This window comes from Enhydra lutris, unplaced genomic scaffold (assembly GCF_002288905.1).
Source record: "Enhydra lutris kenyoni isolate GAN:26980312 unplaced genomic scaffold, ASM228890v2 scaffoldscaffold5, whole genome shotgun sequence".
In the NCBI taxonomy this organism is placed as follows: domain Eukaryota; kingdom Metazoa; phylum Chordata; class Mammalia; order Carnivora; family Mustelidae; genus Enhydra; species Enhydra lutris.
This window is the reverse complement of record NW_019154089.1, coordinates 14,145,200-14,286,751: the sequence shown is the minus strand read 5'-3', so window position 1 is coordinate 14,286,751 and position 141,552 is coordinate 14,145,200. Positions and strand designations below refer to the sequence as shown.

At 44.7% G+C, this 141,552-nt stretch overlaps 6 protein-coding genes across 11 annotated transcripts; 3 read left to right on the top strand and 3 right to left on the bottom strand.

Annotated features, from left to right (window-relative positions):
• The first annotated feature begins 24,986 nt into the window (after positions 1 to 24,986).
• Positions 24,987 to 74,029, top strand: LOC111140956 (SUMO interacting motifs containing 1). The gene is made up of 9 exons (XM_022493231.1): positions 24,987 to 26,435; positions 29,450 to 29,682; positions 30,425 to 30,494; positions 40,698 to 40,852; positions 47,660 to 47,812; positions 49,662 to 49,790; positions 66,157 to 66,313; positions 66,419 to 66,503; positions 73,123 to 74,029. Exons 1-9 carry the CDS (start codon positions 25,914 to 25,916, stop codon positions 73,419 to 73,421), a joined length of 1,803 nt encoding a protein of 600 aa, XP_022348939.1. The 5' UTR covers positions 24,987 to 25,913; the 3' UTR covers positions 73,422 to 74,029.
• A 22-nt stretch (positions 74,030 to 74,051) lies between these two features.
• Positions 74,052 to 87,807, bottom strand: LOC111141076 (KIAA1191 ortholog). 2 transcript variants are annotated; one of them, XM_022493407.1, is made up of 9 exons: positions 87,596 to 87,807; positions 86,419 to 86,534; positions 86,074 to 86,160; positions 83,509 to 83,687; positions 80,131 to 80,257; positions 77,915 to 78,039; positions 75,936 to 76,042; positions 75,605 to 75,747; positions 74,052 to 75,498 (listed from the first exon to the last, which is right to left on the bottom strand). In XM_022493407.1, the coding sequence occupies exons 3-9, from the start codon at positions 86,099 to 86,101 to the stop codon at positions 75,290 to 75,292; spliced, it is 918 nt and encodes a 305-aa protein (XP_022349115.1). In that variant the 5' UTR covers positions 86,102 to 86,160; positions 86,419 to 86,534; positions 87,596 to 87,807; the 3' UTR covers positions 74,052 to 75,289. The 2 variants fall into 2 exon arrangements, with proteins under 2 accessions (XP_022349115.1, XP_022349117.1); XM_022493409.1 differs by lacking the exon at positions 86,074 to 86,160 and having other exon boundaries at positions 87,596 to 87,794.
• Positions 87,808 to 96,838: 9,031 nt separating this feature from the next.
• On the top strand, positions 96,839 to 106,093 carry LOC111141213 (ADP ribosylation factor like GTPase 10). Its single transcript, XM_022493624.1, has 4 exons — positions 96,839 to 97,052; positions 97,709 to 97,910; positions 101,042 to 101,217; positions 102,577 to 106,093. The coding sequence occupies exons 1-4, from the start codon at positions 96,870 to 96,872 to the stop codon at positions 102,748 to 102,750; spliced, it is 735 nt and encodes a 244-aa protein (XP_022349332.1). The 5' UTR covers positions 96,839 to 96,869; the 3' UTR covers positions 102,751 to 106,093.
• Positions 106,094 to 107,834: 1,741 nt separating this feature from the next.
• On the bottom strand, positions 107,835 to 112,540 carry LOC111140860 (NOP16 nucleolar protein). Of its 2 annotated transcripts, none has more exons than XM_022493085.1 (5): positions 112,268 to 112,540; positions 112,069 to 112,177; positions 110,660 to 110,729; positions 109,026 to 109,132; positions 107,835 to 108,257 (listed from the first exon to the last, which is right to left on the bottom strand). In XM_022493085.1, the coding sequence occupies exons 1-5, from the start codon at positions 112,372 to 112,374 to the stop codon at positions 108,114 to 108,116; spliced, it is 537 nt and encodes a 178-aa protein (XP_022348793.1). In that variant the 5' UTR covers positions 112,375 to 112,540; the 3' UTR covers positions 107,835 to 108,113. The 2 variants fall into 2 exon arrangements, with proteins under 2 accessions (XP_022348793.1, XP_022348794.1); XM_022493086.1 differs by having other exon boundaries at positions 107,835 to 108,169; positions 112,268 to 112,439.
• Positions 112,541 to 112,612: 72 nt separating this feature from the next.
• On the top strand, positions 112,613 to 113,613 carry LOC111140859 (HIG1 hypoxia inducible domain family member 2A). 2 transcript variants are annotated; one of them, XM_022493084.1, is made up of 2 exons: positions 112,613 to 112,823; positions 113,199 to 113,613. In XM_022493084.1, exons 1-2 carry the CDS (start codon positions 112,670 to 112,672, stop codon positions 113,363 to 113,365), a joined length of 321 nt encoding a protein of 106 aa, XP_022348792.1. In that variant the 5' UTR covers positions 112,613 to 112,669; the 3' UTR covers positions 113,366 to 113,613. The 2 variants fall into 2 exon arrangements, with proteins under 2 accessions (XP_022348792.1, XP_022348791.1); XM_022493083.1 differs by having other exon boundaries at positions 112,623 to 112,823; positions 113,105 to 113,613.
• Positions 113,614 to 115,726: 2,113 nt separating this feature from the next.
• Positions 115,727 to 136,020, bottom strand: LOC111140858 (clathrin light chain B). Of its 3 annotated transcripts, XM_022493080.1 has the most exons (6): positions 135,632 to 136,020; positions 129,442 to 129,488; positions 121,293 to 121,410; positions 120,934 to 121,045; positions 119,129 to 119,182; positions 115,727 to 116,223 (listed from the first exon to the last, which is right to left on the bottom strand). In XM_022493080.1, exons 1-6 carry the CDS (start codon positions 135,816 to 135,818, stop codon positions 116,052 to 116,054), a joined length of 690 nt encoding a protein of 229 aa, XP_022348788.1. In that variant the 5' UTR covers positions 135,819 to 136,020; the 3' UTR covers positions 115,727 to 116,051. The 3 variants fall into 3 exon arrangements, with proteins under 3 accessions (XP_022348788.1, XP_022348789.1, XP_022348790.1); XM_022493081.1 differs by lacking the exon at positions 119,129 to 119,182; XM_022493082.1 differs by lacking the exons at positions 119,129 to 119,182; positions 121,293 to 121,410; positions 129,442 to 129,488 and adding an exon at positions 124,824 to 124,840 and having other exon boundaries at positions 135,628 to 136,007.
• Positions 136,021 to 141,552: the final 5,532 nt, after the last annotated feature.

The following is a 141,552-nucleotide window of genomic DNA, read 5'->3' as shown; positions in this document are numbered from 1 at the left end:
ACGCCCTAGGTGGTCATTACAAAATGAAGGCCATACAAAAGCAATTAAGTTAGAGTGCTGTGTAGCCATGGCTCAAGTATGAAGGATTTCTCAGTAAATCTCAGGTAAGAATTTAGATGAGATGGACAGACAAGATTTTCAAAGTCGAAGTGAGCCAACTTGTTAAGTTAATGGCGGTGTGTAGGACATAATAGAGCCACAGTAAATGTTTGTTGGATGAGAGAACGGTTGAAGGAAGAGAGGAGAGAGAACACGTTTGATTAAGTGAGAGCAAGTACAAGGGTAGGAGCAGGCTTGAGGTAAAAGCGATGCTGCATTCATTTTGGACCTCAGAGGAGGAGACTCTGGAAATCTCGAGGAAGATCAGGACTGGAGAGATTTGGTAATCATCCAGATAGAAAAGAGTACTGAGGGCCGAATTGTGACTGAGATCAGCAAGGAAGAGACTAAAGGGAGAAAAAATGGTGGGAGGAAAAAATACTGCAGAGTAACTTATAACTGCCTTTCCTCCTAGTTCTTCCTCTTTCCTATTGCTCCTTCTCTCAATCCCTCTTTACACTTTGTCAGTCTACCAACTCCTTTTCCTCCCAGGTACTGTCCAGCTTCCCTCATCGTGGCCCAGCTCCCTTTAAGTGCATAGATGTCATCCTTATCCCATTCTGTGGTGTCTCTTGTGGCCCTTCATACACACATACGTGGGTACACTCTCAAACTGCTCCCCTCCCCGTAACTACCCAACCAAGCGTTTTGACCTTGAGCCTTTTGAATAGTACCCACTGTAAATCTTGCTTCTCCATATATTTACTCCAATTTTCTTAAAAACACCAGGCTCGTTCTTCTTTTATTGTTTTTTTTTTTTTTTAAGATTTTATTTATTTATTTGTCAGAGAGAGAGGAAGAGAGAGCAAGCACAGGCAGACAGAATGGCAGGCAGAGGCAGAGGGAGAAGCAGGCTCCCCGCTGAGCAAGGAGCCCGACGTGGGACTCGATCCCAAGACACTGGGATCATGACCTGAGCCGAAGGCAGCTGCTTAACCAACTGAGCCACCCAGGCGTCCCTCCTTTTATTGTTCTTGAAAATTAAATAGGGCAGTGGGATAGCCATGTAAACGATCAGAGGCATTAAGAGACTTGCAAGGTTAAAGCCTAAAGCTCCTTTGTCTAACTTTTCCCTGAAGGCCTAGAGGTCAGATAGACCTCCTCTTCTTTTTAAAGATTTTATTTATTTATTTATTTGACAGAGAGACAGCGAGAAAGGGAATAAATACAAGCAGGGGGAGTGGGGGAGAGAGGAGCAGGCTTCCCTGGGATCATGACCTGAGCTGAAGGCAGACCCTTAACGACTGAGCCACCCAGGTGCCCCCAGAGAGACCTCTTCAAATCAAGGTCTTCCACATAGCAGCTGGGAGAACTTTGACAAGTTCTGTCACCTCTCTCAGCTTTTGCACTTGAGAATGTTGATACCTGGCAGGACCATTAGAAGGTTTTCAATGAGGTAATGCAAGGAAAATGCCTAGTTATCAATGGTAGCTTTTGCTACACTTTGTGTTATTTCTCAATCAAGCCTGATCTTCTCAAGCTTGGCAGGCAATGAAATAAACAAGTTTTATTTTATTTCTTTTTTATAAATATTGATGGAGAAAACAACTTGCTTGAACTCAGGAAATCAGAAAATCATCTCCAATACTGTAGTTAACATTTCTGAACCCATGGTTTTATTTTTTAATTTTTTTTATTATTTTTTTAATTTTTATTCATTTGACAGAGAGCGAGAGAGAGAGAGATCACAAGTAGGCAGAGAGAGAGGGAAGCAGGCTCACCACTGAGCAGAGAGCCCGATGCGGGGCTCGATCCCAGGACCCTGAGATCATGACCTGAGGCAGAGGCTTAACCCATTGAGCCACCCAGGTGCCCCTGAACCCATGGTTTTACACCTGGGCTCTAGTCTTCATTAAGTTTATGAAGTGTGTCTGTGTTTACCACAATACTTAATTGCTTTTTGTTTCCCACCTAAAAAGCAGAACATAGGTAATTTTTATTGACCTAATTATGAAAAGTTTAGAGTAGAATAAAATTAAAATTGCCATTATTCTCACCATCCAAAAGATCACCAGTGTTGACATTTTGAAGTTTGTCTGTCCAAACTTACCTGTAAGTGCCTGTGTACATTTCATACATAATGCCATGTATCTTCCCCATACATTGTTTTTGCAAAAATGAAATTTTGCTCTACATGTGGGGTTTTCTTTTAAGATTTTGTTTGCATAGTTTTACAGAGAAAGAGCAGGGGAAGGAGAAGAGGGAGAGGGAGAGCATTGCAAGCAGACTCCACTTGGAACGAGGAGCCCAACACAGGGCTCCATCTCAGGACACTGAGACCATGACCTGAGCCACAACCAAGAGACGGATGCTTATCCAACTGAGCCACCCCGGTGCCGCTACCTGTGGGGTTGTTTAGCTTGCCTTTTAATATACTTTTTATCTCTTGCTGCACCAATACATAACATGCCTCCCCAATATTTTTTTTAACAAGGAGGAACCTTTTTATGAAGATTTATTTATTTGAGAGAGAAAGAGAACATGAGTGGGGGTGGGGGAGGAGCAGAAGGGCAAGTAGTCTCTCTGCTGAGCAGGGAGCCCAACAGGGGCTTGATCCCAGGACCCTGAGATCATGACCTGAGCCATCCAGGTGCCCCTCCTCTGAAATATTTTTAATGTATTTCATTGTACAGATTTATAATTATATTTATAACCTCCTATTAAAGGATATCATGCTGACATTTCTAAATTTTCTGTGTCATAAACAACACAATATAAAGTCCCTCATAAGTAATCTTTGTACCCTTGTTCATTTGCTTGTTGAGGATAAGTTCCTCTTAGAAGTGAAAGTGTGAAGTCAAGAGGTATGCCCCCTTTGAGAGCTTTTGATACACATTGCCAAATTTCCTACAGAAATTATGCACCAATTATATTCTCACCATACCCTTTTCTCTACTATCTAGTCACCCCAGATATTGTCAATTTTGGGGGTAAGTATTTACTGAACACTTATTATATGCCAGGCACTTGTAGGTGCTAAGAATACAGATGTGAATAAAACCAAGTCCCTGGCCTTGTGGAGGTTCTGTTTTAGTCAGGGGAAGACAAACAATAAATAATCACATAAATGTAATTTCAGACAATATGCAAAGCATTAGAAAGGAAAATAGGCATTTTTGTTCTTTTAATCTTTGCTGATATGATAGCCAAATTCTTTGAGCTGTTACGGTTTTAATTTTTTTCTTTGGTTGTAAGTCATTCTTTCAGTAAATACTTACTGAGCACATGCTCTGACCCTGGGGACCAGAGGTAAACAAGGTAACAAGGGACCTACATTCTAGTGGGGAAATATAAGTAATAACTATTAAATAAGTGAACAATGTAATAGTAACTTGGGTGGGGTTGGGAACATTTTGATGTGTTTTCAAAGAAGACCTCTCTCTGAAGAGTTAATATTTGATCTGAGAACAAAATGACAGAACAGATTTGTTATGAGAAGTTCTAAGGGAATAAGGTAGCAGAAAAGGGGGCGCCTGGGTGGCTCAGTGGGTTAAAGCCTCTGCCTTCGGCTCAGATCATTGTCCCAGGGTCCTGGGATCGAGCCCCACATTGGGCTCTCTGCTCGATGGGGAGCCTGCTTCCTCCTCTCTCTCTGTCTCCTCTGCCTACTTGTAATCTCTGTCTGTCAAATAAATAAATAAAAATATTAAAAAAAAAAGTAGCAGGAAAGGGTGCAGCTAAAGCAAAGACTTGGAAGTAGAAATGACATGACCAGTTGGAATCAGAAGACCAGTGGGGCTTGAATGTAATGGTTGCACAACAGAGTCCGAAGAGATGAGAAATAGTTGGACTAGGTCATTTGGGGTCATGTAGACCACAATAAGGAGTTCAAATTTTATCCTTATATAATAAGTCGTCTTTGAAGGGTTTCAAGGCACTAGAATGACATGATCTGATTTATATTTTTAAAAGGTGACTTTAGCTACTGTGAGAAGATAGGACTGTAAGGTAAGGTGATCATATCATGTAGTATTCAAATGGGAATCATTTTGAAAATGAAGCGGGTGCTGACTGGAGGGAAGGTCAAGCAACAGGTAAAAACTGGAACTTCCCCAAACAAACCAGAAGTATAATCATGTTACTGTAAGAGGACCAAAGTGGAATCAGCGAAATCATTTTTTGAGGTTGCTGTAATAGTCCAGACCAAAAATAATTGTAGCTTGGAATAGAGTGGGCTGGGTTACTGGAAGTATTTAGTAGATATTTAGGAAGTAAAATCAAGTCCTGAGAACTTGGATGGGGATAGTGAGGGAAAGGGAGGAATCAAGAATGATGCCCTGGTTTTGGCCTGAGCCACTGGATGCATGTTGTTGTCATTAACGGAAATGAAGAAGACTTGAGGAGGAACAGGATTGGAAGATAGATTTAAGAGTTCTGTTTTGAAGGTGTTATAAGTTAAGATGCTTACGGAATAGCCAGCTGGAGATGCAAGGTATATTGTTTGTACTGAGTTTGGAGACCAGGGGAGAAGTTCTGACTTGGGACACAATTTGGTGTCATTGGCACGTAGACTGTAATAAAATCATTGATCTGGGTGAGATCATCTAGGCTAAGAATCTATAAGAGGAAGAGCATCCTGGACCCAGTGGTAGGACACACCACAGTGTCTGCCTCAGGTGAAGGCAAGGAAAGGAGGAGCAGCTAGTGAGGTCGGAGATCAGAGAGTGTGCTCAGCACGTAGTAGAGCCGCATAGCTCTATTGCCAATAGACATGTTGGATATATACACACACACACACGCATACATGGCAGTGGAGGTGGTGTGTGCATGTGAAAATTACCTGCTCTCTTACTGGGGTGTTATTTATACATTTTCCTTACATATTAAAGACTTTTTATGGGTTAACTTGGGTCCTCCAAAAAGATAATGTTGAAGTTCTAACCACCACTACAGAAATGTGACCTTATTTGGAAATGGGGTAGTTGCAGATGTTATAATTCAAGATGAGATCATACAGTGTAGGGTGGACCCTTAATCCAATATGACTGCTGCCCTTATGAGAAGACATGAAGATAGAGGAAGAACACCACGTGACAGCAGAAACAAAGATGGGAGTTGCAACTGCAAATTAAGGGATGCCAAGGATTGCTGGTGGCATCAGAAGCTAAGAGAAAGCTTTGGAACAGGTTCTTCCCTAGCAACTTCGAGGGAGCGTGGCATTGCATACAGCTTGATTTTTACTTTTAAGCCTCCAGAACTGTGAGAGGAAAAATTTCTGTTTTAAGCTAGTTTGCAGAAATTTGTGCTAGGAAAATAATACAGCTCCCTGTGTCATACACATTTGCTACCCCCCCCCGCAACTTTTGACTTCTTTTTGGTTCTTTTCAGAAGTTTTTTTTTTTTTTTTTTTAAAGGCTTTATTTATTTGTTGGGGAGAGAGAGCACAAGCAGGGAGAGTGGCAGGTAGAGGGAGAAGCAGGCTCCCCGCTGAGCAAGGAGCCCAATACACAACTAGATCCGAGGACCCTGGGATCATGACCTGAGCCAAAGGCAGATGCTTAACCAACAGAGCCACACCTAGGCATCCCTTTATAGAAGTTTTAAGTTCTTATGTAGTCAGTTTTATCACTTTTTTCCTCGGAAGGGCTTTTTTCTTAAGATTATAAAGGTATTTTTACATTTAATTTATTAATCCACCTGGAATTAGTTCCAAAAAAGAGAACAGTAATCTAATAGTTTTCTTTCCAGATGGTTAGCTATTTGTCCCAACATAGTTTATTGGATTTTTTACTCTGTCTACTCAGTGGTTTGAAATAATACCTCTATCAAATGGTAAATTTTTATATATCTTATATCTATTTTTGGACCTTCTCTTCTGGCCTTGGTACATGCTACTTTATTTTTTTAATATATTATTTATTTATTTATTTGGCAGAGGGAAAGGGAATATAAGCGGGGGGAGTGTTAGAGGGAGAAGCAGGCTTCCTGCTGAGCAGAGAGCTCAATGTGGGGCTCGATGTGAGGCTCCATCCCAGGATCCTGGGATCATGACCTGAGCTGAAGACAGACACTTAACAACTGAGCCACCCAGGTGCCCCAGTGCTGCTTTAATAATAAGCAGAAGAGGGACTTAGAAAACCTGGCTAGCTCAGTGAACAGAGCACATGACTCCTGATCTCAGGGTTAATAGTAATAATAATAATAATAATAATAGAAAAAACTCTTCATTGTTCTTTTTAGAATTATTATTATTATTATTATTTTTTATTATTTGACAGATAGAGATCACAAGTAGGCAGAGAGGCAGGCAGAGAGAGAGAGAGGAGGAAGCAGGCTCCCTGCCGAGCAGAGAGCCCAATGCGGGGCTCGATCCCAGGACCCTGGGATCATGACCTGAGCCGAAGGCAGAGGCTTTAATCCACTGAGCTACCCAGGTGCCCCTCTTTTTAGAATTTTTTTGACTAGTTTTTATATATTTACTCTGTCAGATAACTTTAAAGTCCTTTTGTCAACTTCCAAATAATTTCTACTTCTAAAATTGGGATTACACTAAATTGAGAAATCCATAGTTTGTGGTGTTTTACTTAATGAAGTTTTACACTTTTATGTATGTATTTGTGCATCTTTTATCTTTTTTGTTTATTTGTTTTATGTTTAGAGAGATCTTTGTTGTCCCGAGATTACTTTCCTTTTATTTCCTTATTATTGTTCCTTTACCATCTCATTCTTAACATTTAGGTCTTTAATTCATCTGAAATGTTTTAGATGGTGTGAAGTATACTCACCATTTTCCACATACTGTATTACCATATTTCTAAGATAGCACCAAATCTAAGATTTGCTGTCAACTTAAGATAAACAGCTTTTCAGGACAAAAGAAACTAACACCTGAAATGTGAGAGCAACTCTTAGATGTACCCTGATTCTAGATGTAGGGGGGAAACATTCTAGATGTTAGAGTTTATAATATATGATGTTAATCAATTGTCTGAGAATAATTTCTCAAATAATTATCTTTTCTCCACTTATTTGAAACACATATTTTTAAAAGATTTATTTAGGGGCGACTGGGTGGCTCAGTCGTTAAATGCCTGCCTTCGGCTTCAGTCATGATAACAACATCCTGGGGTCGAGCCCCTAGTCAGGCTCCCTGCTCAACAGGAAGCCTGCTTCTCCCTCTCCCATCCCTGTTCTTGTGTTCCCTCTCTTGCTGTCTCTCTCTGTCAAGTAAATAAATAAAATCTTTTTTTTTTTTAATGATTTATTTATTTATTTATTTTAGGGAGAGTGAGTATGTGAGTGAGCAGGGGGTGGAGTAAGTGGGGTGGGGTAGAAGGATAGAGAGAATCCTGAAGCCGACTCCATGCTGAGCCTGGAGCCCAACTCAGGGCTCATCCCAGGACCCTGAGATCATGACCTTAAATCAAAACCAAAAGTCAGCCGCTCAACCAACTGTACTACCCAGGCAAACCCTGAAACACATTTTTAACACCAAATTATTTTACACACTTGTGTCTGTTTCTTGGGGTTTTTTTGTGTATGTTTCATTGATTTGTCTATTCTCAGTGACAGAATTTTAATGTTTTATTTTTGTAGTTTGATAATAATTTTTGTTATCTAATAGAGCAATTACCTCTCCCTATTTTTTTACCCAAAATTTCTTGGTGATTGTGCCCATTTAGTCCTCCAAAAGAATTTTTGAATCAGTTTGTCAAGGATTACATCAGATCAGGGTTTCTTTGGGTCAGATAATTCTTTTCTGTGGGAGGCTGTCCTGTGCACTGTGGAATGTTTAGTAGGATCTTGGGTCTCTGCCCACTAGATGCCAGCCAGCAGCGGCCCTTCTCTCCCCTCACTTGTGACAACCAAAAATGTCTCCGGACACTGCCGAATGTCTCCTGGAGGGCAAAATTGCCACTGGTTCAGAACCACTACATTAGATTCAGAAGTTAATTAAGAAAGAACTAATATTCTTATAATACTGTTTTCCTAATTAGAAACATGGTTTAACTTTTATTTTATGGGGTTTACTTTTTGGCAATCAGTAAAACTTTCTTTGAATCCTGAGCCTTTCTTTTCCTGGAGCTAATGTTTTGATTCTGAATGACTGGTTGCCTCTTAGGGTTGAACATGTTAATCACGGTGAGCCTCACATAGTAAGAATAGCATTTATGCCAGGCAGCATGTTAATTAAGTACTTTGCATGGATTAACTCATGTAATCTTCACTGCAGCCCCAGAAGGTTGATACTGTTGTTACCCCTATTTGATAGATGAAGAATCTGAGGCAGGGTCGACCAGGTGCTAACTGGTAGAGATGGTTTACCACCACTACTCTTAATCTTGAAAATCCCGGGGTGAGCTTGCAAACCTCTTACCAGGTTTCCAAGGGCATATTCTCTGGAGATGCTAGAAATAAATGGATAGTTGAAAAAAGCGAATTACAAAATATAATTCTATTCTTTAAATGTGTCATTTTGTAAGAATAGACCCAATGGGGTTTGTTTGTTTTTTAAAGATTTTATTTATTTATTTGACACACAGAGAAAGATCACAAGTAGGCAGAGAGGCAGGCAGAGAGAGAGGGAAGCAGGCTCCATGCTGAGCAGAGAGCCCGACATGGGACTGGATCCCAGGACCCTGAGATCATGACCTAAGCCAAAGGCAGAGGTTTAACCCACTGAGCCACCCAGTTGCCCACCACTGGGGTTTTTTAATCCAAAATTGTTTTTTAAAACTCTATCATCTACTTGAAAGTATTTTTTAAAATCGTCATCTTTTTCTCAGTCTCTTCCCCCTAAGTAATAAGTTCACTGTTGGACACATCCATATCCCCAGCAAGTAGCTTAATGCCTTGAACAGAATAGGTGCTCAGTAACTGTTCAAGGAGAAACAGAATTCTTATTACTGGTTTTCTGAGGAATCTTTTTCTCTTGGTAAGTTTTGTTAAAATTATATCAAAATAACCTTCTGTAATGGGAAAGCCAAAGGATAAATATGGAACCTATCCCAGGCTAATTTTTCCCCCAGACTAAGAAAGATTTTTGGAACAAAAAATATGTATATGTCTAGAATAAAAGGCAAAGTTCACCTACATTTTGAATTTAAAAAACATCAAAAGCCAAACTAATTCAAATCTTAAATCAGGGTCAGCTCCCACACAAGCCTGAAGATCACTTCCCCCATTCTCCATTAAGAGCTTTATTAAGATACAATTCCATACCTTACATAAAAATCACGCATAAAATTCCCTGAGTTGTTTAAGCCTTACCACTGTCTAATTTTAGAACATTTTCCTTACGCCAGAAAGAAACCCTATGTTCTCCAATGGGTTCTCTTTTTTTTGTTTGTTTGAAGGTACTCAATCATATCATTTGAAAAATAAAATTTCCCCATTTTAAATTATAAAAGGAATTTTTAAAATTTTAAATAGAGGTAAAAAAAATTCAGGGTATCAGAAAAAAAACTCCCCCATCCACTGTTACTCCAGAGATAACTTAACAGTTTTTGTGTATTGTTCCAGAAGATTTCTCTCTGTGTACACAAAAATACATAAATGTCTTTTTTTCCTAATAAAGTTACACTAATTTTTTTTTTTTACCTCTAAATATATTTTAGGCATTAAAAAATACATAGGTTTTAGCACCTGGGTGGCTCAGTCAGTTAAGCATCTAACTTCAGCTTAGGTCATGATCTCGGGGTCCTACGATAGAGCCCCCTGTTGGGCTCCCTGCTGAGCAAGGAGTCTACTTGTCCCTCTCCCTCTGCCCTTCCCGCTGTTCGTGCTCTCTCCCTCTCAAATAAATAAAATCTTTACAAAGCGGGGGGTGCTCCTGGGCTTCTCAGTTGGTTAAGTGGCTGCCTTAGGCACACGTCATGATCTCAGGTTCCTGGGATCCAGCCCCATAACAGGATCCCTGCTCAGCAGGAAGTCTGTTTATCCTTCTCTCTCTCTCTGCCCCCCGCCCTGCTTGCCCTTACTTCTGTCTCTCTCAAATAAACAATTAAAATCTTTAAAAATATGAAGTAAAAGGGACACCTGGGTGACTCAGTTGTTAAACTTCTGCCTTTGGCTCAGGTCATGATCCCAGGGTCCTGGGATTGAGTCCTGCTTCGGGCTCCCTGTTCAGCAGGAACTTGCTTGTCCCTCTGCCTGCTGCTCCCCCTGCTTGTGCTCTCTCTCTTTCTCTGACAAATAAATAAAATCTTAAATAAATTGTAAAAATATTAGTACCTCACTCAGACTACTGCCCATTTTGCTTACAGTGGTATTCCTAGTGTATAATATGATTCTTGACACATAGTATTCATTTAATAAATATTTTATGAGCTTCCTGTTATCTAATAGTCTAAAAAATACCATAATTTATGGGACCAGCCTCTTACTGATTTTCATTTTTTTGCTATTATAGACTATGATGTGATGAGCTCTCTACATGTTTGTAGGACAAGTTCCTTACAGCAGAATTTTGGAGTTAGAGTAGTATGTATTTATAATTTTAATGTATACCATTTTTGTGGATATCGTGTCATTCTTTGTGGGATTCTAATATCAGAACCCCACAACTATGTTTGCAGAACTCCCACCTTTAGAGATACAGTCTGTTTCTTTCTAAAGAAGCTGAAATGCCAGATACATTCTTAGGCATCAGTCTCAGACACCAGTCAGACATACTTACTCCAAATTTTAAATTAGAGATTGGTGATGAGAAGAAACAGAGTCAGTGCACTCCATTTTGGTGAGATGGCATCAGCAATGACATGTAGCAGTTATAAAGGTTCTGGTGGCAGGGTACAACACTGTGCTGCTGGCCATACAAGCTGGGGTGTTTATGCCCAGTGACCGTGATAATGGGGTATTCAGTTGTGCAGCATGGTTCAGAATACCAGATTTTGGCCATGTAGATTCCAAGCTTAATTTTTAGGCTCTTGTCTGGATTCTAAGTTCTACCCATTATCCTCTAATAAGTTCCTTTTGTGGTTAAATTAGAGGGGTTTTGGGGGGCTATTTGTTTTGTTTTATGCTTGCAGCTAAAATTACTGATTGATAAATAGCCATCAAATTACACTTCCAAAAGGTTATAATGCATATTCTTATACAAACTGTATATGAAAATACCTGTTTTCTTATACTGTGGCCAATCTGGATATTCTCAAACTAATTAGATTTGTGCCAAATCTAATAGTCTAACATTTTAATCATCTAGAATGATGCGGAAAGAAAAAACTCTTCTCAATCAAGAGATTGTTCTCTTAATCCTCATATTGATTTCCTAGTTGTTCAAGATATGTTGAAGCCAATCTAGCTGTGTTCAAGGAAGGAGGCAAGCCCAGCATCCCTTCCACTAATCTGCCATCTTAACTCCTCCCACTCTTAATTGATTTTTTAAAAAATATTTTATTTATTTATTTGACAGATCACAAGTAGGCAGAGAGGCAGGCAGAGAGAGAGAGAGGGAAGCAGGCTCCCTGCTGAGCAGAGAGCCCAATATGGGGCTCGATCCCAGGATCCTGGGATCATGACCTGAGCCGAAGGCAGAGGCTTTAACCCACTGAGCCACCCAGGCGCCCCTTAATTGATTTTTAGATACTGAACTAGTCTTATGTACTTAGGAAAGACACATGACATCTAGGGAAACAATAGTAAGATATTCTAATAACTTCTCACTAGCAAGCCAGGAGAAAATGGAACATCTTTAAAATAAATAAAGAGAGATGCCTGGGTGGCTCAGTCAGTTAAGCATCTGCCTTTAACTCTGGTCACGATCCTGGGGTCCTGGGATCGATTACCACATCAGGCTCCCTGCTCAGAGGGGAGCCTGCTTCTCCCTCTCTCTCTGCTGCTCCCTCTGCTTATTCTCTGTCTGTCAAATAAATAAAAATCTTTAAAAATAAAAAGACAAATTTTAAAAAATACATGAAACAGAAGAAAATGAAAACACAACAGTGCAAAACCTTTGGGATGCAGCAAAGGCAGTCATAAGAGGGAAGTATATAGCCCTATAGGCTTTCCTCAAGAAGCAAGAAAAGTCACAAGCAGATAGCCTAACCTTACACCTAAAGGACCTGGGAGAGAAACAGCAAATAAAGCCTAAAACCAGAAGAAGGGAAGTAATAAAGATTAGAGCAGAAATAAATGATATAGAAACCAAAAACAAACAAAAACCACAGTAGAACAGATCAACAAAACTAGGAGTTGGTTTTTTGAAAGAATTAATAAAATTGATAAACCCCTAGCCAGACATGTCAAAAAGAAAACAGAAAGGACCCAAATAAATCATGAATGAAAGAGAAGAGATCACAACCAACACCACAGAAATACAAACAATTATAAGGTGATATTATGAGCAATTTTATGCCAATAAATTGGACAATCTGGAAGAAATGGACAAATTCCTAGAAACATATAAACCACTAAACTGAAACAGGAAAAAAATAGAAAATTTGAACAGACCCATAACCAGCAAAGAAATTGTGTCAGTAACCAAAAATCACCCAACAAACAAGAGTCCACGGCCAGACAGCTTCCCAGGGGTATTCTACCAAACATTTAAAGAATTAATACCTGTTCTTCTAAAACTATTCCTAAAAATGAAGTGAAAGGAAAACTTCCAAATTCATTCCATGAAGAATGGTTCCAAAACCAGACAAAGGAGAATTAGAGACCAATACCCCTGACAAACTTCAATGCAGAAATTCTCAATAAGATACTAGCTAATGAAATCCAAATGTACATTAGAAGAATTATTCACAATCCAGTGTGATTTATTCCTGGACTACAGGGGAGGCTCAGTATCTGCAAATCAATCAAAGTGATATACCACATTAATAAAAGGATGAGAACAATATGATCCTCTCAGATACAGAAAAAGCATTTGCCAAAATATAACATCCTTTCTTTGTAAAAAACCCTCAAGAGAGTAGGGATAGAAGGAACATAACTTAAACCTTAACATCATAAGGCCACATATGAAAGACTCACAGCAATACCATCCTCAGTGGGGAAGAACTGAGCTTTTCCCCTAAGGTTAGGAACATGACAGAGATGTCTAGTCTCACCACTGTTGTTCAGCATCCTACTGGAAGTCTTAGCTTCAACAGTCAGACAACGAAAATAAAAGGCATCCAGATTGGCAAGGAAGAAGTCAAACTTTTACTCTTTACTGACAACATGATATTCTATGTAGAATATATATATGATATTCTATGTAGAAAACCTGGAATACTCCACCCAAAGATTAATAGAACTGATACATGAATTCAGTAAAATATAAAATAAATACATAGAAATCTGTTGCATTTGTATACATCAATAATGAAGCAACAGAAAGAGAAATTAAGGAATCCATCCCATTTACAATTGCACCAAAACGAGAATACCTAGTAATAAACCTAACAAAAGAAGTAAAAGTCCTGTACTCTGAAAACCATAGAACACTATGAAAGAAATTGAAGAAGAACCAAAGAAATAGGAAAACATTCCATAGTCATGTATCAGAAGAAGAAATATTGTTAAAATGTCTATACTACCCAAAGCAATCTATAAATTCAGTGCAATTCTTATCAAAATAGTGCCAGCATTTTTCATGGAGCTAGAATAAACATGTCTAAAATTGGTATGGAACCACAAAAGACCCCCAAATAGCTAAAGTAATGTTAAAACCAAAGCTGGAGGCATCACAATTCTGAACTTCAAGCTATATTACAAATCTCTAGTCATCAAGACAGAATGGTACCAACGCAAAAACAGATACCTAGGTTAATGGAACAGAATAGAGAACCCAGAAATGGACCCATAACTATATGGTCAACTATTCTTTGACAAAGCAAGAAAGAATATCCAAGGGAAAAAAAAGACAGTCTCTTCAATAAATGGTGTTGGGAAAGATGGACAGGAACATGCAGAAGAGTGAAACTGGACTACTTTCTTATGCCATACACAAAAATAAATTCAAAATGGATGAAGACTTAAATGTGAGACAGGAATCCATCAAACTTCTAGAAGAGAACACAGGCAGCAACCTCTTTGATCTCAGCCATAGCAGCTTCTTACAAGACACGTCTCTGGAGGCAAGGGAAACAAAAGCAAAAATAAACTATTGGGACTTCATCAAGATAAAAAGCTTCTGCACAGAGAAGGAAACAATTAGCAAAACTAAAAGGCAACCTGTGGAATGGGAGAAGATATTTGCAATTGGCATATCAGATAAAGGGCTAAAATCCAAAATCTATAAAGATTTTATCACACTCAACACCCAAAAAATAGATAATTGAGTTTAAGAAATGTGCAAAAGACATAAAAATAAATGTCACTTTGTATTATAAGATGTATTTCTATCCATCTCTTATAAGACTATAAGATGTGGTATATGCACAATGGAATATTACTCATCCTTCGAGAAGAATGAATTCTTGCCATTTATAAGGGCATGGATGGAACCAGAGTGTATTACGTTAACTGAGAAAAGTCAGTCGGAGAAAGACATACACCATATAATTTCATCATATGTGGAATTTATGAAGCAAAATAAATGAACATAGGGGAAGGGAATGAAAAATAAGATAAAAACAGAGAGGGAGGCAAACCATAAGAGATTTTTAACTGTAGAGAACGAACCGAGGGTTGCTGGAAGGGAGGTGAGGGGATGATCTAAATGGGTATGGTCATTGAGGAGGGCACTTGTGATGACCACTGGGTATTATATGTAAGTGATGAATCACTAAATTCTACTCCTGAAACTAATACTACACTATATGTTAACTAACTTGAACTTAAATAAAATCTTGAAAGAAAGAAATGGGGTGGGGAAGATGGCAGCAGAGTAGGAGGACCCTAGACTCAACTTCATCCCATGAATAAAACTAGATAACTATGAAATGATCCTAAAACCTCAAAAATTGACCTGAAGACTGGCAGAACAATCTCCACAACTAAAATTAGAGAAGGGGCCACAATTGAAGAAGGTAGGAAGTGCAGATACTTGGTTTGGGATAGAAACAGTAGCTGCTGTAGTGGGGAGGGAGCCATGGTCACAGAGAAGGGTGAGCAACTGCCTAGGACACAGGAAAGCACACAGGGAAAACGAATCCCATAGTTAGCAATTGACTTAGAAAGTGAGAGGTCCAAATTTCATGAGTTCTTGCAACCAATGGGGTTTAAAGCCTGGGGTTTTAAGGTCAGCAGGTTTGTCTGGGATAGAACCCAGAGGCCATTGCTCTGCTGTTGGAGATAAAGCAGGCGAAAAACCCACAGACCTACAGCATGGAAACAGCCATCAGAAGAGCACCTGGGGCACGCAGTGGCATGTTATTCGCTCATCTTAGAGTGCATCCCAGAGAGACTGTCAGTGGAGAGACCCCTCCAGAAACAAAGGAATTGGCTGGTACCATTTCCCTCCCCTGCCCCTCAACATAAACACAGAGCCACATGGAAGAACCAGAGCAGTGCCAACACTCACTACACAACTTGCTTACAACAAGCCCCCCCACACACACACACTCCAGTGGAACCACCACTTCCAGTCACACTTTGCTCACTCCCAGCACAGTGGGCTCCCTCCCCAAGAAGACTGGGCCAAACCCCTCTTTACACTGTGTCTCCCAACTCAGAAGTTTTGCAGAGCCTCAGTTTTGGTGCCAGTGGTGACAGGTCTTATCTCACAAACAGACCACAGAGCACACCTAGCTAAAATGAGCCATATTGAGGCCACGGACAAAACATTGCCCACGACAGGCAAAGAGAGCCTCTGCAGATGACTGGCCTGAAGGATAAAGTGGCCAGGATAAAACAGCAGAGCATATACAGCACATGGTAAAGACAATCCCAGAAACCCCAGGCCCTGGGGAACAGGGCACGCTACATGGCAGGACACTATAGCACCTCTTCTTCATAAGGCCATTATCTTCAGGAGACATAGGTCCTCACGGGAGCTATAACTGCCTTACCTAACACACAGACACAGGCACAGAGTCTTAGACAAAATGAGAAGACATTCATCCCAAATGAAAGAACAGAACAAGGACAAGGCCATTGCCAAAGTTCTAAGTGAAACAGATAAAATCAACATGCCTGATAGAGAATTTAAAGTAATGATCATAACAGTACTCACTCTACTTGATGAGATTGGAAGACATGACTGAGACCCTTAACACAGAGATAAGGAATAACGTAGCAGAGATAAAAGGCTCAATAAATGAAATGAGAAACACCCTTGATGGAATGAGCAGCAGGCTGGAAGAAGCAGAGGAAAGAATTAATGACCTAGAAGATGGAGTGATGGAAAGTAATCAAGCTGAACAAAAGAGAGGAAAAAAAGAATTATGCAAAACGAGAACAGACTTAGGGAACTCAGTGACTTCATCAAACATAATAACATATTATAGCAGTCCCTGAAGAAGAGAGATGGAAAAGGGACAGAAAATTTTTTGAAGAAATAATAGCTGAAAGCTATCCTAATCTGAGAAGGGAAACAGATATCCAGATCCAGGAGGCATAGAGAACAGCCAACAGGATCAACAAAAGCAGATCCAAAGCAAGACATACTGTAATTAAATTGGCGAAATATAGTGATAAAAAATTTTAAAAGCAGCGAGACAAAAGAAGACAGTAACTTACAAGGGAAAAATCCGTAAGGCTAGTAGGGGATTTTTTAGTAGAAACTTTCCAAGCCAGAAAGGTGTGGCATGATAATATTTAAAGTGCTGAATGGGAAAAACGTGTGGTCAAGAATACTCTATCCAGAAAGGCTATCAATCAGAATAGAAGGAGAGATCAATCATTTCCCAGACAAATAAAAATTAAAGGAATTCATGACCACTAAGCCAGGCCTGCAAGAAATATTAAAGGAGACTCTGAGTAGAAAGTAAGTCCCAAAAATGACAGTGTAAAGGTAGGAAACACGAAAGCAGTAAAAATGAACATTTCTGTAAAAAAAATCACGTAACTCACCCAACATAGGAGCACCCAGATACATAAAACAGTAAGTAACAGATGTAAAGGAACTAATAATAATATAATAATAGTAGGGGATTTTAATACCCCACTTAGATCATTAGGCAGATCATCTAGATAGAAAATCAACAAGGAAATAATGGCTTTGAATGACATACTGGAACAGATGGATTTAACAGGTATATTCAGAACATTCCATCCTAAAACAGCAGAATACACATTCTTTTCAAGTGCACACAAAACATTCTCCAGAATAGATCACATATTAGCCCACAAAACAAACCTCAGCAAATTCAAAAAGATTGAAGTTATACCATGCATCTTTTCTCACCACAACACTATGAAACTAGGAGTCACCCACAAGAAAAAAGTCTGGAAAGACCACAAATACATGGAGGTTAAACAACATGCTACTAAACAATGAATGGGTTAACCAGGAAGTCAAAGGAGAAATAAAAAATTACATGGAAACAAGTGAAAGTGAAAACACAGTGGTCCAAAACTTCTGGGATGTTGCAAAAGTGGCTCTAAGAGGGAATTAGCAATACATGACTACATCAAGAAGCAAAGAAAAAAATGAAATAAATAACCCAACTTTATACTACGGGAGCTAGAAAAAGAACAAACAAAATCCAAAACCAGCAGAAGGAAGAAAACAAAGGTTAGAGCAGAAATAAGTGATGCAGAAACTAAAAACAAAACACAACACAACCAGTAGAACAGATCAGTGAAACCAGGAGCTGGTTCTTTGAAAAAAATCAATAAAATTGATAGAACTCTAGTGCCAGGTTATCAAGAAGAGAAGAGAAATCACTCAAACAAAATCGTAAATTAGAAGTAACACTGCAGAAATAAAATTACAAGAGAATATTATGAAAAACTATATGCCAACAAATTAGACAACTTAGAAGAAATGGATAAATTCCTAGAAACCTATAACGTATATGCAAAACCCAAAACTTAAAGCAGAAAGAAATAGAAAACTTGAGCAGACTTGATAACCAGCAAAGAAGTTGAATCAATAAACAAAAAACTCCTAAAAAACAAAAACAAAAGTTCAGGACCAGGTGGCTTCACTTCAGATGCCAGTTGTGAGTAGTTGGGCCCTCTTCCCACCATTCTGTCCAACTTGGCTATAAATTGGGGGTTCCCATGACTCCTTTCCTTAGTTTTGATAATAGCAGCTCACAGAACTCAGGGAAACACTTTACTCACTATTACCACTTTATTACAAAGGATGCAAATGAACAGCCAGATGAAGAGGGACATAGGGCAAGGTCCAGAAGGGTGCTGAGTGCAGGAGCTTCTGTCCCCCTGGAGTTTGGGGTACACTTCCCTACTGGTAAATAGATGCATCCACCAATCTGGAAACTCTCAAAACTGTTGTTTCGGATTTTTATGAATACTCCATGACATGCATCAGATTGATTAAAATCCTTAGCTGTTGGTGATTACCTCAGTCTCCACCACCTCTCTCCTCCTCAGAGATTGAAGGAGTGGTCCTGAAAATTCTTTTTTTTTTTTTTTTTTTTTAAGATTTTATTTATTTGTCAGAGAGGGAGAGAGAGCGAGCGAGCACAGGCAGACAGAATGGCAGGCAGAGGCAGAGGGAGAAGCAGGCTCCCCGCTGAGCAAGGAGCCCGATGTGGGACTCGATCCCAGGACGCTGGGATCATGACCTGAGCCGAAGGCAGCTGCTTAACCAACTGAGCCACCCAGGCGTCCCAGTCCTGAAAATTCTAATCCTCTAAACACATGGTTAGTTCCTGTAACAACCAGCCCCAATCCTGAAGCTATAGAGGGGCTTTCAGTCATCAGTCATTAGCAAACTGAGGTATGGTTGAAAGGGGCTTATCAATAACAAAAGACCCTCCTCTTTTACTCAGCAAATTATGTTTACTGGAGTTTTGCTTGGAGCCAAGGATGAAGACCAAGACAGTAGTCCCCTCTTAATCTGTGGTTTCAATTTCCAGGGTTTCAGTGACCCAGTCAACTGCCATTTCTTTTTTTTTCTTTTTTTTTTTTTTTTTTAAAGATTTTTTTTATTTATTTGACAGAGAGATCACAAGCAGGCAGAGAGGCAGGCAGAGAGAGAGGAGGAAGCAGGCTCCCCTAGAGAGCAGAGAGCCCGATGCGGGGCTCGATCCCAGGACTCTGAGATCATGACCTGAGCCGAAGGCAGCGGCTTAACCCACTGAGCCACCCAGGCGCCCCTCAACTGCCATTTCTAAGCAGATGACCCCCTTCTGACATATCATTAGAAGGATGATAGTAGCCTAACACTCCCATCACAATGCCTATGTCTGTCACTCACCTCACTTCATCTTCATACAGGCATTTTATCCTGTCACACCATCACAAGAAGGATGAGGATAGTACAAGAAGATATTTTGAGAGAGAAACCACATTCACATAACTTTTATTACAGCATATTGTTATAATTTTTTTCATTTTATTGTTACGATTGTTGATCTCTTACTTTACCTAATTTATAAATTAAATTTTATCTTAGGTATGTATGTATAGAAAAAACAGTATGTATAGGCTTCAGTACCATCTGTGGTCTTAAACATTCACTGGGGGTCTTGGAATGTATCCCCTGCAGTCCAGTATCACAGAATCCTATTGTACGTTATTCTCTTTTGTTTTTCTTTTGGCCTCAATATTAAGCTTATAAAGTTAATCAGTGTTATTGCATGTGACTTTAATTATTTTCTTCTCTACATAGTATTCCCAAATCAGGCTACCAAGAACCTTCTAGTTTGTGGCTTGTTTACAACTTCATGGTGCTTTTGATAAACAGAAATTCCTAATTTTAATGTAGCTACTTATTCTTTTATGGTACTACTTTGTATTTTAAGAAATTCTTCCTTACACAAAGATTATAAAGATATTCTCTCAGATTTTTTTCTAAAAATTTTTTAGTTGGGTCTTTTTTATTTTAAGTCTTTAAATCTGAAACTGATTTATGATTTTGGCATGAAGTCAAGATCTTATTTCATTTTTTCCCCAAATGCATAACCAGTACCATTAATGGAAAGTTCCATCTTTTCCTCCTAATCTTTAATACCACCTCTGACATAAATCAAATTTTCTTATATGTATGGCTCTATTTGTGAATTGCTCTTCTGTGCCATTTATCTGTTTGACTATCTAGTGCCAGTACCACACTGTCGTCTTCAGAAATGTCTTAGCTATATTTGGTCTTTTGTTTTTCCATTCAAATTTTGAGTTAATTTCTCAAGTTCCTCAATAAAACCTGTTTGGACTTTGAAATTGTATTGAATTCATACATCAATTTGGAGAGAATTGGAATATTTATGACACTGAGTCTTCTAATTCATGAACAATGGTATATACTTTTATTTAGGCCTACTTTAGTGTTCTTCAGTACATTTCTGTAATACTTTTTCACACAGGTCCTACACATCTCTTCTTAAGTTTATTCCCAAGTACTGTGTGTGTCAGGATAAGCTAGGTTATACTGTGGCTTAAAACAAGGTTTATTTTCATTTACATTACCACATGTCCTTTACACGTTGGTTAGAGGAAGAAGTATGTCTGCATATCATAGTCATGTGGGGACACAGGCTGACAGAGCTGCCACTATCTTAAACATGGGCATGAGACCTATCAGAGGGAAAAGAAGGCTTTGTTATGTCTGCATCCAGAAATTAAAAGGCCGAGCCCAGAAATAGTACATGTTACTTGAACTCATAATTTATTGGGCAGAATTAATCACATAATCCCACCTAATCATAGGATTCAGGAAGTACAGTCTAACATGTACCATTAAGGAAATAACTGAAAATGTTTGGCAACCCACAAAAATAACTGCCACATGTTGTGTGTGTGTGTGTGTGTACGTATCCATGTACATGCATGCGTGTGTATACATAGATGTATATACATACACACTCAAAAATATATATAGTGTACATATTGGGGCACCTGGGTGGCTCAGTGGGTTAAGCAACTGACTCTTGATTTTGCCTCAGGTGGTCTCAGGGTTGTGAGATCAAGTTCCGGGTAGGCTCCATGCTTAGCATGGAGTCTGCTTAAAACTCTCTGTCCCTCTGCCCCTCCCTCCCTCTCTCTCTCTCTCTCTCTCTCTAAAACAAATAAATCTTTAAGAAGCAAACATATGGAATGCCTGGATGGGTCAGTCAGTTAAAGTGTCTGTCTTCGACTCAGATCTTGATCTCAGAGTTGTGGGATCAAGTCTCACGGTGGGCTCCCTGCTCGGAGGGGAGCCTGATTTTCCCTCTGCCTGCTGCTGCTCCTGTTGGACTCATTAACTCTCTAGCAAATGAATAAATAAGAATCTTTTTAAAACACATGTATGCATGTATATAAAGATTTTTGTATTGTTGCTGTGTGGATTGCCTAGAATTTTGCCCTAGAGGATGCAATTCATATAGAATATAGGAATGATTTCCCCTGAAGTTGTGTGATGTGGGAATTATGCAACATGGTGGTACTGTTGTTGAAGTGTAAAAAAATGTAATTTTTATATCCAACAGTCATGATAAATGTTCTTACTCTGATATTTCTCTATAGATTATTTTGAGTTTCCCATATAAATAATCATTTTATTCATGAAGGACATTTTTAGTCTTTCTACTCTTTCTACTTTTTATATCTTTTCTTATTTTCCTGTATTGTATGTATAGCATTGGTACAGTACTAAATAGAATTAGTGACAGTAGGCACCTTTGTTGTGCTCCTAAAGGGAATATTTTCAGTGTTTCAGTATAATGTTTACTGTGTATGATTTGTAAGTAAATTTTAATAGTTAAGGATGTTTTTTTCCGTTTCTATTTCGATATATATTTTTTTTTTTTAAGAGAGGGAAGGAGAGAGAGAATTTTAAGCAGGCTCCACACCTAGTGCAGAGCCTAGTGCACAGCTCTAACTCAGGACCAAGATCACAACCTGAGCCAAAATCAAGAGTTGGATTCTTAACTGACTGAGACACCCAGGTGCCCCAAGAATTTATTTTTTCCTTTTAAGAGTGGAGTTTGAATTTGTTATCAAATGCTTTTTGGCCTCTTCACATGATCATACGATTTTCTCCTTTATGTGGCAAGTTATATTAATTTTTTTAATGCTAAACTAGGTATGGTTCCTAAGTAGACTCACGTTGGTTGTGCTGGACCAAGTTGATAGTATTTTGTTTAAGATTTTTATGTCTGTGTACAGAAGTGATATTGGCTTATATTTCCTCCTTGTACTTTCAGATTTTGGATCAGGTTTATGCTAAGTCATAATATGAGTTGGAGGTATCCCTTCGTTTTTTAAATTCTTTTAAATAGCTATGTAAAGTAGAATCATTTTTTTTCTCTGAGTTTTTAGCAGAACTCTCCTTTTAAAATCACCTTGGTCTGGAATTTTTTGAAGGAAAAAATTTCAACTACTGATTTCAGTTCTTTATTGGTTAAAGGGCTATTTTGATTTTTTCTTTCTTCTTAAGTCAACTTGAAAAATAACCTTCCGGGACGCCTGGGTGGCTCAGTTGGTTGGACAACTGCCTTCGGCTCAGGTCATGATCCCGGAGTCCTGAGATCGAGTCCCGCATCGGGCTCCCAGCTCCATGGGGAGTCTGCTTCTCCCTCTGACCTTCTCCTCGCTCATGCTCTCTCTCACTGTCTCTCTCTCAAATAAATAAATAAAATCTTAAAAAAAAAAAAAAAAAAAAAAGAAAAATAACTTTCCCCTATGAAAAATTTCAAACATGAAAAATAAAGCAACCTATATAATGATCACCCACATACCCATCATCCAGTTTCTTGAGTCAGTTTTGGTAAGCTTTATTTTTTCAGGGATTTATCTATTTCATCCAAGATCCGAAGCTTTTTTGACAGAATTGTTCATAACATCTTCTCATCTTTTTTTATTTTAAAAAGTATGTAATTTTGTCCCTTTTTCATTCTTAATATTGGTTATTTGTGCCTTTGTTGTCTTAATTTTCTTATCATGTTTGCTAATTTTGCTAATTTTAATAATTTTTAAAAGAACAAACCTGTGACATTGTTGCACTTTTCTTCTGTGTTCTCTGTTTCATTCATTTCTGCACTATTACTATTTCCTCTGTTCTGCTTTCTTTGGGCTTATTCTGTCCTTTTTCTGCTCTCTAAAGGTGTGTGGTTAGAACATTAACTTTCTTCCATTTTCCTTCTCTAATTAAATGTCTAAGTGTAAATTTTTTCTATACAGTTATTTTGCTGCATGTAACGTTTTAATACCTAGTATTTTTGTTATTGTTCAGTTCTAAAATTTTTCTAATTTCTATGATTTCTTTTTTCTTAATTTGCAATATGGAGTTTGTCCTAGTTACTTTTTTGTATTACTTCCTAACTTAATAGTATTTTGATCTGAGTGATAATCTTTTGATATTGATTAAGATGTACTTTGACTCCTGGTATCTGGTAAATTTTATAAATGTTTGATGTAATTATGAATAACTATCTGAGTCCTGTAGATGAAGCTTGTTAAATGTGTTCAAATCTTCTGTATCCATAATAATTTTTTTATTTGCATGATCTAGCAATCAAGAAAGACATGTAAAAATTTCTCACAATGACTATGGATATTCCTTTTTCTCCTTGTATCTGTATCTATTTTTGTTTTATGAAGATTGTTATTAGGCATACAGTTTTAAAGATTGATTGATTGATTGATTTGCCAGAGAGAGAGAGAGTGAGCATGAGCAGGAGGAGTAACAGGCAGAGGGAGAGGGAGAAGCAGGTTTCCTGCTGAACAGAGAGCCCTACACAGGACCCTGGGTTTATGACCTGAGCAGAAGGCAGACACTTAACCAAATGAGTCACCCAGGCACCCCTAGGCTTACAGTTTTGAAATTAATATATCTTGATAAACTAAGTCTTATTGTACAGTGGCCTCTTTATCTCTAGTAATGCTGTTTTCATTGAAATCTAATTTGTCTGATACTAATATAGCTATATTGGCTTTCTTTTGGTTGTTTTTTTCTTGTTATATCTCCTCCCATGTTTTTACATTTATATATCAATTCTAGCTTTTATTCGGTTGGTAATCAGAGTATCTAGCTAGCCCTTCTGATCAGAAATGGAGCTCTTTTTTTTTAAATACTGGAATCAATTTGCTAATACTTTATGAAGGATATTTACATTCGTATTTGTCGATGAGACTGATCAGTAATTAGGGTGATATTATTTGTCATCCACACTGAGACAATTTTGAGAATGAAAGGGAGTATAATATTTTTCCAGGCTTGTGGCATAGAGATTGGTTATAGTACTGTTGGCTGGCATCATCAGGATTTATGAACTGCCTAATCATTTTGGCAAGGAATGGAGGTAAAGATAGGAGGTTTTCCAGTAATTAACCTAGTTAGGATTCAGACTTACCCTGTTGGTTTTGCAACAGTTATTGTACTATTCTATATATCTGACTGGTTATATGTTGAATGAAATTACACAGAGAAAGAAGGATACAGACCTGGATTTGAATGTCTGTCTTTGTGACTTAATTATATAATCCTTAGGTAATGACCTAACCCCTCTGATCTCTTTTCCCCATCTGTGTAATGGAGATTATAATGCCTACCTGGTAGGAATATTATGAAAATTAAAGATGAAAACACGCAGTATGTTCTTAGTACATAGTAGATTTCTCTTATGTTAGCTTACCTCCTTCTTTAGTCCCTGTTGCAAATTATCCTGTGTATTTGGTTTTCAAAACAAAGGTTGCTTTTTCCCTTGTGACTTAAGGTTGAAATCTTCCCAACTTCTCCCCTGTTTAGTTTGGATCAGAGAAAATTTCCCACTATGCCCTCAATTATATGCATGTGGCACTTGGATAATTTAGGAAGGTATAGAAATTGACAGTAGCAAAATTTTGACCAAAGGAAATAAATTAATGCTTACGTTATATAAAATGTATAAATTATCAATGAATTGAAAAGGTAAAATATGATTATCCTTAAAAGCTCAGATGTAAATCTTCTTAGATAAAGCAAAGCATACTTGACTTCTTATATTCTCACAATCCTTTAACAGGACTTCATTGACTTAACTAGAGAAACCAGACCAAGGGCAAAGGATCGCAATGGACTCTGTGTGATTGACCTGACAAGAACTGAGGAAGAAAACAGACCTATCGCCACTCTTGACTTGACTCTAGAGCCTGTTGCTCCTTCCCAGAAAGAGCCAGCCAGTCTTCAGACATGTGCCAGCCTCTCCAGCAAAGAGGTGACAGAAGGGCGGGTAGACAGAAGCTCTTGGCCTACAGCACGGAGAATCATTAATAGCGATCCTGTGGATTTGGACCTTTTGGAAGAAACCACATTTGAAGGTCCACAACTCCCTACATCCATCAGTGGGGACTCTGTTTATCCAGCAGAGCCAAATTGTAGCTCAACATCATTCAAAGGTGACCTTGGCTTCTTGGCAAGCCTACAGCTATCTTCAGATATTTGCTCCCTCTCCCCAACAAGCAATCAGAAAGCACCCTTGCCATGCCCACAGCAAGATGTGCCTTGCCCATCTCAAGCTTTGCCATGCCCACTGCGAATCTTGCCGTGCCCACTGCGAGCCTCACCATGTCCACCACGAGCCTCCTCATGCCCACCACGAGCTTTGTCATGCCCATCACAAACCGTGCAGTGCCAAGTACAAGCTTTGACTCACCTGCCTCAAGAAGTTCCATGCCCTTCTCGAGATACGCCATGCCAGCAGAATGTGCCAAGCCCACCTCCAGACTCATCGTGGCAACCTCAGCACTCACCTGACCCACCTCAAGCCTCACTGTGCCCACCTCAAGACTCTCGGGGCCTACCTCAAGATGTACCAGGCCCACCGCAAAGCATACCTTATCCACAAAATGTGGCACATTTACAAAATGTGCCACAGTCATCATTTGATGTGCCACAGTCACCAAGACACATGCCACAGTCACCAGCAGATGTGCCACAGTCACTAGCAGACGTGCCACAGTCACCAGAAAGTGTGCCGCATTCCCCTGGAGAAGTCCCAGACTTCCCAGGAGATATGGTCCATTCACCTGGAGACATGCCATGCTTGCCAGGAGACATGCCACACTCACTTGGAGACTTGCCTCACTTACCACAAGACAGGTCTTACTCTCTCCAAAATGATATACAGAACCATGACACTCCTATGGAAGTCTCAGCTCCATCCTCACCAAGGTTCTCTCCCAGCCCACAATCTCAACAGACTGAAACTTCCTTACAGAAAGTTCCTTGGCTCCCCATCATGGAAACTCCAGGCAGAAAAGAGAGATCACTGTCAGAGCCTGATAACCCCGGGTCTGCCCAGGTACAAGCACGAACACCACAAGGTGGGTTATACAACAGACCATGCCTGCATAGACTGAAGTACTTCTTACGACCTCCAGTGCATCACCTCTTCTTCCAGACACTAATACCAGATAAAGACACAAGAGAGGTGAGCTAACATATCTTCCCCAAGAAATTAGGTGTCCTCTGTATAGGCCTTGCATGAAGTCATTATGCTGTAAGGAGTCCATGCATGAGAGAACAGGCCCAGGATAAATTTGAAATTTTTATCTTTCCTCTTGTGGAATCATCTAGTGTAGAGTCAGACCTGGGTTCAGATTTCAGGTAGCAATTGGCACTGTAGAAGTCACTATACCTTTCTGAGCCCTAGCTTTCTTAGATGTAAAATGGAGATAAGAACACTCATCACAGGATGATTAAATGACATAACATATATAAAGTGCCTATTAGAGTGTCTGGCTCCTTCTAGGCCTTCATCAATTACTTCTCTTCAATTCCTCTGCCTTCCCCTTCCTGATGCCCTTATTACTGCTCCCATATTACAGAGATAGTGATACTCTGGATACTTCGGTGCCTCCAAAATCATTACTTTCTGATTTGGAGGAGGAAATTAAATTTTAAGATTTTAACGGGAATGCTACTTCCCATTGGTCTTTATTTAGTTATGAGAACTAAACCAGATGCTTGTCTTAGCAGATGTAAGGAAAAAAAATTGTGTTGGGGCGCCTGGGTGGCTCAGTGGGTTAAAGCCTCTGCCTTCGGCTCAGGTCATGATCCCAGTGTCCTGGGATCGAGCCCCGCATCAAGCTCTCTACTCAGCCGGGAGCCTGCTTCCTCCTCTCTCTCTGCCTGCTTCTCTGCCTACTCGTGATCTCTGTCTGCCAAATAAATAAATAAAATCTTAAAAAAAAAAAAAAAATTGTGGCTGAGTCCTACAATATGAAGCTATTTTTTTCATTATTCATAACCTTATTGTCAACATTAAGAAGACTGGCTTGAGGTAGGACAAGAATTCAAAAGGTGCATTCTTGGAGCAATCAGCAATCCGGCATAGTATGTATCAGGCATTCATGTCGATTTGGCCTTGAAGAGTGAATTTTTTTCTCTCATTTTTATTGTTGTTACATCTTCTGATATGTTTTAGGTCTTCTTCTGAATGACTCTCCCCAGCCACTAGCTCATTCTCTTTTTTCCTGTGGGTATGCCTGGTGATACATCAGGCCATTATAAAGAGCATTTGGGGGATTTTAGAGAGGTAGTGTTTCCCTAGTCAAGGCTGTAGTGCTTTGTAGGTGCTGCACAACTAGAGAAGCCACCAGTAATGTAAATGGGGATGCCACATTCCCTTTCTATGTAAACATAGCTTAGGTAAAAAGATGGCAGTTAGGCCAAACAAAAGGGATTTTTTTGTCTCAGTTTCTTACTTTAAAGAACCCTGGCCATCTAGCATTCACCTGTAAATCTTTTCTGTCTCTCCCATGATTTCTTTTGGGCTTTTAATAAGTACTTCTTCACTAGGTCATTTTCACCCAGAACTTCTTAGCCAGTCCCCATGCTGTCGCATACCATTAATTGCCCTTAAATCTTCTGAGTCTTGGTTTAGCTCTAAAATAAGTCATAATGAGCATATCATAAAGTTGTTTGACTTAAAAGTAAACACATAAAGCACAGGGTCGCCTGGGTGGCTCAGTCATTAAGTGTTTGCCTTTGGCTCAGGTCATAATCTGGGGGTCCTGGGATCAATCCCTGAATTGGGGTCCCTGCTCCTCCGGAAGCCTGCTTCTCCCTCTCCACTCACCCTGCTTGTATTCTCTCTTTCGCTGTCTCTCTCTGTCAAGTAAATAAAGTCTTTAAAAAAAAACAGAAACAAAACCAAAAACACATAAAACACAAAGTCGCCTTTCAAGGCCTAAAGAAATGTTTTATAAGTATTCGTGCCCCTTAAGTATATGGGCATCAAAAGATTTTGTAAACTTTTATCTATTTGTAGATGTCCCCATTTGTAGGCAAGAAATGAAAAAGTTCAAATATAGGTAAAGTGCCTCACAAGTAAAATAGTCACCAAAGTAAGATTTTTTTGTTTTTCTCTTCTCTGTCTCTTAATTTTCATTACCTGCCAGATACAGTATTGGTCTTTGGTCAGTTTATTTAATATAAAACATTTTAAAACAAATAATTACTTATTGTGCTATCAGTCAGCATTTATTATTGTTAATAATTTTGGTGTATTTCCTGCTAAGTTGCCTTGTTATACATAAGCATTTTAAATTTTTTAATAATGGGGATTTTTAACAAAAATATAGTTATTTTATTTTATTGTTTAAAAAGAAGTGTGAATTTAGAGGGTAGATCTGGGGTTATATCACCCCATATGTGAAATCAGGTTCTGCCATTTGCTACATGCCAAATGGTTACTCTTTAAATCTCTTTCCTTATTTATAAAATAGGAATAATAATATGTACTTATTAGGTTGTTAGAATTTAAGTGAGGATAAGTCAAATGTTCAAAAATTATTCTTAATTGTTACTATATTCCAATATCAAAAAACTTTTTAACTTTTTTCCTCTGATTGTGAAACTAATATGTATCTATTATGGAAAAATGCAAAAAAAGCATATAAAGGAAAGTCATTATTCCACCCACCACCCAGAAAATAGAAAACCACTTTTCACATATTCTTTACCAATCTTTTTAGATACTTACTTTTAGGGGGTGTAGGGGAAGTAACTTAACATTTACTGTTGACAGTAAATCAACTAAATGAGATTCTTTTTTAACAATAAAACATATTTAAAACACCTTTCTTCACTCTCTATTTCAGTATCTGATATAGTATCATAACTACCCCTAACTATCTTCTCACCCTCACTCCGAAATCAACTTAGGCTAGCTCTTGACTCTTTTGTACTTTCTTTTCTATGCTATATTTTAGCACAGATGCAATCATATTATATGTACAACTTCAAATTCTTATTTTTTAACTTAATATTATTTTCCCATGTCCTTAAAAGTTTTTTAGATAAGGTTTTTCAGTCTTTTTCTTTTTTAATTATGAATATTTCAAATGCATGGAAAATTTTGCTGTCTTCAACCTGTTTCAGAACCTTTTGTTTTTATGTCTGTAGAAACCTATCCTAATTTCTTTCTTTTTATCTCTACAGAGTAAGGGTCAAAAATTAGAACCCATTCCTCATCGAAGACTAAGAATGGTAACAAACACTATTGAAGAAAATTTTCCCCTGGGGACTGTGCAGTTTTTGATGGACTTTGTGTCACCCCAGCATTACCCACCCAGAGAAATTGTGGCTCACATCATCCAGAAAATCCTGCTCAGTGGCTCCGAGACCGTGGATGTCCTAAAGGAGGCCTATATGCTTCTCATGAAAATTCAACAGTATGAACCTTAGATGTTGGTGACTCTCCTAGGGAACCTGGACTCAGGGCACAGCTTTCTCTTGCCTAAGCTTGACTCAGCTAACCATTCAAGAGTGTGACTTAGTATGTCAGTGTTATTTGGGTTGCAAGTGACAGGAAACCCAATCCAAACTAGCTTTAACAGCAGATAACAGAGAATTTGATTATTCATGTTACTAGAAACCTAGGAATAAGATTTAATTCAGTTCAAAATTGTTACCAGGATCCATTTTTCAGCCCTGCTTTGCTCTCCTTTTCAGGATCTACTTAGTAGTCTTTTCAGCTTCCAGCTTTTATGAGACAGAGAGTCCACTTCCTTTATAATCACACAAGATTTCTGAAGTTGAGTCTTGTAGGCTTTATTTGCCATAACATAGGACATGAGCTCTTTTTTTAAACCAATCACTGTGAACTGAAGGATAGAATATCATGATTGGCTAAATATGCTTCATAGGCTTCATCATAGGATCCTAGTAGATAAAGCTAATGGGCTAGAGTAATAAAGTATTGATTTCTTCAAGGCAAAATTGGGTTACTAGTGCCTTCCAAAAGAGAAGTGGTTAGTGAAAGTTCCACTACCCTCAGGTGACATGGTATCATGTCAAAGGATAGGCAAGAGTAGTGAGAATAAAAGGAGGTTTCTTGTTTCTGTCATCTTCCACATCCTATCCCCTCTTCCACTGAACTCTCCAGAATTCTAATTGGTGTCATTTGACTTTCAGGCTACATCCAGCTAATGCCAAGACAGTGGAGTGGGACTGGAAGCTGCTCACTTATGTCATGGAGGAAGAGGTAACGTAATAATTATGAAGGTGTGTCTTCTGCACAAGTCTTAATTAGAAACAAAAGTGATGGCAAATCTAGTAGTAAAGTCTTTGACCTTATTCCCCCTTGTACTCCCATCCCCACCAAAAAATCCCTATTAAAATGGTATATGCTGTCTTTTTTTTTTTTTAATATTTTATTTATTTATTTGACAGAGAGAGATCACAAGTAGACAGAGAGGCAGGCAGAGAGAGAGAGAGAGGGAAGCAGGCTCCCTGCTGAGCAGAGAGCCCGACACGGGACTCGATCCCAGGACCCCGAGATCATGACCTGAGCCGAAGGCAGCAGCTTAACCCACTGAGCCACCCAGGCGCCCCTATATGCTGTCTTCTAATTCAAAATTAAGTACATTCACTTATCCCTCCAGTTCTTAAGATTCCATTAAAAAGAATAGTAAAGGAATAGATAAAGATATAAATCCATGGCAATGAAGATAAGGGGAAGGGCAACAGATCTGAATGAAAACTAAAAGAACTAAAGGAAATGTAAGATTGTCACTGGTGAAGCTAGGCAGAGAAAGCCACAGGCTATAATACATGCAGCCAAGGAGTGAGGAAATCTACCCTTTAGAGCAGAGAGTTTTCAACTCAGAAACACAATATATATAAGAGGGTTGAATTCAGAGATAGGCCATAACTTTGTTAAACTTTGTTAAACTTTGTTAAAAGTTTGTAGATAGAACTGGCAACCTCTCCATTCTTGAGTACAGAAATTTCAGTCATCAGGCTACTTAATTTCAGGGGGAAAGTCAGAGGATCAAAAACATTGAATGAACCATTTGTCATAAACGAAGGCACCTAGTATAGAGTTGGTATTCCAGAAAAACTCTTCTGCATTCTGATTTCTAGGGATCCTTAAACTTAATTGCCAGCTTTCTGTCTGCTCACCCAAAGCACTTGGATGGAACAAATTACTTTCAACTTAGAATTCTAAACTCAACCAAACTATTATTCAAGTGTGAGTGTAATATAAAGACATGTAGGAACTTGAAAAAATACCCCCACGCCCCATTTCTTTGGTTACCTAAATAAAGGTATGCATCAAAAGAATGAGAATGGAGGAGTAATAAAGAGGGAGGCACAGGATCCAGAGAACACGAGATCTCTCCTAAAATTATGTTGATAGTAGACCTAGAGAGCATTCAGTCCAGATTAGAATAAAATAACGTAGGACTTTAAGAATTATCTGGGAAACATCACCAAGATCATAGACAAAGTTGCTCCAGGCTATTATTCTCCAATGGAAATGCCAAATTAAGACAAATATATGGACCAGTATACTTCTGTGAAAACTCTGGAGATAATTGAGAATCTCTAGTACCCAAGAAAATGCATAATCAAGAAAGGACTCAATGAAAAGAGTAGGAAATCAGGGTTATTTTGTGTGTCCATGCCCCTTCTCTACACACTGTAGCATGGTGCAACTGGTAGAAAACCTCACACACCCCAGCTCCTCCCTCAGGGTGGAAACAAAAGAGTGGACTTTGAGTCCAGTGCCCTGGCTTGTTAGGAAGCTGCCCAACGGATAGTTTTTGTCTCTCATGACTCAAATCACTGATGGGAATAGTGGTATAATTTGAAAGCTGCTGAAAAGAGAGGTGAGCACTGCCACATGTTAGAGCTTCAGGAATTTTGTTGTTCCACAGGCAAGTACCAGGGGAGCAAGAGGCGGCATTCCTGAGAAGAAACAAAGGCAAGCCATTTAGGAAATTAAGACAGATAAAAGCACAGATACAAGCCCAATGAAAACATATCTCCAGGAAAGTTCTGAGAAAATCCAGAACCTTTATTCAGGCTAATTGGTGAAGATCTCACCCTGCATGAACTCAGTGAATAGACTGAGAAGGGTGTTTGTTTTTTCCAAATGCTTAAGCCTCAACTAAAGATTACAAGGCATATGAAGAAACTGGAAATTATGTCCCAGTCAGAGGAACAGAATAAAACTCCAGAAACCAACCATAAAGTAACACAGATCTCTCAACTCCCTAACAAAGAATGTTTTTAAACTATCTCAAAAATGTACAAGGAGGGGCGCCAGGGTAGCTCAGTCAGTTAAGCGTTCAACTCTTGATTTTGGCTCAAGTTGTCATGGGATCAAGCCCTGCAACAGGCTCTGTGCTCAGCACGGAGTTGGCTTGGGATTCTTTCTCTCCCTCTGCTCTTGCACTTCCCTCCTTCTCATGCATGCACACGTGTGCACACACTCTCACTCTCTAAAATAAATAAATAAATCTTCTTAAAAAATGCACAAGGAGCTAAAAGAGAACAGGGATAGACAACTAACTGAAGCATGAAAATGATGCATGAACAAAATGAGAATATTAAAAAACTATTAGAAAGAATCAAACATACTCTGGAGTTGGAAAGTATAATAACTGAACTAAAAAATTCACTAGAGGAATTCAACAGCAGACTTGACAGGCAGAAGAAAACAGTCAGTGAACTTGAAGTAAGGTCATTTGAAATCATTGAGACAGAGGAACAAAAAGAAAAGAAAATGAAGAAAATTGAAGAGAGCCTAAGGGACTATGGGACATTGTTATATCTTACAGCTGTATTAAATCTTTTAATTAATATATAATGTACTTCTTTGTCCATTGCAACATTTTCTGATTTAAAGTTTATTTTGTCTCATATTAGTACAACCACCTGTGTGTTTTGGTTACTGTTTCATGGAGTATCTTTTCCCATTCTTTCACTTTCAACCTACTTATGTCTTTTGATGTAAAGTGAGTTTCTTGTAGAGAGCATGTAGTTGGATCATGTGTTTTTATCTATTCTGCTAATCTATGTCTTTTGACTGGAGAGTTTAATTCATTTACATTTACAGCAATTACTGATAAGGAAGGATGCACTTCTGTCATTGTGTTGTTTTCTAAATGCCTTTAGAAATATTTACAATCGTAAATATTTATGTACCTAATGATCCCAGCGTCCTGGGATCGAGTCCCACATCGGGCTCCTTGCTCAGCAGGGAGCCTGCTTCTCCCTCTGCCTCTGCCTGCCATTCTGTCTGCCTGTGCTTGCTCTCTCTCCCTCTCTCTCTCTCTCTGACAAATAAATAAATTAAAAAAATCTTTAAAAAAAAAAAAAAACCACATGATCATCTCAGTTGAGGCAAAAGATGCATTTGACAGAATTCTACACATTTCATCATAAAAACTCTCAACAAACTAGGAATAGAGGGAAACTATCTCATAAAAGTACTATATGGCCCACAGGAAACATCATATTCAGTGTTGAAATATTGAAGCTCTTCCTCTAAGATTAGGAATAAGGTAAGGATACCTACTTTTGTCTCTTCTATCCAACATAGTATTGGAAGTTCTAACCAAAGCAGTTAGGCGAGGAAGGGAAATAAAAGACATCCCAATTGAAAAACAAGAAGCAGAATTATCTCTATTCATAGACAACATGATCTTATATGAAGAAAGCCCTAAAGATTCGACACAGAAAAATTGTTAGAGCCAATAAATAAATTCAGCAAAGTTGCAGGATACAAAATCAAGACACACAAATCAATTGCATTTCTGTATACTAGCAATCTGAAAAGGAAGTTAAGAAAACAGTTCTATTAACTAAAGTATCAAGAACAGACTTAGGGGTGAACCTAACCAAAGAGATGAACAATTTGTACACTGAAAACTATAAAACTTTACTGAAAGAAAATAAAGACATAAATAAATGATAAGATATCTCATGCTCAGAGACTGAAAGAATTAATATTGTTAAGATGTCAGTAGTACCCAAAGTAGTCCACAGAATCAGCACAGTCCCTGTCAAAATCCCAACAGGACTTTTTGCAGAAATAGAAAAATCTATCCTAAATTCATATGGAATTTCAGAGGACCCTGAGTAGCCAAAACAACCTTGAAAAAGGAGAACAAAATGGGACTATTCATACTTGTTGATTTTATTTTATTTTATTATTTTAAAGATTTTATTTATTTATTTATTTGACAGATGGAGATCACAAGTAGGGAGAGAGGCAGACAGAGAGAGAGAGGAGGAAGCAGGCTCCCTGCTGAGCAGAGAGCCCAATGGGGGGCTCGATCCCAGGATCCTGGGATCATGACCCGAGCTGAAGGCAGAGGCTTTAACCCACTGAGCCACCCAGGCGCCCCAATACTTGTTGATTTTAAATATAAAGCTACAGTCATCAAAATAGTGTGGTACTCTCGTAAAGACAGACATACAGACATACGGAATAAAATGGAGAAACCTCCCCCCCTAAAAATTTTTGTGAGTATGGCCAAGTGATATTTATCAAAGGTGCCAGGACCATTCAATGGAGAACAGATAGTCTCAACAAATGGTTTTGGGGAAACTGGATAGCCATATGCAAAAGGATGAAGTTGGACCCTTCTCTAATACCATATACAAAAATTAACTCTAAAGGGAATGAAGATCTCTGACATTAGACCAAAAATGATAAAACTGTTAGGAGAAAATATAGCGGAAAGCTTCATGACATTGGATTTGGCTTTGTTTTCTCTGGTATGACACCAAAGACATGAGCAAATAAAAAAATAGACAAATGGAGCTATTTAAAAGTTTAAAACTTCTGTGCATCAGAGAACACAGGAGTGAAAAGACAGTCTATGGAATGGGAGAAAATATTTTAAAGTCACTTATCTGGGGGTGCCTGGGTGGCTCAGTTAGTTAAGCATCTGCCTTCAGCTCAGGTCATGATCTCAGGGTTCTGGGATCGAGCCCACAAAGTTTAAAACTTCTGTGTATCAGAGAACACAGGAGTGAAAAGGCAGTCTATGGAATGGGAGAAAATATTTTAAAGTCCCATATCTGGGGGTGCCTGGGTGGCTCAGTTGGTTAAGCATCTGCCTTCAGCTCAGGTCATGATCTCAGGGTTCTGGGGTTGAGCCCACATCAGTCTCCTTGCTCAGCAGGGAACCCATTTCTCCCTCTCCCTCTGCCTGCTACTGCCCCTGCTTGTGCTCGCGCGCTCTCTCTCTCTCTCTCTCAAATAAATAAAATATTTTTAAAAAATCACATCTGAGGGGTGCCTGGGTGGCTCAGAGGGTTAAAGCCTCTGCCTTCGGCTCAGGTCATGATCCCAGGGTCCTAGGATCGAGCCCTACATCGGGCTCTCTGCTCAGTGGGGAGCCTGCTTCCTCCTCTCTCTCTGCCTGCCTCTCTGCCTATTTGTGATCTCTGTCTGTCAAATAAATAAAAAATCACATCTGATATTAATATCCAGAATATACAGAGAACTCCTATAACTCAACAACATTTAAACATTTCACTACAAAACTGACAGAATTAAAGGAAAAATTCAACAGCAAACTAACCTGATTTTTAAATGGGCAAAGGACTAGAATAGACATTTTTCCAAAGATGATATACAAATAGCCAATAAGCATGTGAAAGGATGCTCAACATCACTAATCACAGAAATGCAAATCAAAATTACGATGAGATATCATTTCACACCCATCAGAAAGCGTACCATTAAAACAAAAATTTTTAATGAAAATAAATAGTGGCAAGGATGTAGAGAAATTAGATCACTTGCCCACTGTGGGTAGGATCATAAAATAGTATAGCCCCTGTGGAAGATTATATAGTATTTCTTCAAAAAATTAAAATAGAATTACCATATAATCCATTAATCCCACTTCATATATTCCCACGGGTATATATGTAAAAGGATTGAAAGAAGGGTCTTGAAGAGATATTTGCACACCCATGTTTATAGCAGCATTATTCACAATAGAAGTGGAAGTAACTGAAGTGTCCATCAACAGATGACTAGGTAAATAAAATGTGGTTTATACAGATAAGATGAAACAATAATTTTGCTTTAAACAGGAAAGAAATCCTCCCATATGCTACAACATGGATGGTAGCATAATGAAGACAAAATACTAAGTGAAATAAGCCAGTTACAAAAAGTGTATAATTTGAGGTACCTGAACTGTCTATAGTACTTATATTAATATAAAAAAGAAATGGGAGCACCTAGGTGGCTCACTTGGTTGGGTGTCCCAACTGCTGCTTTCACCTCAGGTCTTGAACTCTGGGTTGTGGATTCAAGCCCTGTATTGGGCCCCATGTTGGGCTCTGTGCTGGTCGTGGAGCCTACTTAAATTTAAAAAAATTTTTTTTAAGCAAATAGAATGTTGGTTACCAGGGTCTAGGGGAAGGGAGAAAGTGGGTGTTATTTTTCAATGCATGTAGAGTTTCATCTTGCAAGATGGAAAAGTTCTGGAAATCTGTTGCACAATTATGTGAATTTGCTTAACAATACTAAACTGTACACTTAAAAATGGTTATAACAGTAAACTTTGTTACATGTTTTTTACCACAATTTTTAAAAAATTTACAAAGAAAACAGGAAATAAATGTTTCCAAGACAGTAGAGATACAGGAAGTCTCATGTAAATTGCTGGTGGGAATGTAAATGGTACAGCCACTTCAGAAAACAGTTTGGCAGTTTCTTTAAAAAATTAAAAATAAGCTTTTCATATGACCTAGCTCTTCCACTTCCAGATACTGACCCCCCCAAATGAAAATATATGTCTAATAAAGGCTAACATGTGAATGTTCATAGCAGCATTATTCATGATAACCAAAAAGTGGAAACTGGCCAAATGTCCATCAGCGGTTGAATGGGTAAGCAAAATGTGCTGTATTTGTACATGGGAATACTATTCAGTAATTTTAAAAAATGAGCTCTTGATACATGCTATGACATGGACAAACCTCAAAATAAATATTAAACTAAGTAAAAGGAAGCCACGTACACAAGGTCACATAACTGTATAATTCTGCGTATATGAAATGTCCAGGAGGGCAAATCAGTAGAGCCGAAAGTAGAGGAGTGTTTTTACTTGGGGCTAGAAGTGGGAATGGGAATTAACTGTAAACAGGCATGAGGGATCTTATTTCAGTTACGAAGATGTTCTTTTTTAACATTTATTTATTTTTTTTTTAATTTTTATTTATTTATTTTTTTAAAAGATTTTATTTATTTATTTGTTAGAGAGAGAGAGAGTGAGCACAGGCAGACAGAGTGGCAGGCAGAGGCAGAGGGAGAAGCAGGCTCTCCACAGAACAAGGAGCCCGATGTGGGACTCGATCCCAGGACGCTGGGAACATGACCTGAGCTGAAGGCAGCTGCTTAACCAACTGAGCCACCCAGGCGTCCCAACATTTATTTATTTTAGAATGAATGAGCACTCATGAGTATGGGGAGAGGCAGAGGGAGAGAATTTTCAAGCAGACTGCACACTGAGTATGGAGCCCATCATGGGGCTCAATCTCATGACCTATGAGATCATGACCTAAGCTGAAACCAAGAATTGGACACTTAACCAACTGAGTCACCCAGGTACCCCTATGAGGATGTTCTAAAAATTGATGCTCGTAGCTGCCAAACTCAATAAACTTACAACAAATCATTGAATTGTACTTTTAAAATGGGTAAATTTTTGAGGTTTTATAAAGTTTTTTAAAAATGAAAAAAATTGGAAAAGACAGGTATTCTCAAGATTCAACACCATTCTTGAGGAGAAAAGTGTTCACTGTAGGCAGTGTACAAAGAACAAAGAAAGAAACTTTGGGAAAAACAAAAAGCTTCAGAAGAAAGGAATGATTTTCTTAGTATACCATTATATGGATTTCCATCATCAGTCCATGGAAGACTGCTAGTCCCCACATAAAGAGCCTTGTAACCCAGATGTTTCTCTCAAAAGCATAGCCAGCAGTCTCTCTCCTGTGCCGTAGTAAATAATTTTAACATAGTATTCATACTGTAAACACTATTTATTTATAATATTTAGAATCAAATTATATACAAGGCATAAAGGAATTTTATTAGCCTTGACAGTGGAAAACAGAAAAGCGTAGAAGATAAAGATTAGGGGATGTAAAGGGATAGGATCTCTGAGAATAGTAGGGTTGCTACAACATCTTTATCTCTATCCCAAGTGGGGAGTCAAGAGATACTATCTATAGATGTTGGAACATAAGTTGAGACAGTTATTTTAGGAAGAGAAGCAGGAAAGTGGCATAGTGAGTTAAATCCTTATCTAGCACAGCAGAAGCCAATAGGTATTGTCTAAAGTTAATAAATCAAGAAATAGTGATAAGAGCATCTTTTTTTTCTTTTTCTATTTGACATTGTCCCTTTTTAAATTAACATATAATGTATTATTTGTTTCAGGGGAACAGCTCAGTATGAGTCATGGCTTAACACAATTCACAGCACTCAACATAGCACATACCCTCCCCGATGTCCATCACCCCACTACCCCATCCCTTCCACCCCTCTCCACTCCAGCAACCCTCAATTTGTTTCCTGAGACCAAGAGTCTCTTATGGTTTATCTACCTCTCTGGTTCCATCTTGTTTCATTTTTCCCTCCCTTCCCTGTCTTGTTTCTCAAATTCCTCAAATCAGTGAGATAATATGATAATTGTCGCCCTCTGATTGAGTTATTTCACTTAGCATAATACCCTCTAGTTCCATCCACATTGTTGCAAATAGGAAGGTTTCAGGGGGTTTTGTGGCTGCATAGTATTCCATTGTGTGTATGTGTATATATATGTATATGAAAATACATACATACCACCTCTTCTTTATCCATTCTTCTGTTGGTGGACATCTAGGTTCTTTCCACAGTTTGGCTACTGTGGTCATTGCTGCTATAAACATTCGGGTGCACGTGCCCCTTCGGATCACTACATTTGTATCTTTAGGGTAAATACCCAGTAGTGCGATTGCTGGTCATAGGATAGCTCTATTTTCAACTTTTTGAAGAACATCCATGCTGTTTTCCAGAGTGGCTGCACCAGCTTGCATTCCCACCAACAGTGTAGGAGGGTCTTTTTAGAGATGATTAGGTTAACTTCAGAAGAAAGAGTTTAAAATTTTCCTCTAAGGTACTGCAGTGGGGCAAGCAGTAGTGGAGAGTGAGTGGTGTTAGTGGAAGACTTCCATCATACAAGTCCTTGATTTTTAAAAAATCATTTGCACCAATTAATAAAGATAAGAGAAAAAATACACACATTTGGAAGACAAGGTTATCCATCCCCACCTCCTCTTTAAAAAGAAAAAAATTATTTGTGCTTACCATGCCTGCTGACTAAACCATACCCTAGTCCCTGAGTATATATTCTCAGAGTATACACCTACCCTGTAGTGTTTGAAAAGCTTAAGAGTCCAGCAATGGTTTAGGGCCTTGTTCTTTGAATTTTCAAAGCCTGAGCTCATGGACCTGGGTCCCAGCACTTGTCTCCCAGTAAAGGGAAACCAACAAATGGTGTATGTCTGCCTGGTGTGTCACAGGTCCTTACAGTGATTTTGGTATGGTTATGGTTATCACCACGTAAATCACAGAGACACTGAGACTAAGAAGGACAAGTTGAATAAGGTATGGATCTGAGTTAAAAACGTCAGGCAAAAATAAATACGTAAGGTCTGTGTGCCATCAAAGCCCACATTCTTACCTACATCAATTGGGCTTTCTCAGTTAGGATCATTTCACTGTAACAGAAAACCCAACTTAGACTTGCTAGAACAATGAAGATATGCATCAGCTCACATTACTTGAAGTTTAGCAGTGGTATGGACATCTTGACTGCTTGATCAGCAGCCCAGTAGGGTCATTTAGGAACTAGTTTTTGTCTCTCTGTTCTGATAGCCACAGTTTGGGGTTTATCCTGAGACTGATAGTCAAGTTCAGTGAGAGACTGACTTTTTTTTTTTTTTTTAAAGATTTTATATATTTATTTGACAGACCGAGATCACAAGTAGGCAGAGAGGCAGGCAGAGAGAGGAGGAAGCAGGCTGCCTGCTGAGCAGAGAGCCCAATGCGGGGCTTGATCCCAGGACCCTGGGATCATGACCTGATCCCTGCTGAAGGCAGAGGCTTTAACCCACTGAGCCACCCAGGCACCCCGAGAGACTGACTTCTCATGGCTATCCGTCTCTTAAAATTAGGAAGCCTATAGTCCTAAGGCTCCAGGCTCCAAGACTGCCCTATTTTCCCTTTTTTCTAATGATGTAGACTGCCTGCTCTCAGGAACTTCTTTTAGGTACAAACTTGTTGCCGCATGGCCTTCCCTTGGACTTCATATTTATGAGAGCCCAATACTCACTGTCATCAGGAAATGGAGAGGAAATACTTCTCTTTTTTTTCCCCCTGCAGGGACAGAATCTTCCTGGGCGAGTCCTTTTTTTGCGTTATGTGGTACAGACCCTGGAAGATGACTTCCAGCAGATCCTGAGGAGGCAGCGACAGCACCTGCAGCAGTCCATTGCAAGCACCGTGCTGTCCTGCGACAAGCAGCCCCACAATGTCAGGTAACCAGCGTCTGAGCCCCGGGGCTGACAAGAGGTTGGGAGCATAGGTGGGCAGCGACTCAAGCTTCGAGAACATTGGGGGTATGAGACTAGAGTCACTTGATAGTATAATAGGGATAGCTATTAAAACTATAGATGATCTGGGGCACCTGGGTGGCTCAGTCATTAAGCGTCTGCCTTTAGCTCAGGTCATGATCCCAGCATCCTGGGATCGAGCCCCGCTTCGAGCTCCCTGCTCAGTGGGAAATCTGCTTTCCTTCCCCTAGCCCCCCTGCTTGTGTTCCCTCTCTCTCTCTGTGTCTCTGTCAAATAAATAAATAAAATCTTAAAAAAAAAAAAAACAAAACTATAGATGATCCTATCGGGTGCCTGGGCGGCTCAGTCATTAAGCAGCTGCCTTTGGCTCAAGTCATGATCCTGGGGTCCTGGGATCGAGTCCCGCGTTGGGCTTTCTGCTTGGCAGGAAGCCTGCTTCTCCCTCTCCCTCTCCCCCTACTTCTGTTCCCTCTCTCATTGTATGTGTCTCTCTCTGTGAAATAAATAAGTAAGTATCTTTTCAAAACAAAACAAAACCTATAGGTGATCCTAAAAGAAAAATCTCTCTGTACCAGCTCTATGTTAGGCACCTCAGCCTTCGTGGTTTTTCTCAAGACCATCAGATGTTCTTTGGTGTATTTCAGAATTGTCCAGACAGCCTCAGGAGACCCAAGGGGAGATCTTAACTATGCAAAACTTCTCACAGCTTTCATAAACCTCGATTTATTTCCATATTCCTGAGTAACTCAAAATAACTTATTTGTCACTACTAGTTTCTGAAAAGTAATATATGATAATAGGTCATGTGGCTAACAATCCAGGACGAAATGGCAGCTGGGAAGCATGTATTCTTTTTTGTAGAATCAGGGCAAGAGAGAGCTTCTGGAAGTTTCAGAGCTGGGAGACACCATATCCTTTTATTAGTGGGAGAAAATGTGATTTCTGGGGTGGTGATCTCAGGCTGGAATTTTCCTCTGCGAACTACAACTCTTGCTTTTTTTGGAAATGGTTTTCACCAGACTAAAGTACCAACGTCCTTTCTTTTACCAGCATCATTGAAACTCTTCCATTCATGTTTATGTTCCCGTATGTTCTTGCATGTTTGTTAAAAATAGTATTCTATGGGCCAATGTAGGATATTAATTATTATAACTACTTTAATAGAAAAGGAGGAACCTTCATATTGTTTTGAGCATCATCCAGCTTCCCTGCTTAGTTTGCATGGCTGTATTCATTTTCCGAGACGTGGCATTTTATGTAGCTTAAATGTTAATGATTGTAGGATAGAAAACCAGTAAGTAGAGAATCTACAAAAAGCACAGAATAGCATAGTTGTGTTTTGAATGGAAAAATGACAGTTTATTTATTTATTTATTTATTTATTTAAAGATTTTATTTATTTAAAGTAGGCAGAGAGGCAGGCAGAGAGAGAGAGAGAGGGAAGCAGGCTCCCTGCTGAGCAGAGAGCCCGATGTGGGACTCGATCCCAGGACCCTGAGATCATGACCTGAGCCGAAGGCAGCGGCTTAACCCACTGAGCCACCCAGGCGCCCGAAAAATGACAGTTTAATTAATGAGAGCAACTCTAGCAACCATTCTGCTCTGTGAGCATGGGCACTGGACTGAGTGGAAGACGAGGGACAGACCTACTTGACCCAGTCATGTCAGTTGCTTTCGTTTCTACTTGCACTCTGCAGAGTGTGATCTTAGGTTTAAGGTTTAAAGATAGGCATTTGTGGCTTCATAGTCAAGCCAGATCCTCTATTTTGCTTTTTATCAACGAGCATAATCATCTGTTCAGATGGAAGAAAAACTTGTTTTTGATTCACTAAGAGATGGATATTAGATTGAGGTTGTGGTTACACAGATGTATACATATATTTATCAAAACTTACCAAGTAAAAACCTGTGTGCAATTTATAGTACATAAACCTCAAAGATGAGTTTTTGTTAATCGGAATATAGCTGATACATGTTGTATTAGATTCAGGTGTATAACGTACTGATTGGACACGTCTGTATGTTGTGCTTTGGTCATCACACTACATTGCTGTAATATCACTGATTACATTCCCTATGCTGTACCTTTCAGCCATGTGACTCATTCATTCCCTAACTGGTAGCCCGTACGCCCTCACCCCCTCCACCCGCTTTCCTCATCCTCCCACCCCTTGTGCTCTGGCAACCACCAATTTGTTTTCTGTATTTATGAGTCTGTTTCTGGTTTTTTCTTTTGTTTTCTAGATTCCGCAAATAAGTGAAATCAAATGATATCTGTATTTCTATGACTTACTTCATTTAGCGTAATACCCTCTTGGTCCATCCATGTTCTCACAAATGGCAAGATCTCATTCTTTATCCATTCATCTGTTGATGGACACTTGAGTTGCTTCCATGTCTTAGCTACTATAAATAATGCTACATAGAACATAGGGGTGCTTTTCTGAACAAAAGATTCACAGCAGCCATGTTTCCTTCTCAAAAAGGAAAGAAAGATTATTATTATTATTATTTTTATTATTATAGAAGCCTAGTAGAAACAGAAAAGGAGATGGACCTATGCATAGATGAAGGTAATAATAGACAAAACATGAGAATAAGGCAGAGTCACATCAAATCAGGTACTTAACAACATCCAGCCTCATCAGCTGGGGAAGCCCCATGGAAACAGCCAGGCTGAAGTCCCAACTGAGAATCCTGGGCAGAGCATCCTCCCCTCGGGTTAGACTTCTAACTGACCATTCCCATAAGGGCCATATTTATAGGGTAAATAACAGGGTTTGAAGTTAAATATTTGTTTGCCTACATGCGGTTTGGAGCAAGCTACATTTCCAAGTTACCGTATTTCTATATTTTCAAGGAACCTGGGCTTTGTGTGTCTGCCTCCCCTCCAGGATTCCATTCCAGGAAGCCAGCCCAGCATAGAGTGGAGGGCATGTGAGACAAGAATTGTAGCCCTTGGTGTCCAGAACAGAAGAGCCAGTTCTGACCCAGAGGCCAGAAAATGTATGTCAAACAACCAGGCTCCCAAGGCTATTCACACAGCATAAGCCTCACAAACAACATTCCTTAGCCTGCCTGTGTACATGCATGTCCAGATGGTCGGTTATGTGGGAGAAATCACAAAAATATCTATCCATACAGAACAGGTGTATGTATCTTTTTGAATTCATGTTTTCATTTTCTTTAAATGCCCAGTAGTGGGATTACTAGATCATAATGGTATGTCTATTTTTAAATTTTGAGGAACCTCCATTCTGTTTCCCCAGTGGTTGTACCAATTTACATTCCCAGCAGTGCATGAGGATTCTTTTTTCTCCACAACCTCGCGAGCATTTGTTATTTCTTGTCTCAAAGATAGTAGTTTTTAAAAAGAGGGAGAGATAGCAAGTCAGTCCCTGTAGTACCCTTTCATATGGGGCTTTCTTTTCTTTTTTAACTGTGCATACAAAGAGTAAACTAGTTCTATAAGATTTAAGAAATACACTAGTTCCCAAGTCCCTTCACCTGCATTTTCCTTTCCCACAAGGGTAATCACTTTACTCGTTTAAGTGATTTTTTGGATATTTACCTCTGTATGACTAAATAACGTGCTTGTGTTGCTAATTCTTGATTTTTCATTATTAGCTATTATTTGTTGACTTTCTACGTGAAGGATAAGAAGTTAGCTCATTTTCCTCCCTACCTCCTCCCTGACATACACATTTCCCAGCCCCCATACTATTAATTGATTTATATCATAATTTTCTTCAGATCGATACTCAATGTTTCTATTACTGGACTATGTGTGCTAGTCAGAGTTGAGCCAAGTACTAAACTATGATTACTTTTCCTTTCATTTATACCTTTGTGTTTCCTTAGAGTTAATAATTGCCTTACTTTTAGTTCCCCTGTATTCTTTGTGCATATTGGAAGTCAATCCCAAATTCTCTGGTCTAAATCTCCCCTAAAGATGTACATTTGCACTGGGTAGTCATCTTCTTCTTAAAGACCTCCTTCAGTCTGGATTTGTTGTCCTCTTTGCCAGTTTTTATCATAAATGTGAGAAATTTCCTTTAATTTACTTGTTTCTGAAGTTGCATCTTTTGTGTGTGTTTGTCCTATATCTTCTCTTTCTTGGTTTACTCCCTCATTTTGATGGATCAGTCTCCAGTAGCTTCTTTTTTTTTTTTTTTAAGATTTTATTTATTTATTTGACAGAGTTCACAAGTAGGCAGAGAGGCAGGCAGAGAGAGAAAGGGGGAAGCATGCTCCCTGCTGAGCAGAGAGCCCAATGCGGGGCTCAATCCCAGAACCCTGAAATCATAACCTGAGCTGAAGACAGAGGCTTAACCCCCTGAGCCACCCAGGCGCCCCAGTCTCCAGTAGTTTCTTAGAAATGGATGTGGGAAGTAAAATTTTTGAGATCTTATATGGCTGAAAATATTTATCTTCTCATATGTTGATTGATGACAGTATAGATATTTAGGATGGAAATAGTTTTTCTACAGAACAGTGAAGGAAATCTTTGATTTTCTTCTAGCTTCCATAATTGCTGTTAAGAAGTCATAAGTTGGGACGCCTGGGTGGCTTCAATTAAGAATCATCCTTAGGGACACTTGGGTGGCTCTGTCGGTTAAACATCTGCCTTTAGCTCAGGTCATGATCCCAGGATCCTGGGATCAAGCCCCACATGAAGCCCCACGTCAGGCTCCCTGCTAAGCAGGGAGTCTGCTTCTCCCTCTCCCTCTTCCCCTGCTTATATTCCCTCTCTTGCTGTCTCTCACTGGGTGTTGTGTAAGACTGATGAGTCACAGACCTGTACCCCTGAAACAAATAATACATTATATGTTAACTTAAAAAATAAAAATGATCCTTAAAGGGGAAGCTGGGTAGCAAGGTCGGTTAAGCATCTGATTCTTGATTTTCAGCTAGGTCATGATTTCAGGGTTGTGAGATTGAGCCCCACATCGGGCTCTGTGCTGGGCGTGGAGCCCACTTAAGATTCTTTCTCTCCCTCTCCTTCTGTCCCCATCCCATTTCTCTCCCTCTCTTAAAAAAACAAAAACAAAAACAAAAACAAAAACAAAACAAAAAAAAAACATGGGGCACCGGTAGCTCAGTGGGTTAAAGCCTCTGCCTTCGGGTCAGGTCATGATTCCAGGATCCTGGGATCGAGCCCCACATCGGGCTCTCTGCTGATTGGGGAGCCTGCTTCCTCCTCTCTCTCTCTGCCTGCCTCTCTGCCTACTTGTGATCTCTGTCTGTCAAATAAATAAAAAAAAGATCATCCTTAAAACATGACATACTGGGACGCCTGGGTGGCTCAGTTGGTTAAGCAGCTGCCTTCGGCTCGGGTCATGATCCCAGCGTCCTGGGATCGAGTCCCACATCGGGCTCCTTGCTTGGCGGGGAGCCTGCTTCTCCCTCTGTCTCTGCCTGCCATTCTGTCTGCCTGTGCTCGCTCTCTCTCCCTCTCTCTCTGACCAAAAAAAAAAAAAAAAACATGACATACTTGCCTTATCTAGTTAATTGCTCACTCCTGGTTTTGTAATCAGCATCTCTTAAGCCACCCCCCAAATTAGAGGCTGGGACCTTGACAATTACCTGCATCTAATCACACATCCATCCCCCATCACCTACTTTTGCACCTTCCTGAATCCAAAGTGATCAGCATTCTGTATGTTCATCATTTCCTTTCCATTGTTATGTAGTTTTATTATATCTAAGTGCCTATAAAGTATATGTTTATATTTTAGTTACTTCCTACTGTATATTATAGGATATCATGCTATATGTAATCTGTTGGGACTTTTATTTTTCACTTTAGATTATAGAGTACTAAGGTTTGTCCATACTGTTACTTAACACTGTAGCATACTCATTTTCAGTACTATGTAATATTCTATTGTGATTATACTTCATTTCCCTTCCATCTTCTAAAATTTCACTGTTACTGTCTCTCTTCCTTTTCTCTTCTTCCTTGTGGATTTTTAAAAGAATTATTGACTCTAGCATCAGTGGGATTTTAGGAAGGAACAAAATTAGAGTGTGTATTAAATCCACCATTTTTACCTGGGTTACCTAAATGATCTTCAAAAGTAATTTTGACTATATGAGATGTTTTTACCTTACTAACTCTTAGAGCCTTCACTCTGCATAAAGTATGACTCCATTGCACATACTGTAAACTTCAGTTATTAGCATTAGTAGATGACACCTAATCATAGAAAGCCAGCAAGGATCTCTGTGGTCATCCAGTCTAACTTTCTGTCTACTGAATGCATATTCCTAATCAGGAAGCCACGGATAGTACTCTTTGACCCCAGAGGTACCTTTCAGTAATAACTCAGATAAATGTTGAAATTTCTTTAGCTTTTGTAACCTTACTACAACTAAATGTGGGGTTTCCATTAGACTGTTTAAATATTGAAAATCACCTCAGAACCCTTTTTGTTGCCTCTGGGGAAATCTAAGGGCCTCAGAGCCCAGGTTAAGGCTGTGGTTTTGAGCACCATACAATAAGACAGAAGTTTAAGGGGCGCCTGGGTGGCTCAGTCGTTAAGTGTTTGCCCTTGGCTCAGGTCATGATCCCAGACTTCTGGGATCAAGCCCCACATCAGGCTCCCTGCTTGGCGGGGACCCTGCTTCTCCCTCTGTCCCCTCTTGTGTTGCCTCTCTCTCTCTGTCTCTCTTTGTCAAATAAATAAATAAATTTTATTTTATTTTATTTTATTTTTTTAAAAAAGGACAGAAGTTTAAACTTTTTTTTGTATCTTTTTTCTGTTGCAGGGATGTCATCAAGTGGCTGGTCAAAGTAGTAACTGAAGATGGATTAACTCAGCCCCCAAATGGGAATCAGACCTCTTCAGGAACAGGAGTCTTAAAGGCCAGCAGTAGCCATCCTTCTCCCCAGCCCAACTTGACAAAGAACACCAATCAGCTGTAAGGGGCAGGCACAAGTTTTCCTTCCCAGGGCTGTTGGGATTTATTGCTTTAGAGAACAGCAGCATTCCTTAAAGAAGTTTCCACAAAATTAACAAGCTCTTGTGACATAGGCTGGTTCTTACTAAAAACTCTCTTAGTTTGGCGACAGGCTCAATTCTAATGCCAAAGTTAAACAAGCAGATGCTTTCCCTCTCAGATGAATAGGACTTAACTAAATGAACGTAAGTTTACAAAGTTAAAGTGAAACAAAAAAAAGGGGGGGGATTCCATGAGACAGTACCAGCTCACAGCTGCTCATCACTTCAGCTGACCACTGATGGAAAAGAAGGAGTCACGGACAGTGGGTGTGCTAGCAGCCTCTAGTCCTCAAGGACCTTCGGGTCTCTCCTCCAGTCCTAGGAGAAGAATAGCAGTTTAACCTGCAGATTCTAACAGATTATAACAGCAATGGCTCAGATCAGGGAAGGTCCCATCACTTTAGACCACACTGAAAAGAGATTCCTAGCATTTCTTTTGGGGGTTGAGAGTGGTTTTGGCATTTTTTGAGAGATGCCAGGATTGTAGGATCCAGACCTGTGTCCTTGCACAAGTAACCTACTATGCCATGTCAGTCATATTGTTAAAAGCCAGTCACACTTGGCATTTCAAATACAGCATTTGGGCCTAAATGCACAGCACTGTTTTATAATCTAGTTGCACCAAACTGATTTTCATATAAGGTCTATGGGTTTTAACTAATTTAAGAGACAATCTCGTATGTAAAAGGAGAATGTTTAGAACAATAAAGCATCTGCTTGACAGAGTGGGGGAGGCCCTAAAGTTGGGTTATCCTAGAACCTCAGTATATAGACCCAAGAGAGAGACAGACACTTTTCCTTCAATGGGAGAAAAATCTTTATTATAATCTAAATTAATATTTTTATTTATTGTAAGTAAATATTACTGGAAATAAAAATAAGGCCCTCTAAAAGTCAGTTTATCATGATGTTAACAACAATAGACGCTACCATTTACTATTAATGGGTGCGTATCTGCCAATATCTCACATAGCGCTCACAACTTTATGGACTAGGTGGTATTATTCTCCCTTTTTTAGAGAGGAGAAGACTTGGGCTCAGAGCAGTTTAGTAATTTGTCAAAAGTTGACCAGCTTGTCATTGCAGAGCCACAATCTGATGCCAAAGCCCCTGGGCCACCTATTGTATTACTGACTGCAGATTTTCTGAAAACAAAGCCCTTTCTTCTGTCACAGATAATAATGCATGTTTAAAAAGGCTGGCTTCAGGCCAGGCCCACCTTTCTGAGGGGTAGCCTAGATTCTTTCTGCCACATCAGCCTGGCTTTCTCCCATATTTAGGTCTGATGAGAGAGAGGGTCACAGTCTACCAGTTGAAGCTCTGAGACTGAACTTAGTAAGAGATAATTGTAAAGGAACCAGGGACAGGAAAACCATATGGTAAATATGTATTTTCTTATGTAGCAAAGAAATGTGAATAACAGTCATTCTGGACCTGTTTTTTCATCTGGAAAATAGAAAAGTTATAGACTAGATGATCCTTAAAGTTCTCTCGGTCCTTAAGATCAGATGTTTCTGTTTTTGAATTTAAAAGTAGCTTGCTTTTCCAGCTCAACCACAGGTTCTGAGAGGTTCAGATAGTATGATCTGGCAAGAGGGATTCAGGTAGGTGAAACTGCTAAATAAAAGCACGCTGATGGCTTGAGTAGTTCTTTGTGACCTAGTGTGTGCTTCACAAGATCATTTAGTACATGGGTGGGAACCTCCCAGCTGGCCGGGTGGCTCCTGCCAGATTCTCCCACTCACTTGTGTTCTGTGTTCTGGACACAGGATTGTGTGTCAGCTGCAGAGGATGCTGTCCATAGCTGTAGAGGTGGACAGGACCCCCACGTGCAGCTCCAATAAAATTGCTGAGATGATGTTTGGGTTTGTGCTGGACATTCCTGAAAGGAGTCAGAGGTGAGTCTTAGTTTTGTTTCTGTTTTACATTCTGGGAACAGAAATTCTTTCTTTCTTTCCTTTTTTTAAGATTTACTTACTTATTTTAGAGAGAGAGTGAGCAGGGTGGTGGGTAGGGGCAGAGGGAGAGGGAGTTTCAGACTCTAAGCGCAGAGCCCAACTGGAGGCTTGATCCCATGATCCCGAGATCACAACCTAAGCTGAAACCAAGAGTCAGATGCCCAACCGACTGCACTACTCAGGTACCCCTGGGAACAGAATTTCAAAAGAAAATTCCAAACAGTAGTTAAATTGGGGAAAAAAAAAAAAAGAGGTGGAGAGATAAGAGGTAGTTAAATTGGGGAAAAAACAGTAGTTAAATTGGGGGGAAAAAAAAGGTGGAGAGAGCTTTTGAAAAAAAAAAGGTTCTCAACAAATTATTTGCAACCAAGGCATAATTTCTTGAAACAGGCTGGATACCATAACTGAAGCCTACAGTTTCTTTATTCATTTGGCTAAAAACTTTATCATCCCACAAGTTTGATCTATTCCCTGATCCACAACTTTAGAGCCTGATATAAATGTTAGTTAAAGTCTTGATGGCTGAATGAAATAGACATGTCCCATATTAGGGGAAGAAGTGGTGAGCCAAGAGTGAAAGCAGATGGAGCTTAAGAAGGAACCTGTTAGGGTCCGTGATCAAAGGAATGAGACTGATACAAAGCGAAGGTCAAGCAAAGCTTTATTTCATGCCAAGCATCAAGAATCAAACTGACTGGTCAGGGCTGTCTCTTATGAAAAGGTGATGACGACAACCCTGGCAAGGCCGCTCCCAACGTGGCCGCTCTGGACGAGGCTGCTCCCTGGACAGGGGCTGCTCCGGCGAGGCCGCTCCCTGAGGCCATGGCTCGGGGTGGCCTCTGACGGCTCTTACAGCTCTTACAAGAGCTCTGACAGCTCTGACAGCTCTTACAAGAGCTCTGACGGCTCTTAACAGCTCTTATAAGAGCTCTGACGGCTCTTACAAGAGCTCTGACGGCTCTTCTACTCCTCTGACTCTTCTACTCCTCCCCAGCCTCAGCCTTGCAGACTAACCTTTATAGGGGTGGTTGAGCCCCACCCACACACAGGTGGCCAATGGGATCTCACCTCAGTAAAGTGTAAATATATGCATGCCCCTCTGATTGGATGTCTTCACCTGGCCTGACTCGCCCTTGTATCTAGGCTTTGCAGGTAAGTTCCTCTGGGAGGGGCAGGGTCAATCTAAGTTCACTGCAACAAAATGGCTCCCTCTGGCCAACCAGGCCCTTACATTCCCTCCTTTTCTTTGGAGATTAGTCAAATCCTTGACTTTTCAGCCAGTTCTATGTTATATTGAGCATGTAAGATTAACATTTTATCGCTCTAATTTTCTTTGGTACAACTGACATTAGGGCGTTTATAATACAGGGGCCAAAAAGTAACAGTAGTACACAGTCGACTGATAAGTTAGCCATTCAACGCTTTGTATAACCTTTTCCTTTTTCCTAATTCCGTTCATCTAATTTTCCACCTATACTTTACATAAACAGGTAACAATAGGAGCAACAGTAAACTCACAGGTTTTTTAGTCTTAGCTTTAGTCCATGGTCAGCGGGGTCTGTTGGCTGCAGCTTCCATCTCTGGGGGGCGTCCTTACTCTCGGCTCGTTTGACGTGACCCGCATGAACCCAGGCCCTAATGCCTTCTACTTTTACTGCCGTGGGGGTGGTTAGGATAACAGTAAACGGTCCCTTCCAGCGAGGCTCCAAATTCCCCACTTGATAGCGACGTATCCAAATGAAGTCCCTGGGTTGTAAGGATGTGGTTCCACCACCGTCTCCGTCCCAGTGTGGGCAGTTCGGATCCCTGCGTGGGCTTTTTTTAAGACAGACTGTTATGCCTGCAGTGACTGGAGTAAAAACTGATTAGTCATTTCTGCTAGGGCAACCTCCTGTAGCCGAGGACAGAGCGGGGGCAGGGGGGGTCTCTCAAACATTATTTCAAATGGGGTCACCTTGTTTAAATAGGGTGTACATCGTGCCCTGAGGAGGGCGAAAGGAAGGAGATCCACCCATCCACTGCCAGTCTCCAGAATTAGTTTTGTCAAGGTCTCTTTAAGAGTCCAGTTCATTCTCTCTACTTGCCCAGAACTCTGGGCTGATAGGCACAATGTAGTTTCCAATTAGTGCCCACGACCTTGGCCAATGCCTACGAGACTGAACTCACAAATGCAGGGCCATTGTCTGACCCAATCACGAGAGGCAGCCCAAACCTAGGAATTATTTCTTCTAGTAGCTTTTTGGCCACCACTCCTGCCATATCATGTTTGGTGGAAAAGGCCTCTACCCAGCTTGAAAAGGTATCTACAAAAACTAACATATACTTGTGCCCATATTTTCCGGGTTTCATTTCTGTAAAACCTATTTCCCAATAAATTCCTGGTTCCTTACCTCTTTCTCTTTTCCCTCTTCCCATTTTAGTTCTTCTCACATTAACTGCCTGGCATTGAGCACTTCTATCAACTACATCCTGAACCATACGCCCTAATTTAGAAACCTGGAATTGCTTGCCTATAAGGTCCTTGAGTTTGCGTATCCCCAAAAGAGTACCCTGATGTATCTGGTCTACTAACTTCTTACCTAGTTTTCGAGGAAGAATTATTTTTCCTGCTTTAGTCTTAGCCCAGTCCCCTTCATAGTCCAATTTAACCCATTTCTGTAAATACTTTAAATCTTCTTCTGAATAGTTCGGTTTTTCTGGTAGGGCTGGAGCCGGGAGTATAACCAGTTCTTGCACTGTTTCTCGGGCTGCTTGCTTTGTGGCTTGATCTGCTAAGTGGTTTCCTTTTGAAATCAGATCAGTCCCCTTTTGGTGTCCCGGGCAATGCATAACAGCTACCTATTTTGGGTCCCAAATAGCCTGGAGGAGAGCCAATATTTCTCCTCTGTTTTTAATTCCTTTTCCTTCTGCTGTTAATAGGCCCCTTTCTTTATAAATAGCCCCATGTATATGGAGAGTAGCAAAGGCATACCTGCTGTCCCTATAGATGTTGGCAGTTTTACCTTTGGCCATCTGCAGTGCCTTAGTGAATGCAATCAGTTCCGCTTTTTGTGCCGAAGTTCCATGTGGCAGGGCTGCTAATTGGAAGGGCTTGGTAACATCTGGGATGGCCAATGCTGGGGCACTCAGTAAGGCTGTTTGTAATTCCTGAAATGCTCCTTCTGCCTCAGCTGTCCACTCTATCATAGTGAGCCCTCCTTTTGCCAGTTTGTAGAGCGGTCGGGCAATCTCCGCAAACTGCGGTATCCACAGCCTACAGTAGCCCCCCGTCCCAAGAAACTCCCTTACTTGTGGGACGTGGTGGGGTGGGGGTATCAGGTGATCATCTGTTTCCTGGACTCAGACAGTGAACACACTCCCTCGTGGAGATCAAAGCCTAGATAAGTAGCATGGCACTGACAGAGCTGTGCTTTCTTCGCTGACACCCAATACCCTTTTTCCTGCAGAGTCTGTAAGAGAGCTCTCGTCCCCTGCAAACATGACTCATAGTCCTCAGCAGCTACTAGCAAGTCATCAACGTACTGTAACAGAGTGACTCCTGGGTTGGAGGTTCTGTACTCACACAAATCCTCGTGTAGGGCCTGTTCAAAGATAGTGGGAGAATTCTTGAGCCCTTGGGGAAGTCTTATCCAGGTGAGCTGGCCTTGAAACCCTTTCTGTGGGTCAGACCACTCAAAAGCAAAAAGGGGCTGAGATTCCCTTGCTAAAGATATACAGAAAAATGCATCCTTGAGATCTAAGACGGTATACACAGTTCTTTTGGGGCCCAGGAGGGAGAGTAGGGTATAGGGGTTAGGCACCATCAGGTGGATATCTTCAACCCGTTTATTACCTTCCCGCAAGTCCTGGACGGGTTGGTACTCCCCAGTCTCGGCCTTTTTGACGGGCAGCAAAGGTGTGTTCCATGGAGATTTGCAAGGAACTAGGATCCCGTCTCCTTGGAGGCGGTTAATGTGTTTTCTGATCCCTTCCTTTGCTTCCCAGGAAGGGGATACTGCTGAATGCGAATAGCCGTAGCTGTCGCCTTTAATTGTACCACCACTGGAGGTTGTTCCTTGGCCAAGCCAGGGGGCTTCCCTTCTGCCCAGACCTGGGGAAACTCGTCCTGTAGGATTTGGAGAAGGCTCCCCTCCTTTGTCTCCTCTGGTTTTGAGACTGCCTCGTAAAGGAGGTATTCATCTACTGCTGCCATAAGCACTTGTACAGTGGGTTGTCTCAAGGTTACAGTCATGTCTCCTTCCGAGAACTGAATGCCAGCTCTTAACTTGTGGAGGAGATCTCTTCCCATCAAGTTATATGGGGCATTAGGGAGGACCAAAAATCGATGTTTAACTACTCCCGAGGCCAAATTTAAAGTCCTTTCTTTATGTCCTTTTCCATTTATGTCTCTCTCTGCCATTTGTTCCTTGTACCCAAACTTCTCTCCAGATAGTTTTCCCATAGATTTAAGTAATGATGAAAATTGGGCTCCCATGTCCACCAAAAAATCAACTGATTTCCCCTCCACTTCAATTTTTACCCGAGGTTCGGGGAGGGGCTCTGAACCATGGCCCCTTCAGTCTCTGGTGGCAAGCATTGCTGTCTTCCTTTTAGAGCACTTCCTGGCCCAATGTCCTTTTTCCTTATAGTAAGTGCACTGATCTGAATCTAAGTCTTCCTGCCTGCCTTCTCTGTGCTTAGGCTTTTCCTTCCATTTACTATCCCCTACCCATCTCCTCCCTGCCTCATGTAATGCCAAAACCTTAACCAGTTTTTTTGTCTGTTTTTCATCCTCTTGTGCATCCCTGTTGTTAAACATCTTTTCTGCTATTCCCACTAACTCAGTCAGATTCTTCCCTTCAAATCCCTCAATTTTCTGAAGTTTCCTCCTTATATTGGGTGCCTCAGGATCGATCGGGCTATACATTTTATAGGCTTCAATTAGTCTTTCTAGGAAAGCTCCTGGAGACTCATTCTTACCTTGGGTCACCATACTAATTTTAGATAAATTTATGGGTCTCCTTGCAGCTGCACGGAGGCTTCCCAGTAGAGCCTGGTGGTGGAAATGTAAGCTCTCCTTACCTTCGTCAGAGTTTGGATCCCAGTCGGGGGGTTCCCTCGGGCAGTAGTCCTCCATTCGGCAGGGATCAAGGTCCCTGCCAAGTCTCTCGCTTATCACTTTAGGGGTTTCTCGCATAATGCAATCCCGCTCTTCCCTATTAAAGAGAGCCATAAGGAGCTGTTGAACATCCACCCAGGTAGGTTGATGAGTAAGAAAGACAGTCTCCAAGAGGCTAATTAAATCCTGAGGGTGGTCAGAAAATGATTTGTGTTGGGTCTTCCAGTTATAGATGTCAGAAGAGGAGAAAGGGATATAGCTTAGGTAGGGCCGCCCTCTCCCATCTGGTAGAGCAAACTCACGAAGAGGCAGCATTGGCACGGACAATACCGGTGAGGTAAAGGGAGGCTGAGGGGGATAGAGGAAAGAGGAAGGATCAGGGCGGTCTCTCTGCTTGGTGGTCCCATAGGTGGACCCTGACCGTGTACGCGGTGGACTGGTAAAGGCATTATGGGACCGAGAGTCAGATTTAGAGGACAAATGCGGGGGGGGGGACTTCCACGTCCTCCATATCCGATGGAGGTGGAACGGTCTTCTTCCCTGGTTCCCCCTCATCTGTCTGTTCTGGTTTTGGTACTCTGACCTGCCTTAGAAGGAGAGAAATGGTTTTGTTAGCAGGGGGAAGGTGGGACGTGAGCCATGACGGCGGCTCTTTTATCAGATATCGCCAGGCCACAATGTACGGTATTCGGTCTCGATGTAGATCAAAGACCTCACTCAGGGTAGAATAGATCTGAGTCAAGGCATATGTTCTTCTGGCAGCCACCCTGTGGAGAAAGTGGGCCACTCTAATTGGCAGAGTGTTTTTAGTTTTCCCAGGTAAACCTTGTCACCTGACTGAGTGGCTTTACCTTGAAAATCCTTGAAATGTTCAAGAACAAGACCTAGAGGTGTCACCAGCCCCTTACTCCCCGTTTGTCCCATTTCTCCAAATACAACAAACAGCACAACAGACAACAAAAAAACAAGGCAAAGACAACCGCAGAACCAATTTTTACCCAGAACCTGCCACTGGTGGGGGCTTTCTTTATCCCCAACCGCCTAGGGGGACTCGAACCCCCCGACCATTTAAGAGGACTCGAACCCCCCGACCACTTAGGGGGACTCGAACCCCCCCGATCGCCCAGGGGGACTCGAACCCCCTGTCGATCTACCAGCAGAGGGATGGGGCGTCCCCGCATCCACTCCAGCCCTGGGGAGCGTGGCTGCGTCCAGCTTCTCCCCAGTGGGCTATACCCTGGAGCTCCAACCAGACAGACAGATAGGATCCCAATATCCAAGATCCCAATACCTCTGGAGGCTTTTCCCAAAAATTCCGATGCTGGTTCAGTTCTTGCTGGTTGATCCCGGATGAGCCCCCAATTGTTGGAGTGGGTGATCAAAGAACGAGACTGATACAAAGCGAAGGTCAAGCAAAGCTTTATTTCACGCCAAGCATCAAGAATCAAACTGACTGGTCAGGGCTGTCTCTTATGAAAAGGTGACGACGACGACCCTGGCAGGGCCGCTCCCAACGTGGCCGCTCTGGACGAGGCTGCTCCCCAGACAGGGCCACTCCCCGGACAGGGGCTGCTCTGGTGAGGCTGCTCCCTGAGGCCGCGGCTCGGGGTGGCGGGGGCCGCTGGCGGCTCTGACGGCTCTGACAGCTCTGACAAGAGCTCTGTCGGCTCTGACAGCTCTGACAAGAGCTCTGTCAGCTCTGACAGCTCTTAGAAGAGCTCTGACGGCTCTGACGGCTCTGATGGCTCTTACAAGAGCTCTGACAGCTCTGACGGCTCTCTCGGCTCTGACGACTCTTCTACTCCTCCGACGACTCTTCTACTCCTCCCCAGCCTCAGCCTCACAGACTAACCTTTATAGGGGTGGTTGAGCCCCGCCCACACTTAGGTGGCCAATGGGATCTCACTTCAGTAAATATATGCGCACCCCTCTGATTGGATGTCTGCACCTGGCCTGACTCACCCTTGTATCTAGGCTTTGCAAGTAAGTTCCTCTGGGAGGGGCAGGGTCAATCTAAGTTCACTGCAACAAAATGGCTCCCTCTGGCCAACCAGGCCCTTACAGAACCCAGTTTCTCTACCAGTGAATTAATATAAAGTATTCCCTTAGGAGATTAAGAAACAGAGTTCTTAGGAGATAAAGAAACAGAGTTCTAACCAATGATTCCTCCTTTTAACCAGTAATTTTAGAATCTAGAGAGGAAAATAAATGAATATGAATTCATGAATAGTTGCTAGCACAGGAAATAACTATGAGAAAGCCACTGTACGATAGTGACCCTCAAGGAAGTTATCACCGTCAGCTCTATGTTAGACTTCTCACACCCATCCCCTAAACTCCCAGTTGGCAGCCAAGACTATTATATAGTTCAGGTTCCTCTAGTAGAAGAAAATGTCAAATTATATAGTACTGTAATAGAGATTTAATGAAAATACCCCCACTAAGATTAAGAAAAACATGTATTGGGTCTCTGCTGTGTGGCTGTCATTGTCACATTAAACTCTCATATTTTCATGAAACTATGATGTTATTCCTATTGAACAAATTAGAAAAATACTCAAAATTGTGATACAATTAATCCAAGCTTGCATAGCTAATTAGATTCGTAATCCAAATTTAAAGCCAGGACTTTTTAATCCCAAATTCAGTATTCAAAGGAAGAAATATGCTATAGTAGTCAGACCAAAAGAAGTGTACATAAATGTCATGCTTGTTCTGTCACTTTGTCATGAATATTTCATTTGGGTCCAATCCCATACTGTTCATTCAAGCCCAGATTCTTATGGAAGACGGGAAATCTAAGGAATGGGTAACTATAAACACATTGAGACTTAACATTGACAAAAATAATTTAAATAAAGCCTGGCCCTATTTTAAAACTCAGAGAGGGCAAGGCACCTGGGTGGCTCAGTGGGTTAAGCCTCTGCCTTCGGCTCAGGTCATGGTCTCGGGGTCCTAGGATCGAGCCCCGCGTCAGGCTCTCTGCTCAGCAGGGAGCGTGCTTCCCTTCCTCTCTCTCTCTCTGCCTGCCTCTCTGCCTACTTGTGATCTCTGTCAAATAAATAAATAAAATCTTTTTTAAAAAAATAAATAAAAAACTCAGGGCAAATTGGCAAGCACCCAAATTATACTAGAATATACTTTATGTACCCTTTGCGTTGGTTTATTTAAAATTTTATTAAGTTTTGGGGCACCTGGGTGGCTCAGTGGGTTAAAGCCTCTGCCTTCGGCTCAGGTCATAGTCCCAGGGTCCTGGGATCAAGCCCCGCATCGGGCTCTCTGCTCCGTAGGGAGCCTGCTTCCTCCCCTCTCTCTCTGCCTGCCTCTCTGCCTACTTGCGATCTCTCTGTCAAATAAATAAATAAATAATCTTTTTAAAAGTTTTTTAAAAAATAAAATTTTATTAAGTTTAGGTAAATGTACATATGACTAAATCATATGACTAATTTACATAAGTATTCCATGGATTTTGACAAATGCATAACCCATGTGACCTATTATTTTCCAGTGGCTTATTGATAGTACATGGAAACCCTGAAGCCTTGCCAAATTCACTTATTATATCTACTAGGAACTTTTTGTGGTTTTCTTGGGATTTTCTACATACACAATCATATTATCTGCAAATAAAAACTGTTTAACATCTTCTTTTCCAATCTATATGCCTTTTGTTTTTTTTCCTGCCTTATTATATGGACAAGTAATCCAATAGAATGTTGAAGTGATAAGAGCAGATATCCTTGCCTTATTCCTGCTCTTGGGGAAACATTCAGTCTTTGACCAGTAAGTATAATGTTAGCTGTTGACATTTCATAGGGGTCCTCTGTCAGATTGAGGAAGCTTCCTTCTGTTTCTAGTTTACTGAGTGGAGTGTTTTTATGAAGAATAGGTATTGAAATTTGTGTAATACAATATTTTCTGCACCTGTTGAGATAATCATAATTTTTCTCCTTTATTCCATTGATGTGGTTAATTACACTGATTAATTTCCTAAATCTTCCATTTCTGGAATAAAGAAATTATACTTCATTGTGATATGTTACCCTTTTTGTGTATTGACAGATTCCATTTACTAATATTTTGTTAAGAACTTTTATATCTGTGTTTATAGAGATATTGATCTATTATGTCCTTTTCTTATAATGCTCAACTTCATCCATCTTTAAAGAAATATAAATTAAAACTGTGAGATGCCATTTCTCACCTATCCAAATAGTAAGAATTTTGAAGAACAATAAATACATTCCATCAGAGAGGTTTTAAGAAAGCAGATACACATTGCTGATACGAATGCAAAGTGGTACAAACCTATCAGGAAAATTAAATGTACATTTACCTCTTGACCCAGCAATCTCATTTCTAGGAATTTGCCCTGAAGACACCCTTCTAACAGTATGAGAATACAATATGTAGGATATTCACTACAGCATTATTTGTAATTGAAAATATTAGAAACTACCCAAATGCCCACCCATAGGGCAGTGGTTGAATATCTATAGTATATCTGCACAGTGGAGTATTACACAGCTGTAAAAAAAAAATTTTTTTAATAGGAGTAAAATTTCTGAGCTGATTACAAAACATATTCTTAAGTCAAAAAAGTAAAATACAAAAGAATATGTATAGTCAATATGAGTATCTTTTTATATGAAAGAATTTAAACATGTACATAATTATGATCAGCTGTGAAAAAAGAAACAAAGTTTAGATAAATGGCAGACTAATCAAATTGCCTACATACAAGGGGTACATGAGAATGGCCTGGAAAGGAGAAAAGGTACTGGGCCAAAGTGGTGATGGTGCTAATGATGGCATAATACTTCCAAGTGTACTTCTTTGTATAATTACAACTTTTAGAATTTGGGAACCATGTAAGTGTTTATAGTCTCAAAAAAAGGAAAATAAATCAACAAGGGAGTTGAAAGATCTATCAAGGGAGGGCCTAACATTTACTACAGATGCAAATTAACCTGTGCTTTAATAAATAACATAACTGGGGTAAGGGAAGGGGTATGAGGGAGAACAAGCCCAAGTAACTTTTTTTTTTCAGTTTTTATTTTTAAATAATTATGGATTCACAGGAAGCTGCAAAAACTAATACAGGGAAATCTATGTACCTTCACCCTGTTTTCTCCCAGTGATTCCGTCATACATTACTGTGGTACAGTATCACCAACAGGAAATTAACATTGGTAGAATCCATAGAACATATACCGATTTCACCCATTTTATATGCACTCATCTGTGTGCAGTGTGATCGCACGTGTAGATTCATATAACTAACAGCACAATCCAGATATACAAAACTGTTCATCACCACAGGGAACCCTTTCCTTTTATGGCCACACCATCCATCTTCCCCAATCCCTGGCAACCACTAACCTGTCCAAGTAACTTAAAACACAGTATTTGGACTGAGTATTCTCAGGCTAAAGAGAAAATGAACTGTAAATAAATATTGAACTCTAGTTAGTGGATTTCTCTTTCACAGAGGTACGAGTTAACAATTCAAAAACTACCTTATGTGTATTCTAGGATTAAACAAATAAATGTATTGTGGATCATGAGAACCAGGTTTCTCACTGTCAGAGAAGAGAATTACGCATATGAAAAGGGGGAAGGGTAGAAGGAACCCTGTGGTGCTGGATTGGGATTGGAGATAATATGAACTTGGGGTTTCTAATAAATATAGGTAAATAAAGGAATTTATTTATTCATATATCTTGTTCCTACTACAACCCATTGAGAGAGTACAGAAATCATTACACCTTATAAGCTCACCTTGTACCCAGAATTTGTTTCTAAATAAGTTTACACTAAAAGGAACCAGAGTTCCTTGAAGAAAAGGATATTTGCACAGGTGAGGTAGGGAAAAGTACAAGATGAACCCAGAACATCTCGTGCTAAGAAAGTAAGAAAATGTTCAAAGAATGTTCAGAACATGTCAAGTTAAAGGGCTTCTGCTGACCAAATCTGGGATAATTTGAGCATCAAAATAAATATGGACAATAAAAGACAATAAACTATTAAATAAGAAACTACGGTTCTAATACAAGAAGGAAGGAAGAGAAGGGACGCTCTTCTTTCAGTTGAAAGCCCACTAATAAATGTAAGAAGAAATCACAAGTTCAGAAAAAATGCCATTTGATAACTATTATGATAGTTCATTCAGGTATGAGTGGATATTAAAATGGTGCAAGTTCGTGGAGTACCAAGGTATTTTCATAATCTCATAGTATATTGCCACAAGATATTCATTAATTATAATAGGAACAGTAATAAGTTTATGGTGAAGGTACTACCTTCGTCACTAAGTGTTCAAAGTTAACACCAACAATGTGACAAGTTGGCATCATCTCCCTTTTAATATGATGCACTGAGAAAAACAATATAGTTCTTACAGTACAAAATGGTTATACAAAAATGTATAACCTCAGTCTAATCGTGGAGCAATATCAGACAAATCCCAAGTGAGAAATATTCTGTGAAAACACCGAACTGCACTTTTTAAAAATGTCAATGTCATAAAAGACAAAGTAAAATTGAAGAACTGTCCCAGATCAAAGGACTTAGAAAAGCGGACAACTGAGTGCAATGTGTAATCTGCGATTTTCTTTTGCTATAAATAGCATCATGCGGACAATGAAAACAATCTGCTTTAAATCTGTGGATAATAAAATAGTAGTGAATTGTAGTAAAGTTAATTTCCTGATTTTGATCATTGTATCTGGTTATCTAAGAGAATGTCCTTGTTTTTCAGAATTATACACTGAAGTTTTTAGGGGTGAATGGGCATCATGTCTACAACTTACTCTCAGGTAGTTCAGAGAAAACAGTTGAAAGACAAAGAGAAGGATAGAGAAGATGTGATCAGCATTTGGTGAAAAGTATGAAGGGGCAGAGGGAGAAGCAGGCTTCCCACTGAGCAAGGAGGCTGATGCGGGACTCGATCCCAAGATCCTGGAATCGTGACCTGAGCCGAAGGCAGACGCTTACCCGGCTGAGCCATCCAGGCATCCCTCTTTATTTTAAAGATGTTCCATCTTCTCCTGGCTTGCTAATGAGAAGTTGTTAAAATATCTTGCTGTTGTTTCCCCATATGTCACGTGTCTTTTTTCTCTGGCTGCTCTATTTTTGATTTTCAACAATTTGATTATGATACCTACATGTATTTTTCTTTACATTTATTCTGCTTGGGGTTTATTAAGTTTCTTAAATCTGTGACTTGATATTTTTCACCAAATTGTGAAACATTTTGGCCATGGTTTTTTTGCCCCAAACTCCTACCTTATTCCAGGGATTCGAGTACATGTATGTTGGGTTGCTTGTCACTGTTCCACAGATCACTAAGGTTCTGATGTTTTCTATTGTTGTTTTGTTTTGTTTTGTCTTGATTTTTTTTTCTCTATTTCAGTTTGAATAGACTTCAGGATTCCTGACCTTTTATTTCACAGTGCCCAATTTGCTGTTAAGCCTATCCAGTGGTCATTTTTTCCCCCCCATTTCAGATATTGTATTTTTCAGATCTGGAGTTTCCAGTTGGTTCATTTTTATAGTTTGTTTCTTTCTGCTGATAGTCCCTACCTAGTCACTCATTATATACGTCTTGGTCTGTTGGTTGGTTGGTTACTCTTGAACATGTTTATAATAGCTGTTCTAAAGGACTTGTCTACTAATTCCAACATCTCTGGATAGTGTTTGTTTGTTTCTCTGGACATTTTCCTCCTGGTTATGGGTCATATTTTCCTGCTTTTTCCCTTGGCTAATATTTTTTTGTTCTATGCCAGACATTATAAATGCTGTGTTGTTGAGGGTCTGAAATTTGCTGCCTGTTTTTTTAAAAGAGTGTTGAGTTTTATTCTGGTGGGCGATCAATTTGTTGGCAGATTAGTTTTCTCCTGTTGCGGCTTGTTTCTAGGATTTGTAAGGGTGCTTCTAAAGCAGCCCTTATTAAAGGGCTTGAGTCTTGAGGCCTAGTCCTTTTGGGGCCTCAACTGGAGGCGCGAGGTGTTCAGTGAGGTTTCTCCACTCTGGCTCACCGAAACCCCAGTGTCTCTTCGCACTGGAAGATCTCCAGAATCTCCTCTCGGCTCCCACCCTTCCAGTTGCTGTTCTCTCTCAGGTTTTTGAGCTTCCTCCTGCACATGTGCCAAGGGCCCCTTTACACACACTTCTCGAGCTCCTCCTCCACTAATTCCAGCCTCAGCTGTCTTGACCATCAGTCTCTTTTTGCTCTGCCCAGCAAGCCCACTGCTTTGTGTTTGGGACCCACACTTTCCTCTGCCTTAGAAAGTACCCCGAATAAGAAATCTGGGATAAATGTGGGGTTTGCCCCTTTTGTTTCCCTTTTAAGAACAACAGTACTTTGGGACGCCTGGGTGGCTCAGTTGGTTAAGCAGCTGCCTTCAGCTCAGGTCATGATCCCAGCGTCCTAGGATCGAGTCCCACATCAGGCTCCTTGCTCGGCAGGGAGCCTGCTTCTCCCTCTGCCTCTGCCTGCCACTCTGTCTGCCTGTGCTCACTCTCGCTCCTCTCTCTCTGACAAATAAATAAATAAAATCTTAAAAAAAAAAAAAGAACAACAGTACTTTAAAGCAGCTGGTCCAATGCCTGAAAATGATTATTGCATATATTTCTCCAGTTTTATAATTGTTTATGACAGGAGGGTAAATCCAATGCCAAGTATTCTGTTCATCTGGATGTTGGCCTTCCTCTATGTCTTGTTTTTGAAACTCAAATTTGAATTGCTATGGATTTTGTAACTCCATTTCCTACTATGGCCAATGCACTAAAATTACTTTTTTGTCCTTTGTATATCTCTGAGTTTGCCACCTGTGGATTATAAAACTAAGAAAAACGGGGTGCCAGGGTGGCTCAGTGGGTTAAAGCCTCTGCCTTTGCTTGGGTCATGATCCCCGGGATCTGGGATCGAGCCCCGCATTGGGCTGTCTGCTCAGCAGGGAACCTGCTTCCTCCTCTCTCTGCCTGCCTCTCTGCCTACTTGTGATCTCTATCTCTCAAATAAATAAATAAAATCTTAAAAAAAAAAAAAAAAAAAAACTAAGACAAACACAGGCACTGGAAATAAAATTAGAAGAGAAAATACAGTTTGAAATAAAAGGTTATTGAATAGAAAAACTGTCCTGTGAGAGAAATAGGCCAAATACAGAATAGAAATTTGACTTTTTTAAAAAAGATTTTATTTATTTGACAGAGATCACAAGTAGGCAGAGAGGCAGGCAGAGAGAGAGGGGGAAGCAGGCTCCCCGCTGAGCAGAAAGCCCAATTGGGGCTTTATCCCAGAACCCTGGGATCATGACTTGAGCCAAAGGCACAGACTTTAACCCAATGAGCCACCCAGGTGCCCCGAAATTTGACTTTTTTTTTTTTTTTAAGATTTCATTTATTTATTAGAGCAAGAGCACACAAGTAGGGGGAGAGGTAAAGGGAGAGAATCTCAAGCAGACTTATCGCTGGACATGGAGCCCAGTGTGGGCCTCGATCCCACAACCCACAAGATCATGACCTGAACCAAAACCAAGAGCTGGATGCTTAACCAACTGAGCCACACATGTGCCCCTAGAAATTGAAATTTAAAAAGAATTTGGGGAATATCTTGCAAATCTCAGTCTAGGTTTTGATCTTGCGGTTGTGAGTTCATGCCCTGTGTTGGGCTCCACACTGCGTGTGGAGCCTACTAATAAAAGAAGAAGAAAATTTGTCAGAGAAAGTATACAGTGGTTTTTGCATCATTAAAGAAATAAAATGGATTTTCACAAAATTGTAGACTTTTCAAAACTTTTGAATAGTAAGAGGGAAAGGTTAAAAATACTCATTTTGCTTTATAAACTTTGCTTTTCTACAAATAATATATGTGCTTGGTGCAAAAGCAAAGGGAAAGGGAGAAAAGAGAAATGAATAGATACTTTACGATTTATCATTTTTGTAAATGGCAGTGGCACAAAGAACCCCTTATTTTTCCAGATGTTGCAAAGCTACAAAGGGGCAAGATGTTATAGGAAAAAAACCTCTTGGATCAGGGCTAGCTCTGTTCCTCATCACTGCACCTCCTTATGTGCTCACAAGCTATCTGCTCCTGGAACTGCTATGACCAGTAGACCTGACAAGGACTGACAAACAGACCTTTAAGCTTACACCTTCGGGCAGTCCAGAGATGCACGATTTCTAACATTCCTTTGGAAGCTAACATTGCTTTTAGAACAAGGAGCTTGAGGGCCACCTGGGTGGCTCAGTCAGTTAGGCAACTGACTCTGGATCTCAGCTCAGGTGTTGATCTTGGGGTCAGGGGTTCAAGCTCCGAGCCAGGCATAGAGTCTACTTTAAGAAAAAAAATAATTAAAAGACCCTAGAACAATGAGCTTGATTAACCTTCCTGAAGCACAGCTGTAGTTTTGTAGCTTTTCCTCTCTGAGGTTCGGAATATACTGAATATACTTCAGCCCACCACTTGCTGGTCAAGTCCTGCACTGGGTAAAGTGACAAAGTCAAGGGCAAGAGTCCCTCTGGGACTCTCAAGTCCTAGACTTGAAATTTAAGAAGGTGCAATGCCCACAGCTGTGTATTTTTTTTTTACTTATTTCTTTTTGTCCAGGCTTTTCCCCCTCTGGTGAAATGCCTCCTGCCTTGAGCCTTTTCTCCTCCTAGACCACCATCCCGTGCCTCTTCCTCCGTTAGAAGGCCCCTTCTGCTCCCCCGACCAAATGTACTCTCTCCGGTGCGTATCTCTGGAGCACCACAGGCAGCCCACGTGCCCGGGCCTGCACTTTATTTCAGTTCCCACTGCATACCTTTTGCTTCTGGTCAGTAAGCTTTTTGAGAGAAATGCCTTCTTTTACTTATCTTCATATTCTTTGCTGTGCCAAACAGTGTCTGGCACATTGTGGACATTTAGAAATATTTATTCCCAGTATTATTAATTCTCTGCTAATATGAAGTTAATCTTTTTAATGTGTCCTAAACTTTTCTTTTCCAAATATCAAGGACCCTTCCTTCCTTCTGGCAGTTGTTAATTCATGAACAAACCCACCTCTGTCCTGTTCACAAGGTTTGCAAATTTGTAGGTCTCTATCATATTCCTTCTTGGCCTTCTGGTTTAGGGCAAAGGTTAGAGCTTTCAGAGGGAACTGTGGTGTGTATTCCTTGAAGTGACAGAGGTGGTAGTTAACCCTCTTTCTCTTCCCCACTCAGGGAGATGTTCTTTACTACCATGGAAAGCCATCTTCTGCGCTGCAAAGTGTTAGAAATCATATTCCTCCATAGCTGCGAGACGCCCACCCGCCTGCCCTTGTCTCTGGCCCAGGCCCTCTACTTTCTGAACAATTCCACATCGCTGCTCAAGTGTCAGGTACGAGCTTCCCTGTCTCAGGCAGGCCTAGAACACCTTCCCCCTCACCCTTGAGCATGTAACTGAAGAAGGCACCCCCTACCAACTGCTTTCGCTTCTCCGCAGTCGGATAAAACCCAGTGGCAGACGTGGGACGAGCTGGTTGAGCACCTGCAGTTCCTGTTGTCCAGCTATCAGCATGTGTTAAGAGGTAAGCAGCCGAGATTGTAGGGGAGTCTCACAGTGGCCACTGTCATGAATTGAAGTTACACGGGGGATTCTAATTTGTTAGCCTAAGGAAAGCATCGTTCCTTGGTTATAACTGTAGGAGCAAGGAATGACTTCTTTGGAATCATTGTTCTAAAACAGAAGAAATCACGTACATTTTTTCATGGCAGATAATATGGTGGTCCTTGCAATTATTAGGTTGTACCGGCAAGCAGCAGCCATCATACCTCTCAGGTCAAAGTACTTTGTAATGACCTGATTAGACCTAGCATTTTACCCTGGCCCGTCACTGCGACATCATTGTTGGTTTGTTTGCTCAGTGACTGTAGACATTATAAACATCGGTCAGTAGGATACAAACCCAGAGCCAATCAGTGGGAAGGGAAAAGCTTACACCTCGCGGAAGTTGTAAGATGCTCTACGGACTGTGAAAGTGGCTTTGCTCCAGTCCCAGGCGGAGCCAGTGATCAAGGGGGATCCAGGAGGGTTAGACTAATTAACACTCAGGAAGCGAATATTGACCAGGGTAATAATGGAATAGCTGCTTCAAATGAGAATGATTTTATTAGCCAAAGATTAATAAGACCCCTGTTCCCAATTACTGATGTAATTATTAATTCCAAAAGGAAAAATAGTAACTTTTTTTTTTTAACAGATACTTTTATTTACTTGAGAGCACACATGAGCAGGGGGAAGGAGAGAGAGAATCTCCGGCAGACTCCCCGCTAAGCACGGAGCCCAAAGTGGGGCTCGTTCCCATGAGTCAGGGCTGAAACCAAGTCAGGTGCTTAACCAACTGAGCTACCCACATGCCCCAAAAGATAGTAACTTTTTAGGGGAGAAAACACATTCCTCTCAATGTGATGTCCTGAGAAGGACGCGTCATCACTTAAGCAGTGTTCTTGCCAAAAATCCATGACCTGAATCTAATCACAAAGAAGCATCAGACAAATTCCCACGGGAGACACCTTATAAAATAATTGGTTTGTGCTCTTCAAAAGTGCCAGTGTCTTAAAAACAAAGACAGACCAAGAAACTGTTCCAAATTAGAAAGAAACTAAAGCTCATTAATACTAAATGCAAAACATGATCCTTGATGGGCTCCTGAACCAGGGAAAAGAAGCTATGAAGTATGTTATTGGGACAACTGATGAAATTTAAATAGATTAAATAATATTATACTAATATTAAATTTCCTATTCTTGATAACAAACCTGGCTATGAAAATAATCGTCCTCAGTCTTAGGAAATCCAGAGTGAAGTATTGAGAGGTAGAAGGGCACAATGTTCAACTTCTTCTCAAACAGTGAGGAGGGACAGTACATATTTATATGTAACTATATGTAAATTTATGCACTTCTATATAATCCACTTTTATATATATATATTTTTTTAATTTATTTATTTGACAGACAGAGATTACAAGTAGGCAGAGAGAGAGAGGAGGAAGCAAGCTCGCCACCAAGCAGAGAGCCCAACTCGGGGCTCGATCCCAGAACCCTGGGATCATGACCCGAGCCGAAGGCAGAGGCTTTAACCCACTGAGCCACCCAGGTGCCCCCACATTTTATATTTACTTGCCATCATCATGTTGAGGTTGATTTTAGTTCAGTAATGGCACTGGGGAAGGTACAATGGCCCTTATACCCTTTTGGGCCTAGAACTGAGGAAGCTGTTGTAGAGAAATAAAAAAATACATCACTGAATTTAAGACAGAAGGTCTGGGTTTGAATCCCAACTCTACCACTCTGCTAACTTTATGTCTCTAAACCTCATTTTCTTCTGTGGAGTGGGCATGGTAATATAGAACTTTTCAAGACTGATTGTTAATAGATGTGAGAAAAAATAGCGCTCAGTCGGTGTTAGTGAAATCTCAAGACTGCCTTTTTGCCCAGCCCGGAGTAAGCTACGAGATCTTTACATTTCAGGCTCTTGTAACTAAAACTTGAAAATGCATTTTCAAGGCCATGACATTTGTGGTTGTGTTGTTTGTGCATTTTTTAGCACCCTCAAAGAAAGGTACATGTCCTTCTCAGAGCAAAGCCCCAGAGGCAAATTCCACGTTGTACTTAACCTCATCAAGGTTTACATAATTGTTCTTTTGGAAATCAAACAGAAAGGTTAATATTAAAGCAGACTGGTTTCATTGAAAGTTCACCTTTAACACTCCTTGTTTACTTCTGTTTTGCTTCCCAGGGAATACAGCTGGTCCTTGGGCAATAGTGACTTAACATGGACATGGAATCCACTTTCATTCCAGAATATTTTTATGCTTCTAACAAGGGAGAGGAAAGCCTTAGACCAGTGTACATTGGCCAAGAATAAATAGGTGTGTTCCAATGCTATTTTAGCCTTACCATCCTCTCCACTTTCTTTGGAGACCAAAATTTAAGAAGGAGAAAAAATATTTAGAGCCAATAGTTTGGAAACAGTGTCCTCCTAAGAAGACAGCTAAATGGTTCCCTGAAATCATCAGTATCCCTGTCAGTAGGCTTTTAACTGCGAGGGCTCCTTAGTCATCCCTGCCCTCTGCAAGTGGTCTAAGGACATTGTTGAAGGCATTTGGGTCAGCCTGAGTTGTCCAGCTCCACAGGAAGAGAAGAAGGGAAGAGGTTGGGCAGCCCAAGCTTGTCCTTTGTTTAGGGGAACATCTTAACATGTTCCCCTAAAGAAGAGAAGAAGAAAGGCTAGGGAAATTCACACACCCTGGTGTATGTAATTCAGTTACCTGGTGAAGGTATCATCCCCTTTTCATAGAAGGGGAAACAAAAGGCTGAGAGCAAAGTATGTGCAGAGCCAGGATTCAAACCTAGGTCTGTTGCCAAAGTCTGTGTGCAGTGAAAACACACTTGGAAGGAATTATTGTTCTATGAAATCACTGGATGAGATAAGAAGGTGAGAGTTTAAGGAATTTCCAACTCCCTGTTTTCTAAACTCTCTGTACATGGTTAAACTACTTTTGCGTGGGGAAAACTATATCCCGAAGCCCCATACTTTGTAAATATTTCCAGAGAAGGCAGAGCAGCCCCGTGGAGGCATAGATGCTAGGCTGCCAGATAAGCTCACATTCTCTGGCTGAGAGTAGCAGTCCCACCGCACCTCAGTTCCACAGCCATGCAGCTCAAGTGTGAGCCTCAGCAAAATTGCAAATTGCTTTATGCCATCAGTTTTCCTGGTATTGGTGAATTATTAATGCCTCTTGTTTTGAAACTATGAATGCTAGGAATTTTAACATACAGTATTTAAAGGAAGAAAAACATCTGCTTTTCCTGTATTCCACTTGGCTAGACAACTTGGGCAGGATGGCCTACAGAAGTCAGACCTCAGTTCATTTTGAGGAGAGACACACACACAGCCTTTCTACAAGGAGCCCTATCCGGAGAGGAGAAAAAAGCAGATGCAGGCAAGATCTGGTCAAGTCCTATTCATCCAGGCAACAGATACTTACAAAATGCCTTCTGGGTGCCTGGCTCATTGGGAAAACTTCAGTGAATAAGACCAACATGGCCCCTGCCCTCACAGAGCTCACTGTGAAGAGATTGACCCTAAACAAATAATCACATAAGTAACATATAATCACAATTAAAATAAATGCTCTGAAGGAAAGGAGAAGTGCACAAAATAGGAGCACCTAATCTATTTTCAGTGGGACCCGCAATGGCCTCTCTGAAGAAGTGATACTTCAGCTGAGCTAAGAAGTGCTGGTGGGGCACCTGGGTCAGTTAAGCACCTGCCTTCAACTCAGGGTCCCGGGATGGAGTTCCACATGGACTTCCTGCTGAGTGGGGCATCTGCTTCTCCCTCTGCCTCTGCCCCGCCCCCGCCCCCTCCACCCCCACTCACGTTCTCTCTCTCAAATAAATAAATAAAATCTTTAAAACAAACAGGGGTGACTGGGTGGCTCAGTGGGTTAAAGCCTCTGCCTTTAGCTCAGGTCGTGATCCCAGGGTCCTGGGATCGAGCCCCGCGTCAGGCTCTCTGCTACACGGTGAGCCTGCTTCCTCCTCTCTCTCTGCCTGCCTCTGCGTACTTGTGATCTCTCTGTCAAATAAATAAATAAAATTAAAAAAAAAATTAAAAACAAAAAACCAGTACTGGTGTTAGCCAAATACATAGGGCAGAGTTTTCCAAAAAAATTAAAAATGGCATGTTCAAGGGCCCTGAAGCAGGAAGTTATTTAGTGAGTTTAAGGAACATAGAACAAGCTAGTAAGATTGGAATGTAGAGAGCAAGGGGAGAATAGCACGATGAAACTAGAATAGTAATAGGGCCTTCTGGGCCGTGTTAAGAAATGCCAACTCAATTCTAAGAGTGAAGAGAAGCCATCAAAGTGGTTTTGCATAAGGTTGCTCTGCCCTCAGGCTGAGTAGTTTGGTAGACCAGAGATGTGTGGGGGTGGGGTGTGGATCATGTTGGTGAGGGTGTGGGTTGTGTGCAGCAGGGAACACAGTGAAGGGGACAGAAGCACTTTGAAGATCAGTTTCTCAGGCCTTGGGTGACTGAGTCTGAAATGTGGCTCCAAGGTTCTGCCGAAGATCTACAGATAAGTAGATAAGCGAAGATTAGCGAAGATAAAGAAGAGAAGATAAGCGAAGATAAAGAAGATACAGATCTACAGAGAAGTGGGGTGTGGCTGTTGTGTTGGAGATTCCTATAGTGATGGTGATGATGATGATAAAATAATAATAGTTACCCCTGGGGGGCGCCTGGGTGGCTCAGTCAGTTGAACTTCTGACTCCGTTTCTGCCCAGGTCTTGAGTTCAGATCTGTGAGCTCAGGCACCTCGCTGGGCTCTGCACTCAGCATGGAGTCTGCTTGAGAGTCTCTCTCTCCCTCTCCCTCTGCCCCTCTCCCTCTCCCCCTGCTACAAATAAATAAATAAATAAATAACCTAATTTTTAAATGGTAATAATAATAGTTACCACTGGTAACCTGATCCAGGAACCTAACAGTAATACTATGAACCAGAACATCTTGTATAAGGCATTGTGCTAAACCCTTTACATAAATCACCTCACACAGTATTACCAACAGCCTCTGATGTTAAGACCTCCCATGCCTACCGAAGCATTAAATCCAAGGCCTTGCCAACTGGAGCAGAATGGCTGAAGTCCACTTTCCCTTCTTCCTCCCCTCCTTTTTCATTTATTATGGACTCGGCACTTTTTAGAATTTAATGTGTATAACCCCTATTTGTCGTTATTTTTTATGATCATGCCCCAAACATAGCCCACCATGATCGTGCTGGCTTCTTTATCCTTTTGACGTGTTCCCCTGTGTGTGTGTGTGTGTGTGTTTGCTTTCCCCCCACCTTGTTTTTAAGCATTCCTACTTTGTTATAAAAGATGTTCCAGGGGCGCCTGGGTGGCTCAGTGGGTTGAGCCGCTGCCTTCGGCTCAGGTCATGATCTCAGGGTCCTGGGATCGAGTCCCGCATCGGGCTCTCTGCTCAGCAGGGAGCCTGCTTCCCTTCCTCTCTCTCTGCCTGCCTCTCTGCCTACTTGTGATCTCTGTCTGTCAAATAAATAAATAAAATCTTTAAAAAAAAAAAAAGATGTTCCAGGTTCACCTTATAATTTCCTTTCTGTGGTCCTAGAATCACCCTTTCCTCCCAAAAAATTCTGGTTTCTCTTGGTAGTGAGTGAGGAAAAGCATTTTAGAAATCAAGAATCAAGGTCTGGGTGCTAAGTATGCTGATTACTACTGGGGTACCTGTTTCTAGGCCCTCTGACAACAAAGCTAATAAATTACATAATTTTTAAAGAACTAGGTGTTCATAACAATACCTCAATTTCCACTCCCTCAGAATTCTTCCTCTCCTCCTATTCCGTAACTGAATCACTCTTCTCCCACAGCAAGAACCCCTATTTTGAACATGGATATATTTACTTGGTCTCACATACAACATACACATATTGTAGTAATTCTGTTTAAAAGAAACAATTTTGTGTATGTTTTATGATAGACCAACACTACAGTAAACTAAAAAGCTAATTCAATATTTCTTTGCAATTCTTTTTTTTTTTTTTAATATTTTATTTATTTATTTGACATAGAGAAGCAAGAGCGAGCACAGGCAGACAGAGTGGCAGGTAGAGGCAGAGGGAGAAGCAGGCTCCCTGCCAAGCAAGGAGCCCGATGTGGGACTCGATCCCAGGACGCTGGGATCATGACCTGAGCCGAAAGCAGCCGCTTAACCAACTGAGCCACCCAGGCGTCCCTGCAATTCTTTTTATACTTAGAATCAGTCTCCCAGAAGATGTTAAAAACTCATGTGGGTCTTTTTCAAGTGGTTATATTAACTTGAAGTATAGTTGCATTGTTTAATCTAGGTTCATTGCTTAAGTCAACAAAGGGAGAAAACTAAGAGTTTTAATTTGTACAATTTTAATATGTAAAGCTTGAGGACCAGAGAGAACCAAGAACAGAGACCTTTTAGAAATTGAGTGACCACAGATACTCAAATGGCCTTTGACTTATACTCCAGTAACCACCAGTTAAGTCTTTGCCTAGACCCTACCTACTAAAATTGGAATTCATCGTAAGTCATAAAGGAATAAAAAGCACTTCAGAAGATTCCACTGACTTTTTCCCCTCTTGCAGAGCACTTGCGGAGTTCAGTGATTGATCGGAAAGACTTAATCATCAAAAGGATTAAGCCCAAGCCCCAACAAGGGGATGACATCACAGCGGTGGACGTGGAGAGGCAGATCGAGGCCTTCCGCGGCCGCCTGACGCAGATGCTGGGGGAGCCGCTGGCACCCCAACTCCAGGACAAGGTGCACTTGTTGAAGCTCCTGCTCTTCTATGCCGCCGACTTGAACCCTGACACAGAGCCTCCTCCGAAGAACTGGAGCAGCCCGAGGTCCTTCGAAGCACTGAACACCAAGAATACCTCCTGAACTCTAGCTCCAGCTACCTGGAAGTTCTAGAAGTATCTGAAGTAGTTAAAAATCTTACAGGACCAAACCTGTCTTATTTATCTGTAGGTTATAACGACTTTCTAACTCTTTAGTAAATATCTTTTTTTGATATTCTATCCTAGCCCATTCTCAGATATGGCTTAAATATACAAGGTGTATATATTTTTTCATAAATTATTTATCTATACTTTTTTTGAAACAGGTAATACTATATGCACTATATGTTTAACATTTCCATTCAATATGTGAAAAAAGAAGCCCTCTACTGAACAAATTCTGGACATCAGTGTATGTCATTTGAGGTACAACCTGTTTCAGAAGAGAAAGATAGACTCATTTCTCCCTGATGAAACACAAACATCCTGTATTAGAGCTGTTATATTGCCTATGAATTTGACTTTGTGGCCAGTCTGTTAAGATCTAATGTAATGGGGGTGGGGGGTAGAAACAAAAGGACTGAGTGTATTACAAATAATTTGATGTTAAAAGGATACAATAAAAAGGCAATGGTTTTTCAAAATACCAAGTTTACTGTGCTTAGGTTCTATGGCTATGAGTAGGCAGAATGTAAGAACAACTCTTAAATTAAAAAAAAAAAAAAAAGCTATCCACGTTTGAGAAAGCAGTTTAAGAAGTTTGTTTATTGTCAAAACAAATAAGAGATACAAGCATAACAGAAGACACAAATAAGTTAATTATTCTGATCATTTTAGACGCCAGGGCTTCCCTATGGAGAGGTCAGCTCAGCTCCTTATGTAGACATGATAGTATCCAAAAAAAAAACAACAGTGGGAATTTGAGACCGCATTTAAGACAATGACTGAATACATACATGGTGAAGAGAAATAAAGTGGCTTCCTTAGTTCCTTCCCTCAGTAACTTACGTATTTATAGAAGTATGCAGCTCTTTATTGGGGGCAATGATTTCATACAGAAAAATTTTAAATTCTTGCACTTCCCAGAAAAAAAAGTTTTATGCCTGACCTGAACAAGAAAATCAAAATAGGGTGACGGTAGTTTCACGTGAACCTCAAGACTACCATCTAAATGTAGGTGCCGCCTTGTGCAACTTGAAAAAAGTTTAACATCTATTTATCTAAACCAGTAGACTGAATTTTCTTCCTTAGGAAGTTTTCAATCAAATTGGAGATAAATTATTTTCATTTTAAAAGTGCAAAATAGGATATGCAAGACTAGTGTTTATTCTGTGATACAGAAAAACGAAGCATCCCTCCAATAGCACTGGCCAGAAGTGCTCTTGTAAGAAGTGGCTATAGGCGAAGTGACCTGAAAGGCTACCAAACACAAGAATGCTCCAGTTCTGGCCCAGGAAGGGGGGGGGGTCCCTGCCAAGTCTGGCCACCAAACAGACCTCAGGTCCCCCAGCTGACAAGACACAGAAGAAGACATACAGAAGTGCACAGTCAAGAGGGTCAAAGTCTCAGCTAGTTCGGGCACAGCTCTACTCCATGACTAGGCCACGCACATGTTTACAGTGGTAAAGAAGTTAAGAAACCTCAGTTCCGGAACAACACGAATGTTATTTACCTAGTAAACAATGATCAAAGTTCTTGTCTAAGGTAAATGATACAAAAATGAGTAATGAGATCCCCCATACATCACTGCCAGGATTATTTAACTTTACACCATATAACATGGTTTCTTCCACACAAGGATAAGCTTTGCACTACCATTTCTCAAAAACCAAGTATATCTCCAGCTAGCGTTGGTTTAAGAGGTTTTAAAAGAAAAAAAAAAACAAAAACCTTTCCTATGTCAAAGCCAAGGTAAAAGGGGAGTTGGATACAAGATACCCTCTATCCAGAGTCCCTGGAATACAAAGAGCTCTAGAAGCCAGTGGGTGTGAGCACATTTAAGTCACGGGGTTTGAGATTATGGGTCCGTGCCTGTGGTTTCTTCCCTTCCATCACTGGGATGTCCATCTTTGGTGGCTTGAAGGTTGCTGGATCTTCGGCCATTCGGGTGGCCTGGACACGGATCAGCTCCATTGGAGAAGACTTCTGGGCTCCTCTGTAAGCCTGGGTGGCAAAACCTCCTAAAGAAGTAAACCAAAAAGCAAATTATTTCAAATTAGTAGGCAACCCCCAATGGACATGGTAAAATGCCATCCACGTGGGTGTTTTTGGAAGGAGCTGCATTACCTGAATCAGACTTCTGGAGGGATCTTGGTCCAAAGAGGCTCCATTTATCTGCCAAGTTTTTGTCCTTGTCCCCACCTGCAGAATCCATGGTGCCAGGATTTGGGCCAGGTAAGGCTGTGGAAGGACCAGAATTGAACCAGCCTCTGGAAGACAAAGAATAAGGCATATCGTTATATCCTCTTCCTATGCCTCTAGAAGCGTTTCGTGCTGAGAGACAGAACTCCACCGACCTCTTCCCCTGAAACCACTAGGCTTAAAGTCCACTTTTGTATGCAGCACTGGCTTTTCTAGAAGCACACTGCAGCTCAGGAGGCTCATGAGAAGGGCTCACCTGGACTTCTGCTTAGGGGAAGGGTGGGGGCTGCTGCTTGGGGTGGACTGGGCTGAGGCGGGCTGCTTCTCCTCTCTCGTTATCTCTCCACTCTGTAGCTTTAGTTTCTGTCCAGATGGGTAAGAAGAGAAACTCTTTTAAAATGAAAGCAAATATAAAATAGCTCCTTTGGGTGTAAATAACTTGGTTCACACTTCAACTTCAGGCAAAAGGAACCACATTAGTACGTAGAATAATTTTGGATTATAGAACAGATATTCCTTGATTTTGCCATACTAGACAAAATTCCATCTTTAAGAAAATCTATTCATTCTACAACATATCTCAAACAGCTCTGTACTAAATATCACACTAGAGCTTTTACTTTTGGAGAAGTAATTTTTCCATACTTGCCCAGTAAATGGAAGAACCAGAACTCAAGCTAAAGACTTTGCAGGCCTTTTAAGTAGGGCCTTGAGCTCTTAGGCTGCTCCTACCAGGTACAAGCACTGACCTTCCCAGTGTCTTAAAGCCAAGAAGACTCAGGCATGCTATTCCTCTCCAGCTAAATGCTTTCTCTGTGGTGCCTGTCCCCTTCTCTCCCTCTTCCCTCCCACAGCCAGTGACTCTGGGTTCCCTGGGCATTGTAAACATGCCTCTGACATACAGACTGGCTGTCTAGAAAGAGAGAGACAAATCAACCTCTCAGTTCTTCTAGATCAAGCCCCCCCACCACTGTCTCTGTGCTCCATGTCTAGTAAGCCCAAGCTATATTTCAAACAAATGAACATGTCTAAATACTCTCAAACATACACCATGACAATTTACGTGAGCTGGCATTTCAGCCATCCTCATGTTCTACTCGTGTGGCCAAGATGCAGAAAATGAGCCAAAGTCAACTCTACCATTATACAGAGTGAACTGCCCAACTGAGGAATTCTGACTCACACCTCTCCTGCGAAGTTCTCAAAGACTGAGAGTGCCCCTCTCCAGAAGTTTGTCTTGTCTGAGAGATTGAGCTGGTCACCAACCCAACCTTGATCCCCTGCGGCAGTGGTTTTTAAACTTAGAATGCAAAGAATCATCTGAGATGCTCACTGTGAAATGCAAACAGTCCACAATGTCTTCTATCCTTGGCCGTGGGCCACCAGATCCGTATTACTGCAGAGCCTGCAATGTATTGTGTATTGGGAGCCCCTTCAGGAGCCAGACTCTCAGACGACTTTGGAATATGGGGAGAAAAACACCAGGAAATAGGGAAACAGGAGACCTGAGTTCTAGTACTATGACTGGTTAAATATATGACCTTGGATTGGTCTCTGCATTTATAAGATATAAATAATAGTATCTCCCTCCAGGATCAATACAAAGATTGAGTGAACGCAAGTGCCTCACAGGTCACTATGAAGTACCAACTGGCATTCCGCAACAGAAAATGCCTTGAAACTATGTCATCCATCGACTGCTTGGTCGTTATTAACCTTACCAAAAATCATTCTTCACTCGTTTACAATTTTGGAAATGAAAAGGCAGGAACATTTCCATTCTACATCTGGTTTTAATTTTGTAAAAAGGAAACACAGAGCATGATCTTCCTTTCCCGCTAAAGTGTTACCTCTGTTAACATTACCTGGTTCTCCTTTCTCCCTCAAAGTTGGTCACTCTGATACACCAAGTACCCACTTTGTGGGCCCTAACGAGCTCACACGCAGCATACGTATACGCTCCAAGTCTCAGCTGCTCCTCCTAACCATAAGGAAACAAGGCAGATCCCCTCACTTTATAGACAGGTAAGCGGAAACCACAGACTAAGAGCCCTGGAGCTTTCAACCAGAAAGCACCCCCACGGTGAGACTAAACCAGATCTGAACTGCTCGCCTAATTCTTTCCACTGCTCTCCACATCCCCCAGCTAAGCGAGCCCGTAACGTCTAAGCTTCAGCCGCACCTCAAGCTATGAACAGGGAGGGCTTTTTTAAAGTTCCTAAGAAACAAGCTTACGTGGAGCGCTTCTGCCACTCGAAGGTACTTGGTCTCCTCGGTGGTAAGGCCCTTGTGGGGTGTGTAGCCAGCATCGCTCAGCCCTGCCTGCTGCTCAAAACGCTGAATGCTCTCCTGGGTCTGTTCTGGGAACAGAGGAGATGATGGTCATACCCATCCCCCCTCCCACCACAAACTGGGGGAGTTCAACACAGATAGCCACTCTTCTCCCCAGAAGCAAGAGACCAACCACACGGACCACCTGAGGAAGACGGGTCCCCCAGACAAGCATCACAGCAGAAATGCTGAACCTCGTACAAAAGTTCTCTAACAAGAAGGAAGCCCTCCCTTACACCATGCTAAGAACAGGTTACTCCTAAAGGGAGTGTCAGGTAACCTCCAGGGAAATACTCCTCACCCTCCTTTATGTGTGCACTGATATTTTCTTTGTACTGAGAAACGCAGCATGGAGAAGGCAGCTGACATTCCGGAAAGTCCAAGTTCTCCAAGCGCAAAGCTTCCTCAGCTTCAACTCACCACCCACACCCAGACTTCCACCAAAGAGAAACGGGCCACATTTCGGCTGCGTGGCACCAACATGACAAGGAGATCCAAACCACAGAGAACATGCCTTGAACTGGCCAACGTTTCTCACGTATGCGCTCTGCCATCCTAGCACCTGGCGTAACAGACGGGCCGAACTCAGTGTTAGCTCAGTCTGGCCTGACAGCGCACCAGTAAGTCAGTGAGCGTGTGGAATGGCGGACAGCTGCAATTTTGCTTCCACGGCACCCACACTACGTAATCCACCCCTTCACACAGGAATGTGGCGGCTGTGGACCCAAAGCCTAGATGCTAGATGTCCTTTATGACTTAGTCATTCCCCTCCTAAGGAACTCTTTTATGATCATTAGAAATCGAAGCAAAGGGAAAAAATACATAAAGATGTTTTCCAGTCTTACCAGGTAGCCACCTAAAGATGTAAAAAGCAGGAAAGGATTTAATGAGTACCAGGATTTTAAATTCAAGTTATTGTTTTGTTTTTAATTTAAGATCAGAGCAACCAAGTTCATGGAAATATTAGTTAAGAAAAATAGGATGGTATGTCTACTCTACCTGTGACCGTATAAAATACGTTTAAAAGTGGAAGCGACGAGACCAGGCAAGTGTCTGAGTGACACAGCACACTGGGCTGCCAGCACATTCCGTACAGTGAGGGACAGTGTTTTCAATGACCGAGTGACCCTGTGCTAAGAGAGCGCAGGCTGAGCTCTCGAGCCCTGCCGCAATATGTCCTCAAGCCGGCAACACACAGGGAGTTATCTGCCAAGTCCAACGGTCCTTTATGTTGGAAAAAACAAGAGTGAGTAAGAGTCTGGACTCTCAGTTCTTCAGTGAATGCTCCAGAACTGCCCGAGACGAGCAGATGCCCTCCTGGAGCGGATGAACAAGAGCTTCCGACCTGGTAACTGAGCCAACTAAAGCACCTCCACGTGCCGTGCGAGCTAGTGCGGACAGGCAGGGCTGTGCATCTGATAGATGGTAACTTCCCACAGCCTCCAGAAGCGCCCTCCACAACTGACAAGTTCCCTTAATTTGTTACAAGGTTTTAAAAGAGAGGAAGAAAAAAAAAAGGGAAGAAAAAGAAAAGCAAGCTCTCTTATTCCTGGTCTCATTAGAACCGCAAACCACACGTTCTTAAGGCTAAAGACGCTTGAGGCACCAAACTTGCCTCAGGTTCAGAAAGAGAAACAACTTGGAGCCTTTCAATTAAACAAACAAAAAAAAAAATAAAAAAAGAAGAAGAAGAAGTAGTAGTGCAGGCAGGGCAGGTGGGAGATGCTACGGTGTGTCTCCTTCTCCAGGACGGACTGGGAGTCATGGCAGTGGCTCCCAGCCACCAAGCACCAGATTCCTTATTTCATGGAGAGGGAAAGAGCCTCAAGAGTTAAGTCACTTGTCCAATGCCACACTAACACATACGGGAAAATAAGACCGTCACCGACAGAGCAACGGGAGGGAACCTAAATTAACCGAGATGTTTCATATTGAGCCAATCTTCCACCTAAATGCATCTCCAGCACCAGCGCGTCAGCGACCACGCCGACAAGCACCAGGCTGTCAGGCCATGCCATGCAAAGGCGCAGACACTATGCCATTCCCCAGAGCCAGCTTGCAGGAAGCCCCAACTCCTCCCACCCCCACGGCCCTCTATTCTGAGGATGCAAAGTGCTTACTTGTTATCAGAGAGTTCATGATGACATGAGTTGCTTTAGCCTTCACCACAGGGGCCTTGTCCGCGCCGTCAGTGGCCGATGACAGGGTCACGGCAGGGGAGGAGACACTGGCCTCCCCTTCCTCCGCCTGTTCAAGAGAGGTAAGGAGGCGCTTAAGCTGGGCAGGGGAGTCACACAACCAGATTTACTCCTTTGGGGAAGAAGTACTGAACTAGGGTGCCTGGGTGGCTCAGTGGGTTAAAGCCTCTGCCTTCAGCTCGGGTCATGATCCCAGGGTCCTGGGATTGAGTCCCACATGGGGCTCTCTGCTCAACGGGGAGCCTGCTTCCCCTCCCCTCTGCCTGCTCGTAATCTCTCTCTCTCTCTCTCTCTCTGTCAAATAAGTAAATAAAATCTTTAAAAAAAAAAAAAAAAGTACTGAACTACCTTTCATCTGATACATAAGGAAATTATCTGAAGGGGGGTTGGCTGTCTCCACCTAATTACATAGGTATTATCTTAAGTGACAACACATAAAGACATTATACGCACAGTGTGAATCTATAAATGTGGGAAAGCCAGAATTTGAAACTCTGAGGTCTACTACCTTCCCAGCCCCTGTCTGTCCAATATCCTATACTACTGTGTCCCTAAGAATGCAGAAGAAACTCTTATTACTAAGCCCTGACCATGTACCAGGTCTGGCTTTTGCTTCAACACTGCATTTACTAAGTGGTTCTCAAAGTTTGCTGAGCATCAAAATCCCACAGGAGGACTTGTTAAACAGACTGCTGGCCGCAGCCCAGAGCTGATTCGGTGCGGGGGGAGGATGCAGCTCAAGAATTCATGTTTCTAACAAATTCGCAGGTGATGCTAATGCTGCTGGTCCCCAAGATCAAAAGGTTCAAGTAATGGTCTTTTAAAACAAACCAAAATAATGATAATCATCATCATCATCATCATCATCTAAGTAGCTCCCAATCTTTCACATGAGAGGGCTGAGACATAGCACCTTCTGTCATCTAAACACTGGACACCAGGCTCAGGAGTAGCAGGGGAAAAAAACTGTGTTTATTCTGTTCTCTGCTTCTCCAAAGGAACTGAGGAGAAAGATGGTCCAAAAGGAGGACAGCAGAAGAAAGTACTGAAATGTTGCAACCCTGTTACAAAATAGGATTTACATCTTTTAGCTGTAACCCTACTTGAGTAAAAGGGATCTCTGCTTCCTTACTTGTAGCATGGTTGAGTTTGGGAATGGAGCATCAGGACAAATGAAAGAATGCATGTAATGAGTCAAGCCAAGCTTTCCTTTGAGAGAGCAGCTGTTCCAAACTGTCAACGGTTCCAGCTAGGGCACGAGAGAAAACTGGAAGCCCATCCCTTGCCCAGTGGAATAAGCAGCAGCCTTTACCATGAAATGGGTGTGCTCCGCCAAAGCACTCTGAGAAGCCATGCTTGGGGCGCCTGGGTGGCTGAGTCGCTTAAGCATCTGACTCTTGGTTTCGGCTCAGGTCATGGTCTCGGGATCACAAGATCAAGCCCCAAGTCCAGCTCCATCAGCACTGAGTCTGCTTGAAACACACTCTCCCTCTGCCCCTCTCCCCACTCGTGCCTCTCTCTCTAAAATAAATAAATAAAATCTTTAGGGAAAAAAAGGAAGAAGTCATGCTTGTTTTCTGCCCTTGTCCCTTGAGTCTGCTGCTCTGGTCTCGCAGCCAGGCTGCCAGGCCCCTTCTCCTTAGTGCTACCTGGACTTTCAACACTAAATGGTTTCTCTTCAACAAATGACTGGGTCAGATTTAGGTAGATAACTGATCCGGAAAACTTCCCCCAGAGCTGTAGGGGATGCTTTCGTAGAAAGAAGCTCCCTATTTTGAGAGCTTCATGCGCAAGGGAAGGGGGCCTCATTGGAAAGGAAGGATTAAATACAGCTCTACCGAGTGAAAGTTTAGCAAGGAGCCAGGAGTCACACTACCAGCTACACACCCAGTATGTCAAGCTTTCTAATCCTCTTCTATGTAATCCCCATAACACGTCCATGCCATAAAGTATTCTCAGCTCTCAGATGAAAAACCCTGTGACTCAGGGGCGAAGCTGTGTCCCCAAGGTCATTGCTAGTACACAGTCCCTTAGGGGACTCACACCCAGGTCTGCTTGAGCAGCTGGTTACTGTGTACTTCCTGCCATGCCCTGAGCTGTCACAGGGCTCAATGAGTTCAGTGAAACTAGCTGCAGGTTAAATGGCCTCGCCAAACTTGGCAGGTCTAGTTTATTCAGGCATGCTTGGTGGCTGGAGAGTCAGAGGTGAGGGAGACACACAGCCCTGCAGTCAGGAAGCAAGTCTGCCACGAGCATGTGAGAACCTATAAAGCCAAACTGCACAAAAGCGCTGGAGAGCAGATCAAGGTGCAATTCGGGGTGTGTGTGGGGGTGGGCCTTAGGAAAGATGCAGCTTTTTTTTTTTTAAAGATTTTATTTATTTATTTATTTATTTATTTATTTATTTATTTATTTATTTGAGAGAGAGAGAGAGAGAGAGCATAAGCAGGAAAGCGGAATGCAGAGGGAGAAGCAGACACCCCTGGGATGGATCCCGGGACCCTGGGATCATGACCTGACTCAAAGGCAGACTCTTAACCAACCGAGCCACCCAGTTACCCGAAAAAAGAAGCTTTTACGGAAGATGGCGGTGGGAAGAGGCATCTGAGGCAGGAGGAACAGCATGAAGAAAAGCACAGCATGTGTTCAGAAAAGAGCCAATTTCCCCCCAGTCACCCAGTGAAGATTTTTTTTTGGAAACCCACTTTATGCCAGGTCCTCTGTTAGGTACTGCCAATGGGAGTACAAAATGGGCCATGGCCCTGACCTCAAAAAGCTAATGAGAGGTGATAAAATAATGTAGAGATTACAACAAGGGTCTGTGGTATAGGGAAGAGCTCAAAGGGAGAGGTAGTAGTCTTATTGGGAGGATGGAAGAAAACCCTCACAGAAAAGACGTCTGAGCTGAGACTTAAAAGATACCACTTATCAAGCCGCTGGAGTGGGAAGAGGGGTGAAAGAACAGAATGGGGACTATAAACATGTCAGGCAACGAGCAGTGTGACACCAGACTTAGAGGCGTAAGATACTCAGTAAGTGCAAGAAATCTTAAATAATTCACATGTTTGGATCACCCGGCAGAGGGATGACACAGAAGAGTCTCAGATAGCAGACATGACCATTCTCATTTGAATTCACAAGAAAAAAAAAGGCCCACCAACGCCAGTTGAGGCACTGAAAACATACAAGAATTGGTGACCGCCCAATTCTATGAGGGCCAGAGCCACTGAAGGCTTCTAGAGCCAAGGAAGGAAAACAAAGAGGTCGGGCTTGCCAGAAGCAGTCAGTGGCATCAGATACCTTGGCGAGGTGCTGATACTTGCGCTCTGGAATCACTGGCTTCCAGGGGATGCTGCCCATGTCCGACGGAGGAGGAGTCATGGGTGTAGGGTCCTCGAGGGCATCATCATAGCTGAATGCCCGGCGGTACATCCCGATGGGCAGGGACATCTTGCCTAGAGGCCCACTCGGCTCAAGAGCTAAGAAGAGAGATACCTGTCAGGACAGGTTCAGCAGTTGAACATGCTAATATCTTTAAATTCATCTCTAGGCAGGAAAGCTCTGAAACACTCTTATTCTTGGACAGAGCCATAGCTCATTCTGGAATAGCTAATCCACTCAAGGAAAAGTAACAGTACTAAGTCCTTTCTTTATGAATGACACCTTGAATTCTCCACTTTACCCATTCAGAAGCCCTAATCCATTTTTACGGAGTAGAATAACAAAGTTTAATTTAAATTTACTTGAGCAAACTCATACAACTTCAAAGTACAGTTTGGAATCAAAATCTAAACCTATCTGACTTCAAAGCTTGTGTTCTTTATGCCACAGAAGCCACCCCACACAATGCCAAGGTTCTCAATTCACAATTTAGCAGGACTAAAGATATGAAGTTGTTGATCCCATTTTATAGATAAGGTGATTTGCCAAAGCTCATACCGAGAAAGTAGCCAGCTGGGGCTCAATTGCACATCTTCCGCCTTCCCTATCTAACTCTACCAAAACAAAACAAAACACAAAACAAAAACCCAAAAACAAAAGTGCTATTACAAGAAATATTTAAAACAATTTGCTGTCCAGTGTCACCTCTACTTTCAAGTATTCTGTATGATTTAAACACCAGAGCCGATTTCCTTCACTGAAATTGTTGGCAACCACTCTCACAGAACACTGGCAGGCGCTCCTGCCATTCCAGTTCACTGGAAAGGACTGGCAGAATGTCCCACGGTGACGCAGGCACCCCACTTCAAGGGCACTCTCAGTTCTGCCAGACCAGGGAGCAAAGTTCATTTTGCTTGCCCGCTAATCCTTTTATAGCAGAACATCAGTCCAGATCCTGCCTTCAGCATGTTTTCCTGCTTAAAATTATACCGTAACTCTCGAAGGCATCAACTTCAATGGCACTAAGTCCCAAACCCGCAAAGACACTTCATTTAAACAGCAAGGGGAACAAGCAGCTATTATTTTTATTACTATTAATCATAATTACTAGCAAATCCATAGAAATAAAGAATTGGTGGTTGCCAAGAACTGGGATGGGACGGATAAGGAGTCACTGTTAATGGGCACAGGCTTTTCTTTTTGGAGTGATACAATGTTCTGGAATTAGATGGTGGTGACGGTTGTACAACCATGGGACTATACTAAACATCACGAAATTGTTCACTTTAAATGGGAATTTTATGACATTTGTATTCTCTCAATTAAAACAAAGAACAGCAAATAATGATTACCAAATACCCCTCCTTGCTGGCCAGCCACAGCCCTCATCTTACCTGATCCTCAGTAAGCAGTTATTCTTCCCATTTTCCAGCTCAGGAAACTGAGCATAGGTTTTAAGCGACACCCGGCATAACACATCTAAGCCAGTGCTCACATTCTACATGCAATACTCCATGCTCCCCACACTACAACGCTTTAACCTTCTGAGCGCAACCCTACAGCCCAGGGGGTTACAGGGAGTTTATGGTAACCACAGCAACAGTGAAAGACAAACTAAAACACAAATGGATGATGTCAAAAACCAGAGATGGATACACATCAGGAGACATGGGGAAAACTCCTCTATTAATCCACTTAATTTGGGAGCAATTTCGAAACATCCTAAAGGCTCCTCCCAGCAGCCATCTGACAGCCCTCCTAAAAATAATAAAGCCAGCTAAAATTCAGTAGGTAATATACTCCTATAGACAGAGACCAAAAAAATGGTCTGAGCAGTAAATATACATTCATCATTAACTTTTAACTCACATTTCTACGTATGTAATGCTTATCTTCAGAGCAACCTTGAGAGAGAGGCGCTATCTTTACTGAGAATCAAAATTTGAGCGATGCAGATTTCATTAAAAATCACTGGCCCTTCCCACTAAAACAGTCCTGGGAGGGATCAATGACTTCAGTAACGCAGAAAGTATTGCCCTACACAGACCCGGGATTCATTAAACGTTACCGTGAGCACTTTCCTAATTCGCCAAGTTTAATCTGTCTTTCAATCAGGCTGGAGACTTTTTGCCCAGACCTCTGCTCTGCCCACCCCCCAATCCCCTCCAAAAAGGGATGAATACGTACATATTACAAGAACTACACAACTTATTCTGGATTCTTATTTGATATCTGTAGGAAAACGACAAATCTGGCATACCTTTAAGTATGAAATGACTGTTCTCTTTCAGTTTAGGGTTTGGGTTCATACCCTGTCTGGGTGGTTAATAAAATAATATTTAAATGCTGCCAATCTATTAGATTTAAATACTTGCCTGGTGGCAGAAAGTAACCACTACACACGGTTGAGGAAAAAAAGTGGTTTCTATTTAGCTTAAAACATTAAGGGCAAAGTAAGACTTTATCAAAAAGAATTAAGTTTACCAGGCACTTCTGGTTGTCTCGAAGCCATTGAAAGACTGGGATCCAGATGCTTTTTCTATATAGAATTCGGAGCTGAGTCCCTGCCACCTAATAAAAATAACAAAGGGCATTTTCTTACAGTGAACACCGAAGAATAGCTCCAGTGCTGTCCTTCTGACAGGCACACGGAGTTTTATGGCTTGTTTACACAGTTGAATCACACATAAAAGAGCCAATGGGTGACAAACATTCCAAAGGAGATTAAAAAAAATTTTTTTAAGGAGAAAATCAAAGGTCTCACCTGTGGCTGATCTTAACACCTGTGATATGACAAAGACACTATACGTGGTAGAAAGGTCACCTTACCAGAGTGAATGATGTGATGGTTGATTATGATGACAGACAGGTATTAACGAGGAACATTGTCCAGCTGCTGCACATTAGTAAAGCTGCTCAGGAAGAGTCCATCCATTTCAGAGGTTCTAAGAGTGACAAACAACTAGCATTGGTATAGCCCTTCAGAGTCTGCCAAACACCTTCCCTACCTTCATGTATTCCCCACAACCTTGCAGGAGTGATTACACACATCATTTTTAAGTAAGTTAAGGCTTACTTAACCAACTGTAAGATGCTATTTACCATAATGGGTAAATCCATTCTTTGTTGCTAACACTAATACTACTAAGGGTTTTAGGCAACACTTATCTTCTGTTTTAACCCTTGCAACAACTCTGCAAGGCACGTATTATTTATCCCCTAAAATTTTAAAAGAAGGCAACTAAAAATTAGGAGATGTGATCATGTGATTTGTCCAAGGTCACAGATAAGTAGCCGATCTGCAAGGCCGGTGGCTTCACCCCCATTTTCAGGGGTATTAAAACAAAGCCCTGAAAAAGCCAAGTTATTTGCTTTTCAGCTTGCAACACTGTCCCTCCACCTGATTAAGTTCAGGGGACAAACTAGTTAGTTCTTCATTAAAGAGCATAGAAGAAACCAAAGTTCAGCCATCCTCCGGGTCCAGGAAGCATTCCGACCCACATACATCTTTTCCACTTCCCCTTCCCTTTCCCGGTTCCCACTCCCCCGCAGAGCTCACGCGACTCCACTGAATACGGAACAAAGCCACCAGGATTTGAAAGGCCAGGTCTGACCCAACCCCCCTCCCACCCCGCGAGACTAAGGAAAAGGAGATTTAAGGCCCGGCCCTGGCACAAGCCGAAGGTCCTCCGAGTGCAGGGCAAGGCGGAGGCATGGGGGTGAGGGCGAGGAGGTCCCGGCCTAGGCCAGTCTGAGGATGTCGACGCTAGGCCGGGTACAGGGGATGCAAGGGGACCCGTAGAGAGAAGTCCCACTGGGAGACCCCAGAAGGCGGGGCAGGAGAAGCAAGGGGAAGTCGGGCAGAGCTCTGCGCCTGGAGAGGGAAGAAGGGAGGGGGACCGAGAGGCCCCGGGTCGGCGCCTTGGTGAAGGATCCAGAGATGCGCCCCTCCGGATGCTCGAAGGACAGAGCCCCAAGGAGGTCCAGGCCCCCTCCGTCTGTTTACCTGTTCCTCCGCCGCCGCGGGGCTGCCTGCGGCCCGAGCTCTGGCACTAAAGAGGCTCTGAGGACCCACGTCTCACGAGACGCTGTGGCGCAGTATGGACCCAAGCCATGGTGTGGGCAGCGTTATGCCCGTGGCGATACCGAAGGCCCCCAGATACCAACAAGGGAACACTGGCCGCCGGGCCAGCCGGCAGCCTTCCCGTAAAGCCTTCCTAGGTATCGTCGCATCACGCGAGACTTGGCCCGAGAGGCCCTCGGGGCATTTTGGGAGCTGTAGTCCAAGGTGGGGAAGGCTCCGCGACTTCATTTGCAGGGTGAGTTGGAGGACTACAGTTCCGGGTGTAGAACCCGCCAACTCCCTGAAGAAAGGTCACCCTTTACCACCATCCTCTGCCTTGGTCCGCGACAGGCTGAGGAAGATGGAGATGGCACTGCTAAGTGACACCCTCAAACCCGTTTCGCGGAGGTGAAGTTGAGGCCCAGAGAGACAAGACCTCACTTGACAGAGAAGAGGTGAAGTGAGCAGGCACCCCCTTCCAGAAACAGCTGGGTTAGGCAGGGTTCGTACTAACAGCACAACCGAGGAGCACCTGCTCTCCTCTCGGTGACGTGGTCCTAATATCATTTCCTTTTTACACTAAGGAAAGTGACACTTGGAGAGATGACATATCAAATGTCACATCCCGAAGGAAGAAATCTTTTTTCCCCCTAATGTGTTTACAAATATGACAAAACAACAAGGTTGAGGAAGTAAAAGAAGATGAAAAAAGAAATCTATCCCCGTTTCTTTGTTTTTTTAAAGATTTTATTTATTTGACACAGATCACAAGTAGGCAGAGAGGGAGACAGAGAGAGAGGGGGAAGCAGGCTCCCCGCTTAGCAGAGAGCCCGATGCGGGGCTCGATCCCAGGACCCTGAGACCATGACCTGAGCTGAAGGCAGAGGCCCCAACCCACTGAGCCACCCAGGCACCCCTATCCCCATTTCTACCCCACGTCCAAAGCTTGCCGTCAGGGCTCATCTCAGAGGGCCTCTGAGGACTGAAGATGGATCTCTCGTTTAGACTCTGCCTGGGACCTTTGCTGGGCCTACTGGCAGGCCCCACAGGCTTTGTTCCTGCAACTTTAAACTTTGAGTGCCATTACCAAACCACAGTGCTTGAGCGCACCATGAATTCAAGTCTTTTATGATTCTAGAATTAGCTTATGAAAAGCACAATTACACTGCAGTGTGATTTTTTATTTTATTTTATTTTATTTATTTATTTATTTGCAGTGTGATTTTTTGTGTGTGTTAAGTGTTACTTCGGGAAAACAAAGTGTTACTTTGGGCATGGCTCAGTGAGCTAAGCAGCCAAGTCTGGATTTGGATTCAGGTCGTGTTCTCAGGGTTGTGGGATGGAGCCTCCGATCTGCCCTGCATGCAGAGTAGGCTTGTCGTTCTCCCTCTGTTCCTCCCACCCCCCTCGCTCACTCTCTCTCAAATAAATAAATAAATAAAATCTTTTTTAGAAAACAAAACCAAAAACCCCCACAAAAATAAATAAATAAAATGTTTTTAAAAATTAAAAATGTTACTTTTGTTAATCTGGAACTTTTAAAATATGCTATAATTTTTTACATTCTGCAGAAGTAAAGCTGTCCCCTTGCCCTCCTCCATCAATAGGATAGGCTACAAGGCACGTTTCAGTCAAGGGGGAGAAACAGGACTTTGCACCCTTATATAAATGATAAGCATCAGCTTGTTTTTTTTTTTTACGATTTTATTTATTTATTTGATAGAGAGGGAACACAAGCAGGGGGAGTGGCCTCCTGCTGAGCAGGGAACCTTATGCGAGGCTGGATCCCAGGACCCTGGGACCATAACTGGAGCCAAAGGTAAACGCTCAGCGACTGAGCCACCCAGGCGCCCTGTGCCAAGGCATCTTACATTCCTGCTTCATGGGGGAGGAGGCAGGCAGCAGGACGGAACCTGCCTGCCTGCCTTCCTCTGGACATCTGCCCTCCCTGGCCAGTCCAAGCCCTCAGAAAGGCCCAATCCTTAGACAGACTTGCCAACATTCTCAATGACCCATCAGCAGACAGGAACTTGTTTATTGAGAAGGAAGCAAGTGGGGCATTTGCATTTCTGGGGTTTCTGGACTGGGAGCTAGCTCCATCTGAAAGCCTGCCCCGCATATCATCATGGATGAGGCATTCCCATTGCCCACTCAGCAGCAGAGAAAACTAACACTCTCAAGGGAACGTTGGCAAAGATACCTCAGCCAGGAAATGGCAGAGGTGAAATTCAAGCCCAGGGCTGAACCCCCTGCTGATGGCTTGGCTGCCCGGTGTCCTTGGCCTCAGCTCCTCCACTTTTAGTATCCCAGGGACAGGAGGGTTGAAGGCACCACCCACAGAGAAAAAAACTAGAAGTCACATCTCCCTCTAGTGGTGAGGGGGAAAGATTTCACTGAAGAGATTAATTAAAGGAGGTTGTGTCAACTCTCAATAAGGTCCTTAGAGAACAACTTCCCCAGCCTGGTATTATTACAGATGGCACAACTAAGGTGCAGAGGATAGAAGAACCAGGCCAATGTCACACAGTTAGCAGTTAATTAAATAGAAAAAGTGTTCTTGTGTCTTACTTAACGTCAGGCATGATGCTCATAGCATGAGATCCACCGGGGAGGATATGTCACTTCAGCAGCACACATATAAAAATTGGAATGATACAGAAGAGATGAGCATGGCCCCTGCACAAGGGATACACTGGGAAAGAGGACACTGTCCCTGCCTGTTATGAGCTAAATTGTGTCCTCCCAAAAGTCACATGTTGAAGTCTCAAACCCTGGTGACTCAGAACAGAACAGTATTTAGAGATAAAGTCTTTAAAGGGTAATTAAATTCAAGTAAATCTGGGGAGGCACCTGGGTGGCTCGGTCAGTTAAACGTCTGCCTTCAGCTCAGGTCATGATCCCAGGGTCCTGGGATCAAGCCCTGCATCAGGCTCCCTGCTCAGTGGGAGCCTGCTTCTCCCTCTCCCACCCCCCCCACCGGCTTGTGTTCCCTCTCTACTGTCTCTCTCTCTGTCAAATAAATAAAATCTTAAAATATGTATATAAAAAGTTGCTCAGCCTCACTCCAAATGTGAAAAATACCAATAACAAAGAGATTTAATTTAAGTTCATTTCTGTCAGATTTACAAAAGATTTTAAGTTTGATGATACTATATGTTGGCAAGAATATGGGGAAATAGAGAGGCATTAGGTTCTTAGAATGGATTACAAATTAGGACAACCGTTCTGAAGAGCAAATTGGCAATCTTAACTTTGAAAATGCGCAACAGAATGACAGCAATTCCACTCCTGAGGTTATACTTTATTTTATTTTAAAGACTTTTTTTTAAAGATTTTATTTATTTATTAGAGAGACAGACAGAACAAGCAGGGAAGGGGGAGAAGGAGGGGGAGAACCAGACTCCCCGCTGAGCAGGGAGCCCAACACAGGGCTCGATCCCAGGACCCGGGGATCATGAGACAAAGGCAGATGCTTAACCAACTGAGCCAGCCAGGCCTCCCTTCCCAGAATATTCTTTAGAAAAGTTCTCACAAATGTGCTCAAGGAGACGCCTATAACAACCTTCACTGCATCACTGTTCGTGAGAGCAAACATTTGGACGACAGAAAAATAAAAAAGTAAACTGTGATATAGTCACGCAAGGGAATACTACACAACATTAGAAATGAATGAACTAGATCTCCAGGTATCAACATGCTCAATCTCAAAAACATTATGTTGTGTTAAACAAAGATAATAGTATGTTACCAGTAGAGGCCACTTTTTTTTTTAAAGATTTTATTTATTTATTTATTTATTTATTTAGATTGAGAGCACGCAAGCGTGAGTGCTGGGTGGGGAGCACAGGGAGAGGGAGAGAATCTCAAGCAGACTCCTCACTGAACACGGAGTATGGAGACCCACGTGGGGCCAATCCCACGATCCTGAGATCATGACCTGAGCCGGAATCAGGAGCCAGCCACTCAACTGACTGAGACACCCAGGCACCCCTGTAGAGGTCACTTTTAGGCAACACGTTTGAGCAGTGGAAATATAAACAAGGCAAAAGGGCCCACAGTGACCACCAAGCTGAAACAGGCTCATCAAGCGACCCACCTCAAAATAACCATAGGCCCTAACTGACTAATTACAACCAGGCGCAGTTCCAGAGGCTACAAAAAAAGGGAAAATTCCATACAGTCCCTTACTTCTTCACCCCGCCCTTTAACTATAGCCCCTCATGACCGCCTCATGGCAGACAGTCTCTCCTTTGCTGTCCTGCCTTCTGCTCCCTTGCGGTATATTCAACCTTCCTCTCTCTGGTTCTGCCTTGGGTGTATTTTTTCACCACCTGCGCCGGCTCCCATTCAATCAGAATATGCCACATTACCATTTACGTATATTATTAAACCAAAAAACGTTTTGATATGTGTTAATAAAATAAAAGCATAAAAACATAATGGGAATGATACACATCAACTTGGAGATCACGATTATCTCTGAAGATAGGAATAGCATCTCATTTATGCTTGAAATTTTTTTAATAAAAAAATACAGCAAAAGGTTAATTCTCAAGTTTCCGTCAATACATGGGTATCTGAACATGTTTGTTTGACACATTTAATAATTTTAAAAACATTAAGAGCCGATTAATTAAAATGATGAACAACTCAAGAGCTCATCTATGTGAAAATGAAACATCCTAAAATCCAACCGAGGACCCATGTGAGAGACTCCAAAGCCAATCCCTTAAGTTTTCCTTCTTTTTCAGAAGAAGAGTTTGATCAAATGAGTGGACCTAGATTCCAGGGTCTATACAGGGGGATACAACATATTAAGAGCATGGTTTTCAAGACACACAGACCTGATTCAAATCGTAGCTGCCTCATGTATTCATTAAATGATCTTGGAGAAACCACCCCCTCTCTCAAGTTGGTTTTCTCTTTTAAAAGACAGAGATAAGCTGACCAGATGGCAGATAGCACAAACCAGCCCCAGATCCAGGGATACCTGAGAATCAAAAGGAAGCTGGCAGATCAGAGAGACCAGCCCCGTGGCCATCAGCAAAAGGCTAGGCTTGGGTGTGGACAATGGCAACCCAGAGCCAAAGACAGAGCTCCAAGACGGGAATCAGGCCCTGTTGGTTCTCGGACAGATAGACCCTTACTTCTTCCCTGCCTTGCACTGGGCAGACCTTGGCCAGTCCTATCACCGTTACCAAGGGCTGAGAAGGCAGTGGCTGGGTGGGGAAGTCAGTAACAAACTCCAGTGCAGTGAACTGGCCGGCACCTCTGCAGCCTCTCCCACCACTCCTCTTCCCTCTCCCTGTACCCTAAGCACTAAGTTATGGCAATGGGAATTAGTAAGAGACTTACCTGGGCCGCGAGGAACAAGGACTTTCTCTAGAGATGCAGGTGTCTGCTCAGCACAGTACGAATTAGGGGTGCGGACTGTGCCCGAGAGAGTCTCCTTCCCAACTCACCAGCAATACACTACACTTGGGCTATGCCACCTCCCCCAGGCACTTAGTCCTGGCCCCGAGGAAAGGAGCTCACAGGGGCAGATAAGAGATGCCTGAGGGGCACACACCCAATGAGAGAAAAGATGCCATACAGGACTACCTTATCCAAACACACCAGAGTTAATGGACTTGGCAGGACAACGAATGAAAATAAGCATTTAAAATATCACTCTAAAAAAGAAGAGAGAGGATTTTGGAAAGATGAAGGGGGAAACGAGAAATTATAAGGAACCAACTACAGAACCAGACATGAAAAATGTTATAGATGAAATAAAGCCCTGAAAGGCTGGGGTGAATAGCGGAGTGGGTATAGCCAAGGACCAAATAAACAAGTGGAAGACCAGGTTCAGAAAATTCCCTAAAAGGCATGACAAAGTTATAAATAACTGAAAAGCAGAAGGTTACGCCAGTGTTCTGTGAAGCTGGCTATCCCTGAATAGCATGGCACATGATATAACCAGGGGACGCCGTGGTCAGGGAGCCACTCCTACACCTCTCACTGTAAAGCAGTTCCCCTCGTTGGATGCTATGTTGTTTGTGACTGACTGCACCCCGTGGATGGGGCATACTTGATTCCCCAGATAGTGATGAGAGAAGAAGGAAGGAAGGAAGGAAGGATGGACGGACAAGGAAGGAAGGAAGGAAGGAATTACAAAAGGGTTGAACACAAATATACCCTGGACTTTAGGAATAACAGTACCCACGGATGCAAATGGCACCAGGATTCCAGCTCTGCCTTCTGACTTTGCCTTTCCTGCTCTACCTCAGCCTCTTTGACCTCAAGCCTTCTTCTTTTAAATGCGGGGAAAATGGTTACCTATAGCTGGTAAGTTTTACTTCTTAATCCACCCAAGACAGATGGATCTCAAGATGCTGGGTACCACATTTAAGAATCCCATGGAACAGTCTCCTTGGTTCAGCCTGATCTAATTATTACTGACTAATTATTCATGCCAAGTGTCATGTAAACATAGCAGGTTTTCAGGATGCCTGGGTGGCTCAGTCGGTTGGGCCGCTGCCTTCAGCTCAGGTCATGATCCCAGCATCCTGGGATCGAGTCCCGCATCGGGCTCCTTGCTTGGCAGGGAGCCTGCTTCTCTCTCTGCCTCTGTCTGCTTGTGCGCTTGTGCTCACTCTCTCTCTCTCTCTCTGATAAATAAAAAAATAAAAATCTTTTAAAAAACCAAAAACATGGCAGGTTTTCAGTTAATTCAATCATTAGGAAAACTATTCTCAGAAGATGGAGACAGACAAATGTTTGCACAGCAGTATATTTTACACCAGAACAAAGCCTAATGTACAGTTGATGTCTAGTTGGTTAAATGTCAGTTCCCTGCTGCCCTTCTTGCTCCATCATCAGCGACTTGTAGTACTTATCCTGGTGGAGATGGGAAGCCACTGAGGAATTTTAACCTGAAAATGACATTGCCAGGTTTTCTTTTGTAAAGACTGCTGTGTAGTAATATGGAAGTTGGACTGTATAAGTAAAGTTGGCAATAGTTATCTTTACAGTTTAATCTTTTTTTTAAAGATTTTATTTATTTATTTGACAGAGAGAGACACAGCGAGAGAGGGAACACAAGCAGGGGGAGTGGGAAAGGGAGAAGCAGGCTTCCTGTCGAGCCCAATGTGGGGCTCAATCCCAGGACCCTGGGATCATGACCTGAGCTGAAGACAGATGCTTAATCAACTGAGCCATTCAGGCGCCCCTATAATTTAATCTTTAATTGTAGAATATCCAGATGGGTTCATGACTGAAGAGGAATTAGCATCACCCAGAGATGGATATATTGACAGATGGGACTTTGTCTTCTCTTTTTTCAGAAGGTAAAGAGTGACTATTTTTCTAATGGATATTGCATCATGGAATGTGGAAGCACAAAGTTAAAAATGGATATAAGAGTAAAACTGGATGCAAAGGAGTGGACTGTGCTGGCCATATGCCTGTTTAATCACAGCTCCATTCCTCACCCTTCACCTGCTCTGCTCTGCATGACAGGGGGCTAAGTCCTGACAATTCCATTTCCAGAGTTTCCTTGCCAAATGGTCCAGTTAGTTTCAGCTAATGGCAGCCAATGCCAGGCAAAAGGAGACTGAAAGGGATGGGTTAGAGAGGAGGGAAAAGATCAAGAAAAGAATGTGTCATAGAGGCCAAGGGAGGAGAATGTGCAATTGATTCAATTCTCCAAATATGTTAAGTGTGAACTCTGGGCCTCATTCTTATACTCAACACATCAGACCCCCAAGAAGACAAAGGCCTGGTCTGTCATCCTCAAGTGGAAGGACAGACATCTTCAGGCAGAGACTGTGACCACCAGGGTGACTGAATTCCAGCTGAGAGACAAGGGGATGATCACCCACTGTGTGTCAGGAGGCAGGAAAGGTAAGGTAAGGCCAAATTAGATCTCCAGGAGCCTTTTGCGCTCAAGGGATTAAGGTTCTGTCTTTTGAAACGACATAAAACTTACATGAATGCCAAGACTAAATCCCTTATTTATTTATTTTTTTTTTAATTTTCCGACCACAAAGTTTAGGATACTCACTAGTGCTAATTTTTCTCTTTGGGAACCCTGCACTCCTGTCTCACCAGGGAGGTGATCCCTCAAGGAATGAGCTGGTACCCTGGCCAGGTTTTGAATGGCATCTCTGCTAAGAATTAACAGTGTTAAATATTGCAAGATCAAGCAAAATAAGAACTAAGATGTTACCAACGGATTTAACAGGGAAGCATTTGTTAGATACCGGGTGAGAGCAGTTTCCCTGGGTGGGTTGGGTGAAGAATAGTGAATGAACATTATCCGAAGTAGGACTGCAATGAAAAGGAAAGGTAGTACCAGTGAGGGAGGACAGTTTCTGATACAAAAGAGATCTGAGCATTACCCGCAAATGACCAGAAAAGAACCCAGAGTCCCTCCTGGTCATCAAGATGGTTTGGGTTTGCTTACAAGAAAAACACCTATCCATTCTGCAGTCCCTTACCTAGTCCTCCTTTGAAGTACCCCAGACTATTTCTCCTGCTACACCTGGAAACCTTGGCAGCCACTGGAAGTCAAGTAGGACTAGGCGATGAGATCTGAACACTGACCCCTAATCCTACCTGCTTCATTAGCATGCCCAGGATCCCAAGGGAGCAGAGCTCCTGGGGTATGAGAAGCAGCCAAGAGAGGGTAGAGTCCTAAAAGTCAGGGACCCGCGTTCCAGTTCCGTCTCTGCCACTCCATAACCTGACACCCTCTAGCCGTGTGACTTGCCTCAACTTGATCCCCGAAGTCTTGAGATGCCCAGGAAACATCGCTTGGGGTTTGAGTGCCGGCTACACCAATGCACTACGGTGCGAACTGGGCCTCGGCTTTCCATTCTAGGAAACACCGTTTTACGGAGTAAACGAGAACATCGGTCAGCTAACCACTAGGCATACAGCAAGTGCTCGGGAGATGCCAACATCACCGACTCCCGTCCTGCCCAGGTACATCTTTCAGCTCTCCGCCGCACGTAGCAGTGGGAGTGGGAAGTGCCAGCGCTCGGTTCAGCGCCCCCCACTCCAGCAGCCCGGGCGCGAGCCGCCAGTCGCGACCGCAGTGGTGCATTGTGGGGCTTGTAGTGTGGGGCTGGTGTTGGGTGGGTGGGCGCGGCCGCCGCAGTCGCAGCGGGGCCATCTTCCGCGGGCCGGCTGGTTCGGCCTGTGCAGCCCGCACCCGTGCCCCTCGCCCTGTCCGATGGCTCCGCGGCCGCTGAGCCCCTTGGTGCTGGCGCTGGGCGGCGCCGCGGCCGTGCTGGGCTCCGTACTCTTCATCCTCTGGAAGGCCTACTTCGGGCGCGGACGCGAGCGGCGCTGGGACCGGGGCGAGGCCTGGTGGGGCGCGGAGACTGCCCGCCTCCCTGAGTGGGACGAGTGGGACGTGAGTGCCGGGCGAGGGTCTGGGCCTCCGCGTGTGCGGCTGAGGGGTGTGACGCCCTGCGAGGGCAGAAGCGCCTAGGTCAGGGCTCGGCGCCGCAGACCCTGGCGAAAGGGCGCGCAGTGGTAGCCGGGCCGTCGTGAGTCCCACAACCGAGGGATGGGTGGGCATTTCGGAGGGTGTGCGGCACCGCCCTGCGCGGCCGCGAGACCCGGGCCTCCTCGTGGGCGCCGGAGCCCCGAGGGCGCGGCCCCGGAGCTCAGTCGAGCCCGCGCCCGGTCCAGCCCGCGCTCGCCCGGCGCCTGCGCAGTGCGCACAGCCCGCGGCCCAGGGCATGGCGGGAGAGGCCGCCGCCCCCTTCCCCGGCGCGGGGCGGGGATGCGAGTTTATCCCCTTCGGTGTTCCCTGCGACCCTGGGACGTAGGGACTGTCAGTCTGAGGAGGCTGAGGCTTCTCTGGGGGAAGAAATTTCACCGAGGTCACTCGGGAGAAGCCAGAAGAACGGGGTTTGGGATTCAGGACTCTGAAGGCAGCGCTGGTCCCACTGCACCAGGCCTTGCCTTCCTGCCAGTTGACCGGTGGAGGGCGAGGATGGGTGCTTTGGTGTCTTCGGGGGTCCGGCAGGAGGGTGCCGGCCGCAACCTGACCTGTGCCCACAGCCTGAAGACGAGGAGGACGAAGAGCCAGCGCTGGAGGAGTTGGAGCAGCGTGAGGTGCTGGTGCTGGGGCTGGACGGCTCGGGGAAGAGCACGTTCCTGCGCGTGCTGTCCGGAAAGCCACCGCTGGAAGGCCACATCCCCACCTGGGGCTTCAACTCTGTGAGGCTGCCCACCAAGGACTTCGAGGTGGACCTGTTAGAGAGTGAGCAGACCCCCCCCCCCCCCCACACACACACCATCTCCCCCATCACCTCACTTGGACCCAAGCCGGGTCTTTGCTTGGGTGTGTCTCCAGCATGTATATCTCAGCAGGACACATCCCTGTATGATATTCTTCCCCTGCCTCTCTGGGGCACAGGATACAGTCCACACTCTGTATTCTGACATGATGGGCCATTCATGATTGGGCAATTCCAGCCTGGTCACTGCCTGTCCCTTATCCCAACTGAAGCTCACATGCCTAACACTGAGATTCCAAAAGCTAAAGTTTCCAAACATCTGCCAGGCATTACTTAATAAAACCCTCCCAACAACTCCACAAAAAACTGGAAACAGTTATTACCCTTGTTACATGCATGAGGAAAGGGAGGCCCAGCAAGTTAAATAAAATCCTGGCTCACCCAGCTTGCCAGTCTGCTAATGCAGACTCTCTGGCTGGAGGCTCTCTATTTTAAGCAGCATGCTGCTACATTGCTTGTTTCTGAAAGGTTCTTGCTGTTTTCTTTCTTCTGTCTGTGCTTGCACTGTTCCCGCAGTTTGGAAAGCCCTTCTTCCCTTTAAAAACTGCTATACCTCTTTTCAGGATTTAGATCAGAGGCACATGGGTGGTTTGGTCTACAGAGCATCAACTTGATCTCACGGTCATGAATGCAAGCTCCGCATTGGGTGTGGAGCCTACTAAAAATTAAAACAATAAAGAATCTTTTTTTTTTTTTTTTAAAGATTTTATTTATTTACTTGACAGAGAGATCACAAGTAGGCAGAGAGGCAGGCAGAGAGAGAGAGAGGAGGAAGCAGGATTCCCGCTGAGCAGAGAGCCCGATGCGGGGCTCGATCCCAGGACCCCGGGATCACGACCTGAGCCGAAGGCAGAGGCTCAACCCACTGAGCCACCCAGGCGCCCCAACAATAAAGAATCTTAAAAAAAAAAAAAAAAAAAAGATTTAGATCAAACATGATATCCTTATGAAGCCTTATCTGATTCTCAGGCTAGGTTAAGGGCTCTTCCTCTGAGCTGGCATTTGCTGCATACCAGCCTATGTCCCTGACGAGGCTTCTGGGGCACAGATGAGTCTGATCCAGCTTTGGTCCTGAGCGCCCAGCCTCAAGCAAGTAACTGGGAGAACTCGTTGAGTGAGTGATCAGAAGGGGTCTGGGCTGCCCCTGTCCTCAGTGTTAGGCTTCTTGGGATTCCAGGAGAGGTTGGCAATGGGGCTATTCAGAAGACAGCAGTACTTAGCCACCTGTGTCCAGCTGCAGACTGTGTGTGAGAGAGTAGTGGACTTCCTGCCAGCCAAAGGGCTCAGACCATAAAGACTAGGTGGGTTTAGTTAAGCAGCAGCTGGTGGGATCAGACTCTGAGGGCCTGGCTATATCTTTCCTCCCTGCTTGTGGCAAACGTTGATATTCACCTGGAATTTGGTCCTTTAAACGAGACTTTACCTGTCTCCCTTTCTTGTGCCAGGGATGCAGAAGGGTCAAGTGGGATTCTGCACTTGACTCCCACTCTGGCAGAGATAGTAACCCCCAAACCTAGGAGAATGGGGTTGGTGTTTTCATGTTACCCAAGAGTCTAAGGTTCAATAGAGTCACTCCTGGATTCTAACCCAGATCTCAAATTCAAGCCCTGGAACTCTCCCTTCCCATGACACTCGCTTGGCTATAGTCTACAGTGCCTGGCCTGGCATGAGCCCTTTGTTGATCTTTGATGATTCTTCCCTTCCTCGCCCCACTTTCTATATCCTATCCATTTGATTAGCTAGTTCTTTCAGCTTTATTTTCCAATAGATTTTGCATCTGTCCACTTCTCCCCACTTCCACCACTGCCTGCTTGGTCCAAGCCACCATCATCTCAGTACTATAATAGCCTCCTTGCAGGTCTTCCTGCTTTCACTTCTGTCCCCTACTGTCAGCCAGCAGTATATTTCAGAAACCCATGTCACTCTTGCATAAAACCTTTAAGGGGGTCCCCCACAGTTTCACTGTAGCCTGACAGCCCTCATGTGGTCAAGCCCTGGCCAGCTTTGCTAGCTGTGGCTTCTTCCCCTCTCCCTCTGGTACTGCCTTGGCCACCCTGGCTGCCTTCTGTTTCAGACACATTGAGCTTGCTCTTCACTCTGCTTGTAATGCTTTCCTCTGCCTCTTCCCTTAGCTAGCTCCTTCTCGTTATCCCAGACTCAGCTCACATGCTGCCTCCTCAGGGAGACCTTCCCAGACCGCCCAATCCAAAGCCACCCCAAGCCATTTTCACTTTTTCTTTTTTATTTCCTTTCTGAAATGTGCTTATGTGCTATTGCTGTGTCTGTCTTGGTTACAGAGGGAGCTCCTTGAGAGCAGGGCCCTGTCTGCCTTGCTCACCTCTGTATCCCCAGCACCCAGATCAGTGCTTGGCACCTAGTAAGCACTCAGTAAATATTTGTTGAGTGCCTGCTATGTGCCAGGCATTGTGCTGAGGGCTTTGGGGGGATCCAGATGTAAACAGCTCTAACTCTCAAAGAGCACAGAGTCCTCAAGTGTCAGAAGTATATCCAGAAACTCTAGGATGCAGTGTGGCTAATGGGGACTGTGCAGAGGGACAAGAAGGCAACCCAGGTTGGGGGTACTATGTGGGCAGCCATGTGGTGGTAGGACTGAGTATGCTGTTTTCAAGGAAAGAAAATGGGGTGACCAGACTGAACATGAAACACTGAATGGGGAATGGTTATGTATAGGCTGGGCAGGGAGTCTTGGCTTCTGACCACACCATTACTGTCTGGGAGAGAAAGCTAGGAACTGGCAGGAAGCAGCTCAGGAAAAAGAACCAGAGAGTACAATTTAATGGGCACCTTGTATGCTAGTCTGTGAAAGGCGCATTGTGTATGGTACCTTTGGGTTTTCCTGCAACCTGTTAGTAGGTAAGTTCAGTGAGGAGAACGCTGCTACTCGAAGGTAGTGAGTTGCCTAGGGAGCCCCAGCTATCAGAGCCAGAGCTAAACCAGATTGGCTCCAGAACCTGTGGTCTTCCTTGCCCCTGGTTGGTGGAGCCTTGGGAAGCTGTAAGTGGGGTGGTATGGGGCTATGTGTAGAGAGCCAGGGCCCAGGGAGGCTCTGAGCTGGCCCCTGGCCTCTCCTCAGTCGGCGGCAGCCAGAACCTACGCTTCTACTGGAAGGAGTTTGTGAATGAAGTAGACGTGCTGGTGTTCATGGTGGACTCAGCTGACCGGTTGCGGCTGCCCTGGGCCCGGCAGGAACTGCACAAGCTGCTGGACAAGGACCCTGACCTGCCTGTCGTTGTGGTGGCCAACAAGCAGGTGAGGACCATGGGAGGGAGCCTGGCTTAGACCAGCTGGGCTTGATGCACTGATCCCTGGGTAGGGGCAGGGAGCACAGGAGAGAGATTCAGGCCCAGGCCTGTGATCTGGAGCACTCAGGTGAGATACTGTCCCCAACTCTTCTACCTGTGCTTTTTCCTCATCCCTGATCCTCATTTTCTGTCTGCCTTCCTCCTCACCTCCCTGTCACCCACTATCCTGAAGAAATGAGAAAAATACTAAGCATCCACTATATATAAGGTATGGTTTTGAGTGACATTTCACATTATGCTTCTAATTGATCCTACAGGATCCATTTTACAGATTGGAAATCTGAAGCTCAGAGAGGTTCTGTAATCTCCCCAAGGTTATACACCTTGAAAATAGTGGAATTGCAATGTCTAACTCCAAAACTTGTGCCTTTTCCACTCTGCCATGTCCTTGTGACTTCCAGCTCTAGATCAAAGACCTAAGCTGGGAAGTGATAAGTGGAACATATTCCAATAACAATAACAAATAACATTTGTAAGTGTGCTTACAGTGTGCCAGGCTAAGCACCTGACAGTCATGACCTCGCTTAAATCCTACAAAACCCCATGATAGGCCTTGTTATTATCCTCAGTTCCCAAAGTTAAAACTGGTATGTGGCAAAGCCAGGACTTGAACTCCGATCTTCCTCAAAGATTCTGCTCTTAACCATGCTCTACTTCTCTTGGGCCTTTGGCCCAGCCACCCTCAGCATCACAGACTGAAGGTGCCACTCTCAGTACATGCCAGGTAAAACTTTGCCACAGTACAGAGTTCTGTCATTTTTCCTGTGGCCTGGCCCACGTTCCTGCGAGCCATGGCATTTGTTTCCAACCTGACTTGGAGAGAAGCTATATGTCTTTGATCCCAGTTTCCCCTGCCTATCAGGATATCCTTGACAATCATTTATAAGCATGTAACCATATGTCCTGGTCTGCCTGGGATGGCCCCCATTTATGGCTGTTGTTCTGGTATAATTATTAATAGTGTCCACTTTAAGTCTCAGAAGTACCCTGGTTTGGATGATGAATTACATCATCATTCTACTTATAAACTATAATTATGAGGATAACTCTAAGTGCCTCTCACAATGCCTGGCTTATAGGAAGAGCTGTTTCTCACCGCAGTGGCTAGTGGTAGTATGAAAAGAGGTTGGTATGAAGGAAAGTCAGAGGTGAGAGAATTTAGACCAAGAGGCCCAGAGGCCACTTCTGGGAACTTAGGCCCCAGTGTTCCCCAGGATAGCCAAAGAACAGTTCTTCTCATGGATGACAGTGTGGGTGCTGGGAAACTGTGAGCTCTGTTCCAACCGGCTTCTCTGTTTCATCCCAGGACCTGAGTGAGTCCATGAGTATGGTGGAGCTACAGCAGGAGCTGGGCCTGCGGGCTATCGATAGCCAGAGGGAGGTGTTCCTCTTGGCAGCCAGCATCGCCCCTGCAGGACCCGGCTTTGAAAACCCTGGCACCGTGCATATCTGGAGACTGCTCTTGGAGCTTCTCTCCTAGGCCAGCTATCACCAGCTTGCCACCCTACCCTGAAGACCCTAGTCCTGCCACTCCTCCTGTCTACTGCCAGTGTGGGCCTGAGGCAGGAGCCATGTAGCAGGACTGCCCTTCTCTCCACCCACCCTCCAGAGCAGGGCCTGGGCAAGGCTAGGAACCGCACAGAAGCCTTCCAACGGTGAGGTGGCCATGAGGCTGAAGTGGGGAGGCAGGTGAGGCAGATAGTGGAAGAGCATAGTGTCTGGCTCACTCCAGGCTGGAAGTGGATCGGGCTTTCACCGCTAAAGGCACCTCCTTCTCTGACGTGTACAGTAAGGTTCTCAGTCTCTGCAGGTCCCAGTGACTGAGAATCGGGACAGCGTCAAAAGTACTCCCAGTCTAAAACCGTTCCCTCCTGGTGACCTCATGCCCGTCACGCAGGCGGGTTCTGGGCAGCCCACAGTGAGCCTTGGCTCCAGGGCCCACAATGTCCTGCAGCCCCAGCTCCACCGGGCTGGCTCGAGGCCTTGTGCTATCTCTGCCGCTCTGGCCCTGGGACCATCATTTTTAAAGAGATGGCTTCCTTGGTTTTTTCTCACTTGGAGATAGATTTTCCAGCCATGAAGATAAGAAGGGCTGGGACGAACCTGGAGATCCTAGCAAGGAGTTTTCTGAAACCTCCCTGCTTCTGCAAGCTAAGGCCTGCCTGCCAGACTACAGCATCAAGTGGTATTCAGCCCTGAGCAGAGACACGGAGGGCTTTCCTCCCCCTCGTCTGGGGACAGAAACTGCAGCTCTATGCCAGTGCCCGTGTTTACAGAATTCTGGGGAAGGAGCCTATGTCCCTGAGGAGAAGACGGTCAACTGCATTCTAATTATTTATTTATTTATTTATTCATACAAGGAACAGACCAAAGTCTCAGGTTCTGTTTCTAGGTGCTGTTATCAAAGCCCCGGATGACTGCCATGGAAAATTTGTGTCTTTGAGGAAAACAGCTAGAATTGTGAGACGTGCGATAACCTGCACGTGTCAGTGGAGACAAAGCTCTAGCTTTCCCCCAACATTTACAGCTATAATCGGCATCCCCCTTTACCCTGACCCACATGAACTTAAAACTCTGCCACTTGGCCCAATATGTCAAAAGGACACAATCCCCTCCCATGTAGCTGGTGACTGTAGGAGAGGACATTTCAATCATGTAAATCCAGGTAAACAAAAATGGGAATTAGCAGATCAGCCAACAGGATACCTGAGGCTTTGGGTACCTCAGTCTTTCTGGACCTGCTGACTCCCCAGCCAAAAGTTGGACAGAATTTCTATTCTCTCCAGTGCACACTCACAGTTTATTTATATGCTGACACTTTAGTGCAGGCCAAGGACGGAGCCTTTTGTCTGCGCTGAGTAATCAGTAGCCACAGATGGACTTTTTTTTAGCAGAGATAGCCAACTCAGTTTGCTTTTTAATTGAGAATAGAGATGATGTGCCTTCATTTCACTTGACATTGACTCAGCGTGCCTCAGTTCCATGCTGTGGCCTACATGAGAAGAGGCATAGGGAGGAAGGTGGGATGGACGCTCTAGAAGTCCAGAAATGTGACGAGTTACAGTGGCCTGCTGTGCTCTTGGGCTGTGGGTGTATGACAGAATCACTGTCCTTTGAAATTCTAATTAACTTTCTGCAGAAGAAAGAAGAGATTTGACTGCTTTTATCTTAAATATTTAAGGAATGACTTGACTTTTAGAGTACCCTTTGAACTTTTGCCGACAGCTTTTCATTTTGACATTTAAAGATTGTGAAACTTTACGTCTTTGTTCTATAAACTTCACCTTGTTCTCCAGTGCTTGACATTTACCTCTGGAACCAGCATCATTGTAGGGGACCCTTTTCTAATTAAGATCTCCCTTTGGTCTAATGAGTATCGTTATGTAATACAGTTTTCAAAGTCTGCAGTGAGGGGAGTGACCTTGAATAGTTATATCTACATGAGTGACCTCTGAAGACCACTCCCAGAACTGTTGGGTCCCAGTGGTACACTGGAAGACACAAGCCACTGAGGGGGCCTGAAGGTCCAGAGTACCACCCTGATGCTTGTGCAGAATATAGATGTTCTCTTGACCTGTGTGTGTGCCTCATCACATTTGTGGCTGACTGCTGCACTCCTCTGGTGCGACTGCTGGCCTGTCGTCCAGGCAGAGTGTCAATAGTGCTCAACCGCTCTGGTTTCTGCCAGGACTGGGCAAAGTGGAGAACGGGCCTCTCTTATGAATAGCCGAGTGCCTGGCCCGTGCTGCTCTTACCCAGTTGCTCCTGAATGTGACTTTCTGATTCACCAGCCCAGATCACCTGCTCCTGGGAACCAGCCATTATCTGTGGAGTTCATCTCAAAGTGAGTTTTCTGAGCTAGCCTGGGTGACACTGCTCCCCCCAAGACTGCCCCAACACTATAGCTCCCAGCCTACCTGAGCATGGGATATGGGTCAAATGTCAGCCCTTCTCCTTTTCTAAGGAAGGCAACTGGAAGGCAGGCTCTGGATCTGAGAGAGCAGGTGGGCACTCCATATCAAAAAGAAGCTTCTGCTTCTGCCTGCCTGTTGAACCGATGCCTGATCATTCACCCTGGCACCAACGGCTTCTGATCTTAAGAATTAATGCAATGTGGCTTCTGCTTTTCCATCCTCTCACCTGCTGCCAACCCTCGGAGGAGAGGCCGACTTGGCCCAAAGCTTGGTCATGTGAATGGTCTAAGCAAGAAGGCTCCAAGACCACCACCTTGACTGGCTGCTTATCCGCAGAGCCTCCTCTGGTACCTCTTGCACTGACACACGGGTATCCAGCGTAAGGACGGGGGTGAGTGGTGAAATCAGCCCGTCACAGCACTCCCCTCCCTCCACAGAGAGGTGCTGATGAAAATCTGAGGACTTGCCTGTCTGCATGGATGAAACACTAGATTGCAAAACAATGTTTCCACCTGTCTATGGAAAACATTTTGTTCTTAAACTTGCTTAATAGCAACTGCCAGCACTTTGAACTAGCTGCTGAAACTCACTTGTGGTATTCATCCTGGTACACCTGCCCAGATCTCAGGCCTGGAATAGTCTGAGCATCTTCCTGTCACATTTGTTGGCTCACACATCTTCAGTCGTTTCTAATAGCTGTGTGAAGAACCTCCAACTTTTCCTCATTTGCTGCCTCTGCGAGGTGGGCCCATGAGGTACATAAGGAGAATTCCCATCAAAGATCTGGAAGTGAAGAGGCCTTGCTGTCCCACCCCAAGTCCTGTGAACCCAGACCCACAGGGTTGTCAAGGACAGATTGCATTAAGGGAGACCAAGTGGCTGTTTGAGACACACAATAAATGCCAAAAACTCAAATATGGTTTCATTTGAATTCTGATTTTGAGGAGTATATCCTGGGTGCTTATAGTTCCAGTGAGGGGCAGGTATGGGGGATGGTCCCAGAAGTTTCAGTAACATGATCATTTGTATCTGTACCTGGCGGCCATTCCTTGGGAGTTCTAGCTGATGGGGCCAGAAGTCAGAATGGAGCATTCCCCCTGCACCTGCCTTGGGCTCAGCTCCGGATGCCCAGGGAAGATTCCTGCACTCAAGCCCAGTTGGCCAGGGGATGTCAAGCTGATTAAAAAGCAGTTGTATCTGGTATGTATTGCTACAGGAAGGCTAGGGCATAGGGACAACAGGACACTTACACAGCATAAGGATGGGGGAAAGTGGCAGAAAAGGCTTTCCAAAACTGGCATCTGAATTGGGTAAAGAAACAAAGGGACAGCTGTCAAAGGCCTGAATTTGGAATGCCATGGAGGACGTTATGAGGCCAAATAAAAGCCCTCACTAGTGGCTCGCTCAGTCTGTAGGTACAGCATATAATTCTTTATCTCAAGGTCACGAGTTCAAGCCCCAAATTGGGCATGGAGCATACTTGAAAGAAAATACAGAATCCCCTACCAGGAGACTAGATTCCAAAGCCTTTGTGCACACTGCTACAAGGGCCAGTTCACTGCTGGGGGCTAAGCCAGCATAGGAGGGGTTTCTGGGGCCCTGTTTCCAGCCTGCCCTGATAGCGTGGGACGGATGGGCTGCCTTCAGGGGCTGATGGGGAGGATATAGCAGGTGAAAACCCAGGCTTAGCGGTTGTACTGACTTGACTTCAGACCTCACGCTGGCATCTCAAGCCTCGGTTTCCTTACCTGTAAAATGGTGAAGCCACACACCCTGCAGGACTTTATGTGAAATGATCTGCATAAAAACAGCAAATCTTTTTTTTTTTTTTTTAAGATTTTATTTATTTATTTGACAGGCAGAGATCACAAGTAGGCAGAGAGGCAGGCAGAGAGAGAGAGAGGTGGAAGCAGACTCCCTGCTGAGCAGAGAGCCCGATGCAGGGCTCGATCCCAGGGCCCTGGGACCATGACCTGAGCCGAAGGCAGAGGCTTTAACCCACTGAGCCACCCAGGCGCCCCACAGCAAATCTTTTTTAAGAGGAATAAGGAGAACCAGATTTGAGGTGCCCTTCTAGGCGAAACATTAGGAATGAGAGGGGTTTTGTATTACAATAGCTCAAGATAAAGTATCAAGAGCAGAAAATGCCCAGTGCCCACCCCACAGTGCCTGTGATCATGTTATGTGTCATCACCTCACATCGCCAAATTAGGCAGGCCTGCCCCAGAAAAGGGCCACACAGTGTGTACCCAGTACCTGGCAGACAGATGCTCTTCAGCAGTCCACCAGTCTCAGCGGACTTGGAGGCCTCGGGTTCCTTTCAGAGCAAGCAATCTCAAGACGAGTAGTGAAGGCCAGTCATAAGGAGGCAGCAAACTTCCCCTCTGGCCCTTGAGCCAATCTACTGAGACATACCTCCCAAGCAGCCCAAGGTTAGCAGCAGGCTTGTGTAGAAGGCTTAATGCTGTGCAGGAAACCAAGCAGAGCAATGGAACCGGAACAGGGGACACGAGGAGGGAGGCCACACCTAAGAGGGGAAGAGGACTGTGGCACATTAAGGGCTGGATGGCCTCTCTGCCCGGCCGAGTGGGTTTTCACAGGGACAGTCCCAGAGCTTGGTTGGGAACGGAACACACAACCACCAGAGAAGTAAAATACTCTTTTTATTATGTACAGGCTATACGTAAACCACCCACCCACTCTGAAAACAGTAGGTTCTGGCTTTTCTCAGGGCACTCAGAAGCTTCTTGGACACCGTTCCTTCAGAAAGGGGAGTATAAGTGTGTGCATGCATGTGCATGTGTATGTAACCTGATTCCATGAGATTTGACCAGCCTCATCTAGCCACATGCCCCTCCTTGCCTTAAACCCTGGCTTTCAGCTTCTCTGGTCCAGGAGGAGACCTCAGCCTAGGGCAGGCATAAGCCAGTCATTCAACCTCCATCTTGTTCTTCTGCAAAGAATCAATGAAGGTTTGCCATTCCGCTGGGTAAAAACGCTTATAGACGTTGATCTTATTCCGAATCTGTTTTGGGGTATCTTGGTAGTAATTCTTCTCATCCCGGGCCATAGCCTAAGAAGGGAGAAGCCACTTGAGGAGGGCTGGACAGGCAAAGGCTCAAATTCTAGTACTGCTTGAGCTGGGCAAGCCACTTAGTGTCCCTGAAGTCCAGGTTCCTCACCTCAAAAACCATGGGGTATGTGGGGAAATGGGTGCAAATGCCCTTGGGAACCAGGCAGGAGCTACAGCCAAATATGAGTGGCTAATGCTCCATCCATAGCTCACTGATCCCACTTGGGCACCAGAATCCAATGCAGTCAGATCTTCCAATTTTTTTTTTTTTTTTTAAAGATTTTATTTATTTATTTGACAGAGAGATCACAAGTAGGGAGAGAGGCAGGCAGAGAGAGGAGGAAGCAGGCTCTCTGCCGAGCAGAGAGCCCGATGCGGGGCTCGATCCCAGGACTCTGAGATCATGACCTGAGCTGAAGGCAGCGGCTTAACCCACTGAGCCACCCAGGCGCCCCAGATCTTCCAATTTTTAAGAGAAGTCAAAAATATTAACTTTAATTCGAAAACTCTCATAATTAAAATGGCACCTAGTTCAAGTTCTTTAAAAATACCATGCAAATAAAACTACATGTCTGAGTGGAATATGAACCACAGGCCAATCAGTCTATTCTGGCTACAAGCATCTGTCCATGAGATCAATTTCCTAAAGTCTCTCTTTCCTTCATTTGCACTCAGTCTTAGGCAAGAGACAAGATCAGACCCCAAACGGTCCAGGGCGCCTTCCTAACAGACCCAAGTGGTTCTTCCTGCCAGGCCTGAACCACTCACCTTATAGTCCTCCCCATGATTCTCCACCATGTAGCGCACATAGTCAATGAGGTCTCGAGACAGCGTGTTTCCTTTCTTTTCTGGAAGGCTGGCTTCTGCCTCCAGGTCTACAGTGAGAGAAACCAGGACACAGAAAATGACGTTTTGCCTCCCATACTTTTTGAGTTGCCCAATCACCCTTTCACCCCATCCCAAACCATGGCCATCAGATGGGCTTTGCCTCTTCAGCCCCTGGGATTCCAGGCCCTGCCTATGACACAATCATCTATCACTGTGGCAACTACCTAAAAGGTAAGTCATCTCTCTTGGGTCTCAGCTGGGTAAACGGCAGGGACCAAATTAATAATCTCCACTTAGTACTGGGTCCTGGGTGAAGGTGAAGATACATTGCCTACCACAAGTCATGGCTTCACTGTTAAAATAGCTAGGCAGGAGCATCTGGGTGGCTTAATCAGTTAGACATCCGACTCTTGGTTTCAGCTCAGGTCATGATCTTATGGGTCGTGAGATTGAGCCCCATGTGGGAATCCATGCTGACCATGGAGTCTGCTTGTCCTTCTCCCTCTACTTCTCTCCCCACTCTCACTCTCTCCCTTACTCCCTGGAAAAAAAATCTTTAAAATTAATTAATTAATTAAATAGGTAGGCAAATACTCCCCATTTCTCAAGTAGGAGAAAAACAGCTCAGGGAAACAAGGTGGTCAAATGTTATCCAGGGGTTAAGTGCTAAATTGCTTATAGTCAAAATTATCTTTGACTTGGTTGCCAGGGGCTGGGGTGGGAGGGAGGCAGGGAAATGGGGAGTTGTCCAATGGGTAGAGTTCCATTTCTGAAGATGAAAAAGTTCTGGAGATCTAATGCATGACAACATAAACATACTTAACACTACTGAGCTATATAATTAAAAATGATTAAGATGGTAAACTTTATGTGATATGTTTTCTACCACAATTTTAAAAAATTCTTTAAAGGAGAAGTGAAAAAAAAAAATTTTTAAATGAGAAGTAAAACGTTTAGAAATTTGACAGAAAATACACCTGATTTTATTCATGCAATCCTTTGCAGTAATTCTTACGAGAATTCTTACGAGAATCACTGATAGGAACTCAAGAAATTCTCTATCAAATGCCTGGCTATTTAAAACCCTTTTAACTTAAGGAGAACCACTAACATCTTGGACAGATAAGAGGAAGATGAGTGGAGAATTTCAGAGTATTCCTGCTTCCCTGCAGAATTTACTCTGTTTTAATAATCAGTCTCTATAGCATTAATAAACATGAAACTGATTTGTCACTGAAAAGATTAAATAAGATGGTGGAATCTATAAAAATCTGTTCATCCTTAAATTCATGACAAGCTGAACATGTGCCTGAGACACTGGTTTCTTTTCTATCCTCTCGGGCACCTGGCTGCATCCTCCCTGAACATTTCTGACCTCACTTCACATGTTTGAGTTTATTAAGTAGACTGAAAATATCCCAGTCAGAGACAGTCTTAACTTTGTGAGCCCTGGACCAGCTCCCTTCTTCCCTCCGAACCTCAGTTTTTCCATCTGTAAAATGAAGACATCTGAGGGCCCTTTCTGGCCCTGACTGTGCAGCAAGGTGACCTAGAGGAATGTGGACAGCACCCACCGTTTAGCACATAGGGCTTCCGCACAAGCTCCTTAGGCCTCTCCTCTATGTCCACCTCCATGGCCTTCACCTGCAGAGAACAGAGCCTGTGAGACCAGTAGACAAAGGAAGAATCTTAGATGAGGGAAAATTCTAGAGGCTCCTGCCCATCCCAACACAACTGATTATCCATAAGAATCCCTACACATATTCAGGCAGGAACAGATGACTGAGAGAACCAATGCCCCGGAGGCTTTATGGTTTCCAAAAGGGACTCAAGGAAGCAAGTCATCTTTCTGTGCCTATCTAAAAAATGGGCATAATGCTCCTTGCCTACCTCACCTCATGTGTGCTAATCAAATGAAACAATGCCCATGAAAGCTCTTTGTAATTTACAATGAAAAGATATCAGATATCTTCTCTATGAAGAGGAGCAACCTGACAGTGCTTGGCTATAGCTTCACATTTGATCAAGAAACAGTAGTGCCATTTTCCTCTGGCATGAAGGGCTAAGAAGAAACTTATCTAAAAGCAATGGCACAGGGTGCCTGGTTGGCTCAGTCAGTTAAGCATCTGCCTTCAGCTTAGGTCATGATCTCAGAGTCCTGGGATGGAGCCCCGTGTCAGGATCCCTACGCAGCAGGGAGTCTGCCTCTTCCTCTGCCCTTCCTGAGCTCCACTCTCAGCTTGCTAATAAATGAATAAAATCTTTAAAAATTATTCAAATAAGTAAGTAAAAGCAATGGGACAAATCCAATCAGCAAGTCCATTCATTAGGTTAACTATTGAGCACTAGTTATATTCCAACCACCACTGGACAAAACACAAGGTCCTTGTCCCCAAGAAGATTATGTTGAGGGAAAGAGGCACATGCAATAAACAAATAAATATATAAAACACCATCAAGTATTTACAAGTGCTATGAGTTAAAGCTGGAAAGAAATAAGTAAATGGGTAAAAGAGTTCTATTTTTTAAAGTGTGGTGCAGAAAAAGACTTATTTGGGAGAAACTAAGGAAGCCTCAGACCAAGGATAATTAGATGACTGGGGGAAGGTGTAAGTAAGAGCAAGTAAAAATCCCAAACTCTGGGGAGTCCTTACTAGGAAAGTGAAGGGCAGAAAAAGATAAATCCTGAGACATACCATTGAGATCCCAAGGGACCCAAGCAGGTTCATTTCGGAGGGATAAAGAAAATGAGTGGAGAAGAAAAGAGGGGAGCTCCAACCCAGGTCCAATGTGTGCTGGGAAGCAGGAGTGGGTAGTAAAGAGCCCTTCAACCACAGTCAGTGCAAGCTGCCGGAGCTGGCTATAGGAAGGTCGCAAACCCGGGAAAGGCGTAAGCGTGGCAATCCAAAGGAAGAAGTTCTTAAACTCAGCTAAGTATGGAGGCAAACAGGGATGAAGGGCGGGGACCCTGCCATGTCAGTACCTTTCTCTTACGGAGGGGAACCGCCTTGTTGGGGTCCATAGCCAACCCCATCTCGGCCAGGTTCTGCCGCACGGATTTGGCGTGGTCCCAGGCATGTCGGATGTGGGAGCTACAGGCAAAGAGAGAGAGATCGCGGAACCGTCATCTCGCCGGCCATCCCAGCCGAAGTCCCCTGCCTTCCAAACCCCGGTCCCCTCACCACTCGATCCGTGGCGCTGCTTTCCGTCGAGCATTCCGGTTCAGCCGCTTCCGGTTAACATTGTAACCGAACTTCTGTCTCCTGGTCTTCCCCTTGGCTTTGGGCATTTCCTTGACCACCGAACCGACAACTCTAACTGGATGCCTCTCACGCAGCGCCTCGTGTCTCAGACTACTTCCTGCGGATGCTCGCAAGGGTTTGCGGGCGTTTTCGGGAAATGTAGTCCACCCTATAGAGACATCATGCAGATTACTATAATGACTACGACTCCCAGAATGCAACGAGGGGTTGGCGTCTGCGTACAAGCTCAGCAAATCCCTTTTTCCCCCCCTCCACTTCAATGACCTCATCAGAAGGCGGAGCTTAGCGTTCGCATTTTTTCCCAAAGCAGCTTCCCGGGACATGGCGGCTCCTGGTCCTGTGACTCCGGGGCCACCCTTTGAACCAGCACAGCCCCCAGTCATTGAGGGCTTTAGCCCCAGTATCTACAGCACTCAGGAAAGCTTCAAGGAAAAATTTCTTCGCAAGACCCGCGAGAACCCAATGGTACCCATAGGTAAGCAGGTGTTGTAGGAACTGTAGACGGAGAGGATAGTGATGTCTGAGGGAATGAATTAGGTGAGGACCGGGAACGGCAAGGGGGAAGGGAGTGAGAGCGGACCAGAGTTGTGGCGCCGAGGCCGGGGGGGGGGGGGGGGGGGGGGTGAGAGGTGATCCTGATTGGAGCAGGAGTTGGGCGGGATTGGGGGACTGAGATTGGGCGAGCCCTGTAACTGGGAGGACCCTTCCTCGACCAGACCCTCCTACTAGGCGCGCTCTGCCTCAGCTGTTATTCAGAGCTCTGGACTCCCGAGTACTGGAGGCCCACAGCGGGGAGGGGCCTCCAGCGCCGGAACGTGCTACTCCCCCACTTACTTTGTCCCCTCCTCAGGCTGCCTGGGCACGGCGGCCGCCCTCACCTACGGCCTCTACTGCTTCCACCGGGGTCAGAGCCGGCGCTCTCAGCTCATGATGCGCACCCGGATCGCTGCCCAGGGCTTCACGGTCGCAGCCATCTTGCTGGGTCTGGCTGCATCTGCTATGAGGTCTCGATCCTGAGTCCGAGACCTGGCCTTGAACGTTACACAGAGATCGTTCCCGGCCCCAGGAGCAACCACCGGCCCCGCTACCTGACTTATTCCTTCGTCTCCCCTGACAGGGCCCCCTATCAGCGGGGGAGGAAGTGGCCAAATGTGTAACTGACAGATGTTTTTTTCAGGAATCTCGGATTCGTTTCAGTTTGGGTGTTGCATACTTGCATTTGTGCCCCACTCTTCACTTCCTACTTAATAAACTGACCACTTGTAGTTTGGTGATTTCATTCTCAATCTAGCACCCCCAGGGTTTTTGGTCTTTGGTTTTAGGAGGTTGTCTAAAGACTATAGGGGCCCTTAGAAATCCTATAGTCTAGTGATTACCAAACTTTTGTGGTAACAGTCACCTGGGGGAACTTGTTAAAGGTAGATATTCAGTTCGGTAGAGTGATGCTATTTTGGGGGGGGGGGGGAATGATCTTTCCAACAATCTTCAGACTTTCAACAGGAAACCCTTTGTTCAGATGAGGCTGGCCATGGCCCTGTCCCAGGAAGGGAGGTTCTGCCCTCCACTTTGCTTCTGCTCCTCACCCCACTCCCTCCTCCTGAGAGCATCTAGGCTCCACTGATGTAGACTATCCCCACTTGGTTCTTGATGCATCTTAAAGAACAGGAAACTGAGCCTCAAAGAAGGCAGCATGGTGGAGTGGTAAGAGCGTAGTCACAAAGCTTGCCATTGTTTTGTGTATCTAGTGTTTTAGGATTAAGGAAGAAAAGGGGCTGGAGACCTTGAGGGAACTCTACACGAGGCAACCTGTGAGTTTCTCATTCATGCAAAGTCTCAAGTATTCCTGGACTGTGGTCAGATCTAAAGTGTTGATTCGGTGGGACCCAGTTTCCTTCCATGTATGACTCCATCAATTTCAACACCAGCTGCAAGCTGCCAGAAAGGAAAGAGGAAGTAAGGAAGACACACTTTTTGGGCCCCCTAACACCCTCTAGCTTTCTAAGTGGAGAATTGTATGAGTAGGGCCCCACTAAGTTTCTTGCTCCCATCATGGTCTCTCAGTTGTAAGGCAGAGATTATAAATGTGAAGCAGTACATTGTGGTGATGGATTCAAGAACTGGAAGGAAGGGGTGAGGACTATGGCACTTCTAAAGAGGAAGGCCATTATTTTTAGCTGTTGGTGTTATTGTGTTCCCCTAAAAAAGATATGTTGAAGTCCTAACCCAGTATCTCAGAATGTAATCTTATTTGGAAATAGGGTCTTTACAGTGATAATTAAGTTAGAATGAGGTCATTAAGGTAGGCCTTAATCCATTCTGGCTGGTTTCCTTATAAAAAGGGGAAATTTAGGGGCGCCTGGGTGGCTTAGTGGGTTAAAGCCTCTACCTTTGGCTCAGGCCATGATCCCAGGGTCCTGAGATCGAGCCCCGCATCAGGCTCTCTGCTCGGCGGGGAGCCTGCTTCCCTCTATCTCTCTCTGCCTGCCTCTCTGCCTACTTGTGATCTCTGTCTGTCAAATAAATAAATAAAAATCTTTTTTAAAAATAAATAAATAAAAAGGGGAAATTTAGACACAAAGATAAGACTGCGTAGATGATATGAAGATCAACTTGGGATTGTAGTGATTCACCTACAAGTCGAAGAATGCCTGAGGCTGCCAGAAGCTCCTTCCCTAGTGCCTTCAGATGGAATGTAGCCCTGCTGACACTTTGATTTTGGACTTCAGACTTCCAGAATAGTGAGACAATAAATTTCTGTTGTTCTGTGCCAGACACTGTGGTACTTTGCTATGGCATCTCTAGTAAAATAAAGACAGTTGGCAATTACTCAAATCTTTTTAAACATTGTACAGGTCACAGTGACTTAAACACAGTCTGTTTGCAACCTCTGCTGAAGAAGGTATGGTCGCTGAGTATTTATCCCAGATCTACAAGGGGGGGACAGCTATCTAAAGGAGGGAAAGCATTGAGCCTTCCACATCCAGAGGGTACTGGCCAGACCAAGGAAAGGAGTCTGGCAGCAGCGGCCTTCACCAGCCTCGACCCGGGCTTAGAGGGAGCCACCACAGGGAACCTCTGGTCTTGCCTCTTTGCTCCCACTTAAACCTTCTTACTCTCTGGGAGCCTTGGTATCCATGGCTATGTGATGACGACAACAGAGTCCCTACCTCACAGGCTTATTCAAAGATCAGAAAGGATCAAGATTGCAAAAGCATTCCACTAGAGGTTGTTTTTCTTCCTGGAGAGGGAGGAAGCAGACATACACAAGTTGGGACACCTACTTCCAGCTGGGACGGTTTCCAGGGGGCTAGCTTCACCTTCTCTCAAGGCCATGAAGCTGGGAAAATTCTAAGCACAAACAGCCCTGACACCAGTTATGGCTTCCAGAGAAATGAGAATGATAATAAATAAGTGTAAAAAGAGTTAACAACACACCCTTTAAGCCAAGAAAAAAAAAATACATCAGGAGGGACAGTCACAATTTTGTGGACTAAGAGGAGGTGTGAGGGGCTGGGCCACAGGGCCAGGAGAGTTGGGGTGAGAGTGGGGAGGGTTCCCCTTCCCAGCCCCGGGAGATGGGGAGGAACAGATAGGCTGTGTGTAGCAGCTGCTGGAGGCACTGTCCCCCAACCCTGGCCGAAGCAGCTGCTCCTCCTGTGCCCAGGCCCAGCCCATGCTTTGTGGCCATGCTTGTGACAGGCACCTAGCGGGACAGCGGTGTCTGCTTCAGGGACATGAGCACCGAGCGCAGGCGGGACACATCTTTGCATTGCTTGCTGCTCTTGGGGTTGAAGTCACAGAGCTGAGCCACCTTCTCCCACTCTGTGCCTGGCGTCTCCTCCTTGGATTCCTTCACGAAAGCCTCCTCAGATGCCCTGCAGGTAGAGACAGGACAGAGGTTTCATTGCTGTCTGCCTTTCCCCTGAATCAGTGATGTTCTGCTCCCACTGAGGAAGTTGCTTTGCCTGGCCTACTCTGAGGTAGTCTATCCAGGGTTCTTAGCCCTGTGCCCTGTGACCTCAGGCCCCCAGGAAGAGCCTTGGCATCAGAGGAAGCCTACTCTGGTCCTGCCTCAGGGCCTTGCACTTGCTGTCACTTCTCCCTGGAATGCTTTCTGCCAGGCCTGCTCATAGCTTGTCACTTCTTTTCATTCAGGTATGAGTGCAGGCCTCACCTTCTCAGAATGGTCTTCCCTTGCCAGCCTAGCTACGGTAGCCTCTTCACCCTCCTCTACCCCTGCCCAGCCTAGCACTCATCATCACCTCTCCGGCCAGAGTTCCCAACCTGGGAATCCCAACACCCAAAGACCCTTGGAGGAATTAATGCAGTACCTCAACTATTTGAAACATTTCCAGAAACTTAGCAGAGGTAGGACATTAACTAACCACCTTACTAACTGAAGTACCTTATTCAGCATTGCCTTGGTGTTCTGTGGACCCTGTAAGTGTTCTCCGGAAAAGGGTTGTGGTCAAATACACATGGAAAATTCAGTTAAAGATGATCTTCAAAGCAAAACTTCCAAAGCCTCTAATGTGCCAGGGTGCACCCCGAACCTCCCAGGCAGACTGTAAGATGCAGACAGAATCCACCACATTCCAAGTTTATTTGACTATAGCGCTCTTTTTAGCCCAGAATGACTTATCTCCGTGGAGCCACAGCCTGGGGAATGCTCCATGGAAGTATCTGCTTTTGGTTGGAATCAGGTTAGGCTGAAAACTGGGGGTTTCTTCATCAGTAGTTCTGGTGGACAGTTATAGAAGCCACTGATTAAGGAACAATGGAGAAATAGAATGTAGAGTGCAAACCCAAATATGGGACTCATTAAGAGGAAAACAATTAAAATATCTTCCATGAAGAGGGCTGGGTCTGTGTCCTCTGGCCAGCAAGGGTTCCTGGAAAGCCTCTTTCTCCTTATGGCCCCTTCTGTGTATCAAGCAGGATCAGCTCTGCCACATGCCAGACAGGGAGCTCTCCCAGTGATCCGCACAGGCTATGTCAAGGATGAGCTGGCCCTGGGGTGGGGGGGGGCGGTGACCTGGCCTCTGCCTAGTGATCTTCCTTTCCCTCTGTGTCCTCATTTCCTAACCTGTAGAGAGAGGAGCAGAGCCTCCGCCTTGCTGATCTGTCTCACCAGCCTGAGAATCTCACAAGAGTGGCAAGGTGTGTGCAGGCTTGGGAAAGAGTAAAGCACTGTGTGGAGCTGGATGACCGGTGGGATGAAGGGTGCTGTCTTAGGAGCCGTCCCTGCTAGATCAGGAGGAGACTGTCCTCTAAACTGCCTGTTCAGTGTGTGGTGCATGGACCAGTGGTATTGGCCTCGCCATGGAGCTCATTGGAAATGCAGACTCAAGGCCTCGCCTCAGCCCTACTGAATCCCAATCTCCTTTGAATAAGGTCCCCCTGTGATTTTAGGGCACAGAAAAGTCTGGGAAGCACTGGTCCAGGCTCTTCCCCTCTCCAGGACCCCCCCCCCGGGTGCTATTTCCTCAAGTACAGTGAGAGCACTGAACCCCCTATATAGCGTATTCCCCAGCACTGATATTCCGGTCACCCTGACTCTTCCATCGGAAGCCTCCCGTAGATCTTCACTGCCTTCAGGATCAAGCCCCAGCTGGCAGACCTGGCCCAACAGACATTTTGCAACTAGCCCCAAGCTGACCTGTCCTCAGCTCCCGGCCATCCCCACGGCCCCATGCCCCACTCAGAGAGGCTGCCCCGCCCTCTTCCCACCATCACTACCAAGCTCATCCCTTCTCACACTGTAAGGTCCAGCTGAAGGGCCTGCCTCTCTGAAGCCTGCCCTGGCTCCTCCCGCAGACGGTGGCTCCCAGGCCTCGGTGTGCCCTTCCAAACGGCCCTTAGGACAATGCTGTCCTGACCATGAGCAACTTGTGGGGCCAGGCCATGTCTTATTCCTGTTCCAACACAGACTGGCATTGGGCAAGTCCCACTAAGTACTGGACAGATGGGACAGTGGACAGAAGGAAGGAACACAAGGCTGTTTCTCTGGTGGGCCCTCTGCCCCTGCGAGAGAAATGCCAGCCTAGACAGCATCAGAGGCCTGCTAAGGGTGACCCCAGAGTGAGGGACACCAAATACTTGGCACATGCACCCATGGCGGGCATCACTCATTCATCCCTGCTTTTCCTTCCCCTTCACCATCCCAACGTACCCTCAGGCCGTCAACCACCCATCAACAGGGGCCCCATCTGCCATCTCAGATCCAGATTAGGCATAGTCCTGGCTAGCCCCCAAAACAGGAACATGAGAGAGGGGCCCGCCATGGTCTAGGCAGGGTCTGGTCACCAAACTTGGCCTGAGGCTTTGAGAAGGAGCAGTGCATTGGGGTTAGGAGTAGAATATGTGGGGTATTTGGGGAAGCATCTCTTCTTTATGCCTCTGGCACTCGATGTTTTGTTCAACAGAAGACTCCTTCACCCCACCTCCCAACCCTAAGAAGCATCTCAGAAGGACAGAGCTGGGCTGTTTGCCATTTGCCCCTCCCACCTGAGATAGCCAGTGCATTCTTTTTCTTTGCTCTGCTTTGATTCAGCAAAGCTGACTTCAGACGGAATAGATCCTCAATAAACACTTGCCGCAAAGACAGAGGTGAAGGTGGGTGCCTGTACTACCTCCTGCTCTGATCTTTGCCCCATCCCCGCCCCCTGCTCCCCGCCTGGCCACACTCATTTATACCCCACAAGCAGGACACTCAAAGCATACACAGGGGCCCCCGCCCTCTCCCACTCCCCCTGACAGAGGAGCAAAGAAGACACGTACACATAGCCGATGATATCAGCATCTGGCTGCTGGTAGAATGCTTTGTCAGCGATCCTTGAGGGGAGAAGGTTAGGTGGGGGAAGACAGATGGCAGACAGACAGGCAGAGGGTTAAAGAGAAAGGGAGACAGCATTAGTATTTCCAGTTGGAGAGCGTTAGGAAGCATAGTCCTGTGAGTCTCAGCAGTCATCCACGACCCAGAAAGGAGAGCAGGGATCCTGGGCTAACTTGAGCACCTTTTCTAAAACTGCCCTGATCATGCTACTTCTCCTGTTCACAAGCCTTCCAAGGCTCCAACCCCCATCTGTCCAACACCATTATTGGAGGCCCTCCCCATGGGACTCCTCATTCCTGCCTTCTCTCCTACCACTCCCCAGTGCCCAAGACAACAGCCTTTCACATTATGCTGTTCCCTGGTCTAGAACGCCCTCGTCCAAGCCTGCCCTAATGAACTTCCAGTCATCCTTCAAAGCTCAGGTCCTAGACACAGAGGTCCCTCCCCCACCCACACCCCCTGCTTCCACAGCCTTCCTGTAGAAAGTCCTACTGGTGAGTTCACGTGCACATGTGTGCTTCTCTCTTCTGAGCTCTTCACGGATACAGACTACATCCTTCCCCGATCAGTCTCCCCAGTGCCCAACCCAGAGCCTGGCCCACAGCAGCTTCCCAGGGCCAGCCTTGCCTTCCCAAGCCAGCCAACTACCTCGAAGGACACAGTCCCAAGGGCAGAGCTGCTGGCCAGGGTCTCAGAAGTGGAGACCATTTCCCTGAAATTGCTCTCTGGTGGTCATCCACTGTCTTTGCCTGCCCAGCATCCAGCCCCTTCCTCCCAGGAAGGGCAACCTCATTGCCTTTGGCAGGATCAGGCTGGCCCCACTTCAGTCCCTGTGGTTTGGGTGAGACTGACCCCATGCACAACCCAGGGAATGGGACCATTGCCCAGGCAGGATCCATCAGAGAGTCCCTTGCCCGGTATAGTCACAGGGACAGGCACAGGACCCACACCAAACCAGTGAGAGTCAGGTCGAGGATTCCAGTGGACCCATTGGGAGCAAGATGCTATTTTCACAGAGGTTGCCAAAAGAGTATAGCAGAAGTCTGGAGCTGATGGTGGCCATCTGTCCCCCCAGGCCCCTGTCCCATTCCCACACAAGAGAGGAAAGCAGCGTCGAGAGACAGTAAAAGTGAGTGCCAGTTGACTTCATCTGAGCCCCCAAGTCTAGTCCTGCAGTCCCACCCCTGGCCTTTTCGGGTCATACAGGCCACCAACTTCCTTTTATTATTTAGCCTCTCTGGGTTGAAGTGTTGCCAATTCTACAAGCGGTAAAATCCTTTCCCTGGGTTGGTTCTTCACTTCCGGCCAGGCCTGTGCTCTCTGTGACACTAACTGTGGGGGCCCGGGCAGTCTGGCTCCCATGCCGGGGTCCCAGGACCTCTTCTGCTGACCGCAGAACTTGCTTCTCTATGTCATGCTGAGATGACAGCTCAACAGTGTCCCACCTCTGAAGGGCTCTGAACTCCACAGGCAACTGAGGAAGCAACCTGAGGGGTTCAGCTTCTCTTACATCTATGTTCTTGCCCCCAAATCACCCATCCACAAGACAGTCCCCATCTCGTAACTTCTCTCACTGTCCACATGGCCTCATGTCTTCATAGTCCCCTCATGTCCCCATAGCGCCTCTCATGTCCCCATAGCGCCTCTCATGTCCCCATAGCTCCTCTCATGTCCCCATAGCTCCTCTCGTGTCCCCATAGCTCCTCTGGTGTCCCCATAGCTCCTCTCATGTCCCCATAGCGCCTCTCACCGGTTGTTGATCTTGTTCTTCTCGACTTGTTCACTCTGACGCTGGTTCCACTCCTCCAGGTCCTTCTTGGCTTTCTCCCGCCACTCCTGTTCTGTCACCTTGGAGGCAGCATCTGTGACCCCAACAGGAGAGTAAGTGGCAGCTTTCCAGTAGGAATGTGAGGGCACAGCTGTCCTGGCTAGTCCTCCCCTCGGCCCCTGGCAGGCAGCCTCAGGGCCCATGCTCACCCAATACCCACATTAACGCAGTGCGAGCAGGGGGCTAGGAGGATGACCCTGTACCCTAAGGCTGCCCCAGTCCCACATGTCCCAAACAGCCAACCTGGCTGGAAGCCGCTCCAGCCTCAGGCCTGCCCTTACCCAGCTCCTGTAGCCGTTTCCTCTGCTCCTCTCTCCACTTGCGGATGCTCTCGGGTTCCTGAGTCAGTCTGTCAGCCTGGGCAATCGCCGCATAGCCTTCTGCTGGACCGTTGGCCTCCTAGGGCACAAACACACAGCAGTGTGCACAGCCTGTGCACCCGCCCTCTTGCCACTGCTGCCTGAGCACCGGATACCCCACACGTGTGGCTGCCTCAGCCGGCTCCAACAGCTCCCACCTGCTGCCTCCTGGGACCGGACCCTGCCTTTAGACTTGCTGTGCCCTTTGCCAACAACGCTCCCCCATGGGGGACCTGGGCGAGTGACGGGGCCTCTGTGTGCCTCACCTTCCTGGTCAGGAAGCGGGCTCAGTAAGAGCAGCCACCCCTTCATGCTGATAGGAGAAGGCAAGGAATTTATATATGTAAAGAACCTTGTATACTTCTTGGAACACAGTGAGTCCCTTGTGTTACTGTTCTTAAAGTCTCTGTTGCTGTCTAATTAACCCGCTAACACTTACACAGTCTGAAATGACCTCACTTTATGTTTGCTTGTCCACTGTCTATCTTCGTGACAGCAGGGTCCTTGTCTAGCCTGCTCATTGCCCTGTCCCCTTTGCCCAGCCTGGCACACAGAAGACACTCAGTGAACATCTGCTACATGAGTGAGCAGCCCTGGGACAGGCAGGATGGCCACGGCAGAGACTGCAGGCAGACGGTCTGGGTCCACATCCCACTTTCACGGCTGACTAGATGCCCGTAGACCAGGAACAAGTTGCTCCACCTCGCTGAGCCTCAGTCTTCTCATCCCCAAATGAGAATAATAATAAAACCACCTCTAAGAGCTGTTCTGAGGGTTCAGCAGGACCGTCTTTGTAGGACATCTAGAAGCGGGCCCAGTGTGGAGTGATGGCTCCGTGAGTGGTAGCTAAATTATTATCATTATTCATTCTCATCTTCTAGGGGAGGAAACTGAGGCCAGGAGCGATGGCATGATGTCGTGGCCGGTGTCCAGGCCTCTGACTCCCAGGCTGGGGCTCTGCCCACTTCCCTGGGCAGCCCTGCCAGAGCTAGGCACTCCCAAGAGCTGGGGACTAAGAGCTCAAGCCAGCAAGGCTGTGACTCCCCTCTGGTCTTGCAAAGCCACGGACCCTTTCCAGTCCAGTCCCATCTCCTGCCACCCCACGCTCCCCCCTACACATTCCAGTCTGCACACACCCCACACACTCCTGCGGCCCCAAGCCTCTGGCTCCTCCTGCTTTAGCTGCAAGTGTTGCCGTCCCCTCCCTTTTGCAGCTGATGAAATCTTCTATTGTCTGGAGTTGCCAGCTCTAGGATATCCACCCCCCTCAGCAGATTTCACACTCCTTCTTCTCTGTGCTTCTGTTACAGCCTTCACGTTCTGCTCAAGTCTCCCAACTGGACCAGGAGTTCCTGGTGGGCAGAGCAGGACTTCATTTATAGCCTCTGAACCCCTGCCCCATCCTTTCACCACTCCCTGTGCTCCTCCTTCAATCCCTCATCGAAACTGTCAGCAACAGGGACTGAGGGCTGGCTCAGTGGGTTAAACATCTGCCTTTGGCTCAGGTCAGCATCTTGGGGTCCTAGGATAGAGCCCCGCATCAGGCTCCCTGCTGAAGGGGGAGTCTGCTTCTCCCTCTCCCTCTCCTTTTGTCCCCTCCCCCCAACTTGTGCTATCTCACAAATGAATAATAAAAAAAAATCTTAAAAAAAAAGTCAGGAACATTGGTGTTTAATATCCTCTCCCCACAAGACAGTGTCTGGTGCCGCCCTCCACCCAGGGATGCTCCCCACTGTCCTTGGCACACACCTGTGCTCAGTAAGCAGTGGCTTCATAGATGCATACCCCTGGAGTCAGATGTGCTGGGTAAATGCCTGTCCAAAGGGGTGTGGGCAGCCCAGTGAAGGAGCACACAGCGGGAATGGGAGGACTGCTGTCTCCAGCTGTCTCCAGGCAGAGGGAAGGGTGGGCCCAGGGCAGGGTGGGTAGCCTGGCACTCCCTGGGGTCAGGCCCACCCCTGGGTGGGACGGTTGGAGCACCGCCCTATTCTTTCTGGCACAGCGCTACACTTCAATTCAGTCTCTCACCACACCCAACGGGGCCCTTCCAGGGCTCTAATCTGGAGAACACAAGTTGGTTACTGACAATGAGTGTGCCCCACCCTGCCCTCTTCCGGGAACAACCCTGTCCTGAGACCAGGCCATGGCGGAGGGGGGGGGGGGCATCCTATAGGATGTCCCATCTGCAGACAACTGCAATTACTTCTGTGTATATGTGTTTATTAAAGGGCTGTTTCATGTTCTTCGTGGCACTTCTGGCTATCTGAAATGACTTGTTTACATGTTTACTCTCTGTCTCCACCGACCTCCCACCCCAGCCACAAGTAAGTGAGCCCCATAAGGACTGAGACCACCTGTCTCTGTATAGTATCTAGAACAGGGAAGGCCTGGCTGTAGGAGGATCTCTAGAACATTTCGTGAATGAATTAGCATCTGCTCAGGCTTGGGCCATGGATGAATGAGACCACCTGTCCCCTGGGAGTCTGGCAGGAGGAGTCTCTCACAAGCGAGGACCGGGCTAGGGTACATGCTATAAAACAAGCCAGGTAAAGAGCAGGCACAAGGTCATTCTAGTCTGGGGCAGAGTAGGGCGGGAAGAGACAGGGAAAGACCATTTCAGATTAGACTGGAAGTGTAAGGACCCAGGGGGGCTGGCTCCTTTGGGAAACTCTTGAGTATAGGATGTTTCCAGGTGTGGGAGGGAAAGGGGTGGGGGATGTGGGCTGGAGAAGGGTCTCTTCTCCAGAAGGGCAGGAGTTTGGTCACACTGGTGTCCTTCAGGCTCACCATCCCTATAAAGCCTACCCTAAAATTAAGATGCCCAGGTTATAGTGCTTTAAATCTTGCAGAGAAATCACAATTAAACAGTTCTCTTTGATCTTTACAACCCTGCATGATGGGTTTTATCATCAGTGTTTTGTAGGTAGAGAAAGTCTAGCTCCAGAGTCCCAAGGTCACCGGGCTGGGAACTGGCAGAGCTGAGACTCCAACTGAATTCCCGGATGTGAAACATACTGGCCACATAGCAGCAAGGACCAAAGTCACTTCTGTGTCATGTGATTTTTGACACACTCTCTGTCTCCCTGATAAGTCTATTTCCCCAAGATCAGAGAGGGTGCCTGCTCCTCCAACTGTCCCCTGCCTCATGTCCCATGTCTCACACCCACACACTACCACCCCTCAGCTCACTGAGAAGCATGGCCAGATAACTTAGAGGAAGCTTCCCTGGGCGTCAGAGCACTTTTCCCAGCAGCCAGTGGGGGACAGCCGGGCAGGGCCTCTAATCCCCTTTTGATAAGTGAGAAATCAACTCAGAGAGCAATCTAAGGGTAGTCCTTCTGGTTGGGAAGAGCCAGAAACTGAAGCCCAGGCCTTCTGGTTCACTCCAAACTCTTCTGCCACAGCCCACCACAGCACCCCAGTCTGGGTGCGGGGGCAGCCTCAAAGAGCCACTTGGACCCCCATGGGTGCTTCTCCTGGGCCCTGGAGCAGCACATCCAAGGGCACCACGTATCCCCAAGCACTGCTCAGTGTAGTTTCAAGCACACGGTGCCCAGAGGCAGCCATGCCCGAGGCCCAGGGTGTGAAGCTTGGCCAAGCTAGATGGGCCTCCCCCATCTGTGCATCAGCAGCAGGGCCCACTAACAGGCTCTGCATGGTAGCTGTGCCCAGCGCTGCCGGTAGGGGTGAGGGGCACTCCCCTCGCATCACATGAGCTGTGATGCTCTGGCCTCTCTGGGATCCCCCAGCACTCCACTGGCCCCAGGCCAGGCCCAAAGAGAGTGCCTGTGAGCCTCTGTACCTTTGCACGTGCTTTCCTACTAGCCAAGACCACCCATGTGCCCCTGGGCAGCCTGGAAACCCACTTCCAGCAGCCTCTCCCGGTGGCACTCACTGAGTGAGTGAGTGCGGCACCTGGAGCAGGAACCCGGTTCAAGTCCCAGCTCTTCCCCGCTGCGGAATGAGAGCCAGCTATGAAAGTTCCCTGGGCATCCTCCTCTTGGTCTGTGAGATGGGGGTAATGACGGAACCTCCATCACAGGGGTGCTGGGAGGATGCAATGAGCTCATCCGCGGAGAGCTCCTGGGTGATGCCTGACACATTGTTAAGAACTCAGACGCCTAGCGCCTGATACCACCCCGGTATCCGAGCCCTTACCATCCTGCACTACCATCAGTTCCTTCCAGGGCTCTGTCCTCTGTCAGAAGCCAGCTCTTTGAGGACAATGGGGGATTTGCCTACATCCACCGCCCCGAACACAGTGCGCGGCACTCACGTCTTGGGCGCTGACGAAGTGAAGGGGCCAGCGGCTGTCTGCAAAGCCCACGGCACACAGCATCAGAGGGCCTGGGCTTTAGGTCCCCTCCTGCCACTCAGTGGATATGTGACCTCTGAGAAGTCCTTTCCCTGGGCTCCTTGTGTCTCATCGCCTATTAAATGGGAGTGAGAAGTGAGGTCCGCTGTAAGCTGCGGAGGACGCGCACCGCAGAGGGTCTGCGGAGCTGTGCGGCTCACCGTTTGCCCAGTAGACCCCGGGCAGACCCCGCGCACACCCGGCCACCCGGCCCGGAGTTGCAGCGGGGCTAGGAAGAACACAGCCACACAGCCGTGTGGGCGGCGCACTGAGTCCTGAGAAGCTGTTTGCTGGCTCCTCTTCTTTGGCCCCGCTGGACTCATTTTCCTGCCCCGGGCCCTGCCAGTGAGCACTGAGGTCGAGGGCCACAGCAGGGCTCCTCTTGAATCACTCAGTGCCCCAGAGAGGAAAGCGGGTCAGCTACAGGCTGGCAGCCCAGGCGGGCTCCCCAGGGACTGCAGGAATGCTCTGAGCACCGTGCCCCCTCTCCCCTCAGCCCCCAAGCTCGACAGGGACTAAAAGGATACAGTCAGGCCAGGGTTATCTTGATCCAATTCCCTGGCACCCCCCCCCTCCTGGGGGACCCCTCTGCTGGACATGACCCTGAAAGCCTCCGTGGGGCAGGCTGGCAGCTCCAGAGACAGCCAGGAGGATGAGGCATATCCGTCTTTGGGATTGTCCAGCTAAAGCTAAGCTGCGCTGTTGATTCCCCTAAGTAGCTCAGAGGGGGATGATGGCAATGCAGGGGGTGGGGGGAGTTTGTGCAGGGGGAGGGAGGCCTGCAGGGGCTTTCTATCCCTGTCCCTGGCAATGCCAGATGGGACTGGAATAGGTGTAGGCAGTCTTACCCTTACAACTCGAGGCCCAGGTTTATAGCTGAACCCCCTTGTGGCCCAGATGTTGCCAGGACAGAATAAGAAATGTAGCAAGAGAGCTCTGCCCAGGACCCTTGAAAGTGCTGGGCATGTCCACTCAAGGCTTCCCCCCACCCACCTCTGGCAGCACAAACCAGACCCGGGTCTACGGTCAATCCTACAAAAGTCTGCAGGGGCTTTCTACGAAAGATCCAGCCGCTGTGGCAGTCCAGTTCCAGCATAAGGGGTGGGACAGAGGGCACCAGATCAGGGGCAGGAGATCTAAGAGAACTTGAGCTTGGTCACCAAGTGACTCACCTCATTCTTGACCCCTCCCCTGCCTGTAAGGATTCTAGGATAGCATGGAGTGGAATGATTTGCAAATAAACACACGTGAGAATAAGAGTTCCCACTGACACTGGAAAGGAAGCATGGGGTTCCCTGTACCTACCAAATACAAAGTGAGGCTGGCAGGGGATGGTCAGGGTCAAAGACGCCTCAAGATCCTTAGCTACAGAAAAGGGAAACTAGGTTGATCACAGTGTTCTAGATACTTCTGCAGTTCTAAGTGTATCTCCAGGTCCAGGTCCACTTTAGGATATAGACCTTCTGGGTCAAGTGAAGTCCTTCTGAGTGTGCCCAGGATAGGGGCTGCCTGGGTCTCCATGATCTACGGGATTGTAGAGGAGTAAACACAGCTTACTGGGTGTTCTCAGGCCTAAGGAGACACAAAGCCCCCGAAGTCTTGGAGACTGACTTTTCTAGCTTGCGGATAGTTGAGTAATTTTCCAGAAACGGGACTTGGCTAGGTTCCCCGTGTAAGGTACCAGCTTAGCCCTCTTACATAAGAAAGTATTGTTTATTCCCCACTGAGGACTTGGGAGGCCAGCTCCTCAGTGGGGTGTGGCTCGGGAGATCCTGAAGCTGCAGCCCCAGGCATCAAGGGTCTTCAGCCCAGTCCAGTGGGAAGTAAGCCTCACCCAGTGAAGACTTTATGCTGCCCAAGCATGGGGGAGGGGGAGACTGTTCCGTCTGCAGGATCCTGGGGATGCCATCTGTGGTCCAAGGTCTCCCAGAGTAAGGACTCTTAAATCCATTTGTGTAGGAATGTGGGGAAGGGGGAGGTGGGTACAGATAGAAGTAATTTAACTAGAAACAGCCTTACTAGGAGTTCTGTGTGTGTTAGGGTGGGGGGGGTAGTATAAGATCATTATGAGGAATTTTATTTATTTATTTTTAATATTTTATTTATTTGACAGAGATCACAAGTAGGCAGAGAGGCAGGCAGAGAGAGAGGAGGAAACAGGCTCCCTGCTGAGCAGCAAACCCGATGCGGGCCTCGATCCCAAGACCCTGTGATCATGATCTGAGCTGAAGGCAGAGGCTTTAACCCACTGAGCCACCCTGGCGCCCCTCATTATGAGGAATTTTAAACCAATCCGGTGAAAGTGAAAGCCTTTTCCTTTTCTTATCTCACCCCTCCCCACCTCAACCTGGGGGCTAACCACTCTTAACCATTGTTAACAGCTGGGGCACATCCTTTCAGAGATTTTGCGCAAACATATTTCTAAAATAAAAAAGTGGCCCAATAAAAAATAAAAATGGGATGCCTGGGTGGCTCAGTTGGTTAAGCCGCTGCCTTCGGCTCAGGTCATGATCCCAGGGTTCTGGGATCTAGTCCCACATCGGGCTCCTTGCTCAGCGGGGAGCCTGCTTCTCTCTCTGCCTCTGCCTGCCACTCTGCCTGCTTGTGCTCTCTCTCTCTCTCTCCCTCTGACAAATAAATAAATAAGTCTTAAAAAAAATAAAAATAAAAATAAAAAACTGGGGGCGCCTGAGTGGCTCAGTGGGTTGGGCCTCTGCCTTCGGCTCAGGTCATGATCTCGGGGTCCTGGGATCGAGTCCCGCATTGGGCTCTCTGCTCAGCGGGGAGCCTGCTTCCCCCTCTCTCTCTCTGCCTGCCTCTCTGCCTATTTGTGATCCCTGTCTGTCAAATAAATAAATAAAATCTTAAAAAAAAACAAACTGTGTAAGTTATTCTGCAAGAGACTTTTCCACTTGTTATATCATGGGCATCTTTTCACATCAATACAGAAAGCTCTGATTGCTCTTTTGAATGGCAGTGCGGTTTTCCAATTTACCTGCCCAGGCCCTTGACGCTGGATACTTAAGTCATTGCAGTTTGTCTGGTTTGGGTTTTTTTTTTTTTTACCTTTTTATTTGAATACAGTTAACATACAATGTTACATTAATTGCATGTAGGACATAGTGACTCAACTCCTGTGTATGTCATGCTATGCTCACCACATTGTCTGCTATTGTAAATAATCCCACAAAAATCTGGGAGTCCTCGGCTAATTCTTTCCCTAGGGAAGATTTTAAGTGGAATCTCTGGATCAAAGACCTGCCCACTTAAAATGCTCAGACATGGCCACTGCTTTCCATCAGTGGCATGCGTGCATGCAGGGCCCAGTGTGCACTGTGTGACTCTGGGCCACTTTATCTCTCCCTGCGAGACATCACCATGGGCAACCTGAGGCTACACGCCATCAATCCCAGTCTATAGTGGTCCTTATTCTTTGTGCCTTTCCCCTATATAACAGGAAAGAGAGGAAGGAAGGAAGGAATGAAAGAAGAAAGGAAAAGAAAGAGAGAAAGAGAGAGAGAAGGAAGGAAGGAAGGAAGAAGAGAGAGAAAGAAGAGAAAAGAAAAGAAAAGAAAAAACATGTCAAAAGCCTTGCCTATGTTCCCATTCCAATGCAGAACAGAATAACTTGGAGCCCTAATACTACCACTGATGGGGTCGTATGTTACCGAGGCCCAGCTGTCAGTCCCTACGCTGCTATGACAGAATCTTGCTTACCTGAAACACGTCTCCATTGACCGTGGTCCCCAAGTCCTCAGAACCAGCTGGAAAGAGAACAAAGAAATGGCATTACTCATTGCGCAGCTTAAAGCAAACACAGATGGTCCTACATTAGTGCCCCGAGCCAACCTCCATCTATGTCCAGGCGTGTCATAACACCTGCTCCCCATGTAGACATACTGGATACATAAATAAGCTGGGCTCAAGCCATGACTGTTCACAAAGCCTTTTCACAGCCATTGTCACATTTGATTTTCACCACTACTCTGTGATGAAGTTATCTACCCATTTTACAGATACTGGAATTGAGGCTCAGAGAGGCTAGGTGATCGCCAATAGCCACCCAGTCAGTAACAGCCCCTCACCTACCTGAAAGTGATTTACGCTTGGCCATGGCTAGGAATGGCCTGACTGTGTGTGGAGCCTGGGCCCAGTGAGCCGGCAGAGGGCTGTTGGCTCAGGGCGGTGTCTGCGTGCGCTATGGAGAGGGGCCTAGTGCGCTGCTGCCTGTCCCTGCCGTGCCTCAAGCAATTGCTCCGCCTGGGAGAGCAGGAACAGCAGCCCCCACCAGGCAGCACCTGGCCTATTTTTCCTCCCTCTGCTCCTCCCAAAAGGATTTTCTTTTGCCTTCAACAATAACTCCTCCTGGTCCCTTTCCCTGGCAGCTGATTAGTCACAAATTCCTGTGTCTTTTGCTGCAACGGTGACCCTCCAGGTTGCCCTCTGCTCTCTGTCCCCTGTCCAGTCTGTCTACCCTGCTAGTGGCAGACACCTAGAAGGCCAGACCTGGGTCCTTGCTCCTCACCACTGCCCTTCCCAGACGCGTACCCAGTGCCCGCTACTCAGTAAAAGCTCGGAAACGTATGTGTTAAATAAACATGAATAAATACATCAGAAAAAGAACGGACGGCTTTTATCCTCTCACAGCCCTCCCTGACTCCAACTTCGCCCTCTCCCAGCCCTCTTTCAAACCAACCAGCAGCACTGATATTTTGTAAAGCGTACAGTTACCTATGGCACTACAGCAAGCCAAAAAGAAACCCACTTCCCACGGACCACAGTGGCCTTTAGGGTCGGCTCCTGCCTTGGGGACCAGCAGGTACTTTCCCTCGGCCTGGAAGGCCTTCCTACCCACACCACGTGGGCTGTTCCCTCACTCCCTTCTGCCTTTGCTCAAACCTTGTCTCAGCAGAGGCCTCCCCTGACCCTCTGGGACACCTGCTGCTCCGGGACCCTCCCTCCCGCCCCTGCAGTATTTCTCTATAGTACTTACCACTGGCTGGTATGCTTATTTGTGTAGGGGCTTACTATCTATCCTCCCCACTTGAATGGCCCCTCGTGAGGGTGAGGGACTTAGTTTCACTCAGTGCTAGTGCCCAGCATCGGAAACAGTGCCTGGCACATAGCTGGGCTCAATAAATACTTGTTGAACGAGTACATCAAACCTCAAACTATAGCACGGGAGAACCTCTACCCTTTGGCCCTGCCCATTTTCCTGCCTCGCTTCCCACAAGTCCCTCTCACCAGCTATCCTGGGGACGGCTCGGGGGGTGCAGTCGGTTGGGCATCCAACTCTTGGTTTCGGCTGGGGTCATGATCTTGGGGTCGTGAGATTGATTTCATCAAGCCCAGCATCCCGCTCTGTGCTCAGGGCAGAGTCTGCTTGAGACTCTCTCTCCCTCTGCCACTCCCTGCTAAGCGTGCATGTTCTCTCTCTCTCTTTAGTAAATAAATAAATCGTAAAAAAAAAAAAAAAAAAACTAATCTGGGGGGTGCCTGGGTGGCTCAGTTGGTTAAGTGTCTGCCTTCGGCTCAGGTCACAATCCCAGCATCCTAAGCTCGAGTCCCACATCGGGCTCCTCACTCAGCGGGGAGCCAGGTTCTCCTTCTGCCTGCCGCTCCCCTTGCTTGTGGTCTCTAGCTCTCTCTCTCTCTCTCTCTGTCAAACACATAAATTCAAAAAACTCTTTAGCAACAACAACAATAACCTATTCTGGTTTCCTTCTTCCCCAAACACACCAGTCTGCTCCCCATGGCTTTTGTTCTCCTCTCTCAACACAATGCTCTTTTGGCATCAGTTATTGTTCAAGATTCAGTTCACAAGTCACCTCCTCTGGGAAGCCCTCCATTACTTCCCCTGCTACTCTAGGCCCTGAAGAAAGGCCTCACCTCTGGGATATCCCACAATATGGCACAGCATTTCGCCACCCTCTTAGGCAATTATCTGTGACCTCCCAAAGGTCATACACTCCCTATCAAGCTGGGTTCTGTATCCTATGCAGTTCCTAAGGGCTTCTGTGCAGAACATGTGAGCAGGGCATGCTGGCTGAATGGACGATGAACAGCTCTTTGGGAGTCTACCGTGACCTGCAAGGCCTGCCTAAGGCCTCTCAGAAACTGTGATGCTTCCCAGCAAAGAGCCACAGGAAGTGACATGAGCTTCCGACAGACGGACAAGCACCCCTTTTCCAGCCAGATAGGGCTGTGAGCAGGAGTTACACTGATTTCGGCCTGGGTACTGAAGGGAGGGATCCTTAATCTAATGGAAGTAATCCCCGGTTGATAGAAATTTTCAAACAGTGATTGATTCTGACCAACTATGTCTCCTGTCATCCCTGCTCACTCAGCTGGGGTTACTCCTGCATGGGTGGCCCGGTCCCTGAGTCAGGGGGCAAAGGGGGGCACCATGGGATTTTAGTGGCAACATCTGCAAAGGGGCTTCTTCTCCTGGGGCACCTCCTCAGGGCTGAAATTATCAGTGTCCATTCATGATGATGCGCCAGGTGGGACGCCTAGCCTTCCTGAAGTGCAAGCTGCCCTACCCCACCCCATTCTGACCGGACCAGTCTTGGGCCCCTGGTCCACAGTCTCGGTGCCTCCCCTGGTCTTCAGAAAGTCTCTCTGCCTCGGTTTCTCAGTCCTGTGGACATTCCTCTGGAGATGAAATCTCAGCCACTTTGAGAATCCACATCTACCCACACATAGAATCGAGTATCTGTTCCCACAGTGCTTTCTGATTATTGCACATTTACAATCACACGTCCGCAGTCAGAGGCCTGCAGAACAGGACCGCAGCAGATACGAGTGCCACGGATAACCCTGTGGGCGTTGCTTCCCTCAGATTCCTGACCCCTTTTGGCAACAAGGGCAGACAGGGTCCAGAACATTCCTGGGAGCTTACTGAGGCCCAGCAGGGGAAACAGGCTTGCCAGGAACTGACTGGGCAAGTCAGAGGCAGAGCCAGGCTGGGGCTCAGAAATCTGGGTGTGAAAATGTAAACCTGTTAGGCCCTCCCCAAGGCTGATGAATGGAAACAAAGTGTCCATTGCTTTGATTGGCACCAGATACAGCCTCAGAGGAGAGACTCAATGCCGCTCAGGCTCAGATCTAGACCAGACACCTCTTCCCCACACCCCAGGGCAGCAGGGAGCCCCATAGGGGGGCACTTGGCACGGGAGCATCATCTAGGAGAACAGACTCAGACATGTTGATGGGCGGCAGCTCTGGAAGCCAGCTTCTCCCAGCTCCCAGCAGGCCAAGGCACTGTCTCTCCACCCCATCTGAGCTTCTGGCATTCACCACTGGTCAGGGAAGATTACTTGCTCAGCACCATCGAGGCCTTGGTAGGTCAGATCAATTCCATCCTGTCTGACCACCTACTGAGCCACCATCTTGTAATACCTCCCTGACCCGGAACTTTGGCAGCTTCAGCAGGTATAGGTCTGGAAGACCTTCAGAGGGCCATGTCTCCCCCTGCCCTCTGTGGTCTGGGGCCAATCCTGCCACAGAGGGAAACTCCCATCTAGGCTGTCACCCCCTGGAACCCCACTGTCCTGGGAGAGGCCACAACCTGCTCAAACTCCCAGATGCCTCTGGCTGCGTTCGGCCTAAGCTCTACCTGCCCGTCTCTGTCAAGGGCTTCTGGTATCCGTTCTTCTCAGTGGGGCCTCCTCGAGGCCAAGCTAGACCAAGAAAGCTGGTGGTTTCACAGAGGCGGTGTGGACTAGTGAATAATGAATAGAGGCAGGCGTTTCCTCCGAATTCCCTGGGATGTGTGCAGATCTGTGCTGAGGGTCCAGGAGCTGCTGCCACAGAAGCTCTCCACTTCTGGCTTGCTTGGGTAGCAAAAGCCACCCCTCCTGCCCATCACCTCCTAGGGTGACTGCTACAGAGTTTGGAAGTGTGGGGCCCTGAGTTGGGAAGGCTAGGCTGAAGTCCCAGATCTGTCACTCATGGCTGTGTGACTTTGAGTAAGACACAGGTTTTCTGCGCCTCCAATTTCTTAGATGTTACAAAAAGCTTGTTACATTTCTTTTCTTTTTTAAAGATTTTATTTATGTATTTGACACAGAGAGAAAGAGAGAGAGAGAGCAGAAGCAGGGGGAGCAGCAAGCAGAGGGAGAGGGAGAAGCAGGCTCCCCGCTGAGCGGTGAACCCAACACGGGGCTTGATTCCAGGACTCCGGGATCATAACCTGAGCCAAACGCAGACGCCTAACTGCCTGAGCCACCCAGGCGCCCACACTTGTTACATTTCTTATATCAAGGGATATAAAGATATATCAAACTCCTCAAGCCACAGAAACTGTCATATTCATTTCTGTATCCCCAGGGGTCCTGGCACATAGTAGGCACTCAATAAAGGTTGAATAAATACAAATATGACTATAAGGAACCTAACTTATAAACTTTTTTTAAAAAATATGTAAGCTATCACTCATTCCAACAGGCCCATAAACACCCACAAAACAACTACATTAACAAGAAGCACAGGCTGTTTTGGGTGCACCCATGAAGGTATCTACTCTTTAACTAAATATTTTTTTTTTTAAGATTTTATTTATTTGTCAGAGAGAGAGGGAGAGAGAGCGAGCACAGGCAGACAGAATGGCAGGCAGAGGCAGAGGGAGAAGCAGGCTCCCCGCCAAGCAAGGAGCCCGATGCGGGACTCGATCCCAGGACGATGGGATCATGACCTGAGCCGAAGGCAGCTGCTCAACCAACTGAGCCACCCAGGCGTCCCATTAACTAAATATTTTTTTTTAAAGATTTTATTTATTTATTTGACAGAGAGAGATCACAAGTAGACGGAGAGGCAGGCAGAGAGAGAGAGAGAGAGAGAGAGAGAGGAGGAAGCAGGCTTCCCGCTGAGCAGAGAGCCCGATGCGGGACTCGATCCCAGGACCCCGAGATCATGACCCGAGCCGAAGGCAGCGGCTTAACCCACTGAGCCACCCAGGCGCCCTCATTAACTAAATATTTTAAAAAACTGTCCTTTCAAGCCAGAACCAGAACAGGAAAATCCTTGATAAACATGGTATCACAGGGAGCAGGCCCTGAGCCCGGATCTAAAGCTAACCACAGTAGCCCTGGACCACCTTTAGACAACCATTAATGGACAGTTAGAAACCCCAGGAGGGCAGGACCACATCTAACTGAAGCCCTTTGTGCCCTTGCCCCCCCCCACCCCGGCCTTGGTCTCTAACCCAGAGCCAGGCATATGGAAGACAGTGTGGTCAAGAGGAGACTGAGTTTCTGGTCTGACAGAAACAGGTTAAATCCTCACTGCCCACTTACTAGTTGCTTCAGTAGTGTACCCTTTGAGCCTCGGTTTTGCCTTCTCTGAAGTGGGTTTAATGACACATATGAAGTGACTAAATGTAAATAAAGTGTCTAGTCCAGCAGGATGCAGGTGGTCTCCCAAGGTAGGTTTGTGAGTTCTTGGAGCACCCAGTGTCCCGTCCCCTGCTTTGCCAGCTGTAGGAAAGAGCTAAAACTGAGGGGCTGGGAGGTCTGTGGCTCTGCCCATACCCAAAGGGCTTAGGTGGGGGCCTGGGACGACTCGACCAAGGCCCGGCTGGGGAGGGACTCTGAGAGCTGGACTGTGTTGGATTTCAGAGCCAGGCAGCGGTGGAGCTGGCCCTGGGTTGAAATGTCATGACAAATTCCTGTGCGCGGAGCCACGGGGTTCACAGCCCCAGGCAGGGCCTCAGATGAAGCTCTCCAAGAAGATTCCTCCCCATTTCCACCAGGTCCCTCTCAAACACACGCAGCCCCAGGCCTGCACCTGACCCGCCACACCAGGCCCTTTTCACTCCCCCGCGGGGCCCTGAGGCCGGGTCTGCGCCGCCAGGTACCCGGGTGCGATCCCCAGGCCCCTCAGTTCCCAGGCCCCTGCACTGACTCACCCCCACTCGCGGGTCCCGGCTGCGCGAGGCCCCCATGGCTGCCGGCAGGTGCCCCGAAGCCCTCGTCATTCTCTATGCCCGCGATCTCACTCTCCTGCTGGGCCAGGAAGGCAGCCGCCGGGTCCTCCTCGGCCGCCTCGGGGGCCCCGCTCTCTGACGACGAGAAGAAGCCAAAGTCATCAGCCATTTTCCCCGCGTCTCTACTGAAGCGTCCTCCTGGCGCTCGGCTCTGCCCGGCGCGTGCCCCGCGCTGCGCCCGGCGGCCGCGACACTGTCACCCGAGCCGCCCGGGGAGCCGGCCTCGGCTGGGACGGGCTCGGCGCGGCGGCCCCACACTTCCTCTCCGCCACCGGGCCAGGCTCGCCTGTCACTGCAGCTGCAGGCGGGAGGAGCCGGGACGGGAATGCGGTGATGTCACCGGCCAAGGGAGGGGGCCCGCAGCGCGGCCGGAGGTCGCCTCGCAGCGGCCACAGGAGGGCGGCAGCAGGACGGCGGCGCAGCCCTGGGGACCCGGAGGCCGGGGCAGCTCTTTGCCAGGACACCAGGATGAGACACAGCGCCCGCTGCGTCTAGGGGCAAGCTGGCCGGGGCGAGGTGGACGGGACACGAACAGCTCAGCCAGCCAGAGTTTGTATGAGCCGGCTGGGCCCCTACTAAGAGGCTGGGCCCCTTAAAAGTCCCTTCAGTATGAACTGGACTGAGAAAGACCAAATTTATTCACTGCGGGCCGGCGACCCCGGCCTGGGGAGCACCGAGAGGGTGAGGCGCTGCCCGGATCTTGCTCCTGAGTCATTCTACAAGTTTCTTTGCCTAAGCTGGGCAAATGTTATGAATCCTATTATTGTGAGCCTCCCCTCTATAGGAGGTGGAGAAGGAGGCTTAGAGAGGTGACGCTGTCTCCTACCACCTCTTGCCTCCTTCCTGCAAGTCCAGGGCTGTCCTCTCTGGGCCTTGTTGCTAAGGCACATTTCTTATGCATTTTTCTGCATTTAGGGTGGCTTCAGCTCAGACTGCCAGAGTTTGGATGACCTGACTGGGCCTCTACCTTAAGAGGCTGCATCCCTTAAATATCCCTGAAGTATGAAACTGCTGGAGAAGGGCAGGCGTAGTTTGTCCAGGGAGCCTGCCACTCCTCCACCTAGCAGCCCTCAGAACAGTCTCTGCCTCCTCCCCGCCAGCTCCACACCAAGCACCAGGGCAACAAAATGGAGTAGTAAAGCCAGCCTTGGTCAAGGAGAGATTACAGTCTGTGGGACCGATAGATGGCAAATGGCCCATCACAGCATTATGGGTGAGGTGCTCTGACGTGTCAACATTAAACATTTAAACACATTAAAAAACTCTTCCCGGGAAACCCAGAGAACCACCATCAGATTTGGACTTGGGGATTTTTCTCTCTGATTTCGAGACTTGAATGTCAACTATGAACTAGAAGAGAGAAGGAAAAGATGTGCCCTAAACTGTGAGTAGTGGTTTTCCTAATGGGGTTGGGGTGAAGGGAATTTCCCTTTGGCTCAGTAATACTTTGATGTAGGTCTCAATCTTATGAAAATATAGTTGTTTATGAGGAGTGTAAAAAAGAAAAACACTTAAGGCCCTGCACAACCCCGTCCAAGCATACTACTCCATGATCATCACACACCTCTCCCCAGCTGCAAGCCCAGGGGCTGGAAAGACCTAGAAAGTTTGCTAGTTTAACAAACCAGCCCTAAATATCAACTCCAGGTTTTGTGGAGACAGAAGGACTGTGAATACTGTGCCCATTGTGACCTCCATAGGCTGTTCTTATCTGATTCCTGGAGACATCAGTCAGTAATTTAGGCAATGCAACACAGCGTATCCACGAGCAAATCCACCGTAGATGCTCTTCCCACTTCCTCCTTCCTTTTCCAGGCCAACTAATTTAGCCATCAGCAGCGTTGAACTCCATGCTTGAGTTACTCAAGTTACTGGTCCAAATTATTCTGCAGCTGTGCTTTTGGTCTTGTACATTACCCCAATTTTCTGCATTAATATATTAAAAGTCATTATTAAAGTTATATTTTGGACCATGTAGCATTTCTTTTTTTTTTTTTTTTTAAAGATTTTATTTATTTATTTGTCAGAGAGAGAGAGAGAGAGAGAGGGAGAGAGAGCAAGCACAGGCAGACAGAATGGCAGGCAGAGGCAGAGGGAGAAGCAGGCTCCCTGATGAGCAAGGAGCCCAATGTGGGACTCGATCCCAGGACGCGGGGATCATGACCTGAGCCGAAGGCAGCTGCTTAACCAACTGAGCCACCCAGGCGTCCCCCATGTAGCATTTCTATGGGCTGGAGATACCCAGCACCTTGACACCTCCGTCTTTGTAGACCTCTAAAGACAATCCTAGTTTTTTAATTCTCCATTTAATTGTGAAACTCACTGATGGTCAAAAGACATCAATAAATAAAGTTGAGTAAAACATATGGGACAAACTCACAAAATCTGAGTTTCAATTTATGTAGTCTGAAGCGGAGAAGTTTTTTAAAACTTTTTTTTTTTTAACATTTTATTGGGGCGCCTAGGTGGCTTAGTGGGTTAAGCCTCTGCTTTCGGCTCAGGTCATGATCTCAGGGTCCTGGGATCGAGTCCCACGTGGGGCTCTCTGCTCAGCAGGGCAGCCTGCTTCTCCCCATCCCTCCTGCCTATCTGCCTACTTATGACTTCTGTCAAATAAATAAATAAATATTTTTTAAAAAAGATTTTATTTATTTATTTGACAATGAGAGACACAGTGAGAGAGGGAACACAAGCAGAGGGAGTGGGAGAGGGAGAAGCTGGCTTCCTGCCCAGCGGGGAGCCTGATGCAGGGCTTGATCCCAGGACTCTGGGGTCATGACCTCAGCCGAAGGCAGATGCTTAACGACTGAGCCACCCAGGCATCCCTAAAACTTTTTTTTTTTTTAAGATTTTATTTATTTATTTGACAGAGATCACAAGTAGGCAGAGAGGCAGACAGAGAGAGAGGAGGAAGGGAGGAAGCAGGCTTCCCGCTGAGCAGAGAGCCCGATGCGGGGCTCGATCCCAGGACCCTGGGATCATGACCTGAGTCGAAGGCAGAGGCCTAACCCACTGAGCCACCCAGGTGCCCCTCCCTAAAACTTTTTTTTTTTTAAATTTTATTTTTTATAAACATATAATATATTTTTATCCCCAGGGGTACAGGTCTGTGAATCGCCAGGTTTACACACTTTACAACACTCACCATAGCACATACCCTCCCCAATGTCCATAATCCCACCCCCCCTCTCCCAACCCCCCTCCCCGCATCAACCCTCAGTTTGTTTTGTGAGATTAAGAGTCACTTATGGTTTGTCTCCTAAAACTTTTTTAAGGGAAAATTTCAAGTATACATAAGAGTAGATTGAGAGTCACATACTCTGCCGACTAAGCCAGCCAGGAACTACTATTTTAATTTTTGAGGAACTGCCATACTGGTTTCCATAGTGACTGCACCATTTTACATTCCCATTAATAATTTCTTTTTTGTTTTGTTTTGAATTGGTTGATTTTACTTTCAAGGGTTGGAGTTTTTTTTTTTCCTCACTTTTTTTCAACTTTTTATTTTGACATAATTTCAGACCTACAGAAAACTGCAAATAATCCCCCATCTGCCTCTCATCCAGATTTCCCAAATGATAAGATTTAATCACACTGGCTTTATCCTTTTTTCTTCTCTCTCCTTTTCTATTTTCCTCATACTGTTGGACAGTGAATTGCAGACGTGATGCCCCTTTAATCCTATTTCACAGTTTTCCTAGAAACAAGGACATTCACTTACATAACCACTATACAATGATCGAAATCTAGATATTAATATCACTGCAAAACCATTATCTAATCAACATAACTTAGATTTCACCAAATGCCCCAACAATAGAGGAAGAGAAAATCCCAGATTACGTCTTGTATTGCTATCTACTTGCTCTCTTTTAATCTGGAGCAGTTCCTCTCTGGGTCTTTCATGACCATTGATGTCTCGAAGATTACTAGCCAGTTATTTTGTCCTTCAACTTGAGTTGTCTTATGTTCCTAATGGTTAGATTCAGGCTAAACATTTTTGGCATGATTAGCCCGGATGTGATGCTGACGTCTAGTTACTGATGATGTTAACACTGAGCATTTGATTAAGGTGGTGTCTGTCAGGTTTCTACAAGGCTAAATCACTATTTTTCCTTGTATAATTAGCAAATATCCTGTGGACAGGTGCATTAAGACTATGTAAATTTTATGTCACTCCTCTGACTCTCACCTATTCATTCATTAGTGCATCTATTGTTTTTCTTTTTTGTTTTTTCCCATGATTCAGGGATCACAGTGATAGTTGCCAAATGGTAATTTTCCAGCATGGTCATTCCATATACAATTATTAATTGGCTCTCTACTACAAGGAGAACATTTATTTGTTTCAGTCTCCATGGGTTCACAGACTTTTTTTTTTTTTTTTATCCCAGGGGCTGTGATACTTTGCTATCATGATTTCTTTTACTGTTTAAATTGTCAAGATTGGGTCAGTAGATGCCCCTTCGAGCTGACTCTTGTGTTTTTATGTCCTCATCATCTTGGAACACTTTCTTACTTTCTGGCACAATAAAATGTTCCAGGTTTAAGAACAAGCCATTTCTACAAGGACTCCTGGTACCTTTGAGTGGAAAATGAAGGAACCAAGCTCTGGGTACCAGGTGGGATCATTGCTACAGCTGCAATTTCTTCTCTTCCTCTTCCATCTTCATCTTTACCTTCTTTTTTACACACCCACAGAACTATGATAACATCACAAACTTTCTCCCCCAAATTCCTCAGTGTCAGCTGTTTGCTGGCCAGTATTCAAATTTACCCAGTTGTCCCGTAAATATCTTCCTATTGTGAGTTTGCTCAGTCAGGACCCAGAGAAGGTGAACACATTGCAAATAAGTATAGCCACATCTACAAATGTGGGGATGGTAGCAAAGTTAGTGCAACAAGGAAATTTTAATTGTAATAACATAACGTAATTAATGCCGGTGTGCCCATCCCCCAGCCTCAATAGTTACCAATATCTGGCCAAACTTATTTCACTGCCCTGTGCTTTAATTCTTTCAAAGCAAATCTCACGTGTTCTATCAAGTCATCTGTGAGTACTTCTCCAAAAGAGAAGGACTTCTTTTCCTCTCTGGCAATATAACCACAATATAATGATCACAGATCAAAAACTGTCAGCAATACCCCATCACCAAACATCCAGTCCGTATTCAGGTTTTCGTGATTGTCACAAATTTTTTTTTTTCCAGTTGGCTTGTTAGAATCAGGATGCAAACAATGTCTCCACATTGCATTTATTTATGCTTCTTAAAGCTATCTGAAAAATCAATTTTATGAGGTAAGATTTATAATCGATACAGTGCACCGTGTTAAGTGTACAATTCCTGAGTTTTGACAGGTATGCATACCTGTGTTACTACCTGCACACTCCAGATATGAAACACATCCATTGCCCTGAAAAGTTCTCTTGTTGTGCCCCTTCTCAGTCAACTCCCCCTGCTAAACACAACCCCTAGCCCCAGGCGACGAGTGCTTTCTGTTACCACAGATCACTTTTTGTAAGTTCATCCACGTTGTTGCGTGTGTCAACATTTCTTTCTTTCTTTCTTTCTTTCTTTCTTTCTTTCTTTCTTTTAGAGAGAGAGAGAGAGAGAGCGAGAGCACGCACAAAAAGGGGGAAAGGCAGAGGGAGAGGGAGAAGCAGTCTCCCTGCTGAGCAGGGAGCCCGACATGCGGTTTGATCCCAGGACCCTGGGATAATGACCCGAGCTAAAGGCAGACACTAAACCAACTGAGCCACCCAGGTGCCCCACGTGTGTCAACATTTCACTGCTATGTGGAACTCTGTAGTATGAATATAACCTAAATCGTGTATCTTTTCA

Bases quoted from the DNA above. Each gene is read 5' to 3' on its own strand.
- LOC111140956 (XM_022493231.1), top strand. From the start codon at position 25,914: ATGCCACAGTCACCAGCAGATGTGCCACAGTCACTAGCAGACGTGCCA. The intron at 40,853-47,659 runs GTAACCAGCGTC...TTTCTGTTGCAG, and splicing joins AAGCAGCCCCACAATGTCAG to GGATGTCATCAAGTGGCTGG. The intron at 66,314-66,418 runs GTACGAGCTTCC...GCTTCTCCGCAG, and splicing joins CATCGCTGCTCAAGTGTCAG to TCGGATAAAACCCAGTGGCA.
- LOC111141076 (XM_022493407.1), bottom strand. From the start codon at position 86,101: ATGGCTTCGAGACAACCAGAAGTGCCTG. The intron at 78,040-80,130 runs GTAAGCACTTTG...CTCTGTTCCCAG, and splicing joins CATGAACTCTCTGATAACAA to AACAGACCCAGGAGAGCATT. The intron at 75,499-75,604 runs GTAATGCAGCTC...TTACTTCTTTAG, and splicing joins CCTCCAGAAGTCTGATTCAG to GAGGTTTTGCCACCCAGGCT.
- LOC111141213 (XM_022493624.1), top strand. From the start codon at position 96,870: ATGGCTCCGCGGCCGCTGAGCCCCTTGGTGCTGGCGCTGGGCGGCGCC. The intron at 97,911-101,041 runs GTGAGCAGACCC...GCCTCTCCTCAG, and splicing joins CGAGGTGGACCTGTTAGAGA to TCGGCGGCAGCCAGAACCTA. The intron at 101,218-102,576 runs GTGAGGACCATG...GTTTCATCCCAG, and splicing joins TTGTGGTGGCCAACAAGCAG to GACCTGAGTGAGTCCATGAG.
- LOC111140860 (XM_022493085.1), bottom strand. From the start codon at position 112,374: ATGCCCAAAGCCAAGGGGAAGACCAGGAGACAGAAGTTCGGTTACAAT. The intron at 112,178-112,267 runs GTGAGGGGACCG...CTTTGCCTGTAG, and splicing joins GCAGCGCCACGGATCGAGTG to CTCCCACATCCGACATGCCT. The intron at 108,258-109,025 runs GTGAGTGGTTCA...CTCCCTTCTTAG, and splicing joins ATCATGGGGAGGACTATAAG to GCTATGGCCCGGGATGAGAA.
- LOC111140859 (XM_022493083.1), top strand. From the start codon at position 112,670: ATGGCGGCTCCTGGTCCTGTGACTCCGGGGCCACCCTTTGAACCAGCA. The intron at 112,824-113,104 runs GTAAGCAGGTGT...GCTGTTATTCAG, and splicing joins GAACCCAATGGTACCCATAG to AGCTCTGGACTCCCGAGTAC.
- LOC111140858 (XM_022493080.1), bottom strand. From the start codon at position 135,818: ATGGCTGATGACTTTGGCTTCTTCTCGTCGTCAGAGAGCGGGGCCCCC. The intron at 121,411-129,441 runs GTAAGCAAGATT...TTTGTGCCCTAG, and splicing joins TCAATGGAGACGTGTTTCAG to GAGGCCAACGGTCCAGCAGA. The intron at 116,224-119,128 runs GTACGTGTCTTC...CTCTACCTGCAG, and splicing joins GCTGATATCATCGGCTATGT to GGCATCTGAGGAGGCTTTCG.